The 128,160-nt window shown below is 42.3% G+C and overlaps 2 protein-coding genes across 3 annotated transcripts; one reads left to right on the top strand and one right to left on the bottom strand.

The window, feature by feature from the left end:
- Positions 1-7,888: 7,888 nt before the first annotated feature.
- On the bottom strand, positions 7,889-65,940 carry ADSS2 (adenylosuccinate synthase 2). Of its 2 annotated transcripts, XM_060243632.1 has the most exons (13): positions 65,544-65,940; positions 43,514-43,616; positions 41,356-41,424; positions 40,202-40,252; positions 28,665-28,731; positions 26,311-26,418; positions 26,001-26,082; positions 25,628-25,754; positions 14,903-15,057; positions 13,716-13,840; positions 12,671-12,768; positions 11,727-11,876; positions 7,889-8,557 (listed from the first exon to the last, which is right to left on the bottom strand). In XM_060243632.1, exons 1-13 carry the CDS (start codon positions 65,709-65,711, stop codon positions 8,505-8,507), a joined length of 1,356 nt encoding a protein of 451 aa, XP_060099615.1. In that variant the 5' UTR covers positions 65,712-65,940; the 3' UTR covers positions 7,889-8,504. The 2 variants fall into 2 exon arrangements, with proteins under 2 accessions (XP_060099615.1, XP_060099623.1); XM_060243640.1 differs by lacking the exon at positions 26,311-26,418 and having other exon boundaries at positions 65,544-65,860.
- A 72-nt stretch (positions 65,941-66,012) lies between these two features.
- On the top strand, positions 66,013-110,071 carry LOC132574148 (cation channel sperm-associated protein subunit epsilon-like protein). The gene is made up of 6 exons (XM_060242400.1): positions 66,013-66,210; positions 71,692-71,740; positions 80,261-80,334; positions 101,366-101,435; positions 106,340-106,422; positions 110,062-110,071. The coding sequence occupies exons 1-6, from the start codon at positions 66,128-66,130 to the stop codon at positions 110,069-110,071; spliced, it is 369 nt and encodes a 122-aa protein (XP_060098383.1). The 5' UTR covers positions 66,013-66,127.
- The last annotated feature ends 18,089 nt before the right edge of the window (positions 110,072-128,160 follow it).

Consider the following 128,160-nt stretch of genomic DNA (forward strand, 5'->3'; position numbering starts at 1 on the left):
GAGGCCGTGCCTCCCTGCTGATTTATGTAGAAGACAGTGGCTATGTTGTCTGATGTGACCTGGACATGTCTGTTGTGAAGGGACGGAAGGAAGGATTGTAACGCCCTGTGAACTGCTAGTAATTCTAGGCAATTGATGTGGAGAGATCTTTCGTAATCTGTCCACTGGCCTTGAACAGTGAGTTTTCCTAAGTGGGCTCCCCATCCCCACTTGGAAGCATTGGTGGTGACAATCACAGAGGGAGGGGTCTGAGTGAAAGACATCCCCTTCAGGAGGTGATGGTCTATTGTCCACCATTTCAGAGAAGGAATGATATGAGCTGGGATGGTTAGTACAGTAAGTTGGTGTTGACATTGGGGACGAAATGTCCATACAAACCACAGCTGAAGAGGGCGCATGTGGAGCTTGGCAAATAGAAGGGCGGAGGTAGTGGCCACCATTAGTCCTAGCATTCTTTGAAAGGTGAGAGCTGTTTGAGACCGATGTGCAATTATCTCTTTGGCTAGAGATTTGATGTGCTGCACTCTGTCTGCTGGCAGATATGCTTTGCGTGCAACAGTTGAAAGGCGTATGGATTAAGTAGGGGTCAGATTGGATTTTGTGGTGTTGACCTGGAGGCCTAGGGTAGTCAAGAGGGAGAGGGTCGCAGAGACATCGGACTGAAGCTGTTCCTTGGATTGGGCGACGACTAGCCAGTCGTCTATGTATGGAGATTCATTGTTGTCTCAGAATTGCTACTACCACCGCCATGCACTTCGTGAATACCCTTGGCGCTGTTGAGAGGCCAAAGGGAAGGGCGCGGAATTGATAGTGCTGATTTCCTATGGCGAATCTGAGGAACCTCCTGTGATGGTGGCTGATGGTGAGGTGGAAGTAGGCATCTTGTAGATCTATCGATGCCATCCATGCTTGCTCTGGAATCAGTGGGAGGATGGACTGAAGTGTGACCATCCGAAATTTTTTGTGACGGATATGAAGATTGAGTTTTCTGAGATCTAGTATGGGGCGCAGCCCACCGTCTCTCTTCGGCACCAGGAAGTAGCGGGAGTAGAATCCGGTGTGATGATATTGAGGCGGAACTGGTTCTATAGCTCCCTTGTCCAGCAAGGTTGCTACTTCTAGGAGCAGAGGGGGAGACGGGGACGGGGGTAGTTATGAACCTGTGGTGTCTTGGAGTCGAACTGAACTCTATGGTGTATCCGTTTTGAATGATTGTCAGAACCCAAGAGTCTGAGGTTATGGACTCCCAGTTGTGGTAGAACGGCTGCAGTCTGATGTCTGGGCGATGATGGAGCTGTTGAAGAGGGATAAGGGAGTCAAAGAGACTGCTTGTTGGTCGGTGTTGTCTTTTTGGCAGTTTGAGTAGTAAGGTTGTATGCATACGCGGAGAAGTATGCCATATAGTTATGGATTTTAGTAGTGGCCGTGGTGAGAGAATAGATTTTTCTTCCGATGGTGTCAAGTTTCTTGCCCTCTCTTTCAGGAGGGACAGGATGTCTGGTTTGTTTAGATTTAGATGAGGAGTGGAATATCATTGAATTAGGAGCAGGATGGTTGAAGAAGAACTTGGATTCAGGAGCATGTACTTTGTAGAGTACTTCAACTCTCTTGGACGTTGGTGGTACAGAGGCTGGTTTGTCCCAGGCTTCTTTCAATGTCTCCAGATGAACTGGAAGCATAGGAAATGATGAGCCCACAGGGAGATCTGCATGCACTAGGTCATAGACCACGTCTGAAACTCTAGGCACGTCTGTTGTTAGCTTCACGTTGAGGGAGTTAGCCATATTAGATAGTAAGTCTAGGTAAGACTTGGGTCCCTCAGATGGAGAGAGGTCAGAGGGTTTGGCTATGTCTGATGCTGGAGAGTGAAGCCCTGAAGCTGAGGAGTGAGATGATACAGATTGCTCTGCTTCTGAGTCGTCAAGGGTATCCACTTCTGGGGTCTTGATTTGTTCTGGCCTTGGGAGTTGTGTACGCTGTTTAACGGGTTCGGCAGCCGTAGAAGCAGCTGGAGAAAGTGGTTTAGGTAGTGTGATGTATTCACAGTACCGTTGGTGGTCGTCATGGTAAGGGTGCTCATGATGTGGAGAGGCGTCTCGATAGCGAGGGCGGATGTCCTTGCGAGAACGATCCCGATAGTAGGCCCTTTCTCGGTGTCGAGAGTCTTCACGGGACCGAGAGTGTTCACGGGTGCGATGCCTATAGAAGCCGGGAGAGGGAGACCTGCGGTATCTTCGGTACCTACGAGGAGATGGCGACCTCGAAGGAGTGTAATAGTAGTAGTGGTCTCTGTGACCATTTCTGGATCTTTTTTCTCGAAGGTGCAGAGGGGGTTCTCTCGGAGTCGAAGGTGCTCTGGTCAGTGACGGAGCCGTAATTGTCTGCCGGAGAGTTGAGACTTCTCGAAAGGATTGTGCATCTAGGATGTTAAGGTGCTGGCTCTTTGTCGAGGTCAGAGACTCGGTACTTAGGATCTGATCAGGCAGCGACTCGTGCACCGACGGTGATCTGGAACTGATGCGGACAATTTTGAGTGGCGTGATGGCAGGAGTCGAGGTCGATTTCGAAGCCGGAGTAGTCTGAATCGAGGTCGTAACTGTCGTAGTCGGGTTTGGCGTCGGAGGTCGAGTCGTCGAGATCGGGTCAAGGATCTTATGGCTGGACTTAAGATTTTTTAGGAGACTTCCGATCCGAAGGGTCTCTCGAGGTCGATTCAGTGCGGTGCCGCTTTTTGGATTCGTCAGACTTCTTTAGGTGTTTGCGGGATTTAGGCTTACTGGGAACCTGCGCCACGGAAGCCCCCGGTTGAGCCGTTCCCTTTTGGATCAGGGAGGATGGAGAGGTCTGCGAACCCAACGCATGCGACATTACTGGGCGCAGTGATGACTCTAGCAAATGGCTTTTTTTTTTTGGCGCGGTTTTTCTTCACCTGTTTGCCAAACTGGCTACAGTGGACACAGGAGTCTGTTCGGTGTGCCTCGCCGAGGCAAAAAAGGCAAAGAGAATGTCCGTCAGTGGATGGGATCTTCGCAGCACAGCGAACGCACCTTTTAAAAGTTATTTTTTCCTTCCCTTCCATCCGCCCGGAGAGAGGGAGCGGGGAGAGGAGGATGAAAAAGTGAAAAACAGAGACTTTTTCTTTTTAAACGATACCAGATGAAGAATGAAGAGGAACAAAGGACGTGAAGAGACGGAAGAAGGTAGAGATCCAAAGGACTGTGAGGTAGGTGTTTTCCGGACGGCGGTAAAGAAGATACTGAGTGGGTTGGGCGCCTCCCCCTCGTCTAGGCATGCGCAGACGCTGCCTCCTCCCCGAGACGAGGGGAAAGGCGCGCCAAAATTAACGCTTAAGGATTGCTTTGAATTCTTGGAGGTGGGCCCGATCCTGGCGGATAAACCCATATGTGGGACTGCACAGAGACCACGAAGAAGATACAGAGGTTCCCTTTAGTTACCCTGGTTAGTATTTACTGATGGGCCTATCCTCCCTGAAACTGTCTTATACTCAGCCATCTATGCTCATGGTCATTATGTTCACTGACTCTGAATTCCATAATTTAGCTACTCAAATAAAGAAGTGTTCTTCCCACAACATCAGTATAAACAGTAAGCATCCCAGAAATAAATGACTCTAGTCTTTCTTCATCCATTCTCGACCCCCATCAGTCTGGTTTCCGTCCGGGTCACGGGACGGAGACAGTGCTGGTCGCTCTGATGGACGACCTCCAGCGGCATCTGGATTGAGGCGGCTCGGCGGTGCTGGTGTTGTTAGACCTATCGGCAGCGTTCGATACGGTTGACCACCAGCTGCTGACTGGCCGTCTCGCCAACGCGGGGATTCAGGGGTTGGCCTTACAATGGCTCTCCTCGTTCCTTGATGGTCGGGTACAAAGGGTGGCAATTGGGGGTGAGTTGTCCCAGAGGCACACGCTTGATTGTGGGGTGCCTCAGGGGGCAGTTCTTTCCCCAATGTTGTTTAACATCTACATGAGCCCCCTTGCCCAGATTGCCCGGAGGTATGGGCTGGGTTGCCACCAGTACGCTGATGACACCCAGCTCTATCTATTCATGGACGGAGGGCCTGTGTCCCAGAAAACCTGGACCGGGCATTACAAGCCATGGCTAGACGGCTCAGGGTGAGTAGGTTGAAACTAAATCCAGCGAAGACAGAGGTCCTTTGCTTGGGTCACCGTGGTCTGGGAGGGGAAATTCCCCTTCCAGCTCTTGACGGTGTGCCACTGACAATGGCGCACAGGGTCAAGAGCTTGGGGGTACTACTTGAGCCTGCCTTAACTATGGAGGCCCAGGTAGCAGCCACTGCTAAGTCCGCATTTTTTCATCTTAGGCGGGCGAGGCAGTTGGCTCCCTTCCTGGAGCAGAATGATCTGGCAACAGTGATCCATACAACGGTCACCTCAAGATTGGATTACTGTAATGCCCTCTACATGGGGCTGCCCCTGTGCCGAACCCAGAAGTTGCAGCTAGTGCAGAATGCCGCTGCTCGGCTGTTATTAGGGCTCCCGAGACGGGAGCACATTCAGCCGGGCCTCCGGGGACTGCACTGGCTGCCAATAATATACTGAGTCCGGTACAAGGTGCTGGTTATTACCTTTAAAGCCCTATATGGCCTAGGCCCTGCCTACCTTAGGGACCGTCTCTTCCCATATGTCCCCCAGAGAGTACTGCGATCTGGCTCTCAAGATCTGCTCATAATCCCCGGGCCAAAGGAGGCCCGCTTGAAGTCAACCAGGGACAGGGCCTTCTCAATCACAGCCCCTTGCTGGTGGAACCAGTTACCGGAAGAGGTCAGGGCCCTGCGGGATATTGGACAGTTCCGCAGGGCCTGTAAGACAGTCCTCTTCCGGTTGGCTTATAACTGACCGGCACCAAAATACTGAAGGAAGTCTATAGATAGCACACTGTTGGATTGATGTATAGATAGTAATGTTTTAATTATGTAAATTGTTATTGTACTTTTTGTATTTTAATGCTATTGTATTTTAATTCTGAATTTTATTGTTAGAACTTTTATACTGTGAGCCACTCTGAGCCCGCTTCGGTGGGGTAGGGCGGGATATAAATCAAATCAAATAAAAATAAATAAATAAGTAAATCCTAGGATCAAAAAACACTTAATTTTAACAAACCCAGTTGAGAAAATATTTCTTCTAATCCACCCCATTATTATTTTGTACTTCTGTTTGGACATAGTTTCACTCTGCCTTTCTTCTGCTTTGCATGGAGAATTGTTTTAATTCTGGAATGGGCATGTGTCACACACTTTGGTCTCTAATTACAGTGACACTATTTGCATTTTCAATTAGATATTTAATTATATTTGTATTTTTCACCTTTCTGCACAAATGCTACAGCTTGTTGACACAGAGGAAGAGAATGTAAAATTTTTCCAGTGTATTAAACAGTTTTTTAAAATAACATTTCACACACACACAAGAATTTGCCATAAGAACATTGGTGTATCAAGGGTGGTTACTCTACTCTGACTGGCAGCAGCAACATCACTTACTACACAAACTGAACCAGCATGGTAGCTAGGATATTTACTTTTGGGTACCCTCCAGGATTAAATATTAAATAAAATGTAAATAACAAAAAGGTTCATTTTATTACTTACTTGAGAAATGAAGCAGGGTACTTCTTATTAAAAAATGTCCAGCCAAGTGCCATTTTATGAAGTAACCATGAGAATCAACAAGTTGGTCAAACAGATTGGAGGAAGCAGAGACTGACAATGCAAATACTCTTTTGCATAACTCTACAAGTTCCTTTCTCATTACTCTTATTGTACAAAATAACAAATCCAGAAAGTTACAACTATTGCCTCAATTTCGCAGTTAAGGCACATCCACAAAATGCAACTGTCACAACAGAAATAGGTTCTGAGACAAATACTAAGGGATTTATACTCGTGTGTTATCACTGAAGCCCTGGAAACGTCTTAGAAGAGGAATGGCACTTTTAAAAAACTGGTGTTTTTTGTGCACAGATTCTTATTATGGTTCAAAGCCATCGATGAGATCAAATATACATTTGTAGCACACTACAAAGAAAACCATACAATTATGTTTTCTATATGCAGAAACATGTAATCTCATAAATAAAATTTATATTTAATGAATATGCAGGAGTGCTCCACAGCAGCAGTAACTAAAAAGACTACACTAACTGAAAGAAAAGGTACATATTTGCTCTATGCTTTGTCTACTATGGAAATTAACCATGCATATATGAGCCACGATTTTTACTAAAATACTCACTATGACAAGAGGGAAAATGACAAGAAAGGACTGGAGCACAAGAAACTAGAATGCATTTACTTTGTATATTCTGTGCAAGTTTTAGAAATCAAACCCAGAATATTCCTAATGCATCAGTGCCAATTCAGAAAGTAAAAATCATATAATCTTAAAATGGTTCTATATTTTGAGGCACAGCAGTCCCCCATTCCCAAAATGCTACTCATATTATAACAAATTTATTCTTCTGTGAATTGGGGTTAGGCAGTAGAACTAGTGAGTACACAGAAAATCTCAGCTCTTTTAACCAGGAAACGCTAGATGGCATAGTATTAAAATAGGAGTGTCTCACATAATACATACTGGAAGTTTGTGAGGGTTCCATTAACAAAAGGCTGTGACAGGAAAGGAGGAAAGGAACGATAGTCAAACACCTGTTCATTCATGTACTGCTAACACCGTTGTCACAAATTAATGCCAGCTTTCACAGAAAGTGAGGGTGGCATTTTCACAGCAAAAGTTTGTAAAGCCCTCTTTCTCTTCTTGCCCTGCCCAATGAAATGAGATAATACTTTTGTTAATGAGTTCAATTCAGGGCTTTTTTTGGGGGGGGGGGGGGGGAGGTAGAAAAAGCCCAGCAGGAACTTATTTGCATATTAGGCCATACTCCCTGGTGCCAAGCTAGCCAGAATTGTGTTTCTGCTTGAAAAAAGCCTGCAAATATTCAAGCAGATTTTTCAAGACTCAGTCCCTCAGCTGAAGTCTTTTAAATGTATTTTCTGGATAATTTCATACATTACAGTCATAAACAGAACTGGAAAACTATGCTGAATTCTTAGACATTAGTATCCAATTTTTAGAGACAGGGAAATGAGAAATTTGGCATTTTTCAATTTAGCCACATAGTTTACCACTGTTTTTTAATGAATGTTCACACACTAACCAGCAGCTTATCTTTAACAAGATATTCAATGTATACCCATGTCCTGAAGTATTGTGTGCAGTGCTCCTCAGTTCTAAAAAATAGCACTGCACTGAAGAAACGACTGACATGACCAAAGGTACAGGAGGATTTAAAAACACACACACACACACAGCATTCTTCACCTTCCAAAATAATGATCAAAGAAGAAATAAGGTCATTAATATACTTGAGACAGCTGAAAGTGTGGTAGAAAAGAAATCAGTTACTCCTTTACAGTACCAATAGCTGTACTCCTTTACAGTACCAAAAGCTGTAAGGTAAGTGATCAAATTAACAAGTGTGTGATAAAATCAAAATGAAGGACTTCTGCAAGACACAAATGTGAGATTATTGTACTGTCTTTGCATAATTGACAAGAATATATTCAGGCTTTAAAAATAAAATTTAAGAACAATTGTCTTCAGTGACTATTAAGCTAGGTAGCCCAGGGCATCCCTAAATCTGTCTGCCAAAACTTTGTGTGGTCATATTCTTTGCAACAATTGTTCATTATATTTCCTGTCACATTTTAAATAACTGGCACTGGTTGCATTTAGGATTAGAAACTGATGGATCATTGGACTGAATGACAAAAAGCAGAAAATCACAAGTATGATAAAAACTATTACGAACTCCTTGGAGTAGTGAGCATAACACACCTGCAACATGTTTTGAGTATCTTCATTTATAAATTAAGTTGTTGCACTATATACATATCAAGGACCTCTTCCAAATTTCCATCTCATTATCATACTAGTTTTAATAAAAACTGTAACAAAATTTGTTTTCTTCATCATTATAAAATCATTTCTCTTTTTAAATCACACATGACAACAGCAGCCATACAGTTAACAACAGCTTAAGGAGTACATATGATGATGAAAAACTGTGCAAAACCTGCATTTTTTTAAGCATCTAAAATTCATAAAGAAACATCACCAAAACCAGAGGCAATAAAGACACATGGTCATGAAAATAATGCCATCTTAGATTTTCAAATAAAGAGTTGGAATAAACATCTGAAAGAAAAATCTGTAGGCAGCAAGACAAATGGTGGCAACTGTGACAAATGTTCTGGAATTTGTGAAGCAATAAGAAATGATACTGATAAATGCCAAAATCTTTATAAGAGTAGCAGTTGTTGTCTACAGTTCTTTGTCTATAGCTCTTTAACATACAAGGCCCATCCTTCCAAAAGTCACTGTATGTGGTCTATGATAAGGAGATTCAAGGAGTGACAAGTCTCTTTGAGGAGTGTGCTTTCTTCCAAGAATCCAGTATCTTTAGAAGAGCCGGATCATTGACTCTCTGGATTTTCCTACTCCAATCCATTTCACTGCAAATACAAAAATATTTTCTACATCAAACACTAAAAGAATGGTTGTTTCACCATTTTTAGGAAACCATAACATCTTCCTAAATTAGATCCAGGGGGTAGCTGTGTTGGTCTGAAGCAATAGAACTAAGTTAGAGTTCAATGGCACCTTTAGGAAAAAGTATTATTGAGGATGAGCTTTTGTGTGCCAAGCACACTTCGTCAGACACTGCTTTTTTTCTTAGTGGGAACATGCAGGAACACAATTCCAGCTAGCTTGGTGTCAGAGCGTGTGGCCTAATTTGCAAATGGGTTCCTGTTGGGCTGAAACAATGGTGACATCAGGGGTATGTGGCCTAGTAGGCAAATAAGTTCCTGCTGGGCTTTTTCTACAAAAAAAAGCCCTGGTCAGAAACTTTGTTTTATTTACACTTTGTTTGATGAAGTGTGCTTGGCACATGAAAGCTCACCCTTAATAAAACTTCGTTGGCCTTAAAGGTGCCATTGGACTAGCTTTGTTCTATAACTTTATAAATTAGAGCCAGTTTGATAGTGGTTAAGTGTGCGGACTCTTATCTGGGAGAACTGGGTTTGATTCCCCACTCCTCCGTTTACAGTTGCTGCAATGGGCTTGGCTTAGCCATACCTATTGCAAGAGTTGTCCTTGAAAGGGCAGCTGCTGTGAGAACCCTCTCAGTCCCACCTACCTCACAGAGTGTTTGTTGTAGGGCGAGAAGATATAGGAGATTGTAAGCCACTCTGAGTCTCTGATTCAGAGAGAAGAGCAGGGTATAAATCTGCAGTCTTCTTCTAAATTAGTAGGCTTTTCAATAATTATCAACCATCTCTGGACCAAATGTGCATTGTATTACTCCTTAATACAGTACATTTGCCCAGCTGGCCCATGGACAGAGTTTTTCAAGCAACTCAGCCAGACGCTGCAAAACTGGTCCAGAGAAACTTCACTGGCAGAACTAAACATTTGGTAAATTATTTTGCAACATCTAAACATACTAAACTGCAAAATTTGCAATCAAGTTAAATTTCTCTTAAAACTGAAAAATTGCCAGTGATAACTGTGACTTCTAAAATAAACATGGAATATGCATGGCACTTGTTAGTTGAGCTGGGTGCAAAATCTAACAAATCAATCTTAAAATTAGCAATAATTTTTTAAACTATAGAACAGTAATTACAACAATGATAATAACTGTTACAGATTAAGACAATTATCCTTTTATAAGATAAGGCAGTAAAATAATTGGGAAACAAAAAGTAAACCAGTATACAAATAAACTGGAAGATCCATACCAGTTCAGAAAGCTGAGAATGCAGACTCTGATGCATCAGTTTCACTGAACATGTCTTGCAGTGAGTAATTGTTTCTAGAAGTAGTTACTATAAACCAGGGGTGGGGAATCTTTTTTTTGCCAAGGGCCATTTGGATATTTATAACATCATTCGTGGGCCATACAAAATTATCAACTTAAAAAACCAAGTCTTTCCATCACCCACTCAACTCCCCTGCAGAATGGACTTCACATGGCATAAACAAGGATGGTGTTGCATTAAATCACCCAGACACTGTGATTTAAGTAAGCCAACTGGAGGAAAAATGAGATAAAAATGCACCAAGGACAGGTGGAAGGAACAAGATCCAAGTGTACCCACTAACTCTGCATCCTTCAAAAAGATTACTAAACCACTATAGTATTTTTAAAAAACAAGCTAAATGTGAAGTGTGGGGAAAATAAATTCCTGAATAGTTTTGTTTTTTTTTAAAAAAGAATCAACCTCTATATTACTAAAAGTCAACAGCACAACGCCCTAATTTTAACCATTCACAGTTCCTTTAATTTTTCTTTTAAAAATTCCACTCCCATAATACAAAACAAACAGGATTTTCTCTCCCCCTATCTCTTTAATTCAGAGGTGGGCAACTTCATCAGATATATGACACAATGACAGTTTTTTAAAGTTAATCATGGAACCAAACCACATTTATGTCTTTTGGGGTTAGTCCCTTTTGCTCAACACAAGCTTTCCCCTGAACTTGGAAGCATCAGATGCATGATTAAATATGCATGATGCAAAACGACAGAATTTATCTCCACCCCTTCTTCCACCACAATGCACAAATGGGGGTATCCCTGGTTTAATAATTCCCACCCCTCCTGCCCATAAGGATACCCAAGCAAGAGCCCGTGCTTGTATGCAAACCAGCCACCGCACGCAGGGAATGAGCTCCATCAGCGGGCATCCTTGTGTTCCCAATTGCCCTAAAGTGCAAGCGGGGGGGGGGGGGGGAGAGGAAAGGTATAGACAGGTCCCATTTAGGTACACAAAGCTTCACCCAAGGAAGACTTTTTTTTTTTTGAGCAACCAGGCAAGACTAGGTTGACTCTAAAACTAGGAGGGGGAAGCAGAGGCTGCGCTGCAGAGGGGGGAAAGGAAGGAAGCCGGTGAGGTGGCAGAGAAGCAGCAACATTCAGGGTAGGGTCAGGCGTCTGGAACGACGGAGGATCAGGCTGGACGGGGGGGGGGGAGAGAAGAGGGTGGACACAATTGGAGTCCTGCCTGAGGCAAAGGCAAGCCAAGCCGGCTCTTGGCAAAATCGTTCCATCTAGGATGGAGGAGGAAGGCGGGAAACTGAGGACGTTTCCCCCCGTCTCTTGCAACCTCTCTCATAGTCCCCCCCTCCCAATTTCTTGAGGAAGGGCCCCTGAGGCAGCAGCAGTGACTGGTGGGTAGGCAAGCAGAGAACAGCAGCCGGGCGGGTCTTATGTGAGGAGGCGGTGGCCCTGCATGGCCTGTTTGAAAAGCCAGGGCTGAGAAGTGCACTGGGGGCGGGGCAAAAGGATAGGTGGGCACGCCCACCCCCAGCACAAGGGGTGTACTCCGCTGGTGGCTGCTGCTCTGGTGCTGAGATTTCCTGGCTCCAAGGAGCCAGACTAGACGATCTTGTGGGCTGTTTACAGCCTGCGGACCAGAGGTTCCCCACCCCTGCTATAAATTATGAACTGCAGGGCTACTTTGCCCATTATAGTATTAACAATTATACTTAATAACCACAAGCAAAAAGGGCACAAATATAGCTGGGAGTATATCTGATATATAATTCTGAGTAATAAAGCATTGCCTCTGAAGAACTTCTAATAGGTCACTTGAAGCATATGTCTACTTTAATTACCTGGAACACCTAGCTCCATTTCTATAAATCGAACATAGTTTTGTGCATGTACAGGAAGATCATCAAACGTCCTTGCATTTGATATGTCTCTGTTCCATCCTGGAAGTGTCTCATATTGTACCTCTACTTTATTTAAGACTTCCTGGTTTGCTGAAAAGAAGCATAACAATGATGTACAAATGTAAATTTTATTGTGCTAGTTTAGTTTGTTCTGCTGTCAATGATAACAAGACTAGAGACTAGTTTAATAATTCAGCTTAGGACCTCTGCATCTCCAAAGGATTAACAGAAGTAAAGCTTTAAAGAATTGGTATAAGACTGACTTTCAGAAACCTCAGATTTTTAATCTCAGTAAGTATGCTAAAACTATAAGGAAAAAACAAAAGTTTAGCCGTCCAGAAAATCAAGGCTGTCTCAAATAACTCTGTAACAGACTTACTGAGATTACAAATATCAGGTTTCCCCCTAACTCCTTTGCACAGGTGAGATGGAGTGAAAGAAAAAAACAACAACCCTAGACTTATTCTCACTGCTTTGTACATTCCAACGCAGATCATGAGCAGAAATATCTAATGGTATGAGCATTAAGACTGGCTAGCTACATCAAAAACTAATTGCAGGGAACTGAAGATATTACTCTGATAGCAAATGGCTTGGGACCAGAGTACCTGAACTACTGCCTTCTTTTATATGAAGCTGCTTTTGGCTGTTCTGAAAGTAGCAGATTATTTCATCTGATGGTTCAGTCAGTTACAGATTAATTTGATTGAGACTGCCCATTCACTGCAATAATCTATTGACACCCTGCTTTAAATGCTCTCACCTGCAACAGTTAGGTTGTTTTGCAAAGACCTATTCTGTGGTAGACCCCAGCTGTAGAACACCCTCCTCCCCAAGTGACTTCATCAGAGGTAAGTTAAACATGAAAACAAACAAGAACTCACCTGGAAAATGAGGTATCATTTTATCATTTATTTTGTAAGCAATGCCAACTTTAATTTCTGGAAATACATCCAAAATGTCCAATTTGGTAAGAGCCAATCTGTTATTAAATAAAATAACATTTTAGTTAAATACCTATACATGTGTAAGTTTACGTTAAGTATATACACAATTTGAGGAGGAAATACGGATATGTACCATTTACAAATATTGTAAATTTATGACGTTTAAGCCAATTTATTTGCATAAGGAATAGGCTACCTCTGTTCCCCTAAATTTCTTCTCTATATGAACTATGTGAACCTCTTAAATTACAAATGTCCATATATTTTACATATGGTATCTGAAACTTTACATACTATGTGCCTTCAGAGTTCCCAGCACAATGTAGGATACAGCTAGGATTATTTGTGGAGGGCAGCTGATCATGCCCAACAATCCTCTACTTGTTATACATGCTTCCACAAATGCTCTGCTACTGAAAGCTAGTATGTGATAGAATTGGATCAATAAATATAACTGTGTTAGCTAAACTAACTTGCAAGGTAGTGTTAGAGAACACCTCAAAATAGAAATAACCTCTAAAGCTGACACTGCACACAAATTCAGCACTAATTTACTTGTAACATTTTCCCTAATAAAATTAGGAAACAGCAGGTGGGAAAATGCAGTCTGATACAGTTACTAATTTTGAAAATTATTTGGAATAAAATCATCTTGTCATATGATCTTTCTACTTAATTTTTTCCCTTCCTTTTCTTCCTTTGTACCTGAAGCCACGAAATTTACCAAAATTGTGCACGTTTGGCACAAAACCTTTCCTCAAGAAAAAAGATATCACAATAAAATGCAGTCCAAGTAGCTGACAGCTTTTAGTATGATATTATGACTTCTGAAGTCAGTTATTTCTTTAGAGGGATTTTGGAAATGTTATTTTCTGCATGAAAGATCAGTAGTTTATTTTCTTTTCAATAATCCCACAATGTTGTATAGTCTGTGATATGTGACATAATGAAGATAATCTTGTCACAACTGTGAATTACTCACGCAGTAAATCCATTGATCATGTGGGCATATCTAAGCAATACAAGATCCAGCCAACCACATCTTCTTTTACGACCTGTGGTCACACCAACCTCCTTTCCTCGTGTCTGCAGCAATTCTCCTATTTCCTAAGAAAAACAGAATATAATTAACTTGAAAAATTATTGTTACTCTGTATAACCAGAATATGTTGGCAATACAAGACCACAAAAGATATTTTAAAGTTCCGCCCCCCCCCCACATGATGCACAAAAACTACCATTTAGGGTGCAGATGTAAATATAGGTACAATCTATATTATCAGTATGTAAAAAAAAAATCAGGTTATCAGGCCATTTTCTCAACACTCCATGTTGATTCTGCTGTATACTGCCTACCTGCTACCTAGACTGTTCTAGATCAGTTATTGTTTGTGAAGCTCTGCAGTCCTTGGAAATCTTAAATTGCTAGTCTTGTTAATTCAGATTGGAATCAAAAAGGCAAACTGCTTCTGGTACACTGTAACTAGTAATAAAGATCCTGCAACTGGAACTTAATTATCAATTCTGCTGCTGATTCATTAGCAAGAACAGAATTTAGCTTGCCCTCCAACAAAAATATAAGCTCTGCAAGACTGAGGAATAAGCAGTAAAAACATTTTTAAAACAAACATAGTCGAAATACATGGGCAGCAGATCTGTGAGCTGAGAAAGCTGCATTTCAGAAAAACAGCAGCACTAAGTTCAGTACAGAATCTGATGCCTGGTACAGTATAACCTTATACACCTTACATATTGTTAAAACATGCACATTCGTTTTCTTTCCTACAATTACCCATGTTCATTTTAATATTATACTCATGATCTCTCTCTCTCTCGGCTTGGCTTCACGAACGAAGATTTAAGAAGGGTGCAATAGTCCACGTTTGCTGCAGGCTCGCTGGTGGCTGACAAGACCAATGTGGGACAGGCAGGTCCGGCCACAGCGGCTGCAGGGAAAAGTCTGATTTAGGGTTGGTCCTGTAGCAGTGCGATTCTTCCTCAATCTCCTTTTGTCCTCAAGACCAGCTATGCGTGCGTTCTCAAAGGAAGAGACAGCCTGGTGGATGGTGTGCCTCCATGCTTTGCGATCTGAGGCTAGGTCAGACCACTGGTGATGGTTGATGTGACAGGTGCTAAGGTGACTCATGATCACTTTAACATTATACTTACATTGTCTTGTTCTGTGGGAAAGGCACCAATTCCAACTCTAGTTGTGTAGGCTTTCACAACACCATATACTTCTCCAACATTCTGAGGTGGTATGCCCAAGCCAGTGCAAACACCTCCCACAGTACAATTTGATGATGTCACAAAAGGGTAGGTACCTATGAGGGGGAAGAAAAGGGATAAACTAACAGCAACACAGTTTTATTAAAGAGCGTGGTATCATGCCACACCACTGAAAAATGAGCAGCAATCAAATCTTTGAAGCACCATTAATTTGCATGTATTAAAATATTCAATGATGTCTTCCCACCCACTCCAGCTTTTCACCCTCCAGCCATCTCTTCCTCTCAACTACTCCTGCATCCATGGCACTCCACTACTTCTCCCACCTGTGACATTTATTCATCCTCCACCCTTGCTGTCTCCCCCCCCTGACATTCACTCACCCTCCCCGTCTTTCCATTCATCCTGCAACTGAAACAGACGCCAGCTTCCTACTCCACCCCCCAACCCCCCACACGAGTGGGCATGTGTGTGTCCCCATGTCTGTGGTGGCTCAAAGCCCCCAAACAGAACCAAAATGGAGAGAAAGAAAAATAATTATGGGGAGTGTGTGTGTGGGGGGGATGACAATGATTACACAGCTGAGCATTCCTTTTGTTTGCAATTCATTGTTGCTTCTTTATCTTATATTCAGCCTTGCAGCATTTAATAATGATAATAATAATATGTGATGAATCGCCCTATTCTGGCTAGTAACTAAATAAAATTAGTTACATTAAAAAGATTTAGCATCAGCCTGTGCTTGTAGTGTGATTTGTTTGTGGGTTTTTTTGGCAAGCATGGTTGTGTTACGGTATACCATAGAGAATGGGTGTCAAACATGTGGCCCGCGGGCCGGACCAGGCCTGCAGAGGGCTCCAATCAGGCCCTCCAGCAACTGGCTCTTGTCTGCTTAATTTTTCCTTGCCTGCTTTTTTCAGTTTTGTGTTTCTCCCTGGACAGGCCAGAGCAGCAAAGCAACTTTTCCCTCTCCCCCCGCCCTTTTCCCAAAGGGAGAAAGAGGGAGGAGCAGCCTTAGCCAATGAGGGAGCTTGGCTCTATAGCTCTGCCAGATGATTAAGTTTGCAGGCTCAATTAATCACCCTGCAGAGCTTCTGAGACAAGCCTCTCTGCCTTCTAATGAATGGCTGAGACGGAGAGTGTGTTCCACCCCAGGTTTACCCAGCAAATTTTCCTTAATTTTTCTTTCACATTTTCTTTTGATTGGGGGTCTTGAATGTAGATTTTCCAGATAGTAGGCTGACACTGACCACTGTATGTGGCTGTCTCTCTGTTCTTGTAGTTGTTTTTTGGGGGAAGTTGTATTTTTTTTAGTCGTAGTTATTTTTCTGCGGAAGATTATAGTTTTGTAGACAAGCACATAGCTCTCAGTCTGTGCCATGGTGCCTTCACATGTTCTTGACCAGCACATGAAGCAACTTGTGCACAGAAGCTTACAATGCCCAGCTGCTTCATGTTCCTCTGGGTCTTAGACTCAAAGCATTGATGATGAGATGTCTGTAATGAATTTCAATGAATCAAAAGTAGGTTTGCAATTTACAGATGTGGACACCCGAACAGCACATATTCAAGACTGGTACAGCACAGACATTGTCTGCAGTTTTTGATGCAATAATTCATAGCAAGAGGTGACTGTCAGACGAATGGAATCTCAAGGCAGTATTCATTCGAAACAAAAATGACACTTTATTGGAAACTCATAGCGGGATAAAAAGATTGAGACTAATGCCGGTTTCTAGGCGGTAACTATTTTTAAGGATTCTACATCAAAGCAATTCTAAACAAAGCTCCCTTTCCCAAAACATCAAGGGGTTGGAGGTGCAAACTTTCACACGGGCTTCAGCTTATCTCTTTCCCCTGAGAAGTTGCCTTGCGGCCAGGCTATCTTTTAACGGCCGCATTCTTTTGTTCCCTGGGAGCATCAACAAGGTTTACACATCAATAGCTGTCTCTTTTGATATGCATAGTGACTATATCAAAGGTACATATGGTTAGTATGTTGCAGTTACAGAGCCTGACAGTGACATTTATCAGATTGTAAAACAAAATATTGCTCGCCTGCCAGTATTTTAAGCATGTTTTATTTTAAGTTTAAAAATTATTTTATTGTGTGTCTGTGCCCTTTATAAAGTTTATATGTCCGCAACCTGGCATTACATTTTAGGATACACATGGCCCAGCCCGGCAAGGTCTCATTTATGTCAAATCTGGCCCTCGTAACAAATGAGTTTAACACCCCTGCCATAGAGTATGTACCTCAAGGTGGCCATTTTTTGTAAGGAAATTGATCTGACTTCAGCTTTTCATTGATCTATCTTCAGCTCCTCCCCCCTCCCTGCAGCCTCTGTACAATCTTTCTCCAGTGTGGACCAAAATAGGAGGGAAGCATCCTCAACAAGGAATAATGACACATAGTCCACCCTGCAAAGCAGCCAGGGGAGCTGATCTCTGACATCTAGAGAACAGTTGTAATTCTAAGTGATCTCCAGCCCTCACCTGAAGACTGCCAACAATGATTCTGCAGGCAAAAATGGCTAATTTGGAGGGTGGAGTCTGTGGTGTATCTGTCTGAGGTCCCACCCCTCCTCAAAGCCCACTCTGTCTAAGTCATACTGGCTGTCATAGGGGGACTGCTGCTGAACAGGAGCAAGCAGCCAGGCCTAGTTAAATCATGACAGTCAGGAGGCATCAAGTCACCCAGAAGTGCTACCAGGCCTAGGGTATCTAACCTCCAGGTGGAGTCTGAAGATCTCCTGGCATCACAACTGAACTCCAGACAACAGATTTGTTTCCCCTTGGAGAAAATAACTGCTTTGGAGGGTGGACCTTATGGCACCATATTTGGCTGCAGCCTCTTCCCAAACTCTGGCTTCCTTAGACTCCACCGCAAAATCTCCAGGAATTCCCCATGAACCTGGAGCTGGCAACCATAGTCAGAACTGGCCAGTGAGCTCACCCTCAAAGGCCAAAACAGGCCTAGAAAGGGCATCCCCCCGCCTGTTATTGACAAAACCAAGTTTGGTTGGTTTTTACTGACAAAAGTATGCTTGGTTGTGTAGCAGCAGCCACTGCCTCACAGCTTCCCCAGAGGCCCAGCAGGCAGGAGAGGAGCAGACTCAACCAATGGGAGGTATGTACAGTTGAAGAAGACTGCAGATTTATACCCCGCCCTTCTCTCTGAATCAGAGACTCAGAGAGGCTTACAACCTCCTATATCTTCTCCCCCCACAACAGACACCCTGTGAGATGGGTGGGGCTGAGAGGGCTCTCACAGCAGCTGCCCTTTCAAGGCAAACTCCTGCGATAGCTATGGCTAACCTAAGGCCATTGCAGCAGCTGTAAGCGGAGGAGCGGGGAATCAAACCCTGGAAATCTAAGCCTCCCAGGTAAGAGTCCCCACACTTAACCACTACACCAAATGGGCTCCAGTGATGGCTGATGTGATACACACCACAGACAATGAGAGAGCTGGAAAATGGCAGCATGCAAAGTTTTTATATATATGGGATTTTAAAAATGAGCAATAATAATCCAGTGCCAGGATTATCCAGTCCCTTTTGTTGTGGAGATAAGACTTTCCCCCTATATCTTGGCTAGGGAAGAGACTTACTTTTTAAAAATGAATTCAGAAAACCTGCTGCACATGTTAAAATAATATACTGATAGAACAATAAACTAGAGACAATTAAAAAAAATAAAAGCTGGCAGTGGGAGAAAATGGCCACTACTGGAACACAGTTGGAGGAAACAGTGGCGGGGTGGGGGAGAGGAGGTTCCAGATTTTCAGACACATATAGCAGCTATTCAGGCTTTACTGCAATCTTTCCCAAAGCAGATTGAAAAATCAGATAAAAGACAGTAAAACCCTGGGAAGGAAAAAGAAAAAAATCTACTTCCTGACAGCACTGAACCCAGACCACATAACCAGTGTGGGAGTCAGCATCATCAAATACACAATAGCGCTTGGCACCTCAAAATAAAGAACAAGCATGTTCTCAGTTTAACCCAACCTTGAGGAGCCACAGAGTAATTAACAGACTGAATTTATTGCGTGTGACACTCTCACCATCACTCTTCAATTCTGAAATGTTTATTGACTTTGTGTCAAGCATCGATATTTCTCAATAATCAGTCTTTTGTTATTGAATCAAAAGTTGCTTTATTGTAGAAACTCCATAGCTTTGTCAAGGACATAATCCTTGGAAATAATGACGTGTACAGAATCACATAGTTACTTTATAGGATAGCTTCAAAGGATAACATGCAGATGCAATTTGAGTCATGGATTCAAAGGTTACTACCAAGTATCACTTTTTATGCTAAGGAATGTAAGTAATAGAAACATCTCCCTTCCTCACACTTTCTCTGCGAATAGATAAGACTGTCTGTGTGAATTTGGGGGAGAGGCGTATCACACTGTTACCAGCTAGGCTAACCTAAACATCCTTGAGCCAGATGGATTTATTATTGCCCTTAGGTTGGAAAAAGGGGGGGAAAGTAGGAGAGCTTAGTATCCTGTTCTTTGTCTGAGGAACTATAATGGCACTCAGAAATATGCATGCTTGACATACTGCCCCCCCTAAACCTCTCATCGGGGCTTGTTGGGATGTTTAGCATAGAATTTCTTAATTAATACTGGGGCTCTTACATTTGTGCGCTCGACCCACTCATTGTGTGCTATAGAAAATACAATACATCCCGCTTCAGTTTTGCATCTAAAATTTCTTTTACATCATGATGATTCTGATCCCCAACTGGGATAGGTTCTGGTACTTGGGGTCGAGGGTGCCAAGGTGTAGCTCCAGGGTCCCTCCGGAGTAAACTGCAATGAAAGATGGGGTGTATCTTACTAAACATCTTAGGTAAATCAAGTTCTACTGTCACTTTATTGATTACATGTTTAATACAGAACGGTCCCAAAACCTTGTAGGCCAGTTTTTTAGAAAGTTGCGGTAATGGTAAGTTCTTGGTTGATAGAAATACTGTCTCGCCCACCTTAAAGTCCCATGTTGGTGTATGGCTCTTATCATAATGTTTTTTTGTATGTTTCTTTTGCTGTTTCCAGGTTCTCTTGGATATTTTTCCACGTTTCCCCACCATGGTTCAAAAGATGAAGGTATTTCAGGCAATCTCCCCCCAGGCAGGAGGAGGAATGGTTTTCCTTCATAACCATTTACTACTAGAAAAGGAGAAGTCTTTGTGGAACTGGGCACACTGTTATTATCTCCATACTTGGCAAAGGGGAGGAGGTCTGCCCAATTTGATTGTTGGCAATTCACAAAACATCTTAAATATTGCTCTACCAATACCATTTATCCTTTCCGTCTGTTTGTCCGTCTGGGGATGGTACGCAGAGCTCAATCCCTGTTCAATTCCAGTTAGTTTACAAAACCCTCGCCAGAAAGTGGCAATGAACTGTGAGCCCCAGTCGCTAATTAGCTTATCCGGGAATGAATGTAATTTCACCATGTGTTGAAAGAATAACTGCGCCAATTTTTTAGCCATGGGTATTTGTGCACATGGGATAAAATGAGCTTGTTTAGAAAAGGTGTCCACTACTACTAGTATTACGGTTTTTCCCTGTGAGGGAGGTAGTTCCACGATAAAATCCAGTGAGACTACCGACCATGGTCTGATGGCCATTTCTAAAGGTTGTAACAGTCCGGGAGATTTCCCCCCTTCTTTTAGCCATTATACATATTGGGCAAGAGGCAACGTAGTTTGAAATATCTTTTTTCATGAATGGCCACCAAAATTGTCTATTTCAGGGTTTTAACGTAGCCGAAGTGCCCTGAGATTTTGCTGTCGTGACAAAATTGGAGTACTTCTTTTCGGAGACTTTCTGGCACGTACAGTTTACCGTCCTTATACCAGAATCCTCCTTCACCACTCCTTCAGGTCTAGCCTCTCCCTTTTCTACTTCACTGATTAGTTTCTCTCCCCCCCACACACTTTCCTGTTAATTGCTTGCGCTTTGCTTTCGAGCATATAGTTACAGCTCCCCCCAGTTGCCTTGGAGTTATGATAGAATCGATCACCTCTCCCTTTGGCTGTTGTGCTGAGGGAGTCTTGACAATGCATCCTCTAGGAAGTTTTTCAACCCCGGGATATGTTTCAACATAAAGTTGAATTTAGTGAAGAACCCCGCCCACCGGATCTGTTTTTCAGTTAGTTTCCTGCGCCCAGTTAAGGCTTCCAGGTTTTTATTATCTGTCCATATTTCAAATGGTACTCTTGCCCCTTCCAACCAGAATCTCCAAGTTTTTAGCACTAAAGTCACTGCAAAAGCCTCTTTGTCCCATACTGACCAGTTCCTCTGTTCATGGGAGAATTTCTTGGAAATGCAAGCACAGGGTTTAAGGGCCCCCTCCTCATCGGGTTGCATCAGAATTGCCCCCACAGCGACGTCGCTGGCGTCACATTGAACCACGAAGGGTTTTAATTCATTGGGGTGGATCAAGATGGGTTCACTAGTAAACAATCTTTTAAGTTTACTGAACGCTTCTTAGCATTGGGCGGTCTGTTCTAATTTTGCCCTGGGTCGTTTAGCCTCTGGACCTTTCAGTTTTGTTTTCAGGAGGTCCATTAACGGAAGCATGGTGTGGGCAAATCCCTGTATAAAATTACGATAAAAATTCACAAATCCGATGAATGATTGGAGCTTTCTACGGGTCCTCGGGGGTTCCCACTCTATTACTGCCTGGATTTTGGCTGGGTTCATGGCTAACTGGTAGCCTAGGTAATCCAATTCCGTTTTATGGAATTCACATTTGGATAGTTTGGAACACAGCTGGTTGTCATAGAGGGTCTTTAGGACTTCTCAAACCAATCTCAGTGAGATGGTAGATCTTCCGAATAATTATATCATCCAGGTACACCACTACTCCTTTGTTCAAGTACTTTTGCAGTACTTCATTTATGAAGTTCATGAAAACTCCCAGGGCCCCTTGTAATCCAAAAGGCATGACTAAATATTCAGACTGTCTCATCAGCGTGTTAAACACTGTCTTCCATTCATCTACTTCTTTTATGCGTACCCGGAAGTAAGAGTCTTGTAAGTCCAATTTCGTGAAAATTTTTCCTTCTGATACCGAGCTAAGCAAGTCTTTTATTAGGGGTATTGGGTACGCATTCGAGGTCGAAATTGCATTAATCCCCCGAAAATCCGCACAAAGTCTAAGCCTCCCTTCTTTCTTCTTCCTGAAAAGCACTGGGGCAGCATGGGGGGCAGTGGCCGGACTTATGAACCCACGCTTCAAATTTTTGTCCAGAAATTTGCATAGTTCCGCTTTTCCTGCCCACCCCATAGAGTATAGCTTGGCTCTTGGTAGGTCCTGCCCAGGGATTACTTCAATTGCACCGTGCCTCTATGGGGTGGGAGCTCATTGGCTTCTTCCTCACTAAAAACCTGTTTTAGATCTCTATACTCCTTAGGGATCGATTTTACTTCTTCTATGGTCAGACACAGTTTTTCGTTCACCGGGGGTGGCTCTGGACCCCAATCCACGTTCCAGTGGTGGTGCTCACACCTCCTGTCTCTGAAATCTATTATTTGATCTCCCCACCTTATGTCGGGTTCATGCTTCACTAACCAACCAACCTCCAAAACAATGTCAAAGGATGATGATGGGACTATTACAAATAATTCAGTGTCCCAATGGGCTTCTATTCCCATGGTACCGCTTGGGTTTGTTCAGTACAGGGCTCCCCTCTCATTACAGTTCCATCCATTTGCTCAAACTGTATGGGGTGCGGTAGTGGATTCTTAGGGAGTCCCAGTGCTTCCACCAACTTGGGTGTGATTATGTCTCTAGTGCACCCTGAATCTATCAAGGCCCGAGCATGTATAAAACGTTTCAGGTTGGGGTTTAACAAAGTCAATGGGATGAAAAACAAAGTCCCCATTATTCTCACCTGCAATGGTACTGTTAATTCCGTGACCTGCTGCTTGGCACCTCTCAGTGCAGGTCGTCCCTGTTTCCCGCCGGTTCATCCTCCCAGTCTTCTCCCATCTCATCCACCATGACAATCTCCTCCTCTTGCAGGGCTGCCGACACAGAGCTCCCTTTCGCGGACTCTTTCGCTCTCCCTTCCATCTTCTTTGCCTTGGGTGCGCTGGCCTTCGGAGCGGGGGGGGGGGGGGGGCTCGAGATTGTTCCAGGCAATCAGCTGCTAGGTGCTTTTGGTCGCCACATCGAAAGCAGCGTCAGGGGGGTAGCTGGCTTGGTAGCTCCCCCAGTTTGGCTTGCTTTCTTCCCTTTAGGTTTTGCCCCCAACCGAGACTCATGTCCCCCCTTACTCCCTTGCTGCTGTTGACACTGGAGAGCCACTCACTTCATATTAGTTTCGACTTCACCTGCTAGTTGCACCCACCCTACCAACATGATAGGGCTGGCTCGTTGAAGAGCTCAATCCAGTACACTTGCATTTAGGCCTCACTGGAATTGCTCTATCTTCATTTGCTCACTCCACCCTCGTACTTTTGCCGCATTGGCCCTGAATTCGTCTGTGTATTCTCTTACTGTTTTGGACCCTTGTTGTAGGCCTCTCAATGCAGTGAGGGCTCTTGTTTCTTGGAGAGGGTCCTTGTACTGGGTCAGTATGGCCCTCAGGAACGCCGCTACATTGTCTAACTTGGGGCTACTGGTCCCATACAGGCTCATGTACCACCGTTTGGCCGCCCCCTTCAGTTTCAACCCCAAATAGTCCACTCGGTGGGGTAGGGCGAATATAAATCGAATGAAATAAAATAAAAATAAAATAACACACTGCTGAACTCGTCGGGGAAGGTATTCCCCCAGTAATATATAAAGCTATTTGCTTGTATTGAGAAATACTCTACCTCTTCGGGGTACCTATCAAAGACTGCATCCAGGTCTTGGCCCCTCTTGTAGTCGCGTGGTAGCAGTAATGGTTGTGGTGGTGGTTGAGGCATAATTGGGGGTGGCGGGGAGGGAGCAGTCCCCCTCTTGGAATCGGTGGTTGCAGTGCTCTTTCCAACTGCCTTCTCACCTCTTGAACCATGAAGGTGGTATTGGTTTGCATTTCATCTCGCAGCCCCTTGGCCATCTCAAACCTCATTGTTTGGAGGAAATCCCGGGTGTCAGGATTTTGCTCTTCCTCTTCCTCCTCGTCTGGGTCCAGGTCCGGACATGGCCATTCTTTGTCATCCCGGCCATCTCCCCCATTCGCCTCCAAAGTGCCCTGATCACTACCCTCCCTCTCCCATTCTTGAATGTTCAGAGGGTAGTGCCAGGATCGCTTCTCTCCGGGCTGGTATTCCATCCATGAGGGTGGTGGACTTTCGAGGGACCCACACTTTAGGAGTGAGGAACAACCGCTGGATTTGTAGTGGAGACCCTCTCCCTGCCGCTCTCCTAGCGTAGAGGAGGTGCCACGGGGGAGTTTGCGGGTTGGCACCTTCTCCTCGCTCTTCGTCTAGCGGCCGCTTTAAATTGTTTGGAACGTCTCCGTTGTCTGGAGCTCTCTCCGTCAAATGGTCAGAAAGTTGCCAGTTCGGTTATGTCCCTCAGTGAGATTACTTCCAAAATGTCAAGCATCGATATTTCTCAATAATCAGTCTTTTGTTATTGAATCAAAAGTTGCTTTATTGTAGAAACTCCATAGCTTTGTCAAGGACAGAATCCATGGAAGTAATGACTTTATAGGATAGCTTCAAAGGATAACATGCAGATGCAATTTGAGTCACGGATTCAAAGGTTACTACTAAGTATCACTTTTATGCTAAGGAATGTTAAGTATTAGAAACATCTCCCTTCCTCACACTTTCTCTGCGAATAGATAAGACTGTCTGTGTGAATTTGGGGGAGAGATGTATCGCACTGTTACCAGCTAGGCTAACCTAAACATCCTTGAGCCAGATGGATTTATTATTGACCTTAGGTTGTAAAAAAGGGGGAAAAGTAGGAGAGCTTGCTATCCTGTTCTTTGTCTGAGTAACTATAATGGCACTCAGAAATATGCATGCTTGACACTTTGCTGTTGTCCAACACAACAAATGGTATCTAAACCAAACTGGTTGTTCTTTCAATTTGTCAATTATACTATTTTGACACAGATTCTGACTTGGTACTATTTTGCATGCTTAATCACTGTCCACCAGCTATATGTGCTTGCTGTACCCCATTTCATTGTCTGATGAAGTGTGCACGCACATGAAAGCTTACATTCTGAATAAAATTTTGTTGGTCTTAAAGGTGCTACTGGACTCCAACTTTGTTCTAAGCAATATTAGGTGTTATTAAAATGATATACAATTCCTGTATGCTTCGATATCTTTAAACAATTGATATCTTTAAACAAAAAGAACTAAAATATAGTTATACACTTCACTATCATATCCTCTGCCTCCCCCCCCCCACACATGTATTATATGCATGTGTTTTATTTATTTATTTAGAAAACTTATATTCCGCTCTTTCCCAAGAATGGGGGGCTCAGAGCGGATAACAACATAATAGATAATTTAAAACGTACATTTAAAATCAAACCAGTATAAAATGATACAATAAATTATAAACAATTATAAATAATTATAGATGGCGGCTCAGTATACATACACATATACAATCGCACACGGCTATTATTATGACAAGAACACAGTATACCATTTCTGAGTGCAAAGTTTGTAAGTTTTATACCTACCAAAATCAATGTCCAGCAGTGCTGCATTGGCACCCTCTACTAAGATTTTCTTTGGTGGGCCATGCAAAGCTTCATACATAAAATATACACCATCCCTCACCATTGGTTTGATCCTTTCAATGTAACCCTAAGATAAACAAATGCTTTTTAGAGGTCAGGAGAACACTGATTTAGGAGACCAAATCCCTTGAACACTTTTTTGCTTTCTAAAGAAAATTCATGCATTTAACAGAATAGTTACAGACAGTTCCTCTTTATGTCAGAACCAATTTCCCCTCTTCCCTTTTTATTAGAATGAATATTCATAGAAATATCAGTCTGTCTACAAACATCATGCCACCAAAGTAATTTAACTCTTCCAGATATAGTTTACCTTAAGTCTTTTCAATTCTCCTTCAATGTCTATCTCTAAAGTAGGGTAAATAGATTTGTACTGATTGGCCAAGACCTTGAATCTAAAAAGTAAAAAAAAGTTTATCTTTGTGTTATGTTCTGCTTGAAACATTTCAAATAAACCTGAAACACAACTCTGACTTAAGTGATTTATAAAAATGGAAATTTATGAATAAGAGATCCAGAAATAATTTTAAAGAATATGAAAATCAGAATCTACAAGTAAGTAAACTGACAGCCCTATTAATAAATGTATTTGAAGCATAACATTACTCTGGAGAAGAGGTTACCTTTCTGAAAATTCATTGAAGTCAGAAACTAGATCACACATTCTGAGCCCACTTCGAGCTGCTTTAGAGGAATACACTGGACCAATTCCCTTTTTTGTAGTTCCCAAGCTTTAAAAACACAAAAATTAAAAACAAAACACATACACACGCTACACAATCTGGTGACTCTCAGAACACATAAGACTACATTGTTGACATTATTTCTTTAATATATATACATCTATATCTATCTATATATCTAATAGCTTTGAAACCACCTAGTCGATACAGAACAAGCTTCCAAACAGCCATTCACTGGGGTTAAAATACCTGTAGACAAGCACCCATAAGGAGGAAATAGAGGAGAAAAGGGTTAGGTTGGCAAGAAGCAGAATCCCATGTAAGTAGTGCAAAAGGTGGACAACTATCCCAAGTAGTGTTTTTGCACTACATATAAATCCCTAAACATTACGGAAAAGGCTACTGAATAAATGCTGATTTTACCATCTTAACTTTGAAACAACATATTTCATCTTTGAGATACGTGCATTCATACTATGCAACTCTGAGAACTTTCAAAAAGACTTAAGTTGCCTTGATGCAGAAAATTTTGTTAACAGTATGAATCATGGGATGTTAAGACTACCAGTACTGCTTAAAGAACAAAAAAGTGCAAACTACTATGTTAATCTGGATAACACCCATGAAGGATTACCAAGATCTAAGAGAGTTTCATTTTATTCATTGTTCAATGGATCTGATCTGTTTTGAAATTTTTGTTAAATTTACAAATTTATTGTCAGATAGAAGTTCAAAATTGGTTGCAATGTGCCTAAGAGTATACTTTCCTTTTTTTTTCTCCCAGACATACCATAATCAGCAATTTTCTTTCAAAACTGTAGCTGATCAATTAAAATCCTATCACATCAATGCAATTATTATGCATGAGAAAAATTCAACTGCATGTGATGGAACTCCAACCCTCCTTCCAAGAAAAAGTGTCTCTGTCACTGGTAGGTGTTACCCAACCTTTCTGTCATGTCAAACTCAAACTACCTAGGGAAATGCCATCAAGTGGACTGCGGTAAAGCCTGAAATCAGACTTCACAGCAAGTCATGGACAGGCTGCACAAACAGAAAGGTCAGACAGTGAGGATAAGGATGAAGAAACCACAATCCACAGGACAAAAAGGAGAGTGCACAGGAATACTAACACAGCATGTTATTTACAGGGGGTGGGGATGTCTGCTACACTCATTTAAGCAAGAAAGTTAATTGTAAAATAATTTTCATTTTAAGTCATTTTATGAAATACCGGGACAAATACAAATATCCTACCTTACAACAAACATGGGTAAACTTCTAAAATTTGGGAACTATTCTCAACACAACCAGTCTCTTCATACAAGAATAGAGCTTTCTTACAATACAAGACAGTGAACTGCAGTAGGTTTAAAACGATAACCACAGAACTCTCAGTGAGGTAATGCAAAGACCAGACTTGTTTGTTTGGTTCCACAGATTTTTATCATTGATTCTAGTAATGGAGAAGCACAGTCAAATGAAATAATCACTAAGAGACAAGTCCCCCAAGTTCCCCATTTTCCCTCTGAGTGTGCCATAACATGAAAATACACAAAAATACATAAAATCCAGATATGACCTCTCAAAGCTTTAGCACAGAGTCTGAAGTTTTCTTAACAACTCAATGCAATAACATTGCCATTTTGCCATATGTGGGTGAGGCTGGAACCCAGAAAGCCCTTATCCAATATTGTCTATTTTTCTTGGTTCTGAGCTTTAGTATGCATCAAGTGCTAGTTAGGACTTTGAAACATCTTAGGACCTCTTTTTCTTACATGAACCTGCCTGTGAAATGTCGCAGGCCTTACTCCAGTCGCTCTTGCCAGAGCAAGACCGCTTGTGACAGGAGCCTTTGTGCCATTACCTTCTCATTGCTACATACCCAATGCAGTCTTTTTAGATTCAAAACCTAGACTAAGAACATTCTATATGCCAATAAAGGCTTTTGTTGTTGACTAAGACCATTTGCTAGTTTCCTTATAATGATCTTTTATTTACTCTGATTTGGATGTTCCTGTTAGGGAAATAAAGGTATGTTGTTTTAGTATGTGATGTTAACGTGTTCCTGCCTTGTATGTTATTTTATTAAAAGCTGCTTTGAAAGTCTATGATTAAGAGGCAGGATAAATAAACAGTACTACTGAGCATCTTTAATAGGACTCATACTTGTAAGTGAATTACTCAAAGTGCCCTGCACATTATTCTAAGACTTCTTCCATTTTATTGTTTAAGACTTAATTTACAATGCTGTTGTAAATACTTTCCCCCACATTCAACAAAAGACAACATACTTCTTTCCTGCTTGCTCTTGCCTTTGTTGTTCTTGGATGCCATCAGCAGCTTGATGGAAGTCAAATACTAGGGATTTTGAAGGGTACAAAATGAACTCTTCTGTAAACATACAAGTATCAAACTGAAATTATGCTAGTATTTCTAATGCATTTATCTCCAAAAAACATGTTTTGAGGTTACCATGTTCATTAGATATAATAATATTACTTGATAGAAATACATTACTTTTACAGCAAAGTACATCATGTTTGTGAGTCCAGGAAAGTCTAGGAAAACCTAAGCAGTGCTCTAGTACATGCAAATCAACAGATGCCAGTTAATGATTTTTTTTTAAAAAAACCCGTTTCTTAAGGTCCACAGATATCATAAAGGATCTAAGAATAATCTCACTTGTGAAAATAATTAGTTTCATATCTGCCCAATTTCAAAGTGTTCATTTCTCGGAAAGGCAACTGAGTTGCAGAACAGCTCCAGAATTTTTTGGATGACGCATTGGCACTGGACCCATTCCAGTCCAGTTTCTGCCTTGGTCATGGGACAGAGATGGCATTGGTCGCCCTCACAGATGATGTCTGCAGGCAGTAGGATTAAAGTGGATTGGCTCTGCTGTTGTTTCTTAACCTTACAGCAGCATTCAACATAGTAAACCATGATCTTTTGACCCACCAATTCACCAATATAGGAATCTGTGGGGGAAACTTGAAAGCGGCTTACCTCATTTCTCTAAAGTCAGCGCTAAGGCACCCCTTGGTGTGTGGGATCCCTCAGGGAGCAATCCTCTCCCTAATGTTGTTTAGCATCTACAAATGCTTTCTCGCCCAACTGGTTCAGAGTTTCGGGCTAGGGTGCCATCTGCATGCTGATGACAGTCAGCTATATCTGTTGATGGATGGATGGCCAGATACCACCCCAACTGTTTTGGCTGAGGGCAGGCCTGTAGCCACAGGGGAGGGGGCTGGGAGTGGCACGGGCCCTCCACCCAACCCCCCCGAACTTTTATGGCCTCTCCTTTCCCCAGCCACCGCTCTCTCCACTGCCACTTTTCTGGCAGCCCCGATCTCTGCACCGCTCTGGCGGCCCCCACCCCACTCCACGGGCGCTTTCCCCTTCCTCCCAACTCACTCACCAACCTGGCAAAACTGAAGAACAGGTTCCTGGGGCTCTTTCAAGGCATCCCCTGCTCCTGTCAATCACGTGATTGTTGAGAAAAGCCGCACCAAGGCTGGTGGTTCCTATGCCGGCTTTCCAGTGCGCTCAGAACGTTCAGCGCTGACCACCCCAGCACTGAACGTTCTGAGCGCATTAGAAAGTTGGCGTAGGAACTGCTGACCTTGGTGCTGCTTTTCCCGCCAATCACATGATCAGTAGGGGTGGCTGCCTTGAAAGAGCCCCAGGAGTCCGCTCTTCACTGTTTTGCCAGGTTGGTGAGAGTTGGGAGGGAGGGGGAGGTGCCGCGTGGAGGGGGATGGGGCCGCCAGAGTGGTGTGGAGACTGGAGCCGCCAGCAAAGTGGTAGTGGAGAGAGTGGGGGCTGCCAGAGAAGGGCCCCCTCCACCCAAATTTTTTTTCGTGGCCCCCCCCCAACAGGAATTTTCTGGCTGAGGGATTGGAGACCGTGGTGGGTTGGTTGAAACATAATCGGCTGAATCCAGCAAAGAGAGAGGTTTTGTGCCTGGGCAGGGAGGATTCAGGGTTGGGGTGCCAACTCCTGCCTCTTAACAGCTTGCTCTTAACAACAGCACCAACTGTCATGAGCTTGGGTGTGATTCTGGATGCTTTCTTATCAGTGGAGGCCCAGATCATAAATGTTGTCAGGTTGGCATTTTTCCAGATACAAAAACCTCCAAAGAAAGTTTAGAGTACAAGTAAGCAGCCAAAAGTTAAAAACAGCAATAGTTAAAAGACAAAAGTACATGTTTATTACAAAAACCTTGTAGGGCCCAAATGAAGCTTCATAAAATCATCAAAGTGAAAAATGCACAAAAAGGAACTGTATACGTGTTTCTGCTTGCAGAGGCCGTCTTCAGAGGTCAAATAGTACAAATTATAACATGCAAAAAAGTCCCTGTTATACTTGTAAGGCAATACACTCTTAATATAGAATAATAATAATAATAAAATTTTATTTGTATCCCACCCTTCACTTTGAATCTCAGAGCAGCTTACAACCTTCTTTACCTTCCTCCCCCACAACAGACACACTGTGAGGGGGGTTGGGCTGAGAGAGCTCTCCCAGAAACTGCCCTTTCAAGGACGAACTCTGCGAGAGCCATGGCTAACCCAAGGCCATTCCAGCAGCTGCAAGTGGAGGAGTGGGGAATCAAACCCGCACATTTAACCACTACACCAAACTGGAATGTTCCAATCCGGAAATGAATTACCACAAAAAAATGGGGGGGGGGCACAAATGTATCTGGCCTTATGTCAGCAGCAATTACACATACTGAAAATATATATATATCTTCCAGTTTAGATCCCAAGAGTACAAGTAAAATTCCTTATTATTTTCCTATTTCTATTTGATTTATAAACCACCCTCCCACGAAGAGCTCAGGGCTATGAACACCACAGTTCAAAACATATAGTAAAATTAATAACAGTTAACCAACAAAATAAAACCAGAATAAAACCCTTAGAATACAATCTAAATTGTATCATCAGGGCCAGTGTAACATCAGTATGTATCAGTCCAGATGTGCCAGGTCAGGAGACTTCTGGGATTTGGAGAATGCTGAGCTGACCTGCCTCTCTAAGGGGGGCAGACTGGAGCTTCTGTTCGGGGTAGTAAAGGGCAAATTTTTGCTTTCTGCCTACTTTTCTCAGTGAGAGATTGGTCCAAGATATGCACAGGAAACTTTGAGGTGATTTACCTTGGCTAAAAGGGAGTCCCGGGGGGGGGGGCTCCTTTGAGGCTTTGAGGGATCCCCAGAGAAGAGTTGCATATTCATCATTTACAGAAGCTTACAGAGTCATTTATTTGACATAAGCTTGACAAGATCCTAATCTTCTTTGAGACTGCTAAACATCTGATGCTGTACGAGACCAGTGTTGAACTAGATAACCTTAGAAAAAGGTACTGATTGCTATTTACCATTCCGGGACTATTTTAAAGCAAACAAAATAATATTACAAGGTGGGAAAGAGAAAGTTTGAAAGCTTGGAAGAAGAAGAGGAGAAGGGGTGAATTTTGGACTTTGTTAAATTAAGGACAGTGTTAAAAACTGGAAAGGAATTTATTTTGTCTACCTGAGGTTGTGGAGTGAAAGCACCAGAGATCTGCAGTTTCTACAGTCAACACAGGAAATACGTCAAATATCGTGAGACTTTGTTACCAGTGAGAACGTGACTTGGGGCAAGCAAACTAGGAAGTAACTATTGAAGAAGTGGACCTACTCTAGGATTTATTACCATAGAAAAACATCGGTGGCCATTACTGGGAGGCTACATTTTTAAAAAATTAATATCTGAGCCTGGGAAGGTCAGAGGACGGCAAAATTAGGCTCATTTGAAAGGGCAAGTTCTAATCTATCAAACCTGATAGATTAAACTTAATTTGGTGATATCAAATTTTTTGCAGTTTTTTTAATGTCAGAGTCAAAGGTAACCCGTGCAAGGGCTGCCTCATGGAGAAGATGCAAGATCAGTTGGAAGCAATGGAAGCTAGGATGATGAAAGGGGTGGAAAGATGATAAATGCTTGCAAAAAAGAACTTTAAAAAGATATTGAGGACTTTAAAAAAGAAATGGAAAAGCTTAGAAATGAAACAGTGGTGGTGTCAAAAAAAGTGCAGGAGGTAGAAGGGAAAGTTAAACTCCAGGATTCCACCTTATTAAAAATGCAAGAAAAAATAACAATCCATGACTGTAAATTGACGGAGACACAAATACGTCTGAGAGGAGTACCTGAAGAAGAAGGGACAGACTTAAAAGAACATGTAATAAAAATAATTGCTGATTTCTTGGAGGAAGATCCTGAAGGGACTAGAAATATGAATGATTATATGTATAGAGTGAATTCATCATATGCCAAGAAAAATAATTTACCAAGAGATGTGGTGATTAAATATATGACAAAAGAAATGGTGGGGAAAATCTTGAATAAAAATTTTGAAGACATTGACATTGGGAGGAAGCAGAGTAAGAATAATGAAAGAATTGCCAAGACAAGTGATAAATGACAGGAGAACATATAAGAAAGTAACAGAAAAACTACGTGACAATGGGATGAGGTATAGATGGATAATACCTGAAGGTTTGAGCTTTGAGCTACAAGGAAGAAGGATTACAATTACAAACAAACAGGAGCTGCGTAAATTTTATGAAGAGAATAAAGAATTTGCACCATGATGGATTATAAATTATTATCTTGGAATGTAAATAGACTAAATTCACCACAAAAAAGAAAGTAGATATTTCATTGGATTAAAAAACAAAACTGTAATATAATTTGCTTACAAGTAGTTCATATTAAACAAACGGATTATAAATTTTTATGGAATAAACAATTGGGACTGGAATTTTTTTCATTGGCTGAACAGAAGAAAAGGGGTGTGATTTTTTATATTAAACAAGAATTGGACCCAAAAATAATATTTAAAGATAAAGATGGAAGATTTGTGGCAGTAGAAGTAATAATAAATGTCAAAAAACCCTTATTATTGGGGCTGTATGCACCAAATGGTGCAAAAGATGTTTTTTTAAAAGACATTATAAAACAACTTGATGAAGTGACATACGAACAGGTCATGATTATGGGAGACTTTAATGGAACAATTCAGAATACATTGGACAGATCTGGGGGGAAAAAATAACAATAAAGGAAAATTGCCAAAATCCTTCTTTGAACTGGTTAAAAAGAAAACTTGGAAGACATATGGAGAAAATTTAATCCTTAAGTACGAGATTATACATTTTTTTCAGCAAGACATAATACTTTTTCCAGAATTGGCATGTTATGGGGTACAAAGGACTTAGGCCTTATAACTAAGAAAATAGAGATCTTACCGACGATAAGTGCAGATCATAACCCAATATTATGGATTACAAAATAGTCTAAAAAAGTGAGAAGATGGAGATTAAATGAAGATTTACTACAAAATAAAGAATTAGTGACATCTCTAGAAAATGGAACTAAAGCTTTCTTCCAAATAAATGATAAAAATGATATAGAATTTCAGAAGGTGTGGGATGCTTATAAAGCCGTAATGAGAGGAATATTAATTACTTTAAATAATAAGGATAAAAGGGCAAAAGAAAAAACAGATGTCGGACATTCAAAATGAAATAAAGAAAAAAGGGGAACTGAGGAAAAGGCCAGAGAAAAAGAAAATTATAAGGGAGATTACAATACTACTACAAGCACAAATGAGACATTTATTAAATAAGGAATTGGAATGGAATTTGAAAAAATTACAACAGAAGTCCTTTGAGGGAGCGAATAAACCTGGAAAGTATTTGGCCTGGCAACTGAAGAAAAAGAGGAAGTGAAATTATTAATAAAATTGTGGTTGATGGAAGAGAGATGGTAGATCAAGAAGGAATAAAGAGAATTTTTCAAGTACTATGCTAAATTATTTAAAGGTGTTAAAGTAAAGAAGGAAAGGATGGAAGCGTATTTGCAAAAGATTAAAATAGCACCTTAACTGAATATATGAAAAAAAATTTGAATGATCCAATTGAAAGAATAGAAATTGCAGCAACGATTAATGCAATGAAAATTGGAAAAGCACCTGGGCCAGGTGGATATACGGCAAAAAATTTTAAAATTTTTAAAGAATTAGTACCGAAACTTCAAAAATTGATGAATTTGATAAAATAAAAGGGAAAATACCAAATACATGGAAGGAAGCTGTAATTTCTTTGATTCCTAAGGAAGAAAGATATCACGAATGCAAAGAACTATAGACCAGTTTCATTACTAAATAATGACTATAAGATATATACAAGAATTTTGGCAGAACGACTTAAACAATATTTGATAAATTTCATAAAGGAAGACCAAGCGGCATTTCTCCCTAAAAGGCAAATAAGAGACAATATTAGAACTGTTGTAAATATTGTAGAATATTATGAAAGTCATCCAGAGAAGGACGTTGCATTATTCTTTGCGGATGCTTTTGACAATTTGAACTGGGACTTTATGTTTGCAGTAATGGAGAAAATAGAGTTGAGGGAAAACTTTATAAGAATGATAAAGGCAATATATACTGAACAACGTGCAAGGTTATGTATAAATGCAGATCTTACAGAAGAAATGATAATCAGCAAAGGTACAAAACAAGGTTGTCCGCTTTCACCTTTGTTGTTTAATAATGACTCTTGAAATTTTATTGATGCAAATACAAGATAATAAAGAAATAGAAGGGTTGAGAGTTAAAAGATTTATTTACAAATATAGAGCATTTGCAGATGATATAATGTTTATAAATGAAAATCCTACACAAATAACACCTTTGTTGTTAGCTCAAATACAAGAATATGGAGAACAGGTGGGATTTTATGTTAATAAAGAAAAATAAAAAATTTTATGTAAAAATATGTAAGTAAATAAACAAAAGGAGTTACAGAGACTAACAGGATGTGAAGTTACCTCTAAAGTAATATATTTGGGTGTGGAAATAAGAATGAAGAATATTGACCTGTTCAAAAATAACTATGAAAAGCTATGGCGTAAAATGGATGAAGATATGATAAAATGGAATAAGCTTAATTTGTCATTGCTTGGAAGAATAGCTGCAATTAAGATGAATATTTTGCCGAGAATGTATTTGTTTCACACTATTCCGATTGTGAAAGACAGTAAACAATTTAACAAATGGCAAAGAAAGATTTCGGAATTTGTATGGGCTGGGAAGAAACCAAGGATTAAAATGAAAGTTTTAATAGATGCTAAAGAAAGAGGAGGATTCCAATTACCAGATTTAAGATTATATCATGAAGCAGTTTGTTTAGTGTGGATAAAAGATTGGGTGACGCTGTTGAATAAAAAACTTTTAGCATTGGAAGGTCATGGAAATAAATTCAGCTGGCACGCTTATATGTATTATGGGAAGAAAAAGATGGATAGTTTTTTCTCTCACCATTATATAAGAAATAATTTGTTGAATACTTGGATGAAATATAAGAAATATGGCGATGAAAGAAAACCATTATGGATAGTGCCAGCAGAAGTGATAAAAATAACAGCTGAGACAGGTGAGGAAAAATGGCTGTCATACAATCAACTATTAAAAATACAAAGCAGTAAAATAGAATTGTAAACTGCTGTGGAGTTGAATAACAAATACGATTGGTTTCGAATGCAACAAATAAAGAGTTTGGTGGAAAATGATATTAAAACTGAAGGAATAAGACGAGAGCAAACAGAAATGGAAAAAGTTCTGCTTGGAGATAATGAAAAATTAATTTCAAGAACTTATAAATTACTTTTAAAATGGTCTACAGAAGATGAAGTAGTAAAATCTCAAATGATTAAATGGGCAATTAATGTAAATAAAGAAATACAGATGGATACATGGGAATATTTATGGAAGAACTCTATGAAACTTTCAACATGTCAGAGTATTAAAGAGAACTGTTTTAAAATGATGTACAGATGGTATATGACTCCTTAAAAATTGGCAAAGATGAATAACGATGCCAGACAGATGTTGGAAATGTAAAAAACATGAAGGTTCTTTCTACCATATGTGGTGGACTTGTGAAAGCGAAAAAGTATTGGCAGATGATCCAACAAGAAATTTCTAGGATCTTGGGATATGAATTCAAAAAAGCTGCAGAGACTTTTCTGTTGGGATTACAAATGGAAAAATTTCCAAAAGAAGATAGAACTATAATTTGGTACTTGCTTTCACTATATGTGCAGTTATGGAAGCAAGAAAAAATACCAGAAAAATGGGATTGGATTGTAAAAGTTATGACATGGAGTGAGATGGACAAATTAACAAGAACTTTAAGAGACTATGATTTAGAAGATTTTAAAAGAGAGTGGAAAAAATTTAGAAGTTATGTAGAAGACTAGTGGAAAGTAAAAGGACTTTGGACAATTTTTGATAATGATTAAACTTTAGAAGAAAGAATATTAATTTTAGTTCTTAGGAATTAAGGGTACCTTTTAATGTTAGTATTTTGAATAAATAATACTGGCGGGGGTCAAGTAATGGGGGAGGGGTGATTAGAAAGAAGCGTATGGGATAGATGAAAAGAAGTTATTAATGGAAATTGTTACCATATGTTATCAATAAAACTGTTTAAAACAGATGCACCAGGTCAGGCAAATGGCCCCCTACCATTCCTGTCCTGACCTTGCCACAGTCATCCATTTAATGGTCACCTCCAGACTGAACTACTGAAACTTGCTCTACATAGAGCTACCCTTGAGACTGACCCAGAAACTTCAACTAGTCCAGAATGCAGCAGCGCAAGTCCTCACAGGGACCCTGCAATTAGCACATATTCAGCCTGAGCTGTATGAGCTATACTGGTTACCAGTTGAGCACCAGATCAGGTTCAAAGTTTTGGTGCTTACCTTTAAGGCCCTTAATGGTCCGGGACCCACATATCTTCAGGACTGCCTCTCCTGGTAAACCCCTTGAAGAGCACTGCGCTCAGCTGATAAGAACTTGGATGTGGTCCCTGGACCCAACCTGGAGGAACTCTCTGCTGAGTAATATTCATGACCAGTGGGACTTGTTATAGTTCCATAAGGCTTGTAAGGCAGAGCTATTCCACCAGGAGTTTGGTTGAGGAAAGCAACAGCATCCACCTGGCTGGCACTCCGCCCCCACCCCCCACCAAGGCAGTAGCACAAGTGGAATCTGACTGCCATCTGTTTGAATTGTACTGCTGTTATAATTTTACTGGGATGTTTATTTTTAAAATTGTTGTCTAGTGTTTGTAATTTTAGTTCGTTCTACACTGCCCTGAGCCTATTTAGGGAATGGGCGGTATATAAATTGAATATAATAAATAACATAAAAGCCAACTCCAAGCATACATGACACATCACTATCCAGACACTTAGGAATAAACAAAAGTTTATCATCAAAGATATTTTAAAGCTAGTAAGTTCAAAGCTATGCTGCTTTATCACAAGCAAAGATTCAGCGAAGACTGCCAGGAAGTTAAAATCAAAAGGATTAAATTTAGTGCATTTAAATCAAGTGTTCTTTTCAAGAAAAGACATGAAAAATTTGAAGGAAGATTCTCCCCTTTATGCAGCCAGCTAGCAGCATAGTATGATTCCACACTGCAGAGGAGTGTGTGAATAATGCAAGTATGTTGTCATGAGCCCCGACGAAGAGGAGCTGGAAGGGTTAACAGACCTGGAACAGTTGCCAGCCAGTTCCTCTGCTGAACAAACAGCAGCTGGCCCATCAATCACTCTCCAGGCACCAGTGTCAGCTGTTGACGATCAATCTCCTCCAAGCTCTCCTCCTCCCATCTCAAGAGTTCGAAGCAGGCTCTGGAAAGAACTCAGAGCGAAGACATGAGGCACGCCGATGCTTCAGATCTCTCAGCCCTGAGTTCTAGCAGAGTCACTGCCACCCAGGGAGCAGGCTGATTGAGACTCCCATATAGCTCCCACCCAGGACCTGGTAACTTTGTGGAAGCAACAAAACTATTCTCTGGCTTGCATCCACACTCCTTCCTGATCCTGACCTGCTTGGTTTCCTTGGCACCCTGACCTTTTGGCTTTTGAACATTGACTTCTGATTCTGTTTTGTGATTCTGCATTGGTGACTTGGCTCCTGCCTGACTTCCTTGGACTGGCTTTGGACTCCTGCCTGCCTGCACCCTGAGAATGTGACAGATGTGGGTGGGGTTGTTCATATGCGTGTCACATACTACCATAAATCAGTTGAAATTTAGACAGACATGAAAGCTTATTCTTCAAAGAACAAAGCAGTAGACAAGTGCACCTTTAAGACCAACTAAGTTTTATTAAGAATGTAAGCTTTTGTAAAACTTAGTTGGTCTTAAAGATGCACTTGTCTACTGCTTTGTTCTATTGCTTCAGACCAACACGGCTGCCTACTGGGATCTATTCTTCAAAGAGTCTGACATGAAACTTGACAGCTATATTAAGTTAGTTTTTGGCACAAAAAAAAACTAGTTCTGGAAGCAGCGCTTAAACACAGTCTTTTAGTGTAGGTATTTTGAGTTTTCAGCTAGGAATATGATGAGTGATGCAATGCACTAGTGTGTTTATGGGAGGCGATTCAGAATGCAGCAGTGCAAGTTCTGTCAGGAATACCATGGATGGCACATATACAACCTGTGCTGCACCAGCTGCACTGGCTACCAGTTGAGTACTGAGTCAGATTCAAGATCTTGGTTTCGACCTTTAAGGCCTTGAGCAGTCTGGGACCAACGTATCTGCGGGACCATCTCCTCTGTTACATCGCTGGTCAAGCGTTACGCTCTTCTGGTAGTAATCTGCTGGTGAGCCCTGATCCTAGAGACCCAGGTGTTCTCGACTCAGGCCAGGACCTTTTCTGTCCTGGCCTCAACCTGGTGGAACTCTGTCAGATAAGTTCTGGGTCCTGCAGGACTTTATGTAATGCCATAAGGCATGCAAGGCAGAGATGTTCCAGCAAGCTTTTGATTAAGGACAGCAGTGGCTGGCATCTTTCCTTCCTTTTCTGTCCACCCCCCTTCAGAAATTTTCCTCCCTCACCCACCCCATATATTGATAGTTCATTTTTATAAGAGTTTTATTGGTTCAACTTCTTGAAATGTATTAATTGGAATTTTGATTTTGTATTGTTTTATCTGTTGAACACTGCCCAGAGCCTGGCCTTGGCTGGGTGATCAAACAAATCCAATCAATCAATCAACCAATCAAGTGAATGATGATTCATTGCACGCATGGAGAGCACTGAAGGAAGCACACAGATTCGTTCACCTGCAGAGAGGAATGACAATGAAAGCTATGCAATGTCTGACAAATGCTGCCTTTCTGGCTGCTTTGAGTTTTGATGGAAGAGGAGCTGTTGGATGGTTTTGGAAACTGCAATTCCCTGCCTGGCAAACAGCAAGATGATTACTAGGTAATTTAAAAAACACTTTGTTTATACTGCTATCTTTTTAAAGGAAGACTAGTTTTAAATTCAGGGTCAACTCCTTTTAACAATAACCTTCCTGCATTTTTAGTGGTGGTGGTATATTCAAGGTTGTCTTCCTCCCCTCTAAATTAGGTAAAATACTTGCTCCTTCAGATGTCATAAGAATACAAAACAGCTGTTTGGAATCCAAAAAACCCTTCAAGAACAAGTAACTGCTTTCAGTCCCCAATCATATTGTGTTAAAGGCTGTACTCAAATTCAGTCAAATTTCAGGAGTTATTTGTTGAATAATAGAGCGTGAGATGTCTAACATTTGGAAGGGGAGGCACCACAGATGTTCCATTATGTACATGAAACCTCTCTATACAATTTTGGATACTTTATTATTACCAATTATTTGAAAAATGGGAAAAAACAAACCAGACATCAGAAATGCAAAGATTCTATGACTATTTTATATACTTTTACTCACCAATATGAGCCCTGTCAGATATAATTAGTCTTTTTTCCCAGCCTTCTAATCCTTTAAAGAGAAAAAAAAGATTTTATAATACAGAATAGCATCTAACAACTTTTAGAAAGAGACAAGAGAAAGACCACAAAATTAACTCAGTATGTTCTAGAAAAACCCAAACGAATTTATTAGTGATATGGCTCTTAAACATGGAATACTTGACAAAATGCATATGCATCAAATGTTGGGACTATAGAACACTACAGCTTACAAAAATGTATGCACTAAATATTTCTTTTTATTGCTAGATCTATTTATCAAGTTGTTTCAGGATTTAAAATGAAACATTTATAAATGCTAACGCTTATCTGACATTTCTGTCTACTAAAACAAGGATTTCCCCCCATTTTGAACTAAACAGCATAATTGTGCACTTTGGAGGAAGAGGAGAAGAAATCACATTTATACCCTGCCCTTCACTTGGGAGTCTCAGACCAGCTTACAATCTCCTTCCCTTTTCCTTCCCCACAACAGACACCTACATGTGAGGTAGGTGGGGCTGAGAGAGCTCTCCCAGAAATGCTCCTGAGAGGAACAGTTCTGAGAGAATTATGACTGAGCAAAACCAAGTAAGAACCACAGTTTGAAATTATTAGTAAACAATGGAAAACCGTGTAGCACAATAACACTATGCCAATAAGGAACAATTATGACAACAATTTCTCTGGTAGATTATAATAAAGAAAATAAATGTGGCTGACAAATAGGCACTGTCCATAAGATTAAATGAATAATGTCCATAAACAATATCAGTGCACAGTCCAAGTAAGATTCCAAAATTGCCCTGAAGGGGGTCACAAATTTGAAAAATAACAAAGGAATAACAAGAAGCTCCGGATTGGTTTCGGTGAAGACACTTTCTTTAACTTTTAGGCTCCACCTGCAGCCATTACAGTAATGAATGTGTGTTGGCTATGGAAGCGCCAGTCTATATTCCTTCTGTAGACATCGTGCAAATACTTTGTAGCTGGAATTCTACAAACACTTTTGTTTGGGGAAAAGGAAGCCACATTTGTAAAAGGCCTTACGTTGTTCAAAATTTCTTTAAATTAGTTCTTGAAATCAAATGTTTTTATACAGACAGTTATAGTACCTTCTAAAGTGGTTCTCACCTTTTCCTTTTTTAACATTTTTCTCTGCTTCTTCAAACAACCCCGGCAAGTGAATTACCACACCATTTCCTAAAGAAAGTAATGAAAAGGATTGTTCAATGAGTAATGCAGAATGCACTAAACGTCTCTCTCAACAGCAACAACTTTTGCTTGGGGAAAAGGAAGCCACATTTGTGAGAGGCCTTACATTGTTCACAATTTTTTAAAATTAGTTCTTGAATTCAAATGTTTTTATACAGACAGCTAATATGAACTGGCGTGTACTTATACCTCAAATTAAAAGAAGTATTAGTAAAAGTAAAAGTATGCCTCAAAGTAAAAGAAGTCCTCATATTTACACATATATTACAATCATTTCAATGTTACTTAATATTACAATCAGGGCTTTTTTTGTAGAAAAGGCCTGGCAGGAACTCATTTGCATATTAGGCCACACCCTCTGATGCCAAGCCAGCCGGAACTGCATTCCTGTGCGTTCCTGCTTAAAAAAAAACTCTGATTACAATAATCTCCAACATAATCTGTCCCACTTAATTGGAGTACCAAATCTTAACCACTTTCTTTTCTACCTTCTTAACACCTTGCAAATGTGTTATTCCTGTATTCTTATATAGAATCAATTAAATCTGTGCACCTGTCTCTCAGAATAACTCATTCTTACTACTTTTTACTACTTTTAATTGGAACAGAAATGTATTAATAATTGACATGATTAAACGTTCCAAAGGTAGGAAAGAGCAAAGACTAGCAAAATCTGTGGCAGGGTATGAGTTTTTGTAAGTCATTGTTCACTTAAGATGCTGCTAGAATGTGAGTCCATCTACCCTTATATCTTGGAGCTGAGTGATTTCAGATGCTGAATGACAATAGCAGGCGTGATTGGATTAGATGTGATGTGCAGATGTGTGGTAGGTGTGGAGAAATAAGCATTAATAATGGGACAGGAAATTTAGGTCTTGATTCAGTCCTGGAGGATGCATTGTCTTGAGTTTCATTATTAGTTGGAATTCAACTATCTCTCTTTTGAATCCCCCTTTGAAATTGCTCCAGTCTCCAAGATAAGGAACATTTTAACCTTCCATGTACATTCAGTTGCTGACCTAAGAGTAGCAGTTCTCTTAACAAAGGAATTTCAAAGGGAAATTATAAAGAGAGACTGCTGAATTGCAACTGATAATGAAGCTCAAGACAATGTACCCTCCTGAACTGAATCAAGTCCTAGATTTCTTGTCTCATACCAATGCCAATTTCTCCACATCTGCTACCTCTGCATATCACACCTAACTCCTGCTATTGCCATTCAGCATCTGAAATCACTCCACTCTCCAAGATATAAGGACAGATGAACTCACATTCTAGCTGTGTCTGAAGTGAGCAGTGACTCACAAAAGCTCATACCCTGCCACAAATTGTGTTAGTCTTTAAAGTGTTCCTGTACTCTTGCTCGTTTCTACTGCTATAGATAAACTAACACAGCTACCCATCTTAATCCATGCCAACAGTATATTATTATTTATTGGCCAGTGATAACACATCTATCAGAGTATATTTATCTTTTGTCTTCGAGAGTCCTTATTCTCTGACATTTATTTGATTTCTCAGTTTTGCAGTTAATCTACTGTCAGTATCTCTTCAAGCCTCTTTCTGAACCAAGGTTATGCTAGCTTGGTGTCACGGTGAGTTTATTCTTTGTAAAGGCCAGTAGTAAGAAGGGAAAGTCAAACACTGCCTTCCCCTAGTACAGGAGGTTGGCAGTGGGCGAGGAGTGCCTAATTTAAAATATACAATATAATCACTTAAAGTATGATAAAAGACTATATACAAAAAATATAAAAATCATATGTTTTTTAAAAAATAGACTCTGGTTCTGAATACTTCTAAGCTTGCTGGATACAAAGGCATCTTATTTAATAAGAAAAAACAAATAGAAAGAACTGAAACAGAAGGTGAATTCTCTGATCTTATCAATTAAATAGCTTGAGACTGATTTTTTTAAATATGTAGACCTCATGGAAATTAGATGTCCACGTATGGATATCTAGTTGTTCTAAGGATGAGACAAGATTCGTTTTAGATGTACAAATAAGTATCTTTCAGACCCAAGGCCGAGCAGCCCTAAAATGTAGATGTATGATGAATTTTGAGAAATAGCACTTACCAATAAATGCAGTGACTTTTGGATTGATGATGCCACTAGGTAAGAGATGAAAGTCATATTCCACAGAATCCACTACCACAGTATGTCCAGCATTATTGCCTCCCTGTGAGAGAAAATTTTGTTTTATAAGCTCCTGAAAATAGGTATGAAAAACTCACATTAGTGACCCTGATCATCCTGAAAAAAATTCTTATTTGCATTAGCTTAAAACACCATTTCATAAACAATATCCAAACACTTCCCATATTATATCCTGTAGTACATCCTTTCCTTTCATCTTAATAAAGTGCCTTGACTAAAAGTCTTGAGCAGTCAAAAACTGATATGTTAAGTAACATCATCTGGACACAACACCAAACCAATGGCAAAATCTTGCAACAGCAAGAATAAGGTTTGGAAATCTGTCAGATGAAAGGAGTAAATCTAGTTTGTGATGAGACAAAAATGAAAAAATATCTAGGTACAGTGTTAAAAACCTATTGTTAAGGCTAATATAAAGTGGACATGCCAACAAAATATGTATTAAAGTACAAATTTCCCCCTGAGAACAATCACAAAAGTGGTCTGAGTAAGGAATCTTTTTTAATCTTCCCTTCGTAATAGGAGTGAGCTGTGCATTCAAACAAGTTAATAAGAAAAGCTGTAAAGTGATTTGGGATAGCCAGATAAAAAACATAGGAAGGCAGCTATTTTGGTGGAGGAATATCAAAAAATACTGAAGTGCAAACCCTGCAGTCACAAGACCATGTGCTCAAGTAATCCCATTCTTGGACATTGATATAGAACTTAACAGCTGCAGGTTCCAGGCCCTGAATAATGTCAGGATTTAGTTCAATAACGTAGTTTTGTGTCAACAATCTTGGACCAAGAGGATTTATGAGAATCTGGTTTTAATAAAGACAGAGATCCAGAGGTACTAAACAGTACTTTAAGGTACAAATTAAAGGCCAGTTGCCAGGTTTTAGCCTCCAAAGATAGTTGACCCAATTCTATTCATAGGGATATGCCAGCTATGCATTTTGGTGTGTTGCTCAACTTACAAAGAAATTGGAGTGTGTGTGTGGGGGGGGGGGGGGGTCTACAAATTCTTTGACTGATTGAATCCAGATGGCTGCCCCAAAAAGGAGAATAGGGACACCTGGGTATATATTATCTTCCAAGGTACTTAAAGGCCCTGCTTTCTTCAGCATGGCTTTTTGATGAGAGGACCAACTCAAAATATGGGAAAACTATTCCCAGATATATAAATTACTTTAGTTGTTGCATTTACCATAATTAGTTTCTAGATCTTCAGAATGACAGTAAATGACAAATTTGTTCAATAGACTCTGGAGTCCAATGTGAGAGTGGGACAGCAGAACTGCATCATCATCATATGAGAAAGGGATCCCTAGGCCAGCTAGAAAGGGAGAGTGACCATTTTTTGTCAAGGGAGCTGGATAAATCAACCCAGTTCTCCCAGATAAGAGTCTGCATACTTAACCACCACACCAAAATAAAGTGCACAATTGTATCATCCCGAAACCTCCCCCCCCCCCCCGGTTCGTGTAAAAATTGTCTTTCACAAAACCGATCCCTGATGCCAAAAAGGTTGGGGACCACTGCTTTAGATGACAGCCCTTCACAAGTGGTGATCATATCACCTCTCAGCCACCTCCTCTCCAGGCTAAACATACCCAGCTCCAACCTTTCTTCATAGGACTTGGTCTCCAGACCCCTCACCATCTCCGTTGCCCTCCTCTGGACATGTTCCAGCTTGTCTACATCCTTCTTAAAATGTGGTGCCCAAAACTGAACACAATACTCCAGGTGAGGTCGTACCGGAGCAGAGCGATACCATCACTTCATGTGATCTGGCCACTATACTTCTGTTCATACAGCCCAAAACAGCATTTGCCTTTTTAGCCACACTGTTAACTCATGTGCAGCAAACGGTCCAAGACCCCTAGATCCTTTTTGCATATACTACTGTCAAGTCTCCCCCATCCTATAACAATGCATTGGATTTTTCCTACCTAAATGTAGAACTTTACATTTATCCCTGTTAAAATTCATTTTATTGGTTTTAGCCCAGTTTTCCAGCCTGTCAGGGTAATCCTGTATCCTGTTTCTGTCTTCTACTGCATTCACAACCCCTCTCAATTTAGTATCATTGGCAAATTTAATAAGCATTCCCTCTATTCCTTCATCCAAATAATTATAAAGATGTTGAACAAACTAGGTCCCAGGACAGATCCTTGAGGCACTCCACTTGTCACTCCTCTCCAAGAGGATGAGGAACTATTCTCAAGCACTCTTTGGGTGTGATCTGTCAATGAGTTACAGATCCATCTAATGGTAACAGGATCCAAACCACATTTTACCAACTTGTCAACAAGGATAGTATGTGGAACTTTATCAAAAGCCTTACTGAAATCAAGATAAACTATGTCTACAGCATTCCCCAGATTCAGCAAGGTAGTCACTTTCTCAAAAAGAGAGATAAGGTTAGTCTGACATGACTTGTTCTTGAGAAACCCATGCTGCTTCTTAGTATTCACAGTCATCCTTTCTAAATGTTCCAGGACTGACTGCTTGATGCTTTGTTCTAAAACCTTTCCAGGCATAGATGACAAGCTGACAGGTCAGTAGTTACCCGGATCCTCCTTTTTCCTCTTCTTGAAGAGGGGGACAACATTTGCCCAGCTCCAATCTTCTGGCACCTCACCTGCTGGCTGGGCAAAGCCAGCTTCTCCCTTGCCCCGGGTCTACTCAGATTGGCAACTGCTCTCTGGTGTAATATCCTCCTTTGGCTGTGGGTTCCCAGGTTAGAATACTCACTACGCACCAGTTCCCAGGTCCATTCAGCAGAAACAATCTGGCTCAAAGCATCTATCCTTTATTTGTAAGGAGATCACTCCAGGAAGCAACTTCAACTGGCCATACAAAAGCTGAAAGTTAAACTATTTGACCTCCACTCCACGGAAATACATTGAAGCACAGACAAAGTTGAAAGGAAAACACTGAATGGATTCTCCATTAAGGTCTCTGGGCCCAGACAGACTCTCAAGCTAGTCTATCTGGGCAAAAAGACCTTAATGGAAAATCCATTCCACATTTGCTTTGCAAGTCCAGAAGTGTTTCCTGCCAAAGCAAAGAAAAGGCACAAGGAGTTGGGAACTTTAGCAGCCTCAGAGTGTGAGCACAGGAGAGGGAGGGGGGAGAAAAGAGCTGAGGGCCTGATTAAAGCCCTGGGTGGCCAGTTATGTGGGCCATAGGTTTGACACCCTGGTTTAGATGCTTCATCACTGTCACAGATCAACATTTTCTATTTCCTCCCCAACTTCTCTCTCCTTAAATATTCTTCAAGTCCACTGATAATGCTACGTATTCACCCTGATGATACAAAATCTTGGTTTTTAACCTGAACTCTGACATCTTCTTTGTTCTCCATGTTTAATCCATTGCCAAGTGATGTTGCTTCTCCCTGTATAAGATTGCAAAGACCTATTGTTCCTTTGCTCTCTAAATGTCCAGTTCTCTCCAGTTTTGACTACTGCATCTTTCTCCTTTATGGATGTCTACAGCTACACTTTATCTTTCTCATCTCTTCCAAACTATATTGCCAAATAATTAATTTCTCTTGTCAAACTGCATGATGCCCCTTGAATCACTACATTCTCTGTTAAGGCAAAAAAAAAAAAAACTCCAACTGAAACTCCAACTCTTTCCCAAGCACTTAAATAAAACCAAATTATGTATTGTATTGAAGACTGCACTTAAATCAAGGATGATCAATAATGAGGCACTGATTCTATTTGTAAACTCTAGCTATCAATAAGAACAATTAATGTAATTTCCATCCCAAAACCTAGCTTGAAGCCAGAATGAAATCCACCTGCACAAGTAATTTAGGACTTCTGCTCATTGATCTGCAAACATTTTGAACTTTCTACACCAAGGGAAGCAATTATTGGTTTTTTCTTTTTCTTCGAACATATGCTAATGTCATGGGTGCTGGGGACCCTGCAGAGGAAGTAGAGCCTGCAGAAGAAACTGTTGCTCCTGCCACCTGCACCAGTGCCCCTGCCTCCTGCTGGAGAAGATCCCAGCCCCCCTGCCTCGCCCTCTCGGGTGGCGCGTGTGCGTGACCGCCTCCGTCAGGACCTCAGGGATCGGAGGAGGGCGGCACGCTCACAAGCAAGACGCTCCCTGAGCCCTGAGTTTTGAGAGGACTCTGGCCCTTCTAAGAGCAAGGATGCTTGAGTTGTAACAGGATCCTGGCTGCCTCTCTGAGCCAGCAATTAGCCCAAATGGGCAACAGCCAGCAGAGGGCTATATAGCTGTAGGCTTTGGGAGGAGGCTTTGTGGAAGCAACTAGTCATCTCCCTGATGTTCTAGCATCCACTCCGGCTTGACTTTGGTTTCTGGACTCCCTGACTTTCGCTTGTGACTTCTGGACTCCCTGACCTCGGCTTCTGGACCTCGGACCCGCGATACGTGTACAGTGATTCGGATTTGGCGCCTCGGACCCTCCTGCTTACTGGCTACAGACCTCGGACTGCCCTGGACTTTGCCTGACCCGGCCCCAGCCGTGACAGCTAAAACATGAAAAAAACACTTTTTAAAAGTTATACTATGTTGCTCTTCTGCACACAGATGAACACACATCTAATAAATATTTGTGTAAAACTCAACATTTCTCCAATGTGTGTGCGCATTTGTTAATCAGTTACATAAAGCCCAACCCATGAAGGACCAATTTAAATACTGTCATAGTACACTACACTGTTATTTCCCTGTATCATGCATTTGCAATACATACACAAACCAGTAATACCACTACACTATGTTATTTCCCTGTATCATGCATTTGCAATACATACACAAACCAGTAATACAGTTTTGTATGCTTGGAAAAATATTCACTTTCCAGAGCAATTAATTTTAAGTGCTCAGAAAAACTCTATTAAGTTATACTTGTTTGTCTATTAACCTTTTTTATCCTGCCCTTCCTCCAAGCTTCCTCTTTCTTTCCTTCCTCCAGAAGCTTATCCTTAACAGATCTGCATGGTATGAGATAAGCCACAGGTTCAAAACCTTCCAGTGAACTTCATGGCTGAGTGGTGATCTGAAAACACCCCTCTTCAGCCCTAGTTCAAAAATCTAACCACTACAATACACTGGGTTTTATCAAGAACCAGCCTACTGTACAAGAAATACACTGAAGAGCTGCTAGGTAATATTGGAGACCAGGAGCTCCCAACTTTATGGTAGCTGTGGGCACTTCTGAAGTTTTCAGAACAGTCAAATGGGCAAAAAACCAAAATGGTTATCAAAGGGGTGTCCCTCCCAGAATTGCCAAAGAGAATGGGAGATTTCATAAAATGTTAGGAGGTTCCAAAGTAACCAACCTCCTATGATGGAGGCAGATGTTTTCAAATTGATGCTTCCCTGAAGACACAAAGGTGATAACCTCTTGAGCTTTTCTGAAATACCTCCTTCTCCAATGCAGGAAAGTCAAGACTGACTCTGCTTTGCTGCTTCAGGGAAGAAGTTAGTTGGTGCCACGAAATACAATGGATGGCATCATGTCCCTGGTCTTATAGCAACGTAAGACCATACTGAGCTAAATAAATTAATGGTCTGACACAGTTCATGCATTTAAGCCACCTAACAGATTCCTCAAGTTAAAAATTAAATAACTTTCAAAATACGGATCAATTAAAACAATTAGAACACAAACAAAAAGGTTCAGTGAGGGATTAAAATGAAATAGAAATTCTGTTACCCACTGGAAGAAGACAATGATAGATAACACATCTTCCTGGAATTCTATAGATTTGTTGCCACATGGTGACCCTTTCTCAGGTTGCCACCCATCTAGCCTCAGATGGCAGGGGCACCCGAAGATGACCTTAGTGGTCAGACAGATTCATATGGAAACAGACAGGATATTCTGGCTCCAAGCCATTTCAGGGTTCAAAATGTCAATACAAATCACCTTGAATTGGCTCCAGAAGCACAATATTCAGATGTATTGAGTTCTCAGTCAGCAACACAAAGAGAGGAATTTTAAAAAAATGTGAATGGGTTATGAATTGGTTTTTCACACTTCTATGCAAAAGTTTACAGATAAGCCATGTTCATTTGAAACATCTGTAATTGGTGATAACAGACTCTTTAATTATCAAGGTAATAGAAGTTTAAGAATAGAACACTCTGAGAAAGGATACTAATAAGCTGGAATGGCACCTCAGCCACATAGTTACCGGAGCAGGATCCTTGTGAAGCTCTAGCAACCACCCATAAGCAACCCAGTCTTAGTTCAAATACTGTAGCTTTTAATAAAATTTAATCTTTATTAGATTTGCAAGAATTATTAACTTCAGGTGGAATTAAAGGTTTACAGCACACTCTTCAGCAAAGTGAATGCTTTTAAATTATTTTCAAAACTTCAGTTTGTGTGTGGTGTGTTATCAATGCAACCATAAGGACCTAAATGATAAGAGGGCTCTTCAAAATTTATCATGTTGCTCCACCACCTTATACTTCTCCTCAACATGTAAGAGATATCATAATGCTTTTTTTCAGTTTTATAATATTATGCTGCCATTGTAAAATCTGCAACCAGTAAGACTGCAAAGAGACTTGTATAATTTATCTCAGAAGCTAAGCAGAGTTGGCTGTGGTTAGTAATTGAATGGGAAACCACAAAAAAATTCTCTGGGGTCACAATGCAGAGGAAGGCAACTTTAAACCACCTCAGTTAGTGTCTTGCTTTGAGGACCCTACAGAGTCACCGTAAGTCGGCTGTGACTTGATGGCACTTTACACACACACACACACTTAACTCCTGCTGTTGAGAAATTCATCTTGGATTTTTTAAAAAGTCTGGGAGGAAATATTGAGCCTACTTATTGATAATTAGAAAAATAACTGGTAGTGAAACAGAACACACTTTCTAATAGTTCATCAGCTATAATGAAAATATAATGAAAAACAGGAATTTCTAAATTACTGGGGTAGAGAATGAAAAAAATGAGTTGGCCTGATTCCCTTCAAGAATGCTTGATATTATCAGTGGATAACTCTTCCATATGCTCTCAGTATAAAGGGAACAGGAAATATGTAAACTGAGTTTATGACATCTAAGCATGAACTGGAAAAAGAATTAAAATGCTTTCCAAAAATACCTAAGTGATCCCATTAAATTATATGGAAAATGTTCAATACAGCCTTTACCAAAGTGAGATATTTTATTCCGTTCTGATGCATCAATTACTATAAGCCATTTGAGTCCAAGGGAAAACCAGGGTTATATTTTTCTAAACAGAAAATGCATATTATATTTTATGTATTTATTATGTATAGCCCATTTTCCATCCAAATGAATTCCCAAGATAACAAGAACATAAAATACAAAAATCATACCAGCACATCAAAAGATAGTCTGCATCATAAACCTAACATGAGAAGCAAACAATTTAGAGGTTAAACAGAATCTAAAAGGGTTTATGAGAATGAAATGAAGATGGGCTTCAGCAGTCAATGACATACCAACAAAGATGGGGACATGCAAACCTTCCGTTGGAGGGCATTCTAGTAATTGAGTTGCAAGGAAGAAAGTGCTAGCACTCTCTCATGGCCACCCATGGTACTTAAAAGTAGCAGGAACATATAGGGAATTACTTCAGAAACTGACCTCAAAGATCTGTATCAGAAGTGATCATTGAAGTTCTGTGGTCCCAGAGAATTTAGGGACCAGCATTCACAACCAGCATATGCAATTTGATCTCGAAGCTAACAAGCAGCTAGTGTAAATTAAACATAACTAAAAGCCAGCATTCAAATCCCCACTCAGTTGATGACCTTGGGCCAGTCACACACTTTTAACCTCACCTAACACACCTGTGAGGATAAAACAAAAGAGGAGAATGACATAAGTCATGATGGGTCTTCACTGTGGAGAAAGGCAGGATGTAAATAAAGTAAAATAAATACATGGGGGTAACAAATTATAGTCTGAATGTCATAAGGAATAACCATGTCCATATCCTTTCAGCCCAAGGATGCACACAGCTGATGTAATCAGTCAAAACTGATTAAAGAGACTCCCAAGTTGAAAATCACCTGACCATCCAGAAACAGCTGTGGATATAGCTCAGTTTTCCTCAGTCTTCTCTTCTGAGGAAAACAGTGCTCAACATGGCAAAAACAGAACATATAATGAGGGTATGAAGTTCCAACCTAGGATCAGCATAGGGGTAGTAGATGAACACATAGTTTCTTTAAATGAAACTAAGTCTTCAGGGCCAGAGGAACTGCATCCAAGGGTTCTAAAAGAGCTTGTGGATATAATTTCTGAGCCTCTGGCTATTATTTTTGAGAATTCTTGGAGAACAGGAGAGGTGCCAGAAGATTGGAGGGGGGCAAATATTGTCTCCATCTTCAAAAAGGGGGGAAAGGAGGATTCAGGTAACTACCGACCCATCAGCTTGACGTCTATATCTGGGAAAGTTTTAGAAAAAATCATCAGTCATTCTTGGAACATTTGGAAAGGATGGTTGCGATTACTAAGACCAGCATGGGTTTCTCAAGAACAGGTCATGTCAGACTAATCTGATCTCTTTTTGAGAAAGTGACTACCTTGCTGGATCAGAAGAATGCTCTAGACATCATTTATCTTAATTCCAGTAAGGCTTCTGATAAGGTTCCACATACTATCTTTGACAAGTTGGTAAAATGTGGTTTGGATCCTGTTATCGTTAGGTGGATCTGTAACTCATTGACAGGCCCAAAGAGTGCTTGTGAATAGTTCCTCATCCTCTTGGAGAGGAGTGACAAATGGAGTGCCTCAAGGATCTGTCCTGGGACCTGTTTTGTTCAACATCTTTATCAATGATTTGGATGAAGGAATAGAGGGATGCTTATTAAATTTGCCGATGATACTAAATTGGGAGGGGTTGCAAATATAGTAGAAGACAGAAACAGGATGCAGGATGACCCTGACAGGCTGGAAAACTGGGCTAAAACTGATAGAATGAATTTTAACAGGGATAAATGTAAAGTTCTGCATTTAGGTAGGGAAAATCCAATGCATGGTTATAGGATGGGGGAGACTTGTCTTAGCAGTAGTATGTGCAAAAAGGATCTAGGGGTTTTAGTGGATTATATACTGAACATGAGTCTACAGTGTGATGCGGTGGCTAAAATGGCAAATGCAATTTTGGGCTGTATCAACAGAAGTATAGTGTCCAGATCACGTGAAGTGATGGTATCGCTTTACTCTGCTCTGGTAAGACCTCACCTGGAATATTGTGTTCAGTTTTGGGCACCACATTTTAAGAAGGATATAGAAAAGCTGGAACGGGTCCAAAGGAGGGCAACGAAGATGGTGAGGGGAGGGGAGACCAAGGCCTATGAAGAAAGGTTGAAGGAGCTGGGGATGTTTAGGCTGGAGAGGAGGCGGCTGAGAGGTGATATGATCGCCACCTTCAAGTACTTGAAGGGCTGTCATCTAGAGGATGGTGTGGAATTGTTTTCTATGGCCCCAGAAGGTAGAACCAGAACCAATGGGTTGAAATTAAATCAAAAGAGTTTCCGGCTCAACATGAGGAAGAACTTCCTGATCGTTAGAGCAATTACTCAGTGGAACAGGCTTCCTCGGGAGGTGGTGGGCTCTCCTTCCTTGGAGGTTTTTAAGCAGAGGCTAGATGGCCACATGACAGCAATGCTGATTTTGTGAATTTAGGGGGAATTATTTGTGAGTGTCCTGCATTGTGCAGGGAGTTGGACTAGATGACCCTGGAGATCCCTTCCAGTTCTATGATTCTATGATATCATAGAAGCATAGAGTTGGAAGGGACCTCCAGGGTCATCTAGTCCAACCTCCTGCACAATGCAGGAAACTCACAAATACTTATACCACACACATACATCCCCAGTGACCCTAGCCCTATGCCTGGAAGATGGCAAAAAACTCCAAGATCCCTTGCCAAACTGGCCTGGAGAAAAATTGCTAACCCCAAAGTGAAATTAGCATATACCTGGGTGTGTAAGAAAAGGTCACGAGAAATAAGCATTGATGCAATCCTTCCCACCCTCCTTATCATCATCTGCCAAATTCACAGAAACAGCAATGCTGTCAGATGGCCATCTAGCCTGCAGAGTTTTGCCCTTACTAGTAGTAACCTAATCTAGAAATCTGTCTTTCTGCTTAAGTCTTAGAAGCTAGTTAAACAGTACAGACACTCTACCTCTGGAAAGGGTTCTCAACCTCCAGTATCATTTTACCTATTAGTAAAAAGGGTCCTTGGTATACAAGGCACAAAAATAGAAAGCAAGAGCAAGCCTGTAGGTATGTAACAAAATCCTAGAGGGGAACTTCCTGCCTCTCCTCCAAGAATACCCCATAGAATAAGATGGGACTTTTGGCTGAATACCTCTCATTTAAAAGTCATAGACAGCATACTTTTCAGCACATTGCCTCTAAATCCTTCTTCTCCATGATTACTTTAAATGTAAACAGAAGGCTAAATTTTCCTTCCTTCCAAAGCTATCTTGGGGTAAAGGGCTTACCTCATTAATTTGGCAAGCTGGCTAAATGAATATTTCTTATTGTTAATGAGAAATGTATAGTTCTTTCTTATGGTTAATGAGAAATGTATTGTTAATAAGACATGTACATGATTTCTTGATCATGTCTAGCTTTCAATTTTAATTTTAATTAAAAATTCATTCTACCAGATATTTTAAAGATAAAATGTTGACTTAATGTAAAATCTCTAATCCAGGGGTGGCCAATGGTAGCTCTCCAGATGTTTTTTGCCTAAAACTCCCATGAGCCCCAGCCGTTGGCCATGCTGGCTGGGGCTGATGGGAGTTGTAGGCAAAAACATCTGGAGAGTTACCGTTGGCTACCCCTGCTCTAATCAGTTAATGAAAAAAGTTAGATATTAATTGTTCCTTAGAGCAATTTACTTCTATATTTGACCATACAGAATCAAACTTCCATAAAAAAAAAAGCTCTCATAAGATTTTTTCCCCTCAGGAATGCTTAACACCATGACAGCATGCAAAGTCAACATGTAGCACTGAAACAGGTAGCCACCCCAGCAACATTGTAAATCCCTTTCAGTCACCATGTTTGCTTGTCCCTATTTTAAAAATCTGTTGTGGCACTGAGTTAGAACATGAGTAGAAGTAACAGCAGGAAGATTTCCTATGTGTCAAAGCCAGATACACACTGAAACAGCAATTATGCATACCTCTAGCACTGTAATTGGCAGGTGCCTGCAAATAATACTAGCCACTTGCTACAAATATATCCAGTGAGATTAACTTTGATTCACAAACCCATATACTAGAATAAATTTTGTTCTCTTTTAAGGTGCTGTTGGCCTCCTGATTTATGGATATATCAGTTATCAAGATTCCTAGAGGCTAAAAGCTCACATGAAGCCTCATGCAGTCTTGAAATTATCATACTCTCTTATGTGTGAGCCAGTGTGATGGCAAGAGAACTGGACTAACATCAAGTAGATGTGATTACAAACCTCTGCTTAGTCAGAAAGGTTTATTGAACAATCATAAACCAATTACCATTTTTCATTCTAACCTGTTTTACGAAGTTGTTAAGTGGAGAACAGACCATGTATATCACCTTAAACATTCCTTGGAGGACAGGTGGGATAATAAACAGATCTCACTATGCCAACATCAGGATTATTTTACATGCATATTCCAGGCCTGATTAAAGAGAGAACCCAAGTGCTCAAAAATTATTCCAAAATTACAACAGCAAGGCTTGGAACCTTAGCTGTCACTTATGATGGATATTTTAAATGTGATAAGGGACAGTTAAGGTTGCAATCATGTCATTCTCAGGAATATAATGATGTCTTAGAGTAAATATGAACTTTATCGAAAGCACTGCAATTGCAGACCCAATTTAAAAAAAATTAAGCAACTGGCTCAGATTATCTGTTTGAAACATGAGAACAATTCCTGACTGCCAGGTGATAATCCTAAAGTATGACTCGCCAACATACACAGTAGTTAAACATATGTCAAGCAGAAAATGAGATAATATTTTAACAAATTAACACAATACTTCAAGAAGGTATTCATTTCTGGTCCTCCATGTTACAAAGATTAACTACCATATAGTTACTTGTAGCTTTATTTGATTAAATAAATGGATATCTTCTTCAAGAGGCCTATTTTAAAGACGCAGAAGTCATCAGTAAAAGGTGCTGGGTAAGGCATATTTGATCAAGGTAGATCAGAAATTCTTAGAATACTACCAGTGTAAACCTAAGATCATTTTCTTGACAGAAAATCCCACTGAATAGACTTGAGTAGGAATCTGAGTAGACATGTTTAGGATTACTCTCTTACAGTACTATCCTGTACAGTTACACCTGTCTAAACCCACGGGGTTTGGATTAACTCTACATAGGATTCCACAGTTAGAAGCCAGGCAAGCCTCAAATGTGCTATTATCTCACTCATGTAACAGCATGTTTATTTCTGAATGTACATAAAGTATATTTGAAATTATTAAAAAAAATTAAATATAGTTATGCCTTATGGTACTGAGTGTTAGCAGGACTGTTTGACCAGATGCTTATACCAGAATTTGGATCATACTGCACACACAAGCATTATGTGGACAAAAAACTGAAAAATTTGCTCTCTTTTCTCTTGAAAGTCTTCACAAAGCAAGCTACAATGACATAGTATGAAGACATGTTACTGGAAAATGAAATATGAATGTGTTTTCAAAGTAGAATACAGGGATGGTAATTACTCCCTCAGGTTCTGGTATTCTAGCATTTGATGGTATATTAGCACAACATTATAGAGAAGCACAAAGCAGACCTGAATAAACTGTGAAAACACAGAAAATACTGATATTTGATAGTGCTTTCAGTAACTCATGTAATACAGGTTTGAATCACATGTTTAATTTTTGAACCCATGTTTATATTTGGAAAGGAAACGTAATCCATCTAATTTTAGCGTTCTTGATAGACATTCAAATCAGGAGGCAGGTGCAGATATTCATCTGTGTTTTAACTTGCTATTGGGAAAAATCAATTTAAATTTAGAAAAGAAATAATTATTTAAATTAATTCCTACATATGAACTACACAGGAATAATTTTTATTGTTTATAGTCTGCCTTTCTCACTCTCAAGGTAGATTATGAAGTATAATTCAATGCAATCAAAATAGCATTACAGCAATCTGGAACAAGGCATAAAGTATTCAACATGATATGATTAAACAATGCAAAAAACAGTATTATGTGAATAAAAAACAAAGCAATGAGAGTGCAATAATACATATAGCAAAAAAAACCACCACACTTTAGACAGTGGCATAGTTCACATTCCCAATCCCTTTATATAAAAACCTTTCTGAACAATTTTGTCCTACTGTAGTCTTATTACCGTCATAAAAATGCCGTCCTGAAATGCCCCTTTGCATAGGACACAGAAAGAGAGAACCATGGGAGTCTTCATGACCACCTTATACAGGTCATTCCATAAGGTGAGGGGCAACAGAAAATGCATGTGTACTGGCAGCTGCTGACTCTGTCCATCTGTAGGGTTGCACCTGCAAAAGTCCTGCTCAGAAGAGCAAAGCTGTCAAGGTACAGCACAGCAAGAGAGGCAGTTATAGATATAACAATCCAGTACCATGCAGGGCTCTGTATGGGATTATCTGCACCTTGAAATGAACCTAGTAACTCATGGGCAGGCAGTGGAGTGACTGCAGAGTGGGTGCCATATGCATGCTCCAGCAAGCTCTTCACACTTCACACACACAAACACAATAATTAACGCACAAAATAACTAACAGTACTCTATTTAAAATCTAACTGCCTCTGGTTAACAAACAAAAGGAAGCTCAAAGCAAGTACTAAATTACCTGCTGGAATAAGCACTCTACTATGTAAATACAGAAGGCATATACACAATCCCTAAACACAGGTTTGTTGGCTTGTTGCCACTGTCACCTGCATGTGCTTATACACATAAACCCATAGTCCCAGACTGAAAATGTAATCCTAAATGTAGATAGTCCCACTTAGTTCAATGACATCTACTTCCTAAAAAATATACACCAGTTTGCAGCCTTCAACAGACATGTTTACACCTTCAACAAAGAGATTTCTCCCTCTGAACTGGCACTTTATTTTTAAAAATGACAGAGGTCAAGACTGGATTCAGGAAAAAAGATTAGACCTTGCAGCCCAAAGCAACTGCTTCATGGAAAGACCAGTCCAGTTAGAAGCAACTTACGTGAGATAATTAAGATGCTTAAAGATTTATAACGGGGTGGCCAACGGTAGCTCTCCAGATGTTTTTTGCCTACAACTCCCATCAGCCCCAACCATTGGCCATGCTGGCTGGGGCGGATGGGAGTTGTAGGCCAAAAAAAATCTGGAGAGCTACCGTTGGCCACCCTGATTTATAATTTTAAAATGTTATTTATGCTTTAATTAGATTTCTTTAAACATCTTAAAATCAAATTTACAAGGCAACTTGAATACAAGCAAAATATTAAAGTCTGTAATCTCTTAAGATTTAATCATGGCTATCAAAGATACTTTAAGGAGTTAATTTTCTATTAAAGAGAAAGAAACATAAACGAGAACCTGTCTTCAAAAGATTAAGGGTTAAACAATGAAACATATTTTAGGTTTGTTATTGCAGACTTCTACCAGAACCAGGACTATCAAATCAGAGGAATGACAATTCAAGAGATGCCATCCTATATCAAATTAGGGTTATCTACTGGGCAAATAAAAGGATCTTGTATTCCTATTTCATGCCTTCAATGATCTGCAATTTCTTTAGTTTTTTATTATATTTATGTATCTACCACTAAACAGCATAAATCATAAATAATTGTTGGAAGGGACCTCCAAAGTCGAGTCCAACTTCCTGCACAATGCAGGAAATTCATAAGCACCTCCCCCTAAGTTCACAGAATCAGTATTGCTGTCAGAAGGCCAAACTTCTGTTTAAAAATCTCCAAAGGAGAAGCCCACCATCTCACAAGGAAGCCTCTTCCACTGAGGAACTGCTCTGTCAGGAAGTTCTTCCTAATGTTTAGCTGAATCTTTTTTATTCAATTTCAACCCACTGGTTCTGGTCCAACCTTCTGGGGCAACAGAAAACAACTCTGTACCATCCTCTATTACAGTCCTTCAAGTACTTCAAGATGGTTATCATATCACCTCTCAGTCATCTCTCCAGACTAAACATACCAAGCTCCTTCAGTCTTTCCTCATAGGACTTGGTCTCCAAGACTTATTTGTCTTTTTGGCAGTTCATGATATCTGTAAAACTCTCCTCCAATACCACATTTCAAATAAATCAATTTTCTTCCTGTCTGTTTTCTTCATCACCTAACTTTCAACACCCATACATAGTAATGAGAATACTATGATATGAATTATCTTTAGTTTGGTTGCCCATGACATATCCTTACACTTAACCACCTTTTCTAAATCCTTCATTGCCTCAGTACTTTTACGTCATTACCTCAGTACTTTTAGGTACTTTTAGTACTGATGACCTACCTCAACAAGAGTTTGTAAGTTACTAATTAATCAGTCATAACGGGTCTACCTGACAGGTATCAACAAATCCATTATCTAACAATGTAAGCTAAGACAAGAGATAATAAATCTACAAAGTCAACAATAAAAATTTCTTCAAATACATTAGAAGCAGGAAACCAGCCAGGGAGGCAGTGGGGCCCTTGGATGACCAAGGGGTAAAATGACTACTGAAGGATGATAAGGAAATGGCTGTGAAGCCAAATGCATGTTTTGCCTCTACCTTCACTGTGGAAGATGAGAAGTGTTTGCCCACTCCAGAACCACTGATTTTTGGAGGGGTGTTGAAAGATCTGAGTCAGACTGAAACTGAGTCAGATTGAGGTGACGAAAGAGGAGGTCCTACAATTGACGATTTAAAAACTGATAAGTCACCAGGCCCAGATAGCATACATCCAAGAGTTCTGAATTTGTGGATCTGACCAAAATATGTAATCTTTCATTGAAATCTGCCTCTGTTCCTGAGGACTAGAAGGTAGCAAATGTCACCCCTATCTTTAAAAAAGGTTCCAGAGGAGATCCAGGAAATTACAGGCCAGTCAGTCTGACTTCAATACCGGGAAAGTTGGTGGAAGCCATTATTAAAGAGAGAATTAGTAGGTATGAACAAAAGTTATTGAGGAAGACTCTGCATGGGTTCTGTATGGTTAGATCTTGTCTCACTAACCTATTCGATTTTTTTGAGGGGGTGAACAAACATGTGGATAAAGGGGAGCCAATAGAAGTTGTTTACCCTGACTTCCAGAAAGCTTTTGATAAAGTTCTCATCAAAGGCTCCTTAGTAAGCTTGAGAGTCATGAGAGTCTAACCTGTTAGAATTCTTTGAAGGGGTGAACAAACATGGACAAAGGGGATCCAATAGATGTTGTTCACCTTGACTTCTAGAAAGCTTTTGATAAAGTTCCTCATCAAAGGCTCCTAAGCTCAAGAGTCATGGGGTAAAAGGACAAGTCCTCTTGTGGATCAAAAACTGGCTAATTAATAGGAAACAGAGAGTGAATATAAATGGGCAATTTTTAGAGTGGAGGGTGGGAAGCAGCGAAGTACTGCAGGGCTCAGTACTGGGTCCGATGCTTTTTAACTTGTTCATTAATGATTTGGAGTTGGGAGTAAGCAGTGAAGTGTCTAAGTTTGCAGATGACACTAAATTGTTCAGAGTGGTGAGAACCATAGAGGATTGTGAGGTACTCCAAAGGGATCTGTTGAAGCTGGGCAAGTGGGTGTCAATGTGGCAAATGAGGTTCAATGTGACCAAGTGGAAAGTAACGCACATGGGGGCAAAAAATGCTAACTATAAATACAAGTTGATGGGGTGTGATGTGACGGAGACTGACCACGAGAGAGATCGTGGGGTCGTGGTAGATAACTCACTGAAAATGTCAAGACAGTGTGCAACAAGGCCAATGCCATGCTGGGAATTATCAGGAAGGGAATTGAAAACAAATCAGCCAGTATCATAATGCCCCTGTATAAATCGATGGTGTAGCCTCATTTGGAATACTGTGTTATATTATAGTATTGGAAAAAGTGCAGAAAAGGGCAACTAGAATGATTAAAGGGTTGGAACACTTTCCCTATGAAAAAAGGTTAAAACGTTTGGGGCTCTTTAGCTTGGAGAAATGTTGACTCAGGGGTGACATGATAGAGGTTTACAAGATTATGCATGGGATAAAGAAGGTAGAGAAAGAAGTACTTTTCTCTCTCACAATACAAGAACCCGTGGACATTCAATGAAATTGCTGAACAGTTGGGTTAGAATGGATAAAAGGAAGTAGTACTTCTTCACCTAAAGGGTGCTTAACGCATGGAATTCACTGCCACAGGAGGTGGCGGCGGCTGCAAGCATAAACAGCTTCAAGAGGGATTGAATAAACATATGGAGCAGAGGTCCATCAGTGGCTATTAGCCACAGCGTATTGTTGGAACTCTCTGTCTGGGGCAGTGATGCTCTGTATTCTTGGTGCTTGGGGGGGGCACAGTGTGAGGGCTTCTAGTGTCCCAGCCCCACTGATGGACCTCCTGATGGTGCCTGGTTTTTTTGGTTACTGTGTCATGCAGAGTGTTGGACTGGCCATTGGCCTGATCCAACATGGCTTCTCTTACATTCTTAAAGAGGTAGCTATCACGTACGTTGCAGTAATCACTTAAATTAATCTATCATCACTCCTAAAATGAGGTTGATGAATCCAAAAACTTATTAATCTCAAGAAAGCAATCACAGGCAAATGGTAGATACCGTATTTTTTGCTCCATAAGACGCACCTGACCATAAGACGCACTTAGTTTTTAGGAGGAGGAAAACAGGAAAAAAAATATTCTGAACCCATCCTCCATGATTTCCAAATGGTGGGAAGGCATTTTAAAGGAGCATGGTTCCTTTAAATATGTCGGCCAGAACTCTCTTGGCTCCTGGCTCTATCTCCAAAGACCCCAGATATGTCTTGAGTTCAACCTGGCAACCCTAGGCCCTGATGGAGCACAACACGAACCCACCGTGACTCTCTGGCTGCAGTCTCTGCCCCAAGGAGCTCGCCCGACCCAGGCAGTGCCCTCAGTCTCCTAGGAGGGTGCCGGACTGGAGGGCCACCGCCTGGGAGCCTTCCCAGCCTTGACACTCAGTACATGCCCCATGGTCTCCGTCGAAGAAAGGGCAGGGCCAGGCCTGGCCAGCAGCCGCCCAGCTCACACGTGCTTAAAGAGCCGCCCCGACGGCAGCAGTGCACCCAGCGCAATGTGGCTGCTACCGCTGCTCTTCTTCTATCACTATTGATACTTCCTTCCTCCCTCCCTTCCACTCACCATTCATTTTCGACAGCCGACGAGAAGGAAGAGGAGGCCGGCATGTCCGGGCAGCAACAGCCGCCACAACTCCCAGCGACGGCTCCTCAAGCACCGGGCAACCCCCGCCACCCGCCTCAGCCACGCTTCTTCACCCGCCGGCTCCGCCCACCTCGGCCCCGCCGCCTCCCCCTCCGCCACTACCGCCCGCAATCGTCGCCACAACAGCCCCCGCCTCTTCCTCAGCGGGGCCCATGTCTGGCGGCGGCAGCAGCAGCAGCGCCCCTGCCCCGTTCCCTCACTGTGGCGTCCCGGCCCTCTATGAGCAAGAAAAGAAGCTCAAGCGGCGCCTCAGGCGACTCTACCCGGCTGTGGACGAGCAGGAAACGCCGCTGCCCCGCTCCTGGAGCCTGAAGGACAAATTCAGTTACATCGGCCTCTCGCAGAACAACCTGCGAATCCACTACTGGGCTTGCCGGGCAGGTCTGCTCCAGCAGGCGCTCGCCCTTGGCTACGCCCCTTTTTTGCAGTATTCCCTCCATAAGATGCACACACTCCCCCCCCCACTTTTTTGGGAGGGAAAGTGCATCTTATGGAGCGAAAAATATGGTATTTTTTCCATTGGAAACTGTTGCCAGGACATAGTCCAAAGACTTAAAATGCAAAAATTTTGCTGAAACTAGGCAGGTCTGGGCCTAGACAGTGTTTATAGATGAGGCATCATATGACACTTTGTTCTAAAGAAGGATGTAAAAGAAACAAAATAATTTGGATTCAAATTGCCCATGCATTCTTAACCAATGTCATACAACCACGAAAAAATCCCTGATCATGTAATCATGAATATATCCATGAAAAACTGGTAATATCTTTTTCTAGAATTCCCATGATGTTATAATAATATATGTTTAGGACTGAATATACATGAAACTCTGCAAACCTTTGGTTCTAACGCTGTACTTAGTCATCCCTGCCTACATTCATTCTGGTTTATTTAGACAGATTTACCCCTCCCACAGACTGCATGAACATCCAATCTAAATCATCCAAGTAAACCGCTTGCACTCTTGTAAAAATTTTCTACACAATACATTGTTCTCCAGATTCACAGGAACAATCATATACAAACCTACTAGGTTGTTTCTTTGAACCAAGTGAAACTTACTTTTTAGTAGGACCAAGCTGTTTATCCCTAAAGCAGATGGAAATAATACGTGGGCTGGAATCCAGATACCTGCTTAGGCTCACACAAAGAGTTTGTGTTAACATTTTCTTTGAACAGTTGACCCCAATGCCCTAGCACAAAAATAGTATGGCTCTCTCCTCAGTTTCAAATATATTTTGCCTGTATTATGTCCTACTGTTTAACGGACAACAAGACGACAATTCATCTGGGCGTTCCAAACCCATTTTACAATCCCTAGCCATAACCTGCAACTTTCTCCTTTGGAAAGGGTGAGCTTATAAGCATAATGCAATTAAATGAAACATAACAATGTCATTAAATGAAAATATCAGCTAAAATGGATTAGCTATTTAGTGTATATTGAAGAAAACCATCACAATTACTTTGCAAGACAGGACCAATATGTAATCTTATGTTAATATACCCTCTGAGAATGAACAATAACAGAACCTTCAGTAAAGTTACACTCCATTCCAGAGACAGTGCACAGTCTCCAAAAAGAAGCCCTGTTCATGGCAGAGTACATCAGAAGGATCTCTAGGTTCTCATTGTAGAGGATCTCAGGTAGTAGATCTGGGAAAGACTAATCTCCACAAGACATCAGAGAGTTGTTCTTAATTAGAGCTAAGACCAAAGTATCCAAAAGAATATTTGAACATTTTGGCAGCATCAAAAAGCACCCTGCTTTTCAGTGATTTTTCAATTATTGCTTTGCAACTATTTATGTTCAGAATCAACTTAATTTCCCTTCAGTAGTAACTCTAAAGTAAGAACATAAATATGTACAGTGTATGCTTTGTGCCAGCAATTCTACTTAGGATATCACTGTGAAACTTAGTGAAAAACTGGGGTGTACATATTGTTTCTCATTTCAATAATGAAAACAGTATTGTTTTCAACATAAACTGCAATTTTTCAGTAAAAATATTTAATTGACTCCTAAACCTTAAATCACACACTTTATTGCTGAAGTAAACTAAAGCTATAAATGTAATTTTAAAACACTCCAAACACACACAATTAATACAGTAGGCAACCATTTGTAATGATTTTATGTTGAAATCCCTTTGGCAAAACCAAAATTTACTAGAAAGTTCTATTAATGGAATTTACTTCCACAAAACAATGCTGCAATGTTCATCATTACATTTCTAATAACCACCCAATGCTGACAGAACTTCCAAACAGGTGTTATGACTGAGAAACAAACAAGAAACAAGTAGTTTTGAAACAGGGCAAACCTTTACAATATTCATACAAAAACTTTGCAGGATTTCTTCAATAGGGCTTTTTTCACCCTGACCTATTATATTCTCTCACATTGTGGAAAATCTTGGCAGCAGCATCCAATGGAATACGAGGGGCTCTAGAAACTGAAATAATCCAAACCCTTGAATATGCATGGAAATAGTTTGATTCTCTGGATACCAGGCAAAAGGCTTGGAAACAGTTCAGCCAAAGCCTGTAACTACCATTTCTAGACTGACTGACTTGTTTTAACGAATTCTGTTCAAGACAACAAGTGTATAGTTCTTACTTTCAAAAAAAATTGTAATCATACTAGGACCTATATGACCACATTAATACAGTATTATCAACATATATGGATAGTATTAATAAAACGAGCCAAGTTATTAGCAAAAAACCAACCCCCCCCCCCGGGGCCTAAGATAAAATACTTGTTTATACATCCAGTAAGAAACAACGCGAGTATGTGAAAAGATTTTCTTTTTTTGGGGGGGGGGGGTAGTGAGGGGAAAGGTGGAAGACAAAGGGAAGATATTCAGGGTGCACAACGCTAACTTCCTCCTGGAGAAGAAACTACAAAACTCCTCGCCACTGGCCTCTAACCCCACCCCCGCCGCCGTTTACTCTCTACAATAAGGCTCCCCAGCCTGAGGCGCAAAGGAAGCCAATGCTGCACTGCAGGCGCCCGAAGGCTAACTGCCTCGGCGGCGCAAGGTCCCCGCACCCTCACCAGGCGGGAAATGGCCGTAACGGCCCCGCAAAGCGGCGCGGGCAGGGTGTGCGTCGCCACAGTATATTTTCTTCATCAGAAAACACGGCGATAGGAGGAAGGCTCAACATCTGCTCAGTCTCATGGTAACACTTGCGAGAGCCGCAACTAACGGGGGTGGGGTGGGGGACCGAAAGAGGGAGGCGTCTAAGAGGAAACGAGAAAAGCCGGCTCTACGGGAAACCGGGAAGAAGGAAACGCGTGTGAGAAAATACAAAAGCTCATAACAGTTGGTGGACGGTTAAAAGCATCAACAAGGAGAGCGGGTTATGTAGTCTAAAAAGCGCGCGGTAGTTACTATAGAAACCAGCGAGGGAGAAAGGACCCGAAAGGTGCTGTTTAGCTGCCCTCTATTCTTCCCTGCGGCCCGGAGAATCTCAAGAATGGGGCACTTCAAGGTGACTCCAAGCTCAGCCCGGTCACTTCCTCACCTGGCACCTACAGACGATGTCCGCATCCTGCGCCAGCAGATCCACCACTTTTCCTTTGCCCTCGTCACCCCATTGTGCCCCAAGGACTACGGTCACCTTGTTGCCAGGGTGCCGGGAGGCGCCTTCACCGTTGGGGATGAGGGCAGACGAGGAGCCGTTTTCAGACATGGCTCCCGCGGGCAAAGATTCCGCTATTGCTCTTAGGACACATGCGAGAGACGGAGGAGAAAGCGGCGCACCCGCGTCCGCCAGCAAACACTTCTTCCTCTCGTACAGGAGATGCTGCTACCGCATAAAGCAGCTCTCGCCGCCTATTGGCCTCTACGCCGGCCAGTAGACCCACCCCTTATCTGCATAGAATGAAAAGATCGCAGCCGCTTGGTTTTCTCGTGAGACTACATTTCCCAGGGTTCAATCCGGCAATGAAGCGTGCCAATAAAAAAAGTAGCATAGATGTAGAGTTGCCGTTGGCTTTGCCCACTGGAAGGGGGCGGGTCATTTAGTGAGGAATGGCAAGAGGTTGATCGTGCGAACAGCGACGGTTGCCCGATGGCGGTTGGAAAGTGCTTGTTGGGCGAGACTTGATGGCGCGCTTTTCGTGCCCGCTTGGGGGCGCTGAGATCCTATTCTTTTGCCTGTGGCTGACCGGCTGCCAGGCTGTATGGAGGTAAGAGATTGTAGCAGGAGGAGCCTAACAGAGACGAAGCGTGGAAGAATAATCATTCGCCAACAGACTTTAGAAATTAAAAGGGAAGTCTTTGGCTCTTTACATTGCTAAAGCGTTAAGGAAAACTGAGTTTTTAGGGTAAAAACGAGTTGAATGTTTGTTTCTAAAATCTACTGAGAGTTCTTATTTGCTTCGTTGATCAAGCCTCGCTCTGTTCTCAATAGTTGGTAAACATGTTTAGAATTGGGCTGCGTGCCTGCAGTGTTCCTAAAAAGCTTCATACGAGGCAATAATACCTGGTCCCATCCTGTGTATATTTTATTTGTTTTAGTGGGGGTTGCAGATAGTTGATGTTGATCGACGGTCTGCAGAGTCGGGGAAATGTTTCATGACGAAGAGGAGAGGACCCACATGCCAGTGGGGGGTGTACGTAATGTAATAAAGTATGCATATTCCATAATTTGGTTATATGATTTTAAAAATGTTTATTGCTGATTGTTGTTAACAATGAAACAATAAAATAAACTTGTAAGAGAGCACTCACTATTTTGTGGAGAACCTGATTAGTTTCTTGCAACTTTTTTGTATTCAAACACTGGAACCAGTTTCAGTAGATTTGAAGGTGGGAATATTTTGACAGGTAAGCAAATTATGCTTTATTTCTTCTAGCCAGCTGTAAAGTCCAAGTATGTCACAATACTACCCTCAATAAATATTAAGTTGATTTAGAAATCAGACCTTATAATGCAAAACTATGTTAATAAAAGAAAAATTATTTTAAAATGTTAATTTTAAAAACAGTAATTAGACTCAGTATTAATATAATAATAATAATAATAATAATAATAATAATAATAATAATAATAATAATAATAATAATAAATTTTATTTGTACCCCGCCCTCCCCTGCCGAAGCAGGCTCAGGGCGGCTAACAATACGGTGCCCCATGGTGCACCAACAATAAAACAGTTACATTGGAAACATTAAATTAAAAATTAAATTAACCTTAAAAGCCTGAATTAAAACAATTAACTAAAACATATTATAACGCTATCCTTGACACTCTTCTAGTTGATGCTGATGGCGGATTTCCAGTTATTCATAAGCTAATTTAAAAAGGGTGGTCTTGCAGGCCCTGCGGAACTGATCAAGGTTCCGCAGGGCCCGCACCTCCTCTGGGAGTTGGTTCCAGAGATGTGGGGCTGCGGCCGAAAAGGCCCGAGAGCGAGTGTTCTGTAGTTTAATTTGTCTTGGCCCAGGGGTAGTCAGTCTGTTCTTTCCTACTGACCTCAGTGCTCTCTGGGGTTCATACGGGGAGAGACGGTCCTTCAGGTAGGCTGGTCCTCGGCCATATAGGGCTTTAAAGGTGATAACCAGCACTTTGTACTGGACCCGGTATACAATCGGTAACCAGTGCAGTTCGCGTAGCCCCGGCCGTACATGTTCCCATCTTGGGAGACCAAGCAACAGCCTGGCCGCCGCGTTCTGCACTAGCTGTAACTTCCGGGTCCGGCACAGAGGCAGCCCCATGTAGAGGGCGTTACAGTAGTCCAATCGTGAGGTGACCGTCGCATGGATCACCGTTGCTAGGTCCCGACGCTCCAGGAAAGGGGCCAACTGCTTTGCCCGCCTCAGATGGAAGAAAGCTGACTTGGCAGTGGCTGTTATCTGGGCCTCCATTGATAATGAAGGCTCCAGTAAGACACCCAGACTCTTCACCTGCTGCGCCGCCTTTAGCTGCACACCATCGAAGGTCGGGAGGGATATTTCCCCCCCTGGAGCGCCGCGACCCACACAGAGAACCTCTGTCTTTGCCGGATTCAGCTTCAGCCCACTCAGTCTAAGCCACGAGTATTAGAAGAGTATTAGAAGAGGAAAAGCCCTTCACTCCGAGTCTCTGTACACAGATGTCTTGGGAAGTATATTTTTAATCCCAGGAAACAATCTGTGGGGTACTTGGAGAGGGGGCATCAGTATGATGTTGGGGGGGGGATATTGATTTCCTTTCTCTTTCAAACTGCCTAGATAATGAAAACAGGAAGAAAGCACTGAATATCTGATCAGGCCCAGCGCTAGGGGTTCTACTGGTCCTGGCAGACCCCTGCACCGCGCCTCCCCCCCACCACCACCAATTATTTTACATAGTCAACAGAAGAAAAAATCTACAGAAGAAAATTAACAAGCCAGCTTTCCATGATGTCCAAGAAAGCAATTTCCAATTCATTGAACATTGTATCTAAAGTGCTACATTTACTTTACATTTAAAGTTAAGTATGAAGCATGTGTTAATAGACAATTTCTTAACGCACCACACCAAATAGACAGCACACAGCTCCATGTGCTGGGATTGTCAAGGGAATGATACATAGGGGTCGTTTTGTAGAAAAATAGGTGGTGGAGCTCATTAGCATATCCCTGCCCCAGCCAAAAGCAACCCAATGCAAGAAAAGAGAGCCCTGGACAAGCAAGGCCTGCATGGGCTGGCTACAGATCCAGCCAGCCCATGCAGGCCTCATTCGCCTGGGGCTCTCCTGGGCTGCTCCCCCTGCCCCAGTCAAAAGACCAGCAAGCCATCCACCACCCAAAATAACATAAGTGGAGAAAGGGTGTTGTGGGTTCTCCAGGGGTTAATGAGGGCTGCTGGGGGCATGGCAAAGCTCCTGGTGGCTGGCTGGCTGCCCACTCTCCTAATCCAGGGATTGTTATGCAGCTGCACCTACTATTCAATGGACAAGGTAGGTGGGGAGGAAGAGGGAAAACCCTCAGAAAGGTTCAGGAGCTGTGCTCCTGTGAGCTCCTGCTGAACCTGAGGCCTGGTGATACACATGGGAGAGAACTTTTGCCTCTGCTAAAACTTCAGCCAAATGAAATTAAAACCTTGCAAATGAATTTTGCTGCTGTTGAATTTCACAGAGAGTAAACATCTTCCACAGTGTTCTGGGCAAAGTAAAGTTTGCAAATGGGGTTTGTTTGCTACTGTTGAAATTTACAGAGAACAAGCTCTCATTCCCCCTCCCAAACAATAAAGCTTGCAGATGGCTTTGTCTGATTCTGCTGGATTGTAGAAATGGTCTTCAAGCATTTAAGCTTCTCCTCCTTCCTTGATGCTGATCAGCTAATTACACATTCCAAAACCCTGAAAATTTAACATAAGAACATAAGAGAAGCCATGTTAGATCAGGCAGGCCAATGGCCCATCCAGTCCAACACTCTGTGTCACACAGTGGCCAAATTTATATATATATATATATATATATATATATATATATATATATACACACACACACACACACACATATACACACTGTGGCTAATAGCCACTGATGGACCTCTGCTCCATATTTTTATCTAACCCCCTCTTGAAGGTGGCTATGCTTGTGGCCACCACCACCTCCTGTGGCAGTGAATTCCACATGTTAATCACCCTTTGGGTGAAGAAGTACTTCCTTTTATCCGTTTTAACCTGTCTGCTCAGCAATTTCATCGAATGCCCACGAGTTCCTGTATTGTGAGAAAGGGAGAAAAGTACTTTCTCCATCCCATGCATTATCTTGTAAACCTCTATCGTGTAACCCCGCATTCGACGTTTCTCCAAGCTAAAGAGCCCCAAGCGTTTCAACCTTTCAGCCCCAGAAAGATCCTACTTGCAAGGTAGGCAGGTGAGTGCTTCTGTGGAAGGCTTCATTGGGAACTACCTTTTGAAAATGGCTTTTAAGAGGACAATTTAATATGCAGTGACTCAATACAAAACTTCATGCTGACTTCATCCCATGGCTATCTTCAGTTTCTGGAGATAAATGCAACGGTTATTGTAAAGTGTGCTACAAAGCTTTTGAACTAAATATAGGAATTAGAGTTCTGCAGTCTCATGCACAAGGACCACCCACCAGAAGAACCTGAAAATTAAATTGTCAACAGTTTATTGCAGTGTGTTTGGGTTCAAAACCAAGCACAAATTCAAGTAGTAAAAACACAGAGGAGGAAGCTCTGAAAACCATGTTCAGAGTGATGAAAAATGAAAAGAACTACCCACTACACAAACCAGTATGGCTGCCTATGTATTGAAGGACTGTGTTAGGATGGCAGAGTGCCTGTGGACTTCACAGCTAGTGATGAAGAAGATGGTATTTAATTCTTGCAATAACATCCATGAGTTATTCAAGCAAAAGTTCTCAGAAAGCTGAATAGCCCAACAATTTCATCTTGGAAAAATAAAAGCAATGTATATTGTAGTGTATGGTTTGGTGCCATACTTCTCTGACGTTCTATTGTAACAGCTGAAACTGACAGATATTTGTTACCTGTTTGATAAAGGTGATTCAAAAATGACAGGTTGATTTAGCGGCTTCTTTTTGGGATGAATGCTGTCAAAAAGTTTCCACATGGTACCTGACCAGTGCTTTTCTTCAAATAGATGAAGACCTTCTCCAGAAGTTTTAAAAAGGCATGCCATCTTTACCATTTGCAAAATTACTACAAGTATCTATGAACTAGTTATAAGGCCTATTGTAGAAATAAATACAGAGGACTTTAGAAAGAGGCTCTGAGTGAGTGCCTCAGCCTTGTGTTCTCAGGGTCAATTTGCTGTGGTGTAATACCATGAAGTTGGTTCAGGTAGCCGGCTCCAGGTTGACAGCCTCCCATCCTTCCGAGGTCGGTAAAATGAGTACCCAGCTTGCTGGGTGGAAAGTGTAGATGACTGGGGAAGGCAATGGCAAACCATCCCGTAAAAAGTCTGCCATGAAAATGTTGTGAAAGCAACATCACCCCAGAATTGAAAACGACTGATACTTGCACAGGGGACTACCTTTACCTTTTAAAATACCATGACAACTATCAGGCCTCCTTTAGCCTAGATGCTGAAGTTCAGCATTCTCTGCAGTGCATTGTTGCCACCTTTTCCTATCACATTTGGCCTTGTGGCATTTAGCATCAGCATGTGATTGTGGCGTGATCTGTCTTTTTTGGCCTGGCATGGTTGTATCACAGGATACCATAGAGTATGTGCCTCATGCCAGCTGTTTTCTGTAGGGAAAGTGATGTGACTTCAGCCTTTCATCTCTTCCCCACTCCCTGCAGCCTTTACCTAGGAAAAGTACAATATTTCTCCACAGTGGGGTTCAAAGCAGGAGGGAAGCGACCTTAGCACGGTATATCGACACAAGAGTCCACTCTGCAAATCAGCCATTTTCTCCAGGGAAACTGATTTCTGCCATCTGAACAGCAGTTTCTTGCTCTTGTTTTTTGGAGAACAAGAAACCGTGAGGAAAACTGAAGGGAGCTGTGAATCAAAGTGCGCCTGCACAGCAGCTGGTGGGGAACTGATTGCTTGAGCCAGGGAAAGCAGTAGCCTGGGGGTGGAGCAACTGCTAGTGAGGAATCAGTCTTAGTATAGAAGTATTGTGCAGAGCATAATGCAGTTTGATTCTGCAGCATCTTTTTTGCTTTTTTTTAGTAAATGCCTTGTATTTTTTTTTCAGATACAGAACTTCTGTAGAAAACTATATCCTGTTCACTACAAGTACTACTGTAAGTACTTAACATTAATAATATCTTGATGTATTTCTCAGACAACTTCATTAATCCCCTTGAAATTTATGGTAGCTGTGTTGGTATAGCATTTAACTAGCTGCAAATTTAAATATATATGGCAGTGATCAGCCCTAGAACCCTTTTTTTCTTTATCAAGAACATATTTAGAAGTAAAATAAGTAATAAACACATGAAGTATTAATGAAGCACAGTGCCTTAAAAATGTTCCCAGTATATCCCTCTTCTCAGTGAGTATGGAATTAGAAAGAAGGGCTCACGCCGCTGTAGGAAACTAGAAAAAGTTTTGAATTGATGACTGACTGAATTAATGCCTTTTTGAATTATCCATGCTTGTAGTTATACTTTTTTGAATTATTCATGCTTGTAGTTATACTTTTTAAACCAACATGCAATACCAGCTTGCATCCAGTATAAGTAATATATATTTTATAGAATGCTAAAATGAAAGCATAAATGTGTGTGGAGGGGAGAGTGGGCCTGAGAATGATTGTGTCTCCTTAAAGGCCATGTGAAGAACAATGTGTTCCATTTGTTTGCAGTGAACACAAGCTTCAAAAGCAGAAGATATTTTTTCAGTTTACAGGGAACCCAAAAGGACACTGTGGGTTAATGCTTCCTTTCTGCCATGGAATCTTGGCTACCTCTGGCCACTGTGCTGAAAATCTCCCTGGATCAGGCCCCATCAGCTCTCCAGAATCAGTCCAATGCAACCTTCTGATTAGAGGGAAAGGAGATGTTTTCACTAGCCTGTCACAAACAGGAGGCTGCTTCCCCTAGTGATCTCTGCACCCCCCCCCCGGATCTGACTCATCCCTAGAAAGGAGGAGGGTGCAAACCATGCAGGGCCTGGGACACAAAGGAATATAAGAACAGCAAAGCACAAAGGAGTGGCAGAATCTCCTTCACAACCTGTTGAGATTCTCCAATTTGAATTGCTTTAGCGGTATCCAAAACCAGCTTAGGTATGCATGGAGGTGAGTCCATGTGTCACAACACGGGGTATTACCAATTGCTGCCACCACTCTGGGTTAAGGGTCTTCCTTGAGAAGGCCCAGAGTACCCTCCCAAGCCCTTCAGGCCTCCATTAGCTTAGGCCGAATAATAGGCATGAGGACCAGGCAGAGTAAACAACAAAACAAAAGATTTATTCAATAGATCAGTTTAGTGCAATATAAATAAACAATGTGCATTAACCAGTAAAAGGAGTGTAGGGAAAATAAACAAATGCCCTAATGCGTCTGGACTTACTGTTCCTTGACTGTCTCATTCAGACTTGGGCCTACTCACCCTTCCTCTAAGGGCAAGGGTCTCCTCCCTGCAGTAGCCCTTCCTCAGCTCTTCCTTAGGAAAGGAACCAAGGCTTCCCCTTCCCAGGCCTTTTATTCAAGCCCTCCTCTTTCTCTGATAGGCCCAAAATGACACCAAAACCTTACAAGGCTTCTGGGAGTTGTAAGCCCTTCCCACTACTACCAGTCAGGCTTCCCTGGGCCCACAGGCCTCTAAGGCACAGCCCAGATCATGACAGCCCCCCCCACCAGACCGAATCATGGGGTCCAGCCATCAGGATCCCCATTGATGCGATCTGCACCCCAGAGATGGGCTGTGCATGGTCATTCTTAAATGTAAACATATACATAACAGAGGTAAACAAGTAATCAGCTTCACTAATGATTGCAGGTTCTTCTGGACAGGGCATCTCAGACCCCTCAATGTGTTCTACCCTGAAGTCAGAATCCTGCATGGTTAGACTCCACCTCAGAAGTTTTGAATTTGTCAATTTGGCAGTCTGACGCCATTGCAGAAGAGAGTGATATGTTCTTAGCAGGAAGTGCCTGCCCCACAGATACGGTCTGAACTTTCCCAAAGCGTATATGATGGCATAACACTCCTCAGGATTCCTCAGCCCGCTTCCTGCTCGGTGAGCTTTTTACTGAGGAAGACAACTGCGTGTTGCTCTTGGTCTGGCCCTTCCTGTGACAATACAGCCCCCATCCATGGTCAGAAGCATCAGTGGTGAGGACAAAGGGTTTGTCGAAGTCTGGAGCCTTCAATACTGGTCTGGTGACAAGTGCTGTCGTAGGCTCATTGGGATGCTTCTGTCTGCTGCAACTTCTCTGGCTTCTTCTTGCCCAGGAGATCAGTCAGTGGCAAGGCCAGCTGGCTGTAGTTTGGGACAAATCTCCGGTAGTAGCCAGCTAAACAAAGGAAAGACTGAACTTAAGTCTTGGGCATTGGCCAATTCTGGATACCCTCAACCTTAACTGGTCCAGGGGAGACTGTTCCTGTCCCTACTTTGTGCCCTAGGTATGTCACTTGGTTCAGGCCTATCTGGCACTTTTTGGTTTTTAAAGTATATCCGGCTTCCTTAATTCTCTCTAGCACCTGGTGAAGATGTTCTAAGTGCTGTTCCCAGGTTTGGGAGAAAACCACCACGCCATCCAAGAAGGTTACAGCAAACCCTTCCAGCGCTCTCAAAAGTTTGTTGATGGCCCTTTTAAAGGTTGCTGGGGCATTTCGGAGCCCAAATGGAAGCACATTAATTTCAATTAGCCCCTTATGAGTTACAAAGGCAGACTGTTTCTTGACTGGCTCATCCAGCTCAAGCTGCCAGTACCCTCGGGTGAGGTCCAAAGTTGAAATGTATTTGGCTGGAGCCAGTTGATCAAGCAGGTCATCTATGTGAGGCATAGGATATTGATTGGGCCTAGTTATTCTGATGATTTTCCGGTAGTCAACACAAAATCAAATTTCCCCATTCAGCTTGCTCACTAATACCACAGGGGATGCCCAAGCACTTTCTGAAGGCCGGATAACCCTGCTGCCAGCATTTCTTCCAGCTCTTTCTCAATAGCTTGCCGTTGGGTTTGGGGAACTCTGCAACTGGGCCTGGGCTAAAGTCAAAGCTTCCTTCAGGTGGTTCTGAAACTTATCAACAAAGGCCAAAACATTGGCCCCAGAGGAAGGTATTGAGCCCTGCCAGTGATGTCTCACCAATTCCAGAGGTCCACAGGCTTCCCTCCCATAGACCAGTTCAAAAGGAGAGAATCCCAAGCTGGGGTGTGGAACTGCCTGATAGGCAAAAAGGAGCTGTGGCAAGGCTAAGTCCCAGTTGTTGGAATGGGCAGTTACAAACTTCTTAATCATCTCCTGGAAGGTCCCATTGAACCTTTCTACTGGACCAAGGGGCCTGGTGGATTGATGATGGTAGGGGAGAGTCACTAAGTGTTGTACCCCATGGCTACTCCACAGCTTCTCCATCACCCCCAAAAGAAAATTGGTCCCAACATCTGTGAGCACTTCTAGGGGTCAACCCACCCTTGCAAATACATCTGCCAAGGCTTGGCAAACTGTGTTGGCATCTATGCAGCTAAGCTTCTGGCCAGCATGTTTTAAAATCTACAATAGTCAAGATATATTGTTTCCTCCTCGGGAAACAACGTATCAGCATATCAACAACCACCCTTTGGAATGGGACGCCAACTATAGGTAGAGGCTGAAGTGGGACTTTAGCCTTGTCTTGGGCCTTCCTCACAGTCTGGCATACCTCACAGGACTGGACAAACCGAGCAATGTCTTTGCCCATCCCCTCCCAATAGAAGTGCTGTCTCAGCTGGTCTTTGGTTCATCTCACCCCCATATGGCCACCGTGGTGGTCATGGGCTAGGTTCAGGAGTTGAAGATGATGTCTGACCGGTACCACCAATTGACAATGTGGCTTCCACCCACTCTGGTCAACTGGTTGAAGGGACTCTCAGTACAACAGGCCTTTGTCCAACATAAGCCAAGATCAGGTGACCACACCAAAGGGAAGATTCTTCCTTGCCTGTTCATGGGCTTCCTTGAGGCTCTTGTCTTCCTCTTTTTCCTGCTGGAAAGCAGTTGAGGTCACCAGAGGAGAATCTACCTCTTTCAGCTTGCACACAGGGTCTGGAGGGGTCACTGGTGCAAGTTCAGCTGGCTGAATGTTCTTAGTCCGGCTGCAGGTTAGCACCCCTATGTAGTTTCTGGCACATCTGCCAAGCTGCTCTGGAACATCTGCAAAATCTTTTAGAAATTACGTGCACACATGTTCCTCTGACCTGGCCTCGGGTTCTGCAGACTTTAGCTCAGGTTCTTCTGGCTCCAGGATTACATGCTCTGCTACATCTTCCCCCACAAACATGACCACTGGGGTATGATCGTGCACAACAACCTTCCATCCTTCAAAAGTAATCAGCATTTTCAAAAGTAATCAGCCATCCTTCAAAAGTAATCAGCATCTGGGCCATAGGCAGTACAATCCCTTCTGCTTCGTGCAGGTGCCTTACCCACCTTTCTTCTCCTGGGAGGAGGTACTTGGGATTGACGAGTGAGCGATGCATGGTAGTCAGGCCAGCCCAGATTGTATATAGATAGTCATATGATCATTACACAAGGATGCCAGATACCAGATCATATGAAATAATGGGAAAGGAGATTTGTAGGAACAGAAAGCAATTTCAGTATAACAGATATGATATGCCTGAACAACTTAGGGAGCAACCAGAAGCCTTGGTGAAGAAAAGAAAGAGATATTTCTAGACACAAATGTGCTGAAAGAGAAGATCAGCAGAATGAGGAAGAACCAGGAACACAGGTTAATAGTGGGCACATGATATGGACATACATAGAGAAGACCTCCATACCTTAAGGATTATGTAACTGAGGAACAGCACAAGAGACCCTGCTCTAGTATCAGTTTATTGAATTCAGTTCTGTGGTTGCTTAAACTTAGACCAGACAGTTTGTTTAGTGGATTTACAGAGTAATCCTGTGGTGCACCTGTGCTTTGATGGCTGCCTGTGGTGCAACTGGTGGGGAAAGTTACATGGTAACCAAATGGGAGGAAAAGTGGTTGTTTTATATTGCAGTTGCTGCTACAGTAGCATCTGTGCCATCTGTGACAAGGCATTCCATGCCACTGCTGTTGCTATGCATGGGCAGTGTGATAGGCATGGGCAGGAAGCAACAATTGGTTCATGTGTTCAAGCATCTGTCACTGGTGGGGAGGAGAGGAACATGTCAGAGGAGCCCTGCTCATAGAGAGACTGGTTCCCATCAGTAATCCCATGTACCTGCTGGTGGGGAGGGCAGTGTGAGCCCCGCCCCCAGCCATCCCAAGCTGTCTCGACACACATGCTGAGCAGAGGGCCCTCAAGGGTCACAGCAGACAGGGTGGCCTGTCATCACAAGAATGTGGATTTGTGAGTGCCCTCCATCCACTAGAGGCCACACCATCAGGGTGTCCATACTGTCGAGGGTGTCCTCATGCCACCCCCACTGGAGAATGAGTAGGAGGAGGTGCTGGGGTGCCCAGAGAGCTCTGACAAGTCCCCCAACAGCCACTCATTGTGTCCCTTTCCCTCACTCATGTGCCTCATGGTGGCCACTCCTGGTGCCCAGCAGCCAGTGTCACAGATGCTGCCAGCTCCTCCATCTATTGCTGGCCCTGGCAAAGGCTTCCTGCCACTCACAGTGGCTCTCCAGCTGCTCCCACTGAATTGCCACCCACATGGATGACAGGGTGGCCAGGATGGGCTCTGCTGGCTGTAGGCTCTGTGCCCTGGGCCCAGAAGCAGTGACATCTGGGTCAGAGGTACATGCTGCACCCCTGCCATAGCATCCTTCTCCCATCTGGTGGGGCAGGACCACTACCACTTAATGACATTGAGTCTGCCCTCTGTGTCACCTTCCCCTTCATCACTGGGCCCCAGAACTCTGTGATGTCCAGTGACTACAGGACCATGGAGATCGCTGTTGCTGTTTAAAGAATTGGTTTTATACCCCACTCTTCACTATGCAAAGGCAAAGAGAGCTTTGAGAGAACTGTGACTGACCCCAAGGTCACCCTGCTGGCTTCATGTGCAGGAGTGGGGAATCATCCAGATTCCCTGCTTAGAGGCCACTGCTCTTAACCATTAAAGCAAGTTTGATTCCTCGGGGTCAGGGCATATAGGTGGTTGATGACATCAGAACTGAATATCAAGGAATAGGGACCTAGTCATGGGGAGAACACTACTGGGTAATGGCGCCATCATGACTTGCACCCCCTGGAGCTGTCTCACCTCTCTTGGCCCCTTGGTCTGGGCGTCTGACCACCTTTGTCCTCCTCCTCACTCCTGAGCTCCATCTCCTCCAAACTAGACAAGTGGGCCTTGGGGGCCTTGATGAGAAGTCCCAGGACTGTGGAAGGAGCACCCTTGTTGCAGGAATGGGGGAATGATGATGGCAGTTTCCCTCCTCCACTGGGGCAGGAGCCAGGACCTGATGGCTGTGGTGCTGAATTTCAGGCTGTCCTCAGTGACCTTGCAGTATGGTCCTGTGACAACATCCCCACTCTGGGAGTCATCTGTGGGGTATCTGGAAATCAGTTAAGACACCCTGGGGGTTTGGTGAGTCTGATGGTGCCAGATCCCTGGCCCTGCAGCTGGGGCCATGAGGTAGCAGGGCCGATGACACTCACCACATGCCATCTCAGTGCTGTGGCCACACACCATCACCAGGTGTATCACCACCTGCATGATGATCTCTGCTCAAGGTAGACTTGCCACCACTGTCCACTTGTTAGGGACATCTTTGGTCATGATGGCTCAGACTGGCCTCTGACTGAAACAAAAAGAATAATTCCAGCATTTCAAAGTGGACAACTTTGGGTGGCATGTCCCAGGGCAGAAACCTTTCCCACCGCCATGCGCCAGAAGTCATGGTGCCAGGAGATGGCAGAGCAGTTCCTTGCAGTGGAAAGGGGAATGCTTACATCGCATGCGTACGGATATGTACAGTATGAATATGTACAACAGCACCTCGGCATCAGTCCAGTTAGTCTGAGTGGCTAGCACCGCTACACATGTTGGCACAGCCATGCTGCCCACACACAGGGGAACGTGGAGATGATGCCACTGTGGGAAGATGCTGATGCCCCCTACTGACCCAATTTCCTGATATTCTCACTATGGTCACCACCTGGCAGGAAGAGGTTGCAGCCACTGGGAAATGTGGCACTGAAAGATGGGTTGAAGTAGTCCAGAGGACACAGTGTGTTGGGCAGCCATAAGAATGTGTCCTCAGCTGGTTGTCACTACTGTGAATCCTGCCACCTCTTCCTCCAGGACTTGGCCACTCGCTTCTGGGATGGTACTCCCTCCTGCCCTTGCCACGCATACTAAGGCTTTGCCACATCCACTAACTGCCAGCACTGATACAGCAATGGCGGAGAAAAGCCCCACGCCCACCGTTACCAAGATCACATCAGTATCCTCCATCTATTGGACAGCCTAGATAGAGCTGCCATCCAGCCCCTGTGCAAGGAGCTGGTCCAAACCCTCCAGAGCAAACTTCTGCATCTCGTGCTGTCCCTATCTTGCAGAAGGTACTGTTCTCTCTGAGGTTCCTGGCCACTGGATCCTTCCATGGGATCATCCCTGAGGTCCTCAAGGTGTCCAAGTCCATGACTAGCCACTGTCTGCACAGCTTTCTGGATGCTATGCTCACCCACCTATAGGAGCATGTGTGCTAGGTTCGTGGCAATTGCTGGCTTCCCTGACATTGTGTTGGTCACTTGCTTCTGGAGGTCATGGCACAGGTGGAGTTCCAGTGAGTGCTCGCATCACTGATCAGGCAGTGCACCAGCACAGAGTCTGCTTCTTGTGCAGCAAATAAGTATCCTTTACACTGCCTGAGAAGCGACCTATGATGTGTTGGCATTTCTGGAGGAGATGCCAGAACTCATGGGTTGCAGTGTTAAAACTGGGGTTCTCAGCAAAACTTAGCCCCAAGGCATCCTTAATCACAAGGTGGAGAAGATGAGCAGTGTAATAAAGCACTTGAGGCCCTGAGTCTTGGCTGCTGCCCTCATGTTTGTGCCACCATTGGTCACCATGAAGCCCATGGTGCAGTCCCTGCTTACCCATACCACTGCCTTTTGATGGTGGCTGCAGTGTTGGCTGCTACCTGCAGCCCGTCAAGCAGCTCAGCATGCAGCAGAGCCTGGCAGTAGGTGGCCCTGACCCTGGTGGTTTCTCCACCCCCACCCACAACATCACCGTGTTGCCACTAGTGTGCAGCCAATGAAAGATATACATTGTGTACCTGTGCAGAGGGCCAGATGTTGGACATGAAGTGCACAGTTCTCCTGCAAACGCATGACAACTGTGCCCTCATGTGGTCCTTGGAAGCCCTGTACAATGAGGGCAACATGACTCTGCTTAGCATGGTGTGAGCAGGGGGCATGTACCAGGGAAAGTGATACTGGACCATCTTGCAGAAAGCAACACCTTCAACCATGGAGAAGGGGAGGCCATCTACAGCAGTCAGTTTGGCAATGAAGCGAGTGGCCACCCTTCTAGCATGGAGAACCCACTTAAGTTATTCCAGAATTCTGTAGCATTCTAGTGAAAAACATTCTCATTACACGTTAAAGATAATTACGAGTCTTTTCTACACGTGAATAAATCTAAGTTTTTTTCCCCTTCTGTCTAGATATATTTAGAATATGAAGGAACTTCATTTGTGGAATGGAATGCTCCTGCATTTTGTACCATTGCGGATAAAAGGTAAAGATTGCAAAAGTGTGTACAGCAAATAGATGAAGAGTATTTTTAGAAAACCAGGAATAAGGCCTGTTATGGTGGAAAGTACAACAGGCTCCCTCCCCTCTTGATGTCTTCCCACCCACTCACCCAAGTGAAGGCATTTGTCCCCCCCACCCTTGATGTCTTCCCACCCTTCCAAGGTGGCCATATTCTGTATGGAAACTGATCTGAGTTCAGCTTTTCATCTCCTCCCCCCTCCCTGCAGCCTCTACCTAGGAAAAGTAGTGTCTTTCTCCACAGTGTAGACCAAAGCAGCTCACATCATTCTCCTTTCCCCTTTTGGATCTGCGCAATAACCCTGTGAGTTGGGTTAGGCTGAAGGTCTGTGTGTTGTCCAAGATCATAGCATGGAGCAAAGCAGGAGGGAGGCAACCTCAACAGGGTATTGTTTCTAGAATTGCTGGCTGTCTTCTCTTTAGATGGGGGAATCAGCAAGGGGGAGATTTAGGTAACCCCAATTTGAACTGAGATCTTTCCACCAATAATATGAAGGTCTGGTATCAGAAGGACAACTTCAGAGTAAAATATATTTAAAATGTTTACTAGTAAATATGTAGAAAAGTACAATCACACATACAAGCAATACAATACACACAATCAAGAGCTAGGAAAATACAGGTGGATAGGGATTTTGAGGGATTTTTGAAGAAGGCAGACGTTTATATAGCAGGAAAAATGAAGAAGAGGGCATGCACGACCAGCGCGGCATGCCCAAGAAGCCCAATTACAGAGAGTAAATGGGGGTACAAACTGTATATCGTGCTGTACAGAATACACAAGGCAGTGGGATTTGGACTCAGTTTATACAGGATTTGGAGGGGTGGGGACTGTCCCAGAGCTATTATGGCTCTTAATATTCATTGATGTGACTTTCCTGGGTACCTGAATAGATTCCCAGTTCAAGACAACAGATGAAGAGGACTCTTAATATTTGCTATGATGGGCTTAATGTTTGGTATCAATTTAGTTTTGATACTCTGAGGAGTCAGGATGGAAGACAAAGGATTTGTGTAACATGACTTAAATTAACATAGAAGTAAACAAAAGAAGCTGTAGCAGGAAGGCAGGAAGATCGGCCATTAGCAGTAGCCAAAGATTAAGACATGAGTAATATGTTACCTGTGAACCTCATTGTTCTATACATTCCTTTGGGAGGGGGAAAAAGCCAGACCAGGAGGATACCTATGTTGTAATCGGAAGAAGCCCAGACCTGTTTCTCTTGCCCTTTTGCAGAGAGTGGCTTCACTTGGCCTGTTTCTGACAAGAAGCATCCATTTTGATTCCAAAGCTTTCACCTTGACTCCTCCTCAGAGTATTGAAACTAAATTGAAACCAAACATTAAGTCCATCATGGCCCATCATGGCAAACATTAAGAGTCATCTTAATGTGACCTCCTGGCCACAGTATAATTACACAGACTCCACCCTGCAAAGCAGCTGTTTTCTCCATGAACACATACATTTGAAGGTGTGGAACCAAACAGAGATAAATTTTTTAGACACCACAGTTGTTAAGGATTCAGATCATACTTTGTACATCAGATTATTTAGAAAGCCAACTTATAAAAATGCATTATTGCATTTTCTCTCTTACCACCCTAAATATATCAGGAAGAAGAACTTACCATATGGACAGTTTCTGAGACTAAGGTGCAACTCTTCAAAGATACAGGACTATAGGACGGAGGCAGTTCTATTGACAGAACAACTGAGAAATATGAAGTACCCTGAGTCAGTCATAGAAAAGGCAAGACAGAGAACAGATAGGGTGAATAGAAGGGTCTTATTAGAAAGTAAAGAAGAAAATAGACAGGAACAACAATTAACCTTAATGTTACAATATTCACCCTTGGCATATAAAATTAAAAGATCTATAACTATATTATGGCATATAGTAGAGCATTTATCAGGTTGTGCAAAACTACTCAGAGTGGGATTTAGAAACTCCAGAAACATTAGAAATGAATTTATAAAAGCAGGCACAAAAAACCTGAGGCAGATTTTTTTGGGGGAGAAGTGAGATTAGAGGTCATTTTACATGTGATTTGTATTCAATATGTGAACTGTCATTATCAGTTAAGGAGATTGTCAATCCTATAACTAAAGAATGCATCAAATTAAAAGCCTATACTAATTGTAATTCCAAACAATACATGGGATCATCTGGATGTTAAAAAATGGTACATAGGAGCAACAAGACCACTAAAGATGAGAATTTTAGAAAATATTTTGAGGATTGATAGGCAAATTTTAAATGCTTCATTGAGCTTGCATTTTAGGGGAAAACATGTACTGTGGGAATTAAAATTTGTAGTTCTTTTTAAATAAAAACCAAGACCATACATTAAAGAGGATGTGACCAAGATACTATTACAGCAGAAGTGTTTCTGGATACATAGGTTGGGAACATTAGAACCAGCTGGATTAAATAGTAACAGAGTATTCAGCATTTTTATAATATAATCAGAAGCTTGAATTGTTGCTAAAATATGTAGACTCCTGTTGGTTTGTTTATTGAAACACAAACAAAATAGAATATTCAATACTCTTATTTATGTATATTGTGAAATGGTGGGATTTTTGTCTGCCAAACCATACATGATTTTTTATTCAAATTTGATAATATTTTGTGGATACTGTACTTTTAAGAACTCCCTGCTTAGTGATACAGCTGAAAGTGATTATCCTAGTAGAGAACTCTTAAGCATGAGAAAAGGATGAGGGTACTAAGAGCCTCTTGGACCAGAAATCACTCAAGTTTAGGACAAGTGTAGTAGATCTGTGTATTTATTATTATTATGAGTGAGTGTAATGTTTGTATTATTAATTATTTTTGTATATATTTTGAAGAACTTAATCATTGTAACAACACATTTACACTTTCTTCTACCTTCATAATAGCTCCAAACAAGAATTTGATTTAACATAAATGTTGAGAAAGCAGCACTGAAACTGCTTTTGTTTAACTGGAAGGCATGTCCATTTCTTCGTTTCTCAGTCTTCACATATGCATACAGAAGTGTAGTGATCCTATCCCCAGGAATCACTAGACTCTGGTTCTTGGCCTGACTTAAAACTCTGGTCAAGAGGCCTTTTGCTTTAAATCCCCCAGCTAGGCCTCTTGACTCCAGAAGAACTGCCTGTGCCTGCAGAGATAAGTAAATTGGAATGTAATTTTCTGATAAGTGCACCTGTGGGAATGGTACCATCCTAGTGCTAGCAGATTCCATTCAGTTGCAGAGTGAAATTCAAGGCCACTCTTAATTCAAGCAAGTGTAAAGCAATTATCCTCAGGGCATGAGGGTATGCTTGCTTCTGGTTGGCTGCTATGGCCCAGCAACTAACCCAACCCGAGCATAAGTTTAGTTATGCAGTGACCATGGCTAAGGCTGAGACCCTTCAGTCTTCATGCTGTGACCAGATGGGTAACCATCTAGACTCTGTGAATTACTCTGTGAACCACTCTGTGCTACATCCTCATGCCTGCTTGCTGTAACTTTGGGTAACTATAAACAACTTTGCTATTTAGTCTGGTTAAGAATAGGCTTTATTGTTTTCTCCTTTCCTACAAGTCTTGTCTTTTATTATAATTGCATACAAATAAATCATTTATTTTATTATAAGTTTTTGTGAAGACTTTGGTCTTAAAGTCTCAAGGCTAAGTCTGGTGCCCTGACTGCTTGTCCAAAATTAAAGTGTTATTTTGTTTCCTTGTGCTGCAAGACAACCTTGCAGAGCTGGTGTTCCTGTTAGTCTCCCGGAAAAGGCTGAAGGTCGGCTCTGCCTGCAGTCCTGTTGGGAGGATAGTCTCAGAGCCTGGTGGCAACTACTACTGACCTTCAGGGAGGGCATAGCTTCCCTGCAGGATTTTGATAAGTTGTTTAGACCCATAACGGGGCATGCTGGTGTGCCTGTACATAATGGGGCATGCTGGGGTGGCCTGTACAAGAAGTGGCTTTACCTGTTGCGTGGACAATTTTGGGACCAGTGAGCCTTGTGAATTTATGAACCAGGGGAGTGAATAAGCATTGCATCAGTGAAGCTCCAGTGTGGTGTGCGTTAACAGGGGCTGTCTCTCATTTTCAATTTCTCCAGGAGGAAGAAAAGTACAAGCTTACTGGATTGTGTTCTATGTATGATGGATGGATGTTAAATGTATTGTGATATTAATTAAATGTGTGGATATAGGGACCTTACTGTGTTCCCACTATTCAGCAATATTTCGTCGTTTTCTTCAGAGGAGCTGATCTCTGCTATCTGGAGAACAGTTGTAATTCTGAGTGATCTCTAGTCCTCATCTGGAAACTGGTAGCAATAGTTCCCCAGGAGGAAATGGCTGGTTTGGAGAGCAGAGTCTATGGCATTGTACCTATCTGAGGTCCCACCCTTCCTCAAACCCCACCCTCTCCAGGCTCCACCCCTCAAATATCCTGGAATTTCCCAACCTGGAGTTGGCAACCCTATCTCCTTCCCAGCATCAGTAGCAAGCAGCCAGGCCTAGGGTAGGCAGCTTCGAGGTGAAGCCTGAAGATCTCCTGGTATCACAACTGAACTCAAGACAACAGAGCTCTCTCCCTCTAGAGAAAATAACTGCTCTGGAGGGTGGACTCTATGGCATTATATTCATCTGAGGTGTCTCTCCTCCCCAAACCCTGCTCTCCTCTTATTCCACCACCAAATCTCCAGGAATTTCCCACCAACCTGGAATTGGCAGCTATAGTCAGGACTTGACCCAATGAGTTCTTCCTCAAAAGTCAAGAAGCCTAGAAAGGCCCCACACACACACACCTTTTAGTGAGAGAACCAAGGTGGTTGCGTTTTACTAACAGAAGCAAACTTTGTTGCCTAGCAGCTATTGCCTAGCAGTTTCCCCAGTGGCCCAGTCTTCATCTGTTCTAGGGCTGGCAGTGGACAGGGGAAAAGAGCAGACACAGCCAATGACACACAAGTTGTCTTGACTGGTGGTTCATGGGGCAGTGGGGTATGTACCACAGCCAATGGGAGAGCTGAAAAATGCCAGAACATTATGCTTGTGTGTGTGTGTGTGTATAAATAAATAAATAAATAAATAAATATATATATAAATATATAAATATATAAATATATATATATATATAAATATATAATATATATAAATATAAATATATAATATATATAAATATATTATATATAAATATATAATATATAAATATATAAATATATAATATATATATAAATAAATAAATATATATAAATATATATATATATATATATATATATATATATATATATATAATGGTAGCACCCTCTTTGAAGTAGATATGTTATCTTAGACATGAATGTTATATATGTCTACAGTATTCACAGGAATTATTCTAATACTGTAGTCTTACTAGAGGTGACAATTCTGGAATTTAGAAAATAAATTTAGGGTTGGAATAAACTACTTTTCTCTTTTTACGGAAAAAGGAAAATTTGGGGGGAAATTGAAATACCTGTATATGCAATTCTTATTCAGGTAAAACATATTTTACACTGCCAGCAAAAAAACCTCACAACAACCATCATTTGTGATGAGTATGTACAATTGTACTATTTAGTATATGCAGAGCTGTTTTTGTAGACAAAGCCCAGCAAGAACTCATTTGCATATTAGGCCACACACCCCTGGTGCCAAGCCAGTCAGAACTGTGCTCCTGTGTGTTCCTGCTCAAAAAAATGTCCTGGGCATATGTATGAAATTACAAATACAAATGTCTTAATTTTGTGTGCAAACAGTTGAAAACAATAACAAATATTTTCTGATAAACAAAATAAAGTGTGTTACCTCCACAAGGGACACTCACTCTCCTAACAGGGCTAGCAGTTTATTATTTTGAGTTTATTATAACTGACATTGTCAATAGTGTAGTATTATACTATATTAGATCAGTTCTACACGTTATAGCATGTTTTGAAAAAATAGTCTTATTTAAATAAATATATGCTTCAAAAGATACATGTTGTTGTTACACAGCAAGGGACCAGGAAGGGCTTTCTACTGGCTGCCACCACTCCGGTAAGGGTCTGTATGGGAGAGCCTTGTATAAAAGATATTTTCATCTATCCCCTTGCACAGCAGCATCTGGAGGAAGCAGCCCCTTTTCAGATTTTTGCAAGTTCAGTCTCATGTGCCAGCTTCATTGTCTCTAGCGGCATTGTTTCCCTCTCTAACTCTGCCTCAAGCCTGGCCTTTTTGAGATCTGCCTGCTTGCAGTTAGAGACACAAGGTCTCTTCACTCAGGGACGCCATTGTTTGGGATGTAGTTGCTCCACCTAACAGACTGTTCGCAGTCAACATTAGCCCAGCAGTCCACTTCTGTGTTCTGTTTTTAAGAATGGAAATGTCCTCGGGCTTTTCTTTCTCAGACCAGAGGGGCATACACTACCTATCTAGTCTCACTATTTCATTGACCCGAGAGTTAGAAAATAAACAAAACACTACTAGTACTGTTACTGAACTCTTGTGTGCTCTGGCAAGCTGCTTAGAAAATGTGGCTTTTCCCAATCAAAATGCAAAAAGGATTTCTCCCCTCCCCCTCCCCCCAAAAAATTGGGAAGATAAGTCAAGCCCACTGAGCACTCTGTCTCTTTACCAGATCTAAAAGTAGCCCATCCCACTGCTAGGCCACCATGTTACACAGCAGGGGACCAGGAAGGGCCTTCTACTGACTGTCACCACTTTATGGGAGTCTGTATGGGAGGGCCCAGAGCACCCACCCAACCCCTGTATCTTCCATATTAGCAAAACCTGTTAACCATAACCAAAGAGGGCCCAGGCAGTTAACAAGAAATTTATTATACGTGCTCTAGAACAAGTGGGTAGTAAAAACATTTACTGTACAGTGAATATAGAAAATAGTAAAGGTTGGTGTAAATAAATAAAAGCTTTAATACATCTGACTAAACATTTCCTCGCTATAACTCCCAAGACTCACTACCCCATTTGGTTGAAGGATCTCTCCTGCTGCCTTCTGTCTTGCAGCCTTTTCCAGAGAGAACACACTCTGTCTGTGGCTTGGCTTTTTATGCTTTCCTCCTAGGTTCCCCCCCCCCCCCGGGCCAGTTTTCCCTCAAAAACTACTTTTACCCAATCAGAGGGAGAGAAAGGATCCTGGGAAATGTAAGCCCACCAGCAACTCCAAGGTAGGCTTCTCCAGGCCTGTAGGCCACACTAGGCCTAGGATCATGACAGCTGTATATGCAGGACTCATCATTAATTAAAATCTTTCATACTTTATATTCAAAATAATCTTATTTTAAAAAGCTTTTCAATTATTTTAAAAGAGGAAATATTTCATTACAGTTTCTATCAAAGCTTCCAAAAACAGAAAAATGCAGGGGGGGAGTTTCTGGTATTCACATCTCTATGCCTTACATACAGGTCCGAACTGCCAGCTAAACAGATTAGGTGATCACCTAGGGTGCAGAATTTGATGGAGTATCCCCTTCCCACCCGCATCTCTTGGAATCTCCAAGAGGCACAGACAGTGGGACTTTCTTCCTTCTTTTGCAACCCTATCCTCTCTCTCCATTCTATCCTATGGACCCATTTCAGAACAAAGAAGGGAGGCAGATTAGAAATAAAGGGAAATTTTAGATGTGGACATTGTAAAGCGTACAAGTATATGATAGTGGGGGATAAATTTACAGATCCCCCTAAAGGGATTGAGCTTTATTTCTCCTTTTTCACATCGTTATACAAGACGGGTTACATATTTGTTGGTATGTCCCTGTGGATTGTTATATATGGGCATATCAACACAGGCTATCGGGACATGATTTTTGGAGCACCAGTCACGCATGTCACCAAATTAAAGACACTCTGATTGTAGATCATTGTATGAGATATGGTCATTCTACTGAAGATATTAAATTAATAGTTATTTTTGTATATAAATCTAAGCCATTCTGTACTGAAAATGTCACCCAAGCCCTTCTTAGGAAGGAGGCTGAATTCATTTTAAAGTTCAAAACTTATAGCCCAGTAGGCTTAAACCAGGAGTTAGATTTTTCTGCCTTTATTTAGAAAGTGTTTTTTTAAAGTGCAATTGAAGGTTATTAGGAGATGCTCTTTAAATGAAAAGGGCAGAGAAAGAGAGTTTGAGAACCCTTCCATTTGTGAGTTATGACCTAGTGCTGTGTTGAATAATATTGGAGATTTGGAGTTGTTAGCCCTGGACCCCCTTTCTCACCATGATGGACTATAGGTCTGTGCCCCTTATGCCAGGCCCACATGGACATTCAGTTATAAAGGACTCTAATCACTTGGATTCATGCCAGTTACATTATAGACACTCAGTCTCACTGGATTATAAGCATTTGGACTCTGTGCCACCCCAAAATGGACATTTTCACTTTTAGTGTTTCCAGCCGGGCTCCAGCCAGCTTCTTGCCTGTGCCTGCTACTGTGTGACTGTTCATGCCTGCCCCATGAAAAGGACTCCAGACTTTGCTTCCAGACAAGCTGCTCAGCCCTGCAGACAGCAACTGCACTCCTGTCATCCAGAAGACAGCCCTGATAGAAGCCATGTTCCTGAGATGTCCCAAAAAGACAACACTCTCTCCTGCAAACTGCCATGCAGAGGAGATGTCTCCATCACGTACCGCATTCCAGAGACTGTCAACGCTTTGGAAATGTAAATGCAGAGACAAAAGGTCAACAATAAAACTGCTGTAACATCTTTGTGCCTAACAAAAGAACCTTTCTGCTGCCCATCAAGACAAGCTGCTTGCACAATAGAGCTCAGTTGAAGATGATAGTCTGTTAACTACTTCATCCTGTCACGTAGACCTTCTACATTGTTTTAGTCAAAGTGTTACAATAGGGAACAATTTGGCTCTAGATTGACCGCTCAGATTTTTTTGTTTAAAGATGGTTTGCTCCCAGTAAAACCATCATCACCCATTAATCCCTTTGTCCAAACCTCTGGGAGCCATCTCCAGGCTTATGTCATCTACCACATGACACTGCCTTGAGATATGAATTTAGCTATAAGACGGCCAGGTTTTTGACTGGTTTTTGACTAGTCAGGTGTGTCTCTTGACGGTACCCCTACCCTGCTGTCGGAGCCACCCCCCAATCCCTGATAAGTATTGGGCCCAGTATTGCAAGTTACACTGCTTCTCTCTTGCTCCCCCTTCCCTTATTGTCTTCACTAGAGGATTGTTTTTCTTCATAGTTGAGAGGTGCAGTATCACCCTGTATGTTTTCTCTTATATGTTTCTGTGACGGAAAGCTAGGGGTTAACCAGAAACTGAAGACGCACAGGGCCTGCGTCAGGGGACCTGAGGGTGGGGGCAAAGTGCTCGGAGCTCTCAGGGAGGGAAAGTGGTTGAGTGACAGGAAGCTGCTGAGGCAGTCTTTCAGTCAGTTGGTGTCTGACAGAGTTGGTGCCTGTCAGAAGTCTGTCAGTGTTGGGGCCTGACAGAGACTGAGTGGGTCAGTTCGTGCCTGACCGAGGCTGAGAGGGCAGCTGATCCTGTGAAGGAGCTTGAGACAGTGGCGGGAAAGACTTCCAGAGGCTGCAAGCTCAACAAAACCAGCCAAGAGGGCTGTGTGTGAGGAACAAGTGTGAGTCAGTCAAGACCTGAACGGTCACAGACACCTATAGATGACTCTGAAGATCTAGTAAGGTGGTTGAGGGAGTGGATGTGGGTCTGAGACACCAGAAGGACTGGTAGTAGTGACTCCAGTCGAGGGGTGAGACTTGGCACATCATTCCCAAGAGGCCAGACCTTGGCTAGAGGTGGAGAGAGCAAGTTATAGGGAAACTGTGAACTGTGTAACTGAGAGACTCAAAAGAAGGAAAAAGTGATTGTAAAGCCTGAACCAACTGAGCAACGTGTTAGCCTGTGTAAATATCTCCCATATCCCCAAGTTAAGACTTTGTGTTACAATAAATCTGTGGTTTGAGTTAAAGTTCTTGAGAGCCTATATTTTTGGGAAAAACTACAAAGCTGCTGTGGTCCCCTACGAAGAGAATTCTATTTCCATCAAATAACAAAGTAAAATACCCCGAAGAGACTGAAATAAAGAGATCCAGTGAAGCCGTGAGGTTGGCGCTGCTATAGTTTCCCTATCAATTTCCTACCTATTTTCCTAGGAATGTGTGAGTGTTGTTGATTTGGTTTTTCTTGTGTGCTTGAGAATTTTTTTCTAATAAAAACCCACTTATAAATACACCAATCTCCTCGTTATTTAAAGAGAACTCCTGGGTCAACCGACTTCTGTATACACAGGTTATCAACCCCGCTTAGTTTGCCATCTTTGCCCACCTAAGTAATTCCCCTATACCTCATTTGATGGTAATTTGGCCAGCAGAGGAAGCATAGTATATATAATTTTTAAAAAATCTTTGATTTAGGGGTTGCTGTTATATAATGTTGAATGTTATTTGCATTTCCCACTTTTAGTCACTTTAGCCAAGGACTTGGATTCTGAAACACAAATTATCACCAGAATGTGTCTTGTTGGTTCTTGTCCAGGATTTTCACTTGCATTTATAGTAGACATATATGAAGAGGAGAATCAATTTCATGAATACTGGATGTTTTTCTATGTTACAGAACTGGTTTTTTGCCTGCGTGTGCCACCCAGGTGTTGGAGTCATTCACTGCTGGCTCTTTAAGAAATTGTTCTTTAAAGAACTTGTAGTGTATCGGCAGCCATACGCGTCCACATGCAGAGGCGACTGGGCGGTCCCAGGCGCCTCCAGCGTGGGGCGCGGAGTCCCCCGCCAATCACCAGCTGTGGCGGGAAGTTTAACAGGTCAGGATTGGCCTGACCTGTCCAGTAGGCTGTACCGGGGATTGTACATAAGCGGGACCCGACCTGCGTGTTCTCTCTCTTGCAACGTGCTCCTAATAAAGAATGTTGCCCTACTCGCGTCTCCCGATTGAGTACGTTACACTGGCGACGAGGATGGGATCCTAGCCTCATCAGCTACGTAGGAGACCAAGGGCACCACCAGGCCACGACCGCCGCCGCAGCCACCATGGCCAACCAGGGCGGAACCACCGGTCACGTCGAGCCGTTCGACCCCGCGAATCCAGAGGCCTGGGAGTCCTACCTGGAATGGGTCGAATGCTACCTGAGGGCCAACAAAGTCACGGAGGACAGCATGAAGAGGGACGTTCTCCTGAGCGTCTGCGGGGCGGCCACATTCGAGATCGCCAAAGGTCTCTCGGCCCCCGCCCGCCTCACGGAGAAGTCCTTCGCAGAGATCAGCAGACTCCTCATAGGCCACTTCTTGCCTCAGCCGTCGCGGGTGGCCCGCCGGTTCCTGTTCCACAAAAGGGACCAGGCTGCAGGCGAATCGGCCGCCGACTACTTGGCGGCCCTCCGCAGGATCACCGGGAACTGCAACTTCCCCCAGCTGGAAGACACCCTGGCCGATCGCTTCACGTGGGGCCTCCGCGACGAGAGTCTCCAGCAAAAGCTCTTTGCCAAGGAAGAGCTCACCCTCCAGAGCGCTTTCAACGAAGCCGTGGCGTTCGAGAGGACCTCCAGGACCTTTCCCAAGGCCCGGACAGACGCCGTCCACCACGAGGAGCTGGACCACGACCACCCGGAGGAGGGAGAAGCCTACCAGCTGCGTCGCCCTGCCGGGCCGCCCAACAGAGCAGCCCAACGCCCCCGGGCGCCCGATCGACCCCCAGCGTTGGAGAGGGTTCCTGCCACCAAGTGCGCCAGCTGCAGCGACCCCCACGACCAGAGAGACTGCCAGTACCGGACCTGGGACTGCCGGAGCTGCTGGAAGACCGGCCACATTGCACGGGCTTGCCGAGCTAAGCCCAACCGCTGGAGGCCGACCACGCATCACGAGTCGGCAGAGTTCCACTCCACAGACTCCACAACCCTTCAGGTACTGAGCTTGCCCCTCGCCACCCCTGACAAAATTAAAATGGCAGTCCTCATAGAAGGGAACCCCTGCCAAATAGAGGTGGACTCGGGCTCCTCCATTTCCATTATAGCGGAGGAAACCCTGAGGAAACTGTGCCCCCGCCAGCGGCTTCAACTAAGGCCGGCGGACTTCATACTCCGGGACTTTCAGAAGAATCCGGTGCATATCGTGGGGTGGGCCCGGGTGCAAGTTGAGCGGGGGTCCTTCTACGGCCCGCTGGACATCCTGGTGGTAAAGCGCCAGCTTACCACCCTGCTAGGACTGGCGTGGTTCAAACCCTTGGGGATCCGCTTGGAGGGGGTGGGGCAAACCCTAACGCCCAGGGGGTTCGGGGGGATATGCCAAGAGTTCCCAGACGTGTTCGATGGTTCTCTCGGGAGCTACAAAGGGCCGGCCATCTCCCTACCACTAGACCCCACTGTCAGGCCGATTCGGCTCAAGGCGAGGAGGGTACCGTTCGCCTTGAAGCCAAAAATCAAGGCAGAACTAGACCGCCTCACGGCCCAGGGTGTCCTGGAGCCGGTGGACTACGCCACCTGGGAGACCCCCATCGTAACCACAATCAAGCCAAACGGGGAGGTGCGGATCTGTGCCAACTATAAGTGCACAATAAATAAGGCACTGCAGGATAACCCCTACCCAGTGCCGGTCGTGAGCCACGTCCTGGCTGCCCTAGCGGGGTCTAAGATCTTCGGGAAGCTGGACCTGGCACAGGCCCCTACCAACAGCTCCTGGTAGATACGAAGACGGCGGAGGCCCAAACCATTGTGGCACACAGGGGGGCCTTCCGGGTGAGGAGGCTACAGTTCGGGGTTAGCGTCGCTCCGGGGATTTTCCAGAGTATAATGGACGTTCTCCTTAAAGGGATCCCCGGAGTCCAGCTGTTCTTCGATGAGTCCAGCTGTTTTAATCGCCGCCCCGGACCCCGAAGAATTCGGCAACCGCTTAAGAGAGGTGCTCCGCCGGTTCCAGGCAGCGGGGCTCAAGGTCAAGAGGGAGAAATGCTTGCTGGGGGTCCCACGGGTAGAGTTCCTGGGTTTCGCTGTGGATGCAGCGGGAATCCACCCAACGGAGGAAAAGACCCGAGCCATCGTGCAAGCCCCGGCCCCCAGCTGCAAAGCGGAGCTACAAAGCTTCTTGGGGGTGCTGAACTTTTATCATTCATTCCTCCCCCACAAGGCAGCCCTAGCAGAGCCCCTTCACCGGCTGCTGGACAAAAAAGCCCCGTGGGTTTGGGGCAAACGACAGGCCGCCGCGTTTCAGGCGGTCAAGGACGTCCTGGTGTCCAATGCGGTGCTCCACCATTTTGACGAGGGCCTCCCCGTCATCTTGGCTTGCGATGCGTCACCTTATGGGGTGGGAGCAGTCCTGGGGCACCAGCTCCCGGACGGGAGGGAGGTACCGGTAGCGTACTACCGTACACTTACACCAGCCGAGCGCAGTTACGCGCAGATAGACAAGGAGGCGCTGGCAATCGTGGCGGGGGTCCGCAAGTTCCATGAATATCTGTACGGGCGGAGGTTCACTATTGCCACGGACCACAAGCCCCTCTTAGGTCTGTTGGCCCCAGACCGACAAACCCCCCAAATACTTTCACATCGCGTGTTGAGCTGGAACCAATTCCTCAACTCCTACACGTACACACTGGTCCACCGGGCCAGCAAGGCTATGGGTCACGCGGACGCGCCCAGCCGTTTGCCGCTTCCTGAAATGGGCCCAGACCCCGCCCCCGCACACCAGGTCATGCTAATGGAGAGCCTCCCAGAGCAGCCCCTCCACGCAGAGGAGGTCGCCAGGGCCACCCAAAAACACAAGATGCTGGCACGGGTGCTCGACTGGGTGGTGAGGGGCTGGCCAGAAGGGAACATGGGGGAAGAATTCAAGCCGTATAAGACCAGGAGGGAGGAACTAGCAGCCCACAAAGGGTGCATATTATGGGGAAGTAGGGTGGTGGTCCCGCCCCCGCTGCAAAAGCGTGTTCTGGAATCCCTACATGAGACCCATCCCGGCATAGTCCGAATGAAGGCGTTAGCCAGGAGCTACGTCTGGTGGCCAGGGATGGACGGGGAGATTGAGAGCTGGGTCCGTAGGTGCCAGACTTGTCAGGAGACGCGGCCCGAGCCTCCCAGCGCCCCCGCCACACGGTGGGAGTCCCCCAGGAAGTCATGGTCGCAACTCCACCTCGACTTCGCGGGGCCGTTCCAGGGGCAGATCTTCATGATAATCGTGGACGCCTACACCAAATGGCTGGAGGTCATTCCTGTAAGGTCCACCTCGTCCGCCGCCGCAATCCGAGCGCTGCGCCGGGTCTTATGCACACATGGTATCCCAGACACCATAGTCTCGGATAACAGGGCCGCGTTCACCTCGGCGGACTTCCAGGCGTTCCTCCAGAGATATCTGAATTAGGCACATAAGGTCTGCCCCCTTCCACCCGGCCACCAACGGCCAGGCAGAGCGGATGGTACGCACAACCAAAGAAGCCCTGAGCCGAATCGTGCAGGGCGACTGGGACCACAGGTTAGCCGCATTCCTTTTCGATAATAGGGTCACCCCCAACCCGGTCACAGGGGTCAGTCCGGCAGAGCTCCTCATGGGGCGCAAGCTCATAACCCGCCTAGACAGACTACACCCCGACAGGGCCCCAGACACCCGCGGAAGTCCCGAGGTCAGGGACGCAGCCAGGGGTTTCTTCGCGGGTGACCCGGTATACGCCCGGAACTATGCCAGGGGGCCCGAATGGGTGGCGGGCCGGGTGCTATGAGTAACGGGGTCCCACCACTATGATATATCAACTGAGGGGGGGCAGGTATTACGGTGGCACATAGACCAGTTACGCCGCCGCACGCTATCGGAGAAACCTGCGGACACTGAAGAGGCGAGTTCCGGGGAGGAGCCAACTAGGGGCCGACCAGAGGACGTGGCCCCAACACCGGTTACACCGACGCACGAAGCGCCGGGAGCAACAGAGCCCGAAAGACCCGCGGAACCAGACCCGCAGCCGCCGGCCGCGCCACAGCCCACCGACACACCAGCAGCGGAAGCCGCGCCGCCGCCACCGGACCTCCCCCGACGGTCCACCAGGGAGCGCCGACCTCCCGCGTACCTTAAGGACTATGTTCATTAACCAGGGGGGGAGGGGTGTAGTGTATCGGCAGCCATACGCGTCCACACGCAGAGGCGACTGGGCGGTCCCAGGCGCCTCCAGCGTGGGGCGCGGAGTCCCCCGCCAATCACCAGCTGTGGCGGGAAGTTTAACAGGTCAGGATTGGCCTGACCTGTCCAGTAGGCTGTACCGGGGATTGTACATAAGCGGGACCCGGCCCGTGTGTTCTCTCTCTTGCAACGTGCTCCTAATAAAGAATGTTGCCCTACTCGCGTCTCCCGATTGAGTACATTACAGAACTTTCAATTTAAAATTTGCTTTGTATGAGATTTACATTGTCTGAAGTATTATTTATAAATATTGATGTTGTTAGCTCACTTCAGTGTGATGCAGGCTAAGGAGACAAAGGAGGAAAGATGCAGATGCAGCAGGATGCTGTAGGTTTTTCTGGTGAGAAAGAATCTGTCTGGCTTCAGTGATGTGCGTACTGAAAGGACAAAGGGAGAGAGTGAGGTTCCACAGGAATTCTTGAGTGCAGCAAGGCTAGTGTGGGCTCAGAGGAGCAAATAATTGAGTGCTTGGGGGAATGGGAGTTATTCCTGGAAGTGATCCAGGGTGACCTTAGGTTGGAACCAGTTCACCAAGTAGTTGAGGATCAGGGGGAGAGATTTTTAAAGACTCTCAGAGCAAATTGTCTGGAAGCAAGCTGTCTACCTGCTGTCTTGGGAAGCAGATAGACAGCTTGTGGTTCCTGAACAGTACAGGGAGTCTTGGAGTTGGTACATGACGTTTCATATGAAGGGCAGCTGGGAATCAATGAGCCTATGCTTGTGCTGAACTTTCGCTGGCCTGAGTTAGCATGGGATGTGAGAGATTATTGTGAGTCTGATGTCGGGTCAGGGCACCTCTGCAGTCGCATCCTATTCTGGACAAGTTTGGGAAGTCTGACAGGAGATCACTGGATTTTGGAAGGGAGAGATGGGAAGAAAAGATCCCTGAGGCTGAGAAATCAGTGGTGGATTGTGTCATGTACTTCAGAGAGCAGCTGAAAAGGATGGTGATTGTTGCCAGGGAGAGTGTGACTAGGGCCAAGGTGAATCAGAGCAGCCAATATGATAAAACCACTCAGTCTCTGACTTCTGAGTCTAAGAAGAGTGATAGTCGGTGAATCAGATGCTGCTGACACAAGGCACTCCTAGCCAATATACCAATCAGCTTTTTGGGTAGGTCCACGAGCACCTTTAAAAACTTATTCTTCAAATGTCCATTCTACTCCATCCCTGAAAAGTAGATCCAATCCTTTTGAAGCATCAGCCTTTCTGACGGGCATCACTTCTGCCTTTTCTGCCTTCAGCATTAGTTTGTTCTTCTTTAGCCATCAGATCATAGCATCAGAGCACTGATTTCAGACCCAGGAAAGACTCATACAGAGGCTTGCATGATGTAATACAGCTGGCTGACATCTGATCTACTAAACCCTGAGGATCTGGTCAGTCTCCATCAGCCTCATATAAATTGTGAAAAGCATTGGTTGCAAAATAGCACTCTGTGGCACTCCTCAGGACAAATCTCATCCTGTCGCTTCCCTTCTTGGCTTCCCACTCACAACCTTCCACCTACTTGTGCAGTCTTCTTCTGACCACTCTAACAGCTGCCTGTGCTTTCTCTCTCCCAACAGTGCATGGTGGTGCTGTTACCCAAATAGGGATATATATGTGGGGCCACAGACTTCATAACAACCCTTTGCATGTTGGACCAAACAAATGTCTCCTTGGCAATGAACTAAATTGGGGCTGAACTAACCAGTACCATACCAGGGTCCTTACTTGGAATAACACTCAGAAGAAAAACAACTCACTGAGAAAAAGAAAAGTTTTATGTTCCTAACCTGAATATAGAACTAAAAAGGAAATAGCAAAAAATGGAACAAACAATTGCAAGCAATGAAATAAAGCTTCATAAATCTAACTGCCTGTGAGTTTCCATTGGAAGGAAATTTAAGAGGAAAATAAGTTCACAGAAAATGGGGAAAGGCCAAAGAACGTTATACTGCATCTGAGCCTAGAGAAAAGGATCGCTGATCCAGTGGCTAGGGATGCTATCAGAGAAGTCCCAGCTCCTGTCATAAAGGCCCTTTCTGCATCAGCTATTTGCTGCATTCTTTGTGCTCATTCCAAAGCAACCTACATTATCTACCACATTCAGTTCTGTCTTGCCTCACACCTTCTTCTAGCTTCTACATTTGTTTTATGCAAATATGTACCGACACTGCCTCTAACCTGTGGTTGCCTGTATTTCTTGAAACTGGCTTTGGTCCAGACCTTTTTGAAAATCCGGATTGAAGTCTGAACTATAGAACTTTTCCTTCGCATTTTCAAACTCCTTCTCAAAGCTCTGTCCTCATTATTGTATTTTTGCCCTTCTACCTCCTGTTGATTGTTTTCTCCAACTTTCCATCGTTTTCTTTATTTGAGAGTTGCTTTCTGACTTGTTTTTACTATTTTTGTGTTGCAGATGTTTTCCTAGATGAAATTATATGCTTTCTCTTCATTATTTGGAGTGGAACCTCAAGACATTATTGAGGACCAGTATAGCCAGCACTCCCGCTCTCCAGCGCATTCACACACATTCTCTCTCTTCTCCTGACAGTGCTGGCTGGCATGCCAATTTCTGATGGGAAAAAGGACATGTGGGCACCTCCCTGCTATCAGTGTCCCAATCATTCACACACACATGCATCTTCTCCTAACAGCATTGGTTGGCGTGCCATTTTTTGGTGGGGCGGAGGACTCACGTGAGCTCCCCCTGCTAACACTCTCACACTCATTCATACACACACATGCCTCTTCTCCTGACAGAAATGACTATTCGCTTAGGGGGAAAAGGACTCTCAAGGGCTCCTCACCACCACTCACACACTCTCAGTCACACACACTAGATCCCAGAAATGCATTAAACAACACAAATACAGAAGTAAAAATCCACAGATAAAACTGAATGCCCACGAGTTCTTGTATTGTGAGAAAGGAGAAAAGAACTTCTTTCTCTACTTTCTCCATCCCATACATAATCTTGTAAACCTCTATCGTGTTACCCCGCAGTCAACGTTTCTCCAAGCTAAAGAGCCCTAAGCATTTTAACCTTTCTTCATAGGGAAAGTATTTCAAACCTTTAATCATTCTAGTTGCCCTTTTCTGCACTTTTTCCAATGCTATAATACCTTTTTGAGGTGTGGTGACCAGAATTGTACACAGTATTCCAAATGAGATCGCACCATCGATTAATACAGGGGCATTATGATACTGGCTGATTTGTTTTCAATTCCCTTCCTAATCATTCCCAGCATGGTGTTGGCCTTTTTTATTGCAATCGCACACTGTCTTGACATTTTCTGTGAGTTATCTATCACGACCCCAAGATCTCTCTCTTGGTCATTCTCTGCCAGTTCACACCCCATCAACATGTATTTGTAGCTGGGATTCTTGGCCCCAATGTGCATTACTTTGCACTTGGCCGCATTGAACCTCATCTGCCACGCTGATGCCCACTCACCCAGCCTCAACAGATCCCTTTGGAGTGCCTCACAATCCTCTCTGGTTCTCACCACCCTGAACAATTTAGTGTCATCTGCAAACTTGGGCACTTCACTGCTTACTCCCAACTCCAGATCATTAATGAACAAGTTAAAGAGCATGGGACCCAGTACTGAGCCCAGCGGCACCCCACTGCTTACCATCCTGCACTGTGAAGACTGCCCATTTATACTCACTCTCTGTTTCTTATTAATTAGCCAGTTTTTGATCCCCAAGAGGACCTGTCCTTTTACTCCATGGCTCTCAAGCTTACTAAGGAGCCTTTGATGAGGAACTTTATCAAAATCTTTCTGGAAGTCAAGGTAAACAACATCTATTGGGTCCCCTTTGTCCACATGTTTGTTCACCCCCTCAAAGAACTGTTAACAGGTTAGTGAGGCAAGATCTTCCCTTACAGAACCCATGCTGAGTAAATCAAACTTTACATTTCATTTTAAATATATGTATTTATATATGTTTGGGCATTTTAGTAGCTCTGAATATTTTTCATTAATTAAAAGCAACTCTCATTAAATTGTTTAGTGACTCCTGGTTAAGATTTTTGCTTTGAGATAAAATAAGCTGGCTTTGTTGCTAGTCAACTATTTTATATGTTGTGTATTTTGTAGAGAACAGTGAAGTCCTGAGTGAGTTAACTGAAAGCTAATAAATGTGACTCACAAATCCTAAGGTAACAGGTATTTAAAATAAAACAGGTATTTAAAATAAGATTTTTTTAAAAAAGAAAAGAAACCATACATAAAAGACCATACATAAATGGTTATCAAAGATTTCAGGTTTTCACGGCTGGTAACATCATTAGGGTTTGTAGAATCTTTCGGGATCATAAATCATAAATGGTTAGATTGGAATTTAACAGAAATAAATTATAATCCTAATATATCTATAGTATACTAATGTATCTATATACTAATAGCAAAGATGGCCAACTCTGAGGATACTTACATCCAGAGACTAGAGCAATGAATGGGCAAGACAGATCTTTCTACAAACCTGAACAACACCCAAGTTTGCAGAAAAATCTGAAATCTGAAAAAAATGCATTGGGGTAATAATAAAAATTGGTAATAATAAAAGGAGCACCTGTAGTTTTTAAAGAAGCGATTCCCTCAGTTGCTGTTACAAGACAACCACAACATTCCAGGGCTTGGTTTCTGTGAGTAAAAGGCAGGGGAAGGGCAGGGTCATTTGCAGGCCTGTGTTGGCCTTTGAGAGAAGACTTACCAGGACCAGGCCTGTGCCTGGTAACAACTACTGGGTGACCTGATATCATCCAACTTGCATGATTCAATTAGGCCTAGCTACTTGCTACTGAGCCAGTTTGGTATAGTGCTCAGAGAGCCAGTTTGGTGTAGTGGTTAAGAGTGCAGAGAACTAATTCCCTACTCCTCCACATGCAGCTACTGGCAGAGCCTTGGGTCTGTCACAACTTGTGTCAGAGCTGTTCTCTCAAGAGCAGTTTCTGTCAGATCTCACTCAGCCCCACCTACCTCACAGGATATCTGTTATGGGGAAGGAAAAAGAAAGGATATCGTAAGCAGCTCTGAGACTCCCAGTGAAGGGCAGGGTATAAATTCAACTCTTCTTCTAAGCAGTCACTTCAAATCCTCCAGATTCTCCTCCTCCTCCACAGCAGCCAGTCTAAGAAAGCCAGGGTGGTGTAGTAGTTGGAGCTTCTGAGCAATGTCTGGGAGACCCCAGATCAAATCGCCAGTCTGCCATGAAAGCTCATTAGGTGATGTGGGGCCAGCCTAACTGACCTTGCAGGATTGTTGTGAGGGTAAAAAATGAGGAGAGGAGAATTATCTAAGCTGCTTTATACCCGCTGTAGAGAAAAGCAGGTATAAATTAAATAAATAAATACTATAGCTAAATATGGGAGACAGATAAAAGGTAGGTGAATGGCTGAGAAGGAGGGAATGAGACAGGGAAATAGAAAAGATATGAGGGTTGCCAGGAGCAGTGAAAGGAAAAATAATGTGGGAAGATGGATCCAGAGAAAAATGATGTCCTCCCCTCACAAGTTCTTGAGATTTCCTTACTATTCAAGTGAGCCTGGTCCAGCAGATAGCATCACACGATTGGGCCATAGGTTTCCTAGGTAGAAGTTGTTAGAGGGGAGGAGTTGAAGACAAAGGGACAGATAAAAGTAGCTTGGCTATTCAGTTGGAAGGACAACAGGAAGCAGAAAAAGTGGAGAAACTATGGGGACTTTCAGGGAAGGGAAAGAGAAAATTATGGAGGAGGGGAAATAAGTTTTCTCCCACAAGTCCTTGGGGGTTTCTTTCTATAATTAAAGTTAAAAATACAAAAAAATAGTGCTAAAGATAAAGTTAAAAGTACACATTATTTATTTTTAATTATTTTAGTTCACCTCGTACAACATTGAATTGTCCAGTTGCTGGAGTTCAGAAGATAAAGCCAGAAGTACAGATTCTGGTAAGTTGTTAATGATTGAGTCCAGTTTCAGCATAATTCTTAAGTTGTTGCTTGTAAATATTTCAATAATAGTTTAAGACTATTATTATACTTTATATATTGTGATATTATGCTCAGGAATATGTATATCTTAGAACTCCATTACATGTTTTCTACAAAATCCGCAATATTTGTACCCTGGTGGATTGTGCCAGTTTGGTGTAGTGGCCAGTTTGGTGTAGTGGTTAAGTGTGCGGACTCTTATCTGGGAGAACCGGGTTTGATTCCCCACTCCTCCACTGGCACCTGCTGGCATGGCCTTGGGTCAGCCATAGCTCTGGCAGAGGTTGTCCTTGAAAGGGCAGCTGCTGTGAGAGTCCTCTCAGCTCCACCCACCTCACAGGGTGTCTGTTGTGGGGGAGGGAGATAAAGGAGATTGTGAGCCGCTCTGAGACTCTTGAGTGGAGGGCGGAATATAAATCCAATGTCGTCTTCTTCTTCTTCTTCTTCTTTAGTTCATTCCAAAGCACTCATATCTTTAGCCATGCCTAAACGTTGTAGGTACTTGTGCAGGAAGGGGAAAAAACCTTCAAATTCTCAGCAAGATTGTAATGGTGTTTCTCCAGTCTTTCCCTCTTTGCTCCCTTATCAGAAACCTGCGTTGTAAAAAATAGCTTTCCATCTAATTAGAATAAAGTAGAATTTTAACATTTAATTTTAAATAAGCACTTAATGAAATAGTTACATAGATGGAATAATGTGGGGAAAATGGTAAATATTTTTTGGGGTCCAGTTTTTTGAGCATTACAATAGAAAAATTAGTAACTTGAAATAGTAAATGTATTTGGGGGGGTTGTTCTTTTAGTATGATGAGCAAAACGCTTTTTAAGACAAATGGGATACCTGTAAGAACTTTCAGAGGGCATCTCATTTCGACCTTCCCCCACTATCTCCTCTTTTCCTTCTATTAAAGCCCTCATAGCATACTCCCCTTTCCTGATTCATTCTGTCCTGCCAACCTACCTTGTATCTGTCCCCTATCTTCAGTTTTCTCTCCCCATTACCCTATAACTTCAACAAAACCATGGGCCAGTTGGTGCTGGGCTTTCAGGGGAGCACCTCATTTCCCCATGTACCTTTATTTTTCTTTTCTTGCAACCCCCAAACGCTTTATTCTTTCCTTGCCACCTTCACTCCTCATCCATCCATCTGCCTGCCTTCTATCTGCCCCCATCTAAGCTATATTTATTATTTACTTTGTTATATCTCCTCTTTCTCCACAGTGGGGAACCAAACCAGTTTACTTCATTTTCCTATCCTCTTTTTTATACTCATAACAACACAGTAAGGTAGGTTAGCCTGAGTATTTGTGAGCTTCTACAGTAGAGTAGCAATTTGAACCTGGTTCTCTCAGATAGTTGTCTGAAGCTCTAACCACTACACAACAATGGCTTTGGTAAAGTGGTTTCTGTGGAATAGTACTACATGAAGCAGAGAAATAACGAAGTCCACACAGACTTACTGGTTTGAAGTGAGGTTTACTTTATGATACCATAAGCAGAACCCAGTCGGGCATGGGCTCCCAAAATGACTGAGTTAAAATCATTTTATATACAGACCGTTTTATTCACACAGAAAACAAGCAGGCAGGCACACAAGCTTATCTGATTTCAAAGGTCCCGCCTTCACAGAATTCCCCCTGGTAAAATTTCCATGACGAAGTTTCCTTACTTATCTATCTATAGCAAGTCACCTGTAGGAGGCTGTTCCCTTATCTAATCTTAAAGCTGGAGCTCACACCCATTGGGCGGTATAGTCAGTTTCTAATAGCAGTTTTACAACAGACCCCTTTGTTTGAAGACAAAGCATATTTTTACTCAATATGACAAATATTATTATTGGGGGTATGAATTAATTATTCAGGGGTTCTCCTTCATACACAGCCAGTTGTGGGTAAGTTGTGCAAGCCATGAGGTATCAAGCTGCCTGGTGGTTGTTGCCTGGTGTCATGACCTAGATAGGAGTGCCACCTGATGCTGTCACCACTCTAGAATTAGGGTCCCTTGGGAAAGCCCAGCGTACCCTCCCAAGCCCTTCAGATCTCTCTTGCTTTGGCCAGCACGTAGACCAGGCAGTGTAACAAAGAACAACAAAAAGGTTCATTTTAAACAGAAAAATCAGTAAGGGCAAGTGAACAGATAAGGTGCTTTATAAATAGTAACATGAGTGAAGGAAAATAAACTTAAAGTCCCTAACACGACTAGACTTAACTGTTCCTAGTCTCTTAGGCCACCAGGCCTCAGCCTGCTCACTCTCTCCCTCAGAGTGAGGGTCTTCCTCCTAAACAGCAGCCATAATCTTCTTCTTCTTCTTGATCTCTCTGGAGAAAAGAACAGCATTTGTCTCCTGAGAGAGCTTTTAAGCAATTCTCCTCAGAGCCTACTTGGACAATTGGCTAAAACCAGTGCCAAGCATTCTGGGGACTGTAGGGAAAGGTCCTTCAAAGCTGAAGAGGCTTGTGAGCAAAAATTCTACTTTGTGAGCTACTGGTGTTAAAATTGTGAGCTACTGCATTAATTATTGTGCTCTGGGGTCATCCTTCCAGAGCAAAAACAAAAATGTGTGAGTTGGAGCCTAAAAATCTGTGAGCTAGTTCATGCTAACTCAGCTTAGAGGGAACACTGATTGTAGGCTGTCTCTCCCTATTGTGACACAGGCCTCACAGGCTCCTTTGGCCCACTAGGCCTCTGTTTCACAGCACAGATCTTGACACCTGGTCTGGCCCCTATGATTTCTCCCTCAGAGACCAAAACAGCCTGTTAAATACTGGGTTCGATGCACAATGAGGTTCATTGCATGGTGAACACAGCTCTTTATTGTGATAACAGCATATTAGGCATGAACTGAACTGAGGGCTAAGGGGCCAATGGGGCCAACTATATACACCTCGTGTTCCCACACTGGCATGCTATAGGCCAGTTTGAATCAGCTAGGGAACCCGCGATTGCTCAGGGAAATGCAGGAACTAGGATCCTATTTCCCATTGTCCATATAGTCTCAAGTTCAGTTGCTGGCTCCAATGAGCTACTGCAGGAGTGCACAAAACCCCAGACACAATACAGCCCTAGAAAGGGCTCTGCCCCTCCCCCATCTTTTACTGACAGAAACCAGTGTTTGAAACTTGACAATACTCTTGGAGTTGCCTAGCAATAGCTACTGAGGGCATCTGTTTCTTAAAGCTTCAGGCATTCATTTCATCATTAAAGGAGTTAACCACCCCCCTTTAAGATTTAAGATTTTTCTGCTAACCTGTTTGTTCATAGCTCCAGTCTCTAATATCCACAAATTTGGCCACATTCAGAATTAGATAGATCAATAATTATAGCACTAAGCAATTGCAGTTAATTTATACTGTAGACTTTTCTACAGATAATGTACAATTCTCAGATCCTCTAAGTGGTTTCATATTCTTCCAATTTACCTGTGATATGGTAAATTAACAGGTTTAGATTTGTAATATAGGGCTTAATTACATGTTTAAAAATCTTTTTAAGCACCTGGGTCCTATGGGTCAAGTGTACTTTAGGAGGTCTGTGCTCAGAATGTAACCTGAATGTAAATCCCATGGAATTAAGTGGGACTTCCTTAGGATTTTCTTGTAAATTGCATATAATGCATTTTACTTTCTTATATTAGCAAGGTATATTCAGATATGACAAAATATAAATATTGCAAATATAAACCCCCTCCCCATTTTTTGTTGGATATTATTGTAAATCTCCACTAACAGAAGGCATTTCCATTAGCATAATGACATTTATTCACTTTTCACTGCAATACAAAATGATCCCCCCAATGCTCTTCTGGGGTAGGGTACCTCCAGGAGCATTCAGGGGTAGTTAAAGGTCTACAGTAGGATGGAGAAAGACATAAATACAAAAAACAGCACTGCAGTTCCTCTGAATACAGTATTCATTTCCTTGGCTTCTTTTTTGCCTTCAAAGGGATCCTCAGCAGCTGCACTTCCACTGAATGAAATTGTAATTTGTCATACCCCCACAAGTCCCTTGTCAGACTTTGTAGTATTTTCAAGTATGACTTCATTGAGGGAGACGCACACACTCTCACACAGCCAAAATAAACAATGAATTCTTTTCCAAACAAACAGTTTGCAAGCCCACACTTTTGTGATCTCACTGGGGCAATGGTATAAATCAAGGAAGTTGCTGATTGTAACAATCTGCTATATTTCAACCAGTGTTTTCAGACTAACAGAAAATGAAAATAACTAACAGAGCCGTCTGGGGGTAGTTTTGCTCCATCCCATAATCAGGTTCTATTTAACTCTTTACTATCAATTTTAATATGTGCACAATCTTCTGCTGTCTGATCTAGCTGTTACTAACTGTGAGTTCCGGTTGATGTATCTGTAGTTCTACCTCACTTTCTAGATAGGAGGAGAAATTTGGTGCAGTTAGATTTGCAAACTGAGAGGCAAAGGAAAGCTATGTGATGACAAGTCCAAGGCTGCTTTCTGCTGGTAAGGTTTGATAGCCAGCCAAGTCACTGGTCCTTGTTCTGTCATCATACTCCTCAAAATCAATTAGTCTGCACTTTCCCCTGCATTTTCTGATGTGGCAAAGTTAGAAAGGAAAGTTATGTGGAGGTCATAACTAGGAAACCATTAAAAAAATAGAGCAGCCAGCCAGACAAGCAAAAACTGTGCTGGTAGAGCCGTCAATGGAGTCATTGCAGGTATCCCTTCCTTGTTTAAACTCTTTCTGTTTAGTTTCCAAATTCCAACAGATATAATATAATCATTTGAGTAAAATGTGTAACATTACTTAGAGTCATAGAATTTACATTGTTCTTTGTATCAGGTAGTCTGTTGACAAAATGAAATAGATTTTTTAAATCCTTTGTAGACATTTGAGGATATGGAGCGCTACTTAACTATCAATGTTGAGTTAAACTGTTTTTTGTGGTACGTCCAGCCAACTAATCAAAGGTATGAAAATTTAATATAATATAGTGGGAAAAGTATATGTAATCATGTGCAGTTCCTTTTTGTGTCTGAGGCCAAACTCCTACATTCACTTATTTTGGACTGTTCATGCTCTAGTAGAAAAATGTTTATATTTCTCAATGCAATTTAAATTTAATGTATGAATAAGTAATGTTTAGAAATTAGATCTGTATAACAAAAATAAAATAAAAGCATAATGGCTATGATGATTTAAGTTTAAAATACAGTTAACCAGTTTCATTTTAATTATTTGTGTAACTGAAATTGTTTAGTTTCATGTGTGATATATTTTCTTAAGGTTTCTCCTGTCTTTAGGAAGCAAGGATTTTAATTTTAATAACCTAGACTACTGTAATTTTACTGTTACTCAGAAAGGGAGGGAATAGGGTTGCCAAGTCTAATTCAGAAAATATCTGGGGACTTTGGGGGTGGAGCCAAGAGACTTTGAGGCAGAGCCAGGAGACTTTCCCATTTCCAAAATAAATACATAAAAATACAGCAGTGCAGTTCACCTGAATAGTCATTTCCTCATCCCGCAATAGCTGCAATTCTAGTAAATGAAAATGAACACAAACAAAGCAGACAAAATGCAGAGTTTGCAAGCATACATTTTTGTGATCTCACTGGGGCTTTACTCACAGGAACTGCTGTTCTTCAGGCTAACACTGGCAAATAAAAATAGATACCGTACCAGAAGACTGGAAAGTAGCAAATGTTACACAAATTTTTAAAAAGGGATCCAGAAAGGAACTAGAGAATTACAGAGCAGTCAGTCTAATGTCTTTCCTAGGCAAATTAATAGAAACTATTCAAAGATAGAATTGTTAGGCACATAAAGGAACAAAGCCTGCTGAGGGAAGATCAGCATGGTTTTTGCAAAGGAAAGTCCAGCTTCTGCCCAGGTCATGGGAGGGAGACAGTGCTGGTAGCCCTGATGGATGACCTCCCGCGACATCTGGATCAAGGCGGCTTGGCAGTGCTGATGTTGTTAGACCTATCGGCTGTGTTCGATACGGTCGATCATTGGTTGCTGCCTCGCCGACACGGGGATTCAGGGGTTGGCCTTGAAATGGCTTTCCTCTTTCCTTGATGGTCAGGGACAAAGGATGGCAATTGGGTGAGAACTGTCCTGGAGGCACCCACTTAATTGTGGGGTGCCACGGGGCGGTTCTCTCCCCGATGTTGTTCAACATCTACATGCGCCCCCTTGCCCAGATTGCCCGGAGGTATGGGTTGGGCTGTCACCAATATGCTGATGACACCCAGCTGTATTTACTGATGGACGGACGGACGGCCTGACTGTGTCCCAGAAAATCTACATCTGGCGCTGGAGGCTGTGGCGCGGTGGCTCAGACTGAGTAGGTTGAAGTTGAATCCAGTGAAGACAGAGGTCCTTTGCCTGGATCGGGGCAGTCCAGGAAGGGGAATTCCCCTACCAGCGCTTGACGGTGAACCACTGAAAGTGGCACACAAGGTCAAGAGTTTGGGGGTACTACTGGAGCCTGCTCTGACAATGGAGGCCCAGATAGCAGCCACTGCTAAATCCTCTTTCTTTCATCTTAGGCGGCTGAGGCAGTTGGTCCCCTTCCTGGTTTGCGACAACCTGGCAACAGTGATCCGTGCAACGATCACCTCGAGGCTGGACTACTGTAATGCCCTCTACATGGGGCTGCCCCTGTGCCGAACCCAGAAACTACAGCTACTGCAGAACACAGCAGCTAGGCTGTTATTGGGGCTCCCTAAGTAGGAGCACATACAGCCGGGGCTGCAGGAATTGCACTGGCTACCAATAGTGTACCAGATTCGTTACAAGGTGCTGGTTATTACCTATAAAGTCCTATATGGTCGAGGACCTGTCTACCTTAGGGACTGTCTCTCCCCATACATTTCCCAGAGGGTACTTCGATTTGGCTCTCAAAACTTACTGGTAATCCCCGGGCTGAAGGAGGCCAAACTGAAAGTCACCAAGGGAAGGGCCTTTTCGATTGTCGCCCCGCACTGGTGGAACCAGCTACCAGAAGAAATCCGGGCCTTGCAGGATCTTGGCCAATTCCGCAGGGCCTGCAAAACCATCCTCTTCAAGCTGGCCTTTAACATGGTGCCTACAGCACAGATGGAATGCCGTCACACTGAAAAATGGAATAATACTTAGATCTTAGCACCAAACGATATGTAATGCTGGTTTTAATTCTGAATGTATAATTTTATTGAATGGATTATTTTATAACTGGTATATTTTACTATTTTACTATTGTGGATTTTTATGTTGTGAGCCGCCCTCCGGCGGGGAGGGCAGGATATAAATTAAATTAAATTTAAAAAAATTAAAAAAAATAGTTCCTTGTGTATTGGATGACCATTCAGTCATTCATTAATTGACACTAATGGAATTATATAATACATATAATATGCCCTACGATTTGATAATTGTGGAAACTAAACGTGCAGTTTTCCCATTTTGTGGGCTTTATAAATGTAAAACAGATGTAATAATGTTATTAATTGCTATATATTTTTCTCCGGTAGTCCTGGTAGTGTGTCAGTCCTCACTACTGGGAACACAGCTCCTCCTCTCTAAGGACAGGGCCAACTTAGACTTGATGCTGAAGGAGAGGGACTTATCCCCTGGTTTCCTAGTCTTATCAGCCCTGCCCTCAAAGCAGGACAAGTCGACTTGAGTTTTGTGTCAGCATATACAAATGCTCAATAAGGCATTAGGCTAGTGACTCCTGAGATCATGCTGATCTAACTGACAGTCAGTGTCAAATATGACTTCAGTGCTTACCAGGTCTCAAGAAGGTGAAACCAGTTCTGACTGGCATTTGGTAAAAAGTGCAAAGATTGAATGTCCAGTGCACAATGACTCAGCACTTGTAACCCTTTGGTGCATATCCTATGTAATATATGTATATAAGCAGTGCTGTACTGTGCAATGTATCCTTCTACTCTAGATGGTTTGCTTGGTGAAGCACCTTGCTGGTGGATGTAAATTATGTAAATAAATTGTATATAGTTAAGCACAGAGTGTCGTTGAACTGTTGCTTGCTATATTGACTCACCTACCAGGGCTAATAATAATGGGCGTTTTCGCACTGACCTTCAAGTGGTGCGACCACCCTCCTCACGCCGGCGGATCTGCAGGGATTTCGCACCAGAAGCGCCGGCGCACCCAAAAGCGCCGGCGCACCCAAAAGCGCCGGCGCACCCAAAAGAGCCGGCGACTTCCGTCGCGAAACCAGCTCAAACGGAAACCGCCAAGAAGCAGGAAAACGTTTGAGCTGGTTTCGCGACGGAAGTCGCCGGCTCTTTTGGGTGTGCCGGCGCTTCTGGTGCGAAATCCCTGCAGATCCGCCGGCGTGAGGAGGGTGGTCGCACCACTTGAAGGTCAGTGCGAAAATGCCCAATGATAAAGCCACACTCTGCTGAACTCAAAGATCCTGATAAGAAGAAAGTGAGGCAACCAGGGAACCAGGCAGGAAGGTATCTAGCTACCCAAGCCTCTCTGGCCACATGGTACCCTCACTACCAAGACTGCAGGTTGATTCCTGGTCAGTCTCAGACCTTCACTGACGCACTCTCACCTCCAGTGTCCCTCCTGGCTTTGTGATCCTACTCTTGCAGGGACACATAGGGGAGTGGTAGATTCAGCAGCAGTCACTACAGCAGCATCACCCAGGTGCTAGCCCAGAAAACTGAAGGCCTCTTCACTCCCAGCATAGATGATTTATTCAGAGCCAGTGGAGTTCCAAGCTGGTTGCACCCTGTGATTAAGGTAGGATTGTGCCCTGGGCACCTATCTAGTGTTTTCCCTTTCCTTCTATCTTGGCCTCGGTTTTGACTCATTTGTAAAGGGAACCTGGTAGGCAAATGGCCAAGAAAAATTCCCCCCCACCCTTTCCTCTTGTGTGGTCGGGAGTCAGAGGCTTGTATGTTCCCTGGGTAGTAAGGTCCCTTTGTTTCCCTCAGGCTGGAAGGCAGGAAAAAAGGGCAGGAAGGGCAGCTATCTTAGGAGCTGTTTTATACTGAATCAAATCCTGCATCTTAGAGAGATTTAACTACAATATGCTGAGGGACTACTTTCATTTTCAGTGGCAGACCAGGGATTCAACATGGAGGACTCAACATGTAAAACTGTCAAATTCCTCTTTTGGTCCCCCAAAATCACAATCCTCTGTTAATTGATCAAGAAGGGGGTTCTGAGTCCTCAGCCTCCTCTTCTGTTAAAGAAGAGGGTGAATTATCTGAGGAAGAGGTGGAGATTGTAGCTACTAGCCTAGTCAGGCTATTGCCCCAAGAGCTGTATATTACACTTTTATCAAAAGTCTTGAGAACCATGGAATTCTCTTATACCCCAAAGGAGAGAATAGATGAGGACCCTGCATTTCTCAAGGGCTCTGATAAAATCATTGCCAAAGTCAGGGACTAAACCCACCTTGGTTCCTTTACCAGGTGCGTTTTTACTCAGTGCTGAAAACCGAATGGGAACAGCCAGCAAAACTTAAAGCTAAAGCTTTTAGCTAAGTTTTATTCTCTCATACCAGAAGCTCCTGAGAAGTTCAGACTAGGTGTGTGTATTCGGTTCAGCTGAACCAAATACAAACCCTGAAAAACAGCTGATTTGGCTGTATTCTGGCTGTATAGAGCTGAATCAGGTTCTCTGATCTGATTCAGCTGCTGAATACAGCAGCTGCAAATAGCTGCCAAAATTTGGCAGCTATTCAGCTCCATTATACCCTATGGGCCATTAAAGTCAATGGAAAAATAGGGTATGATGAATTCCTGCTGGGGGAAGGGTTTTGTAGTAGAGGCTCCAAATTTGCAGGGCAGCTCTTCCTCACAGAACCCCCAAGTTTCAAAAAGATTGAACCAGGGGGTCCAATTCTAGGGGCATCCTTATGATGGGGAAAAAGCAGTCAGAATAATTCAAGAACCTCTGGGTGGGAAGAGGTTTTAGTGAGAGGCACCAAATTTGCAGGGCTGCTTCTGATGCCTCTCCCCCATAGAACCCGCAACCCCCAAAAGAATTGAACCAGGGGGTTCAACTTTAGGGGCATCATCTATGACGGGAAAACCTACCCCAGGCAGCAGTCAGATTCCCCTACAGAAATCTATGCAGTCAAGTCAACTGTGCTGAGGATGCTAGCTTGCAAGGAATATAGATGCCCAGCAGACCAAGTGCCACTGTGGCAGTGGTAGCTTGCAAGGAACATAGTTGTCCAGCATATGAAGTGCTACTTTGGCAATGGTAGTGCAATGCACAGGGCCTTAGTTCAAATTAGAGAATGTCTCAGATTTAAAAATTGGGATGGGGGCTTTCTGCAGGAACTGCAGCACAGAACCAGCAGATTGAATGCACTAGTGACAACAGCAGAGATGGGGCATGGACTTTCCACATGCAAAGGAGTTTCATACTGAAACACAGCCCTACATGTTTGTTAACAACTCAAGAAGTGTACTAGTGTTCCAAGCAAAGGGGTTTGGGTACTGAAAAGAAGGTACCAGGCTTCTGGGCACCAAAAGAGTTGTTGATTATACAAATAAAGTGTATTAGAGTGTTTGGGAAAACACTGGAACAAAAACCTCTCAGTATAAAAATCTAAGTAACTGAATAATTCAAGAACCTCTCATTAGCCTGTTATAGAAGAACAAAAGTCTGTGCAGATACTGTTTTTATGTCAGTAATTTCAACCCCTGATTTCACCTGATCTTTTCTCTTCATGTTAAATAAAATCTTTTGTTATGTTTGAATTTTAAAAGCATCTTAAGTGCCATTTTCAAGGGTTAAGGGATGATCCTAACCCTTTCCTTGGGTTCCTGCGCTGAAAGCCAGTTTAGTGTAGTGGTAAAGAATAGTGGACTTTAATCTGGAGAACCAGGTTCAAGTCCCCATTTCCCCACTTGAAGCTAGCTGGATGACCTTAGGCAAGTTACAGCACTCTCACCCTAAAAAATAAGCATAGTTTGCCACTAGTGCTGTCAAAAAAGATCTCCAACAGTCAGAGCCTCTGGAATCTCCTGGCGATTCCACACACAATCCCATTAGATAATTTCCATTTTCCCCCTCCTGGACTGAGCAAATAGCCAACATATATTACTGGCACAGGGTGGAACAGTCAAAGTTTCTTCCACAGGAAAAAAATGCGTTACCAAGGCTACTCAATTAGTGAAGGGACAAAAAAAGGGAGGGGAAATCTATCCCAGGGGGGTGCCAAACTCATTTGTTACATGGGTCAGATCTGACATAAATGGGACTTTGTGGGGCCTGGTCATGTGTCATAAAATGTAATTCCGGGGGGCGAAGCGTCGCAAGGGAAATGGTGGACGCCTAATCCTGCAGCTCTGCCTTACCTCCCTGAAACCGCTAAAATTGGCACCTCTTCACAAAAAGCAACTCCTAAAAAAGACATGAAAAAAGCTAACGTTAGAACAACAAACCCAAACCAGAGCACGCTTAAACGCTGAAAATCGAGCGTCGAGAGAAAGAAACGCTGCAGCCAGTGCAAAAAAAAAAAAAAAAATGGCGACCAAAACCCAGACGAGGCAATCACAGCCTCAACCATTCAAAACATGTTTTAAAAAGCCCTACAGGACACGGAGAAAACAATTTTGGACAAAATGGACTGCAAATTAAAAGAACTCATTCAGCCACTCTCAGAACAAATAGTGGATCTTTCAGCAGCTTTAAAAAAAACAGACCTCACAGCAGAGGTAACAGGCAGATACCCAGACCCTAACAGGCAGGCTGACAACCAAAAAATAAAAACAGATATCCAGACCCTCCAGGACAGAGTTCTACAGCTGGAGACCCAAGTAAGACTCCAAAACCTCAAATTTAGAGGAAAATCCTAATGAAGCCTCAACACTTCTTCAAGACATGAGCGTTTGGCTGGCTACTATCCTTCATTTTAAAGAGAGTTTATACCGTTTCGTTAAAGGCACATCGTAGTGGCAATTCAAGCAAAGTCAATAGACGCCAGCCCAGGGACGTCCTAGTCTCATTCGCTGACATAAGGCAAGCAAGAATGGTGTTAACCAAAGCTAAAGAACTAGGATACCTCACTTTTCAGGACTTGAGGATTCAAGTATACCCGGATCTACCTTCTGAAGCGCTAATTATTCGACAAAAACTTAATCCAACGACAACTAGACTCTGTGAGGAACGCATTCCTTATCGCTGGGTCACCTCTGGCAAAATCATGGTAAACAGGAATGGATCTACTTTATATGCACTGGACGAAGAATCTGGAACAAAAATGCTACAAGCCTTAGGACTGGACTTACCTATGGACACTAGTAAAAAAATCAGCAGAAAGAAAGCTGTCACTGTTGGACACTCTGGAAAAGCAACAAGAATAAGAACTTCATTCGAATGTCAATTGGACTATGGATCATGAGGACTAGAATGAAGACTCTAGGGTAAATGATACAGTGGAGACTAAAAATAATGCTATTGTTTGAATGCATGCAGACAGGGAGGGAGGGCAGGGGAAGAAGAGGGTTCTTGTTCCAAGTTGATTGGCAAATAGCAGTGGTGCAACTGTGTGGGTCACAGGAAAGACCAGTAATTGTGTTTGGTTTTTGTTTTAGTTTAGGTGGGGGGTTAGGTTTTATTTAATTTTAATGTTAGTTGAATTGTAACAGTTGGGGACCCAAATATATTCTTGGGTGATTGATAAGGCACTACACTTAGCATAACAACTACAAGCATTAAAGTCTTGGGGGAGAACCTGGGATCTGAGAACCTATATAGCTATTAAATTTGGTGTGTATAGCTTAAAATGCATTTTGTATGGTCATGGAACGTTAGCGGGCTTAACAATCACATCAAAAAAAGAGGGCAACTAGCCATATCTTAAAAGTTAAGCCCCAAATCTTGCTACTTCAAGAAACACATCATAGAAATTAGTCTATCCCATTTTTAGCTTCTAATTGGTACTCGGAGCAATTTTCCTCTCCAGGCTCGTCTAAAGCTAGGGGTACAGCTGTTTTACTTGCCAAAACAGTAAAATTTGAGTAGGAAGCAAAATGGAAGGATGAGCACAGAAGGTTTAATTTTATAAAAGGAAAGCTAGATGGGAAAACACTAACAATTGGATCAGTATATGCTCCTAACAGCAATCAATTGACATTTATCCAAGATATGTTAACACAACTTCAGGCATTTCAGCAAGAACTCCTGATAGGGGGAGATTTCAATTATATAATGAATAAATACTGGGACAAATCCAAATTTGAAAAAAACAGGGGTCAGGCAAGGCAAAAAGACAAACCTGTTTCACATACTAGAAAAACATGGGCTCCATGATGTATGGAGGATACAACATAAAGGTGAAAGAGATTACACATATTACTCCCCATGCCATAACACACTCGCATTGATTTTTTTTTTTTACATCTTCACCACTACTGGAGAGTGTACAGACATTAGAGATAGAATGCAAAACATGGTCTGACCACTCCCCTATTTCATGCAAACTACTCAGTAGGGAATAAAAAAAACCCAGAATACAAGTGGAGATTAAATACTTCACTTTTATTAAGACAGGACATCAAAGAGCAAATTGAAAAAAAACATAAAATTTTATTTTCAAGAAAATAAAATCCAGGACACTTCAACCTGCAACACTTGGGAAGCAATGAAGGCCATCATTAGAGGGCAGTTAATTTCTATTGCTTCTGTCCTAAAAAAAAGAGAAAGATCAACAAATTAAGATGTTTCAAGATAAAATATCTAATTTAGAAAAAATAAGCAAACAGGAAGCAAAAAAGTATACCAAAAATTGATGACTGAAAGGAAAACATTAGAGGCCTTAGCTACATCAAAAATATATAAAGATCTTCTGTACACTAAGCAGGCATACTGGGTGAAGTCCCCAAAAACAATTAAACTATTGGTATGGAAGGTCAAAACAAACAAAAAAAAACCCCAGCCAAAATGATATATTCCTTGAAAAACAAAGATGGGAAAACTATCACTGAAAATAATTTGATTAAACAAGAACTCAAAAAATATTACAAGTCACTATATGCTGCACAAAATATTAATGAGGATTAAATACTTCTCCCAACATGAGACCATCCCTAAATTGTCTCAACAGCATATGGAGCAAATGGAAAACCCAATCACAGAACAGGAGATAAGAGAAGCAATTGCACAATTGAAAAATAATACTGCCTCTGGCACTGATGGCTTCCCATCTGAATTTTTTAAGGCCTTTGAAGATGAGTTAGTCAAACCCTATGAATTAGTATGCAAAGAAATCTTCCAACTAGGTAAGATGCCAGACACATGGTCAAATTCCAAAATTGTGCTTCTTCCAAAGCCTGAGAAAGATCCACAGCAAGCGGCCTCTTACAGACCAATTGCAATGAAAAAATCTTCACACAGATCTTGGCTAAAATATTTTTTAACCACACTACATCCAGAGTGACCAAACCTAAGCACAATATAGCCAACAACATTAGGAAGCCCCTCAGTCTTATAGCTCATTGTGAACAAAATAAGAAGGAAGCTTTAATTATGGCACTGGATATGATGAATAAAGCATTTGACAGTGTAAACATTACTTATTTGAAACTATTAATTCAAAATATGGGGTTTGGTAGTAATTTCTAGAACTCAATCACAACCTTATACGCAAACCCTTCTGCAAAACTTAGAATAAATGGCTCCCTAACTGAACCTTTTTCTTTACAAAGGGGCATTCGTCAAGGATGCCCCCTATCCCCTTTACTTTTTATTTTAGCTATAGAACCAACGGCCATAGCAATTAGACAAAATGAAGGAATTCAAGGCATAGAGATGGGGAACAGAATCTATAAAATGGCATTATATACCGATGATGTGATTCTCTACATAAAAAACCCTTTAGGCTCCTTACTAACCTTGGAGAAAGTGGTGCAAAAATTCAGCGCAATTTCAGGACTTTCATTCAACAACCAAAAAACTATCATCCACCCAATTAATATCTCACAGGAGGTGGTACACTCTTTAAGAGCCAGTTTGGTGTAGTGGTTAAGTGTGCGGACTCTTATCTGGGAGAACCGGGTTTGATTCCCCACTCCTCCACTTGCACCTGCAGGAGAGGCCTTGGGTCAGCCATAGCTCTGGCAGAGGTTGTCCTTGAAAGGGCAGCTGCTGTGAGAGCCCTCTCCAGCCCCGCCCACCTCACAGGGTGTCTCTTGTGAGGGAGGAAGGTAAAGGAGATTGTGAGCCGCTCTGAGACTCTTCGGAGTGGAGGGCGGGATATAAATCCAATGTCTTCTTCATCTTCTTCTTCATCTTTAACTAATAAATATAAATATAATTTGCCCAATAAACCCTGGAGATATTTAGGGATATATATCCCGAATAAATTATCAGAGTTATTTAAAGCCAATTTTGAAAAATTGTACAAAGAAGTAGAAAATACTCTCAACAAATATAATTCTAAGATAAACAATTGGGCTTAAAGCAATTGGGCTGCACACTCTAAAGTTCCTTAAACTACCAAAATTTATCTTTTTATCTCAAACACTGCCTATAGCAATTTCAGCCAAAACATTCAAAGGTTGCAAAGTAAATTTTTGGGGGGCTTACAAAAAAAAACAAGGATCAAAATATAAAAAACATTTACCAGACTGTCCACCAGGGGTGGACATGCCAAACCTGAAACTTCATTATGAGGCAATTAACATAGACTCCCTGATTAAAACAGCCACAATAAAAAACCAGCTCGAATGGTTTTTGATAGAAGCATATCCAATAAGCAGTGCCACATTATATGACATGCTTTGGAATCCTAAAATAATGAAGACAAGAGTTAAGAAACACATTAGCTTCTTAGACCAATCACTACGTTTATGGTATGCAAGACAAAATATTCTGGCCCCATCTATCTCCCTGCTATCTTCTCTCACAAACCAACAATGGTTCCCTCCAGGGTCATATCCAACCGTGTTTAGCAAATGGAAAGAGGCCAGCTTTACTTGCATAAAACACCTTTGGGACAAAGGCACTGTGATGGGAAAAAAAACCTTAGAACAGAAACTAAATCTAAAGGTTCAATGGTTTCATTATTTGCAATTATGACACTGCTTAGAGAATGAGCATTTGAAGCATGCACTTTCTAGAGACTTAACCTCTTTAAAAATATTGCTATACGCGGGCAAAGAGAACCAGGTAGCTCTAAGTTTTTGTATACATTGTTAAATGAAGCAGAAGAAGATGAATACACATTATACCAAAAGCAGTGGGCTCTAGACCTCAACAGGGAGATTCTCAAAGAGGAATGGGATGGCATTTGGTCGTCACTAGGCAATACTTCTAAGATCTTTACAGTAAGATTGCAAATGTATAAAATCATAGCACGATGGTATTTCTCTCCTGCGGTGATGTATAGAGTTAAAACTGGGAACAACCCTAACTGCCCTAAGCAATGCAGGCAAATAGCTAACTATTTCCATCTATGGTGGTTGTGTCCAAGCATACAAAACTACTGGAAAATGATAGTAGCAGAAATTAACGCTATACTAAAGCTTCACTTACCTTATAATCCTGAGGTGCTTCTTTTGGAGAATTGGTCTCAATCGGCAGTACCTAAAACTAAATGGGAAATTATTTCAATCTTATTAGCAATAGCAAAAACACTTTTGGCATTTAATTGGAAATCTAATTGTACACCAACTCTAACAACATGGAGAAATAAGATCTGGGACCACTTCATTCTTAATAAATTGGCCTATTCAAATAAAGATATGCCCCCGACATTGTACAAAAAGAAGGTCATAAAGATATGGTACCGAGTGGTAACCTGAGTGAGCAAAATATCATCCCTAGCAATGCAATGTGTCATAACTTGATCTTCTTTTGAATTCTGTGAGTATAATTATAATTGTTGTTATTGTATTGATAGGCTCTTAAGGAACAACTTATTTTTACTTGTAATTGTTTTTTTCTTTGAAAAATAATAAAGTTTGTATTAAAAAATAAATAAATAAAATGTAATTCCAGGTAGTGAAGATATAAACTTTATAAAGGATACAGACAAACACAATTAAAGATCTTTTTAAACTTAAAATATACACATGCTTAAAACTCTTGAAGATCAAGGACATATCCTAAATGATCCTATAACTATGCAGGAAATAGGAGCGAAGATAGAGATGCAAAAAAATAGGAAGACACCAGGCCCAGATGGGATTCCAGCTGAGTATTATAAGAAATTTGAGGAAGTATTATAACTACCTTACAAACAATTACTGGAGTGTATAGGCGAAAAGGGGGAAATACCAGATACATGGCGAGAAGCGACCATTTCATTAATTCCCAAAGAAAGAACTGACCCTAGAGAGGTGAAAAACTACCAACCTATCTCTTTGTTGAATGTGGATTACAAAATATTTGCAATCATTTTAGCCCAACATATGAAAAGAGTTCTCCAAGAAGTGATACATCAAGATCAATCTGCCTTTCTCCCGAGAAGACAAAAGAGAAGAAATGTAAGAATGATTTTGAATGTCTTAGAATATTATCAACAACACCCAGACAAACAAATGTCAATACTTTTTTTAGATGAAGAAAAAGCATTTGATAATGTAAACTGAGACTTTATGCTACGCCAACTAGGAGTGTTGGAATGTGGAGAAACTTTTATTAGACAAATCCGAGCGATATATGCGAAGCAAATAGCAAAAATTATTGTGAATGGTGATTTATCTGACCCTATTAAGATTGAGAAAGGGACAAGACAAGGTTGCCCTCTATCCCTGTTGCTATTAATTTTAGTATTAGAAATACTAAATATCCAGATGAGAAAAGAAACTATTAAAGGGCTAAGGATTAGAGGTGAAGATTATAAATTACTGGCTTTTGCGGATGATTGGTATTGGTGTTAGAAGATCCATTATCCTCAGTGGCGGCCATGAAAGAAAAAATTATTATTTTATTTTATTTATATCCTGCCCTCCCCGCCGAAGCAGGCTCATTTGAAACATATGGTGAAGTGGCGGGTTTGAAGATAAATTATCAAAAAACAAAGTTTATATCCAAGATCATGACAGAAAGGCAGATTCAAGACTTTGAAGAGAAATCAAGCTTTAAATGGGAGTCAAAAGTAAGATTTTGGGGCATTCAAATTTCTCCAAAATGCAGATCAGTTAAAACAGAAAATTACAATAAACTGTTGAAAGAAATAAAAGCTGACAGAGAAATGGAAAGATTTACAAAATTCTCTATTGGGAAGAATTGCAACAATCAAGATGAATATTCTACCAGGAATTCTTTTCCTATTCCAAATGATCCCTGTTAAACTTTCTAGGCCTTTTTTTCAGGAGTCGAATAAACTGGTGTCTAAATTCATATGGCAAAATAAAAAGCCAAAAGTAAGGCTCAAGATACTACAGGACTCCAAAGAAAGAGGAGATCTGGCCCTCCCGGACTGGCAAACTTATTATAGTGCATCAGCCCTGGTTTGGTTGCAAGACTGGATTCTGTTACGAGATAAAAGATTATTACTATTAGAAGGTGCAGATCTGAACCGGGGATGGCATGCGTTTCTTTGGTATGCGAAACCAGAAAGCTACAAAAGCTTCAAAAATCATGAAATAAGACATTCTTTACTTCAGGTCTGGAGTTGGTTAAAGCCCCAAATATACAAACAAATTCCAAGGTGGGTCTCTCCCATAGAAGCATTTATGCAACTGAATTTGGTGGACTTCCAAAAATATGGAGATATTACTCTCTTCTTTCTGACTTAGATGAATTAAAGACAGATGATGAACTAAGCCAACAAGAGATTATACTAGACCAGTGGACGAAGCTACAAATCAAATCTAGATTTGCAAAAGATAAAATGATTGGCTTTGCCAAAGATAAATCACCTTTTGACAAGATAGTGTTTGGACCAAAAACAAAGCTAATAACAAAATTCTATAATCTTCTTTTAAATTTAAAGATACAAGATGAGATAGTTAAAGACTGCAGGGTCAAGTGGGCCCAAAACTTGGGTCATAATATAGATTTAGAAGTTTGGGAGAAAGTGTGGAAATGTAATATAAAAATGACCAGATCAATGAACTTAAAAAGAAAATATATATAAGATGTTTTATAGATGGCACTTAACTCCAGACAAACTAGCAAAAATGTATCATAATATGTCAAACAAATGCTGGAAATGCAAAAATGCAATTAGAACTTTTTACCATATCTGGTGGTTATGTGACAGAACCAAATCTTATTGGAAGATGGTGCAAGAGCTACTTCAAAAGATTCTGAAAATACAAATTAGACTTTTTTTAATACATGCCGTGACTGCAGCTAGTATAATATATGCCAAATACTGGAAACTTCAAGAAATACCAAGAAAAGAGGAACTAATATCTAAACTTTTAGAATTTGCAGAAATAGATACACTATCAGTCAGACTGAGAGATGCAAATCTCTGTGAAACTAAGAAAATTTGGGAACCATTATATAACTGGTTATGTTGTGATATATAAACTTCCAAAATAAGTCAATCAAGATAATTTATGAAAATTTTTGCTGTATATAATTATATTTTAGTCTTAGTAGGAGCTTCAAGAGATAGTAAGGACTATTGTATTATATTATTAAATGAGAATATCTGTTTGCAGTGAATATTATAAGATCATTGACACCAATGATGATATGAACTGAGCATTATATAAGAAGGAATATTACAAAAAAAAATTTAAATTCATGTACCCTTCCCTTTCCTTCCATTCCCCTCCTCCATCCCTCTGTACCTGGAAATCCAATAAACCTATTGAACCAAAAACATGAAATGGCTGGGCATTGCAAGCTTCTCCCCCTGTCTCCAGGTCTATACAGATTGGCAGTGGCTCTTCCTCAGCTATGTAGCCAGAAAATTTTGGGTGGAGGGGCCTGGGAACTAAAAAATTTGTGGGGGGGGGGGGGCACAGGGCTTGACTGCTTCTCTCCAGCAGCCAGCCCATCATACCCCAGCTCTCTCACACAGTCTGTCTCTGGCTGTTGTTCTCCTGCTCTATCACTGTCCCCCTCTCTCTTGCTACAGTTCTCTCACTGTCCCTCTCTATCTCTCCTTGCTTCTCTCCTGCTCTTTCTCACTGCCCCTCTCTCGCTACCACTCTCTCTTTCACTGCCCCCTCTCTTGCTGCCATTCTCTCACTGTCCCTCTCTCTCTCACTGCCACTCTGCTTCTCTCTCTTGCTGCCCCCCCTCTCTCATCTTGCACTCTCTCTTTCTCTACTCTCTCATGCGCTCTCTTTCCCCTCTCTTTTCTGAGGGTCCTGGAGGCTCTCCAACAGAGGGGCCCTACATAAGGAAGGAGGATTTTAATAGAGGGGCCTGGCCCCCCAGGCCTCCCCCTGCAGCTACAGGCTTGCTCTCCACTGTAATATCTCCCTTTGGCTGTGGATTCCCAGGTTAGAGAACTCACTAGGCACTAGTTCTCAGGTCCATTCAGCAGAGACAAGCTGGTTCAAAGCATCAACCCTGTATTTCCAAGGGTACAACTCCAGCAAGCAACAGCTTCAATTTGCCATAAAAATGCTGCGAACTGAAAAAAGCTCCATTCCACTTAAATACACTGAAGCACAGACAAAGTTGCAAGGTAAATGCAGAATGAATTTTCCATTAAGGTCTCTGGGCTCAGGTAGACTAGTCTGGAGCTGGGTCCAGACCGGCAGCTTGGGGTAGTAGCCTTCCATCCCAAAGTAAACTGGCAGAGGGGAAAGAGCCCTGAGGTGGTCAGACTGCATGGCCTGCTGCCAGCACAGGGATAAGCCATGCACGCTCTGGAAAAGTGGTCAGACTGCTCAAGCACTTGAGTGGCACTTCCCAGGCATTCCCTGGCCATTCAGACAGCCAGGAAACGCGGCAGGGAAACACCGTGGCGATTTGCTACCACTTCGGAAGTGGTAGCTTTTTCAGACACTCCAATGGCACTGGTGGATGAAGTGAGTACGGGAGTGGGATGGTCTCCAGATCTTCATGTCTGGACTTGATTTTTTAATCCGTCTGGGAGCCATCCCTGTGTTGCCTCAAACTACCAGTCTGGACCCAGCCCGGGAGTAATCTATCTGGACACAGAGACCTTAATGGAAAATCCATTCTGCATTTTCTTTGCTGCTTTGCAAGCCCAGAAGAGCTTCCTGCTGAAGCTGGCAAAGACAAGGCAGAAGGAGCTGGGAACTTCAGCAGCCTGGGAGCTTCAAAGGTTGAGGACAGGAGGGGGAGGGGAGGAGAAAAGACCAGTGGTCCTGATTAAAGCCCTGAGCAGACAGGTGTGGTCCCTGGGCTGTAAGTTTGACATCCCTGATCTGGCCTCTGGGAGAGGGAAGTGGACAGGATCCATCATATCAGCAAAAACTGGCCAACCAAGGCCACGCAGGAGACTGTACAGCTGTGGGGAGTCCAACAGGGCAATGACTGTCAGTTTATGAAGTCAGAAACATCATATTCCTCATTAGACAAGGGAAATCTCAGGAGAGAAATGACTGAACCTGAACAACTCGAGACTTCTTAACCATGAAAATTACCCTGGTAATTCACTAGGAATTCCCTGCCACAGGAGGTGGTCTATAAGCATAGACAGATTCAAGTGGGGGTTAGATAAAAATATGGAGCAGAGGTTCATCAGTGGCTATTAGCCACAGTGTGTATATATATATATATATATATATATATATATATATGTGTGTGTGTGTGTGTGTGTGTATATATAATTTTTTTTGGCCGCTGTGTGACACAGAGTGTTGGACTGGATGGGCCATTGGCCTGATCCAACATGGCTTCTCTTATGTTCTTATGACCAAGTTCATACCAATGCTGGAAATCTATGAAGTTACTAAGAACTTGTCCTCTGAGGAGGAAGCCCCTAATGGGGGGAATTCTTGCCACGTCTTTCAGAGGCCAAGTGGACAATTCCATTCTAAGAATTACTTGAAAAGATTTCAAAGTGATAGGTTCTTCCACAGTTTCCGTACCCCAGTCTCCCAGCAACAGCCACCCCACCACCACCCTGGGACACTGGGACTTTTCAATTTTTTATTATCAATTTCATGTTATATGCTGTTAGAACAATAACATGTTATGTGGATTTCATCTTTCTTTTAAAGAGTAAAGTCTCTAGTCCTTTCTGTCACTGAGCAGAGGCCTCCATGTTGAGCATTAGATATATTGATGATTTATGTATCAGTAATTCTTCACATTGAGCAAACAAGCAAGCAAATTCACATTGAGAATTAGACATACTGATTATTTATGTATCAGTAATGAAGATACAAGAGATTATTAAAGAAATAGACAAAATGTCCATGCCATGAATATCCCTGAAAACAAATTGATGGTTTGTGTTGATACAAAATATCTTTTGCAGTTTTTTGCTGACTAAAATGGATATTTAAAATTTGCCTTGCAGCATTTCCAGAAATACCCAGGTAATTTTTTTCTCTGTAATCTGAATATTTCTTAACTTTGTTTTAAGATCTTTCTTTTATTTAAGTGCATGCTTTCCAACAAAAGTTCATGCTTTTCAATGAAAACAGTAGCATGGTTTAACCTTGACCTCAACTTTAGTCAATCTGTACTACCATTTTTTAAAAAAATGTAGAATGCAGAAAACATGCAGAAATATTTTGTTCTGTATGTTACAACCATAAGCTAGTCTTCTGAACCATAACCTATATGCACAACATATCATGGTGTATCCCTGGTTAAGACTTTGTGCTTTTGAATTGTGTTTATCTGTGTAACGTGCAGAATAAAAATCTTTAGCTTTTTTTTTTAATTTTCTGTTTGGTTTTCACTTTTCTATGCACAGAGAATACTGTTGGCAGATTGATCAATATGGCTTTGCTAGACTTCGTATATGTCTAATACATATTCATGTTTAATACCAGGCATTGCTATTTACCTATCATCTCCCCCCCCCCCCTTTGTTGTTTTTGGGATCCTTGTGTTTTCACATAAACCAACATACTATTAAATACAGAGGCATTGGTTTTATCTTTGATTCCAGTATATCAGAGTTATCTTTTTGTATCTGCACATCATTTTCATGGAGTTTGCTAGCAATATATTATATTTATATTTAATACCATATTATATTTAATTATAGTTGACCTCATTCAACAAGACATTATTTTCTTGTTTGGCTAATTATTGCAGCTTGTTGACTAGATACATAACATAGGAATTTTGTTAACAACAATCTTAACAGCTGTAATCCCCCTAAATATGTGTGTGCCAGCTAGGTATTAATGATAGAATTCAGGATAATGTTATCATTATATGGGCTTTCCCCATATGGACAAGTCTGTTTACGCTGGTCATTCTTAGAGGCCCAGCTTCTTTTACCTCTGCCATTTGAGGCTAGATGGATGGCGACCCTCTTGGTCGTGGCACCAAAACTTTGAAATTCCCTCCCCAAGGATATTCGTCTATCTCCCTCTGCTGACGTTTTCTGCCAGCAAATGAAGACTTTTTTGTTTCATTTGGCATACCCCAAAAGCTGTTATTATATGTTGTTAATTGTTCAATTGTTGTTAATTGTTCAAATGTTTTCATGTGTGCCATCTTGGGTGCTCTGAAAGGGTAGGAAAACAGCATTAAAATGCATAAAAATAAGCAGAGCTGGAAACTCTACTTGGGGTTTTAGGGAACAGGTCATAAGACAAGAGCTAGATATAAATGCTATGCTGCAAATTTAGTGGCTCCCTCAAAAAACAGCTTCCCCAGAACCCCAAATCAATTCTCCATTTTACCCAATGGTGACCATTGAAGCTGGGGAAAAAATCAGTTTCCCAAATATTTCTTGAATCTGAATTCTGTACCAGTACTGGGATTCAGGAATATCAGGAAATACCAATGTTTTCCAGGTTCAATATACCAAGACCTGAAAAATACCAGTTTTTTGCACACCACTAGTAGATAATGGCTCCAACCAGAGTACTATCCTACCCTGCTTAGAAACTAATCCCCTCAGCCAGTCCCATTGGCCTGTTCATATGCCCAGACATATAATAAAATATTACCAACCAGCAACAGCCTCCTGCGATCAGCAGGTCATAGGCAAATATAATCTGCTCAGGAAACCTTGCCGTTGATTATCTATCAACCATCCAATGGAAACATCCCATCCTTGGCACTCTGTGTTCTGCTCCTAGTCACTGCTCCAGCTGTTCATAGTATGTGCCAGACTGCTCAAGTACCTGAAAATAATGAAAACTGAGAGCAAGCTTCAAGCAAAATGTCCACAGGAGGGTGTTTATACAGGGCAATAAACCAGTTGGGAATATGGCAGGGGAGCCAGTCAGGGCTTCAGAAAATTGTGGGGGAAATTCTGTTCCTATCCATCCATCTACATTGGCTAAGGTCTGCCTCTGCATCTGCAGGTCATTAGACTGATCCCTTCATGCAGGCTAGAAGGTAGAAAACAGCTACTCTGCAGTCTTCTATTACCATTTGTGCCCTCATGAACAATGTTTGCCTAGAGTTCCACTGAAAGTGACTCAAACAACAACAAAAAACTGTGGAAAAATAATGAAAAATTAATGAGAAATACTTCAAAATTGTAATAAATAATTGAACACCTCAATTTCACGCATTATTACATGTAATTATATATTATAGCATATTGTCAAAAATACAAGGTATAAAGTACAAGGAATAGATGTTCAAAAGTGCTTGCTGTTAATCATGTCCAATCCAGCTTGAAATACTTGAAGTTGTTTTCAAAAATTATATCCACCAGTTCCATTACAAAATATGTGGCAGGGATTTGATCATGTCTATTCAAAAAATGTTCTTCTACTACTGCTCGTGCTTCATCCAAAGGTATTGATGTATATAAGGATGTAACATCCATAGTAACTATGCAAGCATCTTGTGGGACATTTAGACCTTCAATCTTGGATATGAAATCTTTGGTGTCCTTTATGACAGAATCTGAACAACAAAAGGCTTAAGATAAAAACCAACAAACTTATCTAAAGGCTCCAAAACTGAGTTTGAACCCGAAATAATAGGTCTTCCTGGAGGTGGCAAGGTTCCCTTATGCATTTTTGGGAGAGTATAAATTACAGGTGTTCTAAAAGAGTCATTAAATAAAAATCTTGTAGTGTTGTTGTTAATAACCCCAAGTAATTCAGCTTCTGTTAAAACTACTCTGATAATATTTTGCACATGCTTGGTGGGATCAGAATGCAACGGAGTATATGTCATTTCATCAGCTAGTTGTCTCTTAATTTCATTCATATAATCATGCTTATCTTAATGGAACTGGTGGGTATAATTTTTGAAAAGAACTTTTTTAGGTTTGATGAGGACTTTTATTTACAAATCCATGGGGTGGCTATGGGGACCAGTCTGGCTCCTTCGGTTGCCAACTTATTTATGGCTGGTCTTGAGAAACACCATATTTGTAATTCTAGGGATCCTTTTCTTGATGAAGTCCTAATATATTTTAGGTTTATTGATAATTTATTCCTAATTGTTAAAAATCAACAAGTGGTTGGTCCACTGTTGGAATGGATGAATGGGATACATACCACAATCAAGTTTACAGGCAAAAGTGACAGATCTGAATTGCCTTTTTTAGATGTAACAATTTACAAGACATTTACAAATCAACTGGCAGTACATCTTTACAGGAAGACTTCAGATCAGAGTTCCTTTCTCCATTATCGCTCCTTTCACCCTCTACATCTGCGGAGGAGTCTGCCTTATAGTCAGATGTTAAGAAACGTAATTCAACAGAGGTAGGAGATTATAGGAGAGATAGAAGAAACTTAGCACAGGATTTTAGGAAATGGGGTTTTCCAGCCCAAGTGGTAAATGAGGCTATTAATAAAGCTGATTCTGTAGCCAGAACATGTCTTTTTCAGAATCGTGAGGATAGGCGGGAAGAACAATTGACTTGTGCTTTTGACTACACTCCCCTTTCTTCCAAAATTCAATCTATTATAAATAAACATTGGCATCTGTTGAGTGATGTGCCAGGGTGTAGTGACAGACCATATATAGGACTTCGAAGAACTCAAAGCATAAGAGATAGTGGTCTCAGACATCTGGCAGAATCATCCAAATAGTAGTATACCTGCAGTTGGAAATTTTCCATGCGGCAGGTGCAAAGTCTGTCCTTTAGCTATGCAGACTCAAGAATTTGTGCACCCCACAACTGGAATGAAAATCAAGTTGAGACATCTCAGTTCTTGTTTGTCACGGAACGTTTGTCACGGAACGTGGTGTACATGATTCTGTGTGGCTGTCCAAAAATTTATATAGGCAATACTACTAGACAAATAAGGGTCCGGATCCTTGAGCACCATTCATCTCAAAAATATGGAGGCTCCTTTAACAGAACATTATGTATCCGTTAACCATACTGATAGGGATATGAGGTTTTGTGTCTCATATAAATATCAAGGGATTAACAAAACTCAGAATGAAATTCAAAGGATATTACTCAGGGAAAAAGCTGCCCTGATTTTCAAGATGAATGCATTGGAACCCATAGGTTTGAATTCAGCCCTGGATTTATCTTGCTTCTTATAATATAGAGCTAATTTGGTAATTATTTTTCAGTATTGTTTAAAGTAAGGGGTACATAACAATTAGGCTCGGGTTTCCAGCCCTTATGTTGTAATGTTGTTTTAAAAGTTTTACCAGCTGTTTCCAATTTGCAAAGATAAAAGTAGACTGTGAGGGAAGATCCTTTGAGGTTTTCTCCAGAGCTA

The sequence above is a fragment of the Heteronotia binoei genome, chromosome 1 (genome assembly GCF_032191835.1).
Source record: "Heteronotia binoei isolate CCM8104 ecotype False Entrance Well chromosome 1, APGP_CSIRO_Hbin_v1, whole genome shotgun sequence".
Lineage (NCBI taxonomy): Eukaryota > Metazoa > Chordata > Lepidosauria > Squamata > Gekkonidae > Heteronotia > Heteronotia binoei.

Bases quoted from the DNA above. Each gene is read 5' to 3' on its own strand.
- ADSS2 (XM_060243632.1), bottom strand. From the start codon at position 65,711: ATGTCTGAAAACGGCTCCTCGTCTGCCCTCATCCCCAACGGTGAAGGC. The intron at 28,732-40,201 runs GTGAGTAAAAGT...CAAAATCCCTAG, and splicing joins ATCTGACAGGGCTCATATTG to TATTTGACTTCCATCAAGCT. The intron at 26,083-26,310 runs GTAACCTCTTCT...TTTACTTTTTAG, and splicing joins TTCAATGAATTTTCAGAAAG to ATTCAAGGTCTTGGCCAATC.
- LOC132574148 (XM_060242400.1), top strand. From the start codon at position 66,128: ATGGCGCGCTTTTCGTGCCCGCTTGGGGGCGCTGAGATCCTATTCTTT. The intron at 71,741-80,260 runs GTAAGTACTTAA...CCTTCTGTCTAG, and splicing joins TGTTCACTACAAGTACTACT to ATATATTTAGAATATGAAGG. The intron at 80,335-101,365 runs GTAAAGATTGCA...TAATTATTTTAG, and splicing joins TGTACCATTGCGGATAAAAG to TTCACCTCGTACAACATTGA.